General features: G+C 42.9%; 3 protein-coding genes across 8 annotated transcripts in view; 1 reads left to right on the plus strand and 2 right to left on the minus strand.

The window, feature by feature from the left end:
* Window positions 1-22,591: 22,591 nt before the first annotated feature.
* Window positions 22,592-69,527, minus strand: DNAJB4 (DnaJ heat shock protein family (Hsp40) member B4). The gene is given in 9 exon segments (XM_036753888.1): window positions 22,592-25,991; window positions 27,677-28,245; window positions 34,825-35,023; window positions 35,025-35,066; window positions 69,174-69,196; window positions 69,199-69,259; window positions 69,261-69,326; window positions 69,328-69,497; window positions 69,500-69,527. Coding segments are annotated over 9 exon segments (1,392 nt in total). The 3' UTR covers window positions 22,592-25,757.
* On the plus strand, window positions 68,980-93,068 carry FUBP1 (far upstream element binding protein 1). Of its 3 annotated transcripts, XM_036753885.1 has the most exons (22): window positions 69,032-69,274; window positions 69,469-69,633; window positions 76,891-76,981; window positions 78,533-78,571; window positions 79,186-79,225; window positions 79,667-79,716; window positions 79,813-79,884; window positions 79,984-80,041; window positions 80,638-80,800; window positions 80,886-80,984; window positions 81,077-81,178; window positions 81,582-81,684; window positions 81,763-81,863; window positions 82,068-82,209; window positions 82,662-82,822; window positions 84,873-85,024; window positions 85,126-85,205; window positions 87,314-87,442; window positions 88,278-88,352; window positions 92,067-92,126; window positions 92,210-92,355; window positions 92,701-93,068. In XM_036753885.1, the coding sequence occupies exons 2-22, from the start codon at window positions 69,526-69,528 to the stop codon at window positions 92,707-92,709; spliced, it is 1,980 nt and encodes a 659-aa protein (XP_036609780.1). In that variant the 5' UTR covers window positions 69,032-69,274; window positions 69,469-69,525; the 3' UTR covers window positions 92,710-93,068. The 3 variants fall into 3 exon arrangements, with proteins under 3 accessions (XP_036609782.1, XP_036609780.1, XP_036609781.1); XM_036753887.1 differs by lacking the exon at window positions 92,067-92,126 and having other exon boundaries at window positions 68,980-69,274; XM_036753886.1 differs by lacking the exon at window positions 69,032-69,274 and having other exon boundaries at window positions 69,446-69,633.
* A 4,597-nt stretch (window positions 93,069-97,665) lies between these two features.
* The window catches only part of NEXN (nexilin F-actin binding protein), a 52,165-nt gene continuing 5,651 nt past the window's right edge, over window positions 97,666-144,179 (minus strand). Inside the window, exons 2-14 of one of the 4 annotated variants that reach the window (XM_036753890.1) lie at window positions 124,934-125,014; window positions 123,098-123,289; window positions 122,810-122,885; window positions 122,579-122,727; window positions 117,892-117,933; window positions 116,415-116,612; window positions 116,136-116,312; window positions 113,080-113,271; window positions 111,578-111,775; window positions 104,395-104,616; window positions 99,443-99,628; window positions 98,786-99,143; window positions 97,666-98,689 (exon numbers count right to left, since the gene is read on the minus strand). In XM_036753890.1, coding sequence (XP_036609785.1) covers window positions 98,676-98,689; window positions 98,786-99,143; window positions 99,443-99,628; window positions 104,395-104,616; window positions 111,578-111,775; window positions 113,080-113,271; window positions 116,136-116,312; window positions 116,415-116,612; window positions 117,892-117,933; window positions 122,579-122,727; window positions 122,810-122,885; window positions 123,098-123,289; window positions 124,934-124,960 — 2,031 coding nt within the window. In that variant the 5' untranslated portion in view covers window positions 124,961-125,014 and the 3' untranslated portion in view covers window positions 97,666-98,675. Of the gene's footprint in view, window positions 98,690-98,774; window positions 99,144-99,442; window positions 99,629-104,394; window positions 104,617-111,577; window positions 111,776-113,079; window positions 113,272-116,135; window positions 116,313-116,414; window positions 116,613-117,891; window positions 117,934-122,578; window positions 122,728-122,809; window positions 122,886-123,097; window positions 123,290-124,933; window positions 125,015-144,179 lie in introns of those variants that run through there. The other 3 variants (XM_036753892.1, XM_036753891.1, XM_036753893.1) reach the window with 3 other exon arrangements.

A 144,179-nucleotide genomic window follows, 5' to 3' on the forward strand; every position in this document is an offset into this window, starting at 1 on the left:
GGCCAACAGCAGCTACGCGATGCTTGCGCCTTCCTCCTTGGAGATTGGAGGCTGGCCAGTTTTCACCTCCTGCTGCCCACCGGCCTCTCCCGCTCCGAGGGCAGCGGCACCTCTGTGGAGTCAGGGGAAGCGGGCCAGTGGTGGCCCAGGATGAAGCCGAGAGAGTGGAGCCAGGGGGAGGATGGGACTCCAAGGTGAACGAATCGCGTCTCCAAGATAGTGCTGGAGTTAGAAATCCTGCCATGAGGAGCCAGGGCAAGGCGGGATGGGAGGATGGGGGTCCCCTAAGCCTTCAGGCTCCCTATGAAGGATAATGGGAAAATACGCGTCGGACAGGGTTTGAAGTGCCTAATTGGGAATCAAGAGGGTTCCCCATTCTGACAGTCTCTGTGTGTCCAGGGGCCTATGGCTTGACCCCTCTGAGCCCGCGTTTTCGCAGAGGAGGAATGGAGAGTCGGAAGGAGCCTCAGCCACAGTCTAGTTCAGCCGATACAGAAAAAGAAAACGGTAATGACCGTAATCTTTCTGAGGCAACCCCTTGTGGACAGCATCAACCTACACTGCTCTCTTGCCAGTTTCTCCCCATTCATCGCCCCCGCTGCTTCTTTCTAGAGCCCACCCGGCAAGCCCGATCCCCCTCATTCCACAGAACAAGCTACACTTGGAAGCAAAAGCAACGATCGCGAGCCGCCGCCCCAGCCTTCTCTTCTCTGGGAGAAACATTCCGATTCCTTCAACAGATCCTCGTCTGGCCTAGACGCCAATGGAGAGGTTACATCCTACGGGTGGTGCCTCAGTGGCCGGGGGGTGGGGGGGTCCTGGGCGAGCAGGCCTAGAAAGGGCCTGGCCCACTTTAAAGTGCTAGGGAGGTGGCCGGTTTTCTTCGGGCCTTGAGCTTTGAATTCTTCGGAATAGGAAAGTCGGGATTCCTGAACTCCCTTCCCATTAGTAGCTTGTCTCCGAGTCTTTGCTCCCGAGCGGCCTGGGGCACCGGTCGCTCAGTGACTTAATTCCTCAGGGCTCCAGAGCTGGTCGGCGTCAGGGGCAGGTCTTGATATCCCGGCTCCCAGAGTCCGAGGCTCGCTCACACCTCCTGTAGCACGCGCCTCTCCAGGCACCGCGATAAGAAGCCCAAATTGGCCAGGGGTCTCCTTGGTGGTTGGGGATGAGGATGGATCCAACCTTCTTCTGTGCTGTCACCCTCGGAAAATGTGAGCTCCCCGAGGGGAGGGATCCTTCTTCTTTTGTCCTTTTATTCCCACTCAATAAATGCTTGGTGGCTGACTGAGGAAGAAAGGCCGAACAGGGTTATCTCCGTTTTATGGATGAGGAAACAGGTTCAGAGAGGGGAGGTGGTTGGACGAGATCACGCAGTTTAGATAGAAGGAGTAAGAAATTCTGAGTCAGAAAGGGGGCTGAGGTGAGAGGCGGAAGTTGCCTTGGGCCGGCAAAGGTGGAAGGGCAGATCGAAGATAGCCGGCTAGAGAAGGTTGGCAGGGGGGGGGGGGGGGGGCAGGGACGCTCTTCTCACCTGAGAAAACTTCCTAGGAGATGGTGGCAGGGAGAAGTCGGGTCGGGCAGACGGAAGAAGCTCCTGGCCCGGTTCCCTCTGGAACAAGCTACCCCCAGCAGGAGTTGGAAGGAAGGCTCGAGGTCCTAGTCTGACTCTTGCCCTTCGTGGCTAAATGCCTAGCAAAGGTCCTGCCCTTGCTTTCCTGTCTTCTTATGCCCTCCCGACCTCCTCATTCCACTCAAACTGCTCTCTCCAAAGTTACTAAGGATCTCTTAGGTGCCAAATCCAATGACCTTTTCTCAGTCCTCATTCCCATTGACCTCTCTGCTGCCTTGGATACTGGTGATCATCTCCTCCTCCATACTCTCTTCTCTTCAGGTTTTCCAGACACCCCTCTCCCTCCTGGTTCTCCAGCCATCTTTCCGACGATCCTTCTCGGTCTCCTTTGCTGGATCCTCAGCCAGATCACTGACCCTCGGTGTCCCACAGGCTTCTGTTCTGAACCCTCTTCTCCCCCTGTCGGACTTCCCTGGCGATCTCATCAGCTCCCATGGATTCAATGACCATTGCTAAGCTAATAATTCTCAAATCTATTTTTCCTGCCTCAGTCTCTCTGCTTACCTCCAATCTCAAATCTCCAGCTGCCTTTCAGACATCTCCAACTGGATGTCCACTAGACATTTTAAGCTCAACACACCCAAAGCTAAACTCATTCTCTTTTCCCTTAGCCTCCCTCTACCACCCTATGACTGTCAAGGGGACCACCATTCTCCCTGTACCTCAGGCTCTCAACCTAAGTGTTGTCTTGGACTCCTCATTATCTCTCATCCCCCATATCCAATATGGTGCCAAGGCCTGTTATCTCTATTTCTATTACATCCCTCAAGTACAACTCCTGCTGGGGAGGGGGGCATGTTTGCCTGCCTCAAGTTTCTCCCCACTCTAATCCATTCTCTATTCAGCCACTAAAGTGATTTTTCACCAGTCTATTTCACCCTTCTATTTAATAAACTCTAACTCTGTCACCTTCATGATGAAATACAAAATCCTTTGTATGTCATTCAAAGCCCTTAACAACCTGGTCCCCTTCTCCTTTTCCAGTGTTCTTACCTCTTACTCCTCCGCACAAATTCTTTGATCCAGTGACATTCACTTCCTGACTGTTCCATGAACAAGACCCTCCATCTCTTGGCTCTTGGCATTCTCTCTGGTTGTCCCCCATGCCTTGAATGCCGTCCTCCACTCAGACTACTGACCTCCCTGGCTTCCTTTAAGTACCAACCAAAATCTCATCTTTTGCTGGAAGCCTTTCCCAATCCCTCTTAATTCTAATGCCTTTGCCCCTCTTCTCTATTTCTCATTTATCTTGCATATAGTTTGTACATATTTGTTTGTTTTTTGTCTCTCTCATTAGGTTATGAGCTCATGGAGGGCAGGGACCATCTTTTGCCTCTTTTTGCCTCCCCAGTACTTAGCGCAGTGCCTGGTACATAATAGGAACTTAATAAAGGTTTATTGATTGCTTGACTGATCACCATTACTATTGGTTGTTGTCCTTCATTCTCGAAGAGGACTAAAATGACATCACTACGTTAGACTCAAGTTTCAGTGTGTCTGACTGTGGCTGATCAGACCAACATCAGCTTGGAATGTTCTACCACAGGTGGGGCACAAATAGTACATGTGAATATTTGGGGTGGATTCTCTAAATTTGGACATCTCACATTTCTTTTGAGTTACTCCAATTCTTCCATGCTCTATGAGCACAGCATCTTCTCTGATGAGGGCATACCAAACTGCACAGTCCTGTGCCAGTGTCTCCCATGTCACACAATCAATTCCAAAGTTCTTGAGAGACCTTGAGAATGTCCTTGTATCACTTCTTCTGACCACCACGTGAATGTTTCCCTTGTGTGAGTTCTCCATAAAATAGTCTTTTTGGCAATCATACATTTTGCATTTGGCCAGCCCATCGGAGTTGGGCTCTCTGCAGTAGAGTTTGAATGCTTGGCAGTTTAGTTCACGAAAGGACCTCAGTGTCTGCTATCTTAAGCTGCCAGGGGATCTTCAGATTCTTCCTAAGACAATTCAAATGGAATCAATTCAGTTTCCTGGCATGGTGCTGGTAGACTGTCAAGGTTTCACAGGCATACAGCAATGAGGTCAGCACAACAGCTCTGTAGACCCTCAGCTTAGTTGTCAGTCCAATACCTCTTCTCTCCCATACCTTCCTTCACAGCCTCTCAAACACTGAGCTAGCTCTGGCTTCAGAGGCTGCACTGAGTGAACAATCATTTGTGAACAGAAAATCATGTGCCAACAGTCCCTCCACTTTAGTCTTGGCTTGTAACCTTTTCAAGTTGAAGAATTTACCACCACTATTACTGTAAGAAGATATGCTAATGATGCATATAAGCAAACACATAAACTAAGCGAATAATATCAAATTTCTCAGAAACAAAATCATGGTTCAAAGGATTTTTGCTTTTATTACCTGCCTAAAATGTGTACTAGCAGGAAGATCATTGTGTTGCTTAAGATGTTACATGTTTGAAATCATAGGAATAGGTAGACAGACATATAGATAGATAGAAGATAGATAGATAGATAGATGATAGATACATCCATGCATGCACATGTGCGTGTGTGTGCGTGCGTGTGTGTGTGTGTGTGTGTGTGTGTGTGTGTGTGTGTGTAAGAGAGAGAGAAAGAGAGAGAGAGAGACAGAGAGAGAGAGAGACAGAGACAGAGACAGAGAGAGAGACAGAGAGAGAGAGAGAGAGAGTCTTTGTGACACAGTGGATGGAGTGATAGAGTAGGAACTAGGAAGATCTGAATTCCCATCCCCTTTCTGACACTTCCTAGCTATGTGACCACTGAGACTTGTTTCAACAATCCGGCTAGCAGCTGTTGTGGGGGTGAAAAACCAACACAAGCCCAACAACAAGAACACTGCCAGCATGCTGCCAAAGCCCAGGTTCTTTTGATCTGCTTTACTAAGGAAAGCAACATTAAGGGGTTGACAAGCTTACTTTAATTCAGCATACAAATACCATTCACTTGGTTCAGGGGAAAAAGCCAGCACCCTGAGCTTCAGAGCAAGTACAAACAAATTACAAACATCGACAGACAGACCTTGTCTGATTCAAATTCCAATACATAGTTACCAGAGTTTAACAAAGTCCCAGCATCCGGGTTTACGAGCTGGAGGGCTCTTAGCTACAGCTGCCTGGAGTCTCCAAGAGTGACAGCCCTGAGCAAATAGCTCAGTCTTGTCTTCTTACAGCATTTCAGACGTCATCAAATGTCATCTGAATGACCAGAACTTAGGCTCCTATGATTGGCTCTTGAGTTAGCACCTCCCCTTAGTATCCTGGGAGCTTCACACCCACACAGGCTTAGCACCTAATAGGGCTTTGGGCCTGGGGCTTAGCACCTAGTAAGACTCAATGAAACACACTGAATTAATTAAAGGAAACAAAGGCCAAACTCTTCAAGGGCACTTGGTTGAACTGAGTGCTAAGAGCCCATTTTGCTTACCAACACAGAGCTCACAATCTCTCTGAGCTTCAGGCAACTCTCTAAATAGGTGAGAAAGGGAAGAAAGGGGTGGGTGAGAACTAAGGCAGGGATTAACCTTAAGCAAAAGAAACTCTACCCAGGAATTGGAAACTGAGGGGTGCCCACCAACTGAGGGATGGCTGAAGAATTATGAGATGTGGATTGTGGTGGCTGCTATTGTGCTATAAGAAATGATGAAGGTTTCAGAGAAACCTGGGAGGACTTGTATGAACATGAAGAGTGAGGCCATTTAAACAGAAGAAGTTTATATAGTGACAACAATATCTGAAGGATTTAGGAACTCTGATCAATGGAATGACCAATCACAGTTCCAAGGAACTAATGATGAAACATGTTACCCACTCCCTGATAGACAGCACTTGACTCCTACTGTAGGTATTCATTTTTTGACATGTCCAATGCAGGAATTTGTTTTGCTTGACTATTCATATTTGTGACAGGGTTTGTTTTTCATTCTTTCTTATTTAAATTTAAATTCAATGTATCCACCCCAAATATTCACTTGGACTATTTGTGGCTGACCTGTGGGGGAGCATTCTATAATGGTCTGATCAGCCATAGTCAGCCACATTGAAACTTGACTCCAGCATAGTTATGTCATTTTGGTCCTCTTTGAGAACCAAGGACAACCAACCGACCAACCATTGGGGAATGGGGGAGGTAGGAAGGAGAGAAGGAGTATTTTTGTCCATTGAAAAAAATTTAAACAAAATATGTAGGATTAAAAAGGAAAACAATTATATTAAAATCCAGCATCAGAAAGAGGAAAAAACAGAAGTTAACAGAAGCTACTAAGGAGTAGACACGGAAAAACCCACCAATCCATCAATTCTTAGAAGATATGCAAAGGAGTTGGAAGCAAAGAGTGGTAACAGAGGATGGCCATCAATGGCATATGAGCTGAGGCTGGTGAGGATAGATGGCTAAGGAACAAAAAGGATGTTTTCAGCTCCACTTCAGGAAAGAGGAAGATCAAAGGTTGTTCCTGGGATGCCTAGGACAGCAGGTAACTAAGGACAGAGAGAAGAGCGGGTGGCTCAGTCCTTGTTTGGCTTCTGTTTTCTGTGCCAAGAAGAATGACCTTTGGACAGTTGGGGAAGGACAGAATGAAAATAACTAATAGAATGTTGATATCCAAGATTAACAAGGGGACTGGAAGAGAGCCCCTTGTTTCTCATAACGAGTTGCAGTCACCTGGACCAGATGAGATACATCCTAACAAACCAAAAGGATGGGTAGGAGCGTACTCATTTCCCATTGGTGCAAGAGAATAGGAGTGGTGCCTTAAGGGTGTGCCAAGAATGCTTTGGCATGAGTATCACAAGGTGTGCCTTGAAGTTTGGAAAGTTATGTTGTTTCAGAGAAAATAATTTAAATGTAAATAATTTAAACATAAATTTTACCCACCCAGCATATGTACTATGATAAGTATAGCATTCACAAAATAAACAGAATGCACTAAACTCAAAACAAGTCATACTAGGAATTCAACAAAAATAGTAGCTCTTCTTGAATAGAAGCCTCACCTATCCTTGCCTGCCAGTTCTCCTAGAATGTTACCAACTTAAAGGTTCTATGTTCTGGATTCTAGCCCTTAAGGAATACTCTGAACCAAAAAGGCTTGAGAACAACTGGATGAGAGCCTGCAAACTCTAGGCCAGTGAGCTTGACTTCCTTTCCTAGCAAAATTCTAGAACACATGATTAAAAAGAAAGTAAGTGAATCTACTATTGGACAAAAAAGGGCCCAGACAAGAGGCCTCCAGACCACCCAAACAGTTGCCGCCCCACCCCCCACCCCCAGCCAGGCCTCGTCTCCTATCCTTCTTCCCTCATCCCTGAGGAAGAATATTAAATTGGCTTAACTTGGGGGAGGGCAGGGAGTGCAGTTGTCACTGGGTGAAGTGCCATAATATACTGTCATTGGGCCAGTAACACCCTTCTCTTTTCTGAAGTCCTGTGTGTGCCTAGAAGAAAGCCCATTTCCCCAGATATCACTCTCCACTGCCCCTGCTGTGCCCTTCTCTGGCTTTGCCCTCTTCTTTCACTGAGCCCTCTGGAATCCCATTCTGCTGTTACCAAATGGCCCTTACTAAATGATCTATCCCTCCCACTCTCCTTCTGTCTCCTTGCAATCAGTGAAGGCTGGTTCCTTCCAGAAGACACAGCATACTTGGCTGAAGCACTAGATGCTTCTTTTCATGCCTGCAGGCCTATTAGATCAGGAGGGAGAGGAAGCCTGCTTCTTGTCCTCCTTGCCACACCCAGACCCTCTCCCTTCCATTCAGCAGCCTCTTCTATCTATCCAGACCCTGGTAGCAGTTGTCATCAGGTCATTTGTCCTCCTTCCTCAAAGAATCCAGTACAATCTTTCTTTCTAGTTCTGCACTTACCCTTTGGGACATCAATATACACTGTGACCACTCTCACAGAGTTTAGAGAGGCTCAGACACAAAGGGGCTTCCCAATTCATCATTCTCTCTCATTCCCATGATCTTCACCTTCATTCTCCCTCAGCCACAGATGAGGATGACCATAGCCTTGGTCTCTCCAACATCCACAAAGTTTCCACCTCCAGGATCCGGAGCTCTGAAGTTCTTCTCTGAGACTTGGCAGGGTTGATTACTAGCACTAATAAGTTTTGGAGGAAAAGATCAGCTAGTCCTGGCTGGCCCTGACCTTAGTATCTTTTACTCCTGTGATCAGAATGGCCTTTGTTTTCTCTGGGTGGCTCAGTTTATCTCATTGGGTGCTGGGCCTGGTGCTCCTCTTCCGGGGCAGGAAGCCCAGAGACCATGCCTGGGAACAGAGAACTTCCTGTGTGATGAGTCATGGGGCTGGCTGAGGGGAGGTGTTGACTCCAGAGCCACGCCCTATTGGGTGTTAACCTAGTCTACGCTAGGGGGAGGGGCCAACTCAAGAACCAATCGGCCCTGATCATTCAGGCAGTGCTTGATGATGTAAAAAACTCTATAAGAGGGGAGAGGACAGCTTGAAGAGTCCTCTTTCCTTTTCTGGTTGGCGCGGGAGTAGTGGCAAGCGTGACTCTGGGCCAGCCCTTGCTCTTGGGCTGAGCCCAGATGTTGGTAACTATGAATTGTATTGGATCTGTCTGTTGATATTTGTAATTTATTTGTATTTTGTTCTGAAGTTTGGGGTGCTGGTTTTGTTTTTCCCCCAAATTAAATGAATGTTCTGAACTTCGGGGTGCTGGCTTTTTCCCCTGAAGTAAGTGAATGAATATGTATTTGGTCTGTCTCATGATGCTTGTCTGTATGCTCCGCTGAACTAACTGAATGCTAACTGAATGCTGGTGTTTTTCCCCTGAACTAAATGAATGTTGTCTGTATGCTAACTGAATGCTGGATTAAAGTAAGTGGTCAACCCCTTCACCATGCTTTCCTTGTTTAAGCAGATAAAAAGAACCTGTGCTTTCCCGGCATGCCAGCAGCCTTCTGGGTGCTAGCTGTGGGGGGATCTTATGCCCCCACAGGAGCTGCTAGCCAGATTATTAAAACAATTCCTGACTTCCCTTGACCTCTCCTACGTCCAGATCATTTTTACGTTTTGATGACTCTACTTGCACGTCTCTCCTACCTGTCCCAGTTTCTCCATCAAACAGTCAACACCCTAGTCAACACCCATCACCTCTCACCTGGACTATTGTAATAGCCTTCTCTTGGGTCTCCCTGCCTCAAATCTGTCCCCGATACAATCCATCCTGCCAAAGTGGTTTCCTAAAGTACAAGCCTAATCATGCCATATTCCTTCTCCCCATTCATTAATTCAAGTGGCTCTCCTTTCCCTCAAGGATGAATTCCTAAACTCCTGAGTTTGGGAGTGAAATGACCTAGCCACTTCCTGTCTTCTTACACCTCCCGTGTCTCCTCAATGTCAGACTGGTCTTCTTGCTATTTCTGATATGGAATTCTTCCTTCTTCTCCCTGTTCCCCTACCTCTGGAATACCATATGGGATAGCACATGGAAGGAAGAACATATGCTTGCTTAGGTGAGCCGGGGACAGGACCTCAAGTACCGGGCTGCCTCTCCTGCTTTGTTGTTGCCTGACTATTAGTCACCAACCATCAATCCAAAGAAATGAAAGCTCCCAGACTGCAACTACATTGGAGAGCTCCAATACCTGATGGGATCATACTAGCACCTGAAAGCCCCAGCTATGCTCTGAGTGGCCAAGAGACCTGGACCTTGAGTTGCTGCTCAGACAATGTAAACTGACAGGAGAGGGAAATCTGGTCATGAGTCTCCCAACTCTCCCGGGAATCTTTCCTACAGCCCAGGAGAGCATAACAGAAGTACTGAGTGAGTGTTTGAGTCTTTTGTAATATTAATAGTAATAATTAGCCTTTATTAAAGTGTGTGAGGTATTGTGCTCTACAGAAAGAGACATATATTTTTGGACATGACCACTGTGTAGAGTTTTCTTTGATATTGTCAAATGAGAATGTTTATGTATGCAATGTATATATGTATGCTTATTTAATATATATGTGTGTGTGTGTATACACACATACACACACACACACACACACACAGAGTTTTTTTCCCTTTGAACAGAGCCAATGTCAGGCTGCGGGGTGGGAGGAAGAAAATGCAGATTTTTGTGGACTGAAAAACAAAATCTAGCTGTTGTTGTGGTCTTCCTTCTCAGATAGAGCTGACTTGATTCTGCAGGACAGATTTACAGAGCCCCAGTTGCTCCCATGGCCCATTTCTAGGGGGAGAAGACTGTGCATATGACAGCCTTAGTGAGCAGAAACCAACCTAGAGTTCTCAATTGTCTTCTCACCTGTCAACTGTCCAGATATGCCTATTAGTACGGCTTTACAAGGGAGAGAGATGCCCAGTTTGACGTGGGGTATGCAGGTGACCAAGCTCTATTACACAATGATATGACATTCCTCTTCCCAATCATTTCCGACTGTAATTCCAATCAGAGAACAGAAACTAGACAAACCAGAGAAGTTCTAATTCCTCAGGGATATGTGGATGGGTACATGGCCCATTTATACATGTCCCAGAAGTACCCTTTCTCAGACTGAAAATAACAATGGTAAATGAGAGACCTAAATGCCTGTGAATTTCATCAGGACACACAGAAACACAATGAGTAGATTGGTGGTTTAAATCACTGAAGTTTAATTGCTTAAAATGGAAACTTTGGTACACACCCTCCAATTCCCAATGTTATTTTAATTTCATTCATGTGATGATGGCTAAAAGGAAAGAAATCCTAGGAAAAGACTGAAGGTAAATGGCGTAATTGTTTCATTTTCTACACAATCTAGGAATGAATGGTTTGGATGCGGGCAAGGGTAGAGAGCTAAATTGCAGTGTTCTTTGTGGTATGCAACATTTTGTTGGTGAGTTCTGTTTTTATAATTAACCCTCACCCCACCACTACTACCTAGTGGAAGTATATTGAAGCTATGTCCTCAAATGCTAAGAAAAAGGGCCTGTTTCCATTTTTATCTATCCTGGGCTGCTAGTCTACATAGGCATAATTTGTTGGAATATTGAGGCTGTTCTAAGTTCTTTGCTAAAATAGTATTTATTACACAAGTTCTTCATGATGTCTTTATTTGTTTTTAAAACACTGGGTTTTTTTTAAAAAAACTTTAATAATTTGATGTTAAAGGTATGATGGGAAGAAATTCTGTAAAAAGCATTTAGAGGCAAACTGAACTTTCATTTTCTAGTTGATTTGGACTTCAATTCTGTTAGTCATTTGTGTATTAGACAATTTACATTCCTATCTTATATAGGCATTTTTTTTATTTGTCCCAAGAACTGAATGGGAATACATTGTGGAATGTAATGGTCTTGATCCACAATTAGTTTGCTTACAATTTTTTTTCTATGATAACCTCCAATTGACATTTAAAGACACCACCAAGGACTTTATGTAGAACTTGTAGATCAGAGATTCTAAACCTGGAGTCTATCAATATTTTTTCTATAGTTTGAGAACCATTTCAATATACTTGATTTCCTTTATAGCCCTGTGTATTTTATTTTCTGCACTTAAAACACTCTGAGAAGAGATCTATAGGTTTCACCAGACAATAAAAGAAGTCCACAACACACACACAAATGAAGAACCACTGTTGCAGATGAGGTTTCCATCCTCCAGACCTGGGAAGAATAAGGAGACCACTTTGGTTGGAGCAAAGGATTCTTAGGATGGCCAAGCAACACAGGTCAAATTAAACTTCAGGGAATGGCAAGACCACTAAGATGCTTGATTAACCAGAATTTCCCTTTGCATTCCAATTTTAAGGATCTACCATAGCAACTTGTTTTTAAGAGATGCTTATAAATATCCATTACCTCATTTAAAAGCAAACTATGACAAAAGATTATACCAAAGGTTTCATGCACCCAGTAGCATCACCGACACAATTATATTTGTCCCAAAGTTTGTTTAGAGTCAAATAAATTTTTACACCTGCTACAAATACCTATATTACTACATCATTTTAAGAAGTGCTTTTCAGGATACCTACACCTACAGGCACCACAAGATTGAGAGCTCTACATCAAATGCAACCCAATCTCCAGAACTCAATGGTATGAAATTCTCTCCTCTTTGGTGCAGATGAAATCCCAGCACCTGCATGAAGTCTCTTGAGTCTTGGGGCTTTTCTGACTTCCATCTTTAAGGAGAAAAGATGGACAATGCCAACCCTTCTTCAAATTGGCAAAAAAGATAAAAAGAAGCCTCGAGAAAAAGCTGACATGAGAGGAGTTGGTATCAGCCACCTTTTGTCTTGAATATGAAAGCCAGAAGAGCCTTGAGAGACAGCATCTCTTCACTGACGAAAAGAGAGTCCCACATCAATGGGCTTTGGGGCTCAGGTTACACAAAGGATTAAATTATCTCCACAAGACACGAGAAAGCATAGTAGTAGATATTTTTAAAAATGTGACCAACAGTCTGGTTAATAAATTGTTCCACTTCTATAGGCTTTTCCTTTTTTCAGACTATGTTATTTATCCGAGTAAGTTCAAAACCAAGTCTTATTCTTTCCCAAATCCATCTTAGCCTGCGAGACAGGAAGACCTTTGACAACAAGAGGAAAAGTTGTTCTTGAGCTAGAATACCATTGCTTCAAGTTTTGTTCCAAGAAGCACATGTCCAGTATTTCCGAGATATCTATTTTCTATTCAAAGAATATTCTCAACTTAAACTTCATTCTCTAACTGAACCATGGTCTAAATGGAAGAACATTATGAGATGCTTCACATCTGGTTAGTAAACGAATCCAGGAGGCTTCATTTGACCTGCAGTCAACTTGGAGAATATCCTTCAATATCCTACAGTGAAAAAGGGATTGGCACCATTACTCTTCCAGCACTTCTGTGGATTCTGAACAGAATACATTAAACATGGATTAAAATGCTGCAAACTGGGATGTTTTTTAAGTCATAAATCACTCCTAACAGAAATGCATAAGATGTCTTATGTGATACATGTGCTCAATTGTAAAATAGCCCCTTTATTTGCGCTAAATTCATAGAAATCATGGGATCCTAGAGGCAGAGCTAGAAGGAAGCTTAAGGATAATCTGATCCAACCCCTCATTTTCCAGATGGAGGCTGTGAGGTCCAGACGTGGCAAGTGCCTTGTCCAGAGTGACATAGGTAAAACTGGCAGAGACAGGATTCAGAGATAGGACCCACAATCAAAGTTCAATGTTCCAAGTTGGGTTCTTTCCATTGGACCATTTCTCATTTCTTCATTTTATAAATAAAGCAACTGTAGCCTAAAGAGGGTGAGCTATTTGCCCAAGGTCATATTAACCTGGGCCCTCTGATTTACAATCTAGTGTAACATAAAGGTCATTTCAAAAAGTTTTGGAGTCTCTCATTTGTTCATAAACTACAAGAAGCAGGTTGTTTCATGAAAGAACCATGTAAACAGAACTATACAAATACAACAATTTATCATCTTTGCCTTCATTGAAAGGAAAATCAAAAGATGTTAAATTATGTTTATATTACTAAACAACCAGCCAGGAGAACTAACTTCCTTGATATTCTATTGTATTTCTATTTTGCTCGACCATATGGAATATTTATTGTTTAGTCATTTCAGTTGTGTCTGACTCTTGATGACTCCATTTGGGGTTTTCTCGGCAAAAATACTAGAGTGGCTTGCCATTTCCTTCTCCAGCTCATTTTACAGGTGAGGAAACTGAGGCAAATGGGGCTAAGTGACTTGCCCAGGGTCACACAGCTAGTACGTGTCTAAGGATGGATTTGAACTCAGTTCTTCACATGGACTATTTCCATAGTTTCCATAAATATGCAGCTCATGTTACTTAGTACATCAAAACAGTGCTGGTTTAACATATATTGATTAACACAAAGGTCATAGGTTAGTTTTCTTTAAAAATTTAATTTCATTTTCCATTCCAAATTCTTTCCCTCCTTCTTCCCCATCCTCCATCCATTGAAAAGGCAAAAAAAAAAAAAATGAAGCCCATTCCAAATATGTAGAGTCAAAGCCCAGGCTACTCTTTTGCATCACTGACACACTGCTTAATTTTCTTGCTGGAACTTTAGATCCTTCAACAGATTCTTTGTTTTCATGCTTTGAGAAGCAGAGTATCCAGAAGGAGAAAGGTAGTATTTCTACTAGACTATACTGACCACCTCTAGAAGATTGTATCTAGCCTTGTGCTGAGTATAGTGTTCGAGGCAAGTTAGATCTGATCTAAGACATCTAGGATAGATGATATCTGGGATAACGAGACAATTCTGACTTCTGGCCACACACTGAATGGTTGATCAAATTTTAGATATTTATTTAATATGTAGAAATTTAAGAGGCACATATTTCTTTTCTTAACTTTCTAAAGATGGTCCAGTAAGAGAGTTTTAATTGTTCTGATTGGCCTTTAAGGACCCGACTAGGACCATTGGGTCAAAGTTACAGAGAGGCAGACTTCTAGCTCAACCTAAGCAAAAGCATCTAAATAATTAAAGTAGTTTAAAAATGTTATGATTCCAACTCCCACACCTCTATCTTGAAGAAGCCAAGGATACATTACACATCTCGGAACCCACGAGGCACTTCCACAGAGTACTCTTCATTAATTCATTCCACAGATACCTATTTGTTTCTCCCTAAGTTGGACTCTGTGCAGGCTAGAAAAATGAGTAAGGCCCGGTCTCTGTTCCTACAGAATAGTGAAAGGTCAGTGGCTTGAATGTGACCTTTCCAACTCCATCCCAAGTCCCCATGCCTCGCACAAAATAAATGAGAACATGGCGGAAATAGAAGGTAAGGCATCATTATTATACTGTCAAACCATTGGCCATGGTTTTGACTGAAGAGTCACTCAGCATAGGACGGCTTCATTCATCTCCTCAAGTCACTGCTTTACTTTCTCTACTTGGAATGAACAAATTGAGATAATGAGTCCCCTACTTCACAGTCATGCTATAGTAAGTGTTTGTTAAAATGTGTCAATATCACACATAGAATACATGTGTATGTGTGTATGTATATATATATATGTATATATATGCACACGTAGATATATGTATATGTATAGATATATAGGGCATTTCTAAAGACTGGACACATAGGCAAAAATGCATATTTTCAAGAAATGAAATAATTAAAATTTTCAACATTTTATTTAATTGGAATATTAACAAATAACATCTTCAATATGATTTCCATCATTTGTGATGCAAAGTTTGATGTGCTTTGCAAGATTCATGTGAACTCGATGCAATAACTCTGTAACTCCACCTTGCCATCAATTTTAGCTCATTCACTCTTAGAATATGAATATGAAATCATTTGAAGTTGAAGATGTTATTTGTTAATTGACAAATGAATCAGAATTTCCAGATATTTGAGATCTTCTGCTCTTGCCTAATCTAATCATGCATTTATGGAGCATTTAATTTAATTTGAACTATGATGTGTTCATTTTAGTAAAAAACAAAACAAAATAAACACTTCAGCAACAACAAAACCAACATTCCCAAAGCTTCGAAAATGGAAGTTTCTACACTATATAAAAACTTCTACTTGAAATACTTGTAACAATTTCTAAGTCATTACTATAGTGACAAGCACATAGAAATGAACATCAATAACATGCTCAGTTTATGGACAGATCAAGTCTAGGAGTTGATAAAGTTGCCAAAAACTTATGTCTGATCACCTTATGACCAAAGTCACCATAACACATGCACATTTTCTTTAAGCCTTGGCTAATATTGCCTACTTGTTATGAGGAATATTTGAAGCAAAATTTTAGTAAGACAAAGAAGTTGGATTTCCTTCTTAAAAATTTTATTAAAAGCAGATTTTTTTTATTTCTTTTTTTTCAGTTCCAAATCCTCTCCTTTCCTTAACCCCTCCCATGCCCAATGAGAAGGCCCCCCCCCCCAAAAAAAAACCAAAACCAAAACCAAAAAAACCAAAAGCTAATATAGGTATAGTAATACAAAACAGATTTCCTCATTAGTCATGTTCTCCTTCCCTCCCTCCTCTAAAATATACTCCAATCTGTGCTGTGTCCATCAGTTCTTTATTTAGAATGAATAATATATTTCATCATGAGGATGATAATGGAATTATGGAACTGGAATTATGGTGGGTCATTATGTTGATCAACTACTAAGTCTTTCATAGTTGATCATCCTTATAATATCACTGTTATTGTGTAGATTGTTCTCCTGGTTCTGCTCACTTCACTTTGCATCAGTATTCATACAAGTCTTCCTAGGTTTTTCTGAAAACATCCTGCTCATTATTTCTTATAGCACAATAATATTCCAACGCAATCATATACCACAACTTGGTCAGTCATTGCCCAATTGATGAGCATCCAATTAGTTTCCAATTCTTGGCCACCACAAAAAGAACTATTCTATTTTTGTACATATGGGTCCTTTTCTTTCTTTGATCTCCTTGGGGCACAGCCCTAAGCAGTATTACTGAGTCAATGGAAATGCACAATTTAAAAGCCTTCTGGGCATAGTTACAAATTACTTTCCAGAATGGTTGGACTAGTTCACAGCTCTACCAACAATGGATTAGCAGTGAGCCTGTTCTCACACATCCTCTATAACACGTCATTTTCATTTTTTGTCATCTTTGCCAATCTTATGGGTATGAGATGGTACCTCAGAGTTACTTTAATTTACATTTTTCTAATCATTAGTGATTCAGAGCATTTTTTCATGTCACTATTAATAGGTTTGATTTCTTCCCCTGAAAACTGTCTTTTCATATTTTTTGACTGTCAATTGGGGAATGACATTCTTGTAAATTTGACTCAGTTCCCTATATATTTTAGAAATGAAGCTTTTATCAGATTTGTGGCAAAGATCCCCCCCCACCCAGTTTCCTGTTTTCTCCTAATTTTAGTTGCATTGGCTTTATTAATACAAAAACTTTTAAATTTTATATAGTCAAAATTCTTCATTTTACCTCCAATTAACCTATCTCTTCTGTGGTCTTCCCCACCCACAGATGTGACAGACATTTTCTTGCCTGCTTCATTGATTTGCTTCTGATATCTCTTGTTATGTCTAAATCAAACACTCATTTTGAACTGTTGTTGGTATATGGTGGGAAATGTTGATTTCTGCCCAGTTTTTGCCTGTCTGCTTTTCACTTTTCACAACAATTTTTGCCAAATGATGAGTTCTTACCTGAATATCTAGGATCTTTGTTTGCTTAAGGATATTGTGTACCTAATCTGTTCCACTGATCAGCATTTCTCTTACTTAGTACCAAATTATTTTGATTGTTACAGCTCTGTAGGAGAGTTTGAAATATGCTAGGTCCCACTAGTCCTCCTTCCTTCCCATTTTCTTCCCATTGGTTCCCTTGATCCTCAAGATGAATTTTGTTATGGTTTTTTCTTAACTATAAAGGAATTCTTTGGGAGATTGATTGGTATGACACTGAATAAATAAATTAATTTAGGTAATATTGACATTTTTATTGTATTGGCTCAGTCTATCCATGAGTAATGTTTCTCTGATTATTTAGATCTGTTGTTTAGATCTTTGTGTGAACTGCTGTATAATTCTTTCCATATAGTTCGTGTGTGTGTGTGTGTCTGTGTTGACAGGTAGATTTCCAAGTATTTTATACCATCTCTAGTTATTTTAAATAGAATTCCTCTATCTCCTCCTGCTTGATTTTGTTCACATTATACAGAAATGCTGATTTGTGTGGGTTTATTTTATATTCTGCCACTTTGCTGAAGTTGCCAATTGTTTCAATTAGTTCTTTAGTTGACTCTCTAGCATTCTTTAGGTAAACAATTATATCTGTAAAAAATGAATTTTGTTTCCTCTCTGCCTGTTTGTTCTTTCATTTTTGTTGTCTTGTTATACTTAGCATTTCTAGTGTAATATCAGATAGTAATGATAATGGACATTCTTGCTTCACCCTTTATTTTCTTGCAAAAGCTTTCAATTTCTCCCATTACACATATTGCTTACTCTTGGCTTGCTTAACTACTGTTCTGTCAGATGAACTGAAACCTGGAAAAGACCTTACTTTGGAAAGGCCAAGGTCACTCACTGCCAGTCATCTTGACTTCTGTTTTGCCATTGGACTCCAATGACTGAAGAAAAGAGTGAGGCTGACATCTATGAAGCTCTGCCTCACTTAAATCCAATTCATTCACTAGCCAAAAGATAGCTATTACTTATTATTTTAAGGAAAGCTCTGTTTATTCTTGTTTTCTAGTGCTTTTGATAAGAATAGGTGGTATATTTTGTCAAAAGCTTTTTCTGCATCCATTAAAATAATCATGTGACTTTTGCTATTTTTGTTATCAATGTAGTAAATTATGCTGATAGTTTTCCTAAACTGTATTTCTGGTATAAATTCAATTTTGTCATAGAGTATGATCTTGTGATATATTTGTAATCTTCTTGCTTGCATTTATTTAAAATTTTTACATTAATATTCATTGGGGAAATTTGGTCTATAGGTTTCTTTCTCTGTTTTGACTCTCCCTGGTTTAGGTATCATGACCATATTTGTATCATAGAAGGACTTCTTTACCTGTTTAAAAAAAAAAAAGCTTATATAGTATTGAAACTAATTGTTCTCTAAAAGTTTGGTAGGCCCTGGAGTCAGGAGGACCTGAGTTCAAATCTGTCTTCAGACACTTACTAGCTATGTGGGTTTGGCAAACCACTTGATAAAGATTGCCTCGAGAAAATAAAAAGTTTGGTAGAATTATCGTGTAAATCCATCTGGTCATGCTTTTTCTCCCTCCTTTCTTAGAGAGCTCACTTATTCGCTTGTTCAATTTGTCTACGACAGGGTTATTTAAATATTCAATTTCCCATTCTTTTAATCTGAACAATGTCTATTTTTGTAAACATTTAGCCATTTCCTTCAGATTGTCCATTTTGTCAGCATATAGCTGGGCAAAATAGTTCCTAATAATTGCTTTTATTTTCTCTTCATTGTTTGTGAATTTACCCTTTTCATTTTTAGAAATGTTAATTTGACTTTTTTCTATCATTTTAAAATTATCTAATATTTATTTTATTGGCTTTTTTTTTAAACCACTTCCTAGTTTTATGTACTGGTTCAATGTTGGGTTTGATTTTTTTTTTCTAAATTTTCAGTTTGGTTAATATCTCCTTTGATTCTCAGGATTTCTATTCTTTGAGGATTTTTGTTGCTTTTCTAGTTTAGTTGCATGCCCAATTTGATCTGCTCTTTTTCTCTTTTATTGATATAAGGGTGTAGAGATATCAATTTTGCCCTAAGTACTGCTATGGCTGCATCCCACAGTGTTTTCTCATTGACATTATCTTTGATGAAATTACTGATTCCTTCTCTGACTTTTGACCAATTCATTCTTTAGGTCTAGCTTATTTAGCTTCTAGTTAATGTTTAATCTATACTTCCCAGGCCCTTTATTGATTGTCATTTTTATTGCATTATAGTCAGAAACAAGACATTTAATGTTTCTGCTTTACTGAACTTTTTGGTGAGGTTTTCATGATCAATTCTTGTGAAGGTGCCTTGCACAGCTGAGAAATAGGTCTGTTCTCCAGAGGTCTATCATATCTAACTTTTCTAAAATTCTACTAATGTTCTTAACTTTTTATTTTAGGATTAGATTTATCTAGAATAGTTTTTACTGTTTATTTCCTCCTATAACTCCATTATTTTTTTTTCTTTCAAAAATTTGGATGCTATGCCATTTGGTGCCTAGATGTTCAGTATTGATGTTGTCTGTACCTTTTAGCAAAATGGAGTTTCCCTGCCCTGTTTATCTCCTTTAATTAGGCATATTTCCTGCTTTTGCTTTGTCTGAGATCATGATTACTACTGCTTTTTTTTTTAATTTCAGCTGAAGTATGACATATTCTGTTCCAGACCCTTATTTTAACTATATGTATATCTTTCTGTTTCAAGTGTGTTTCTTGCAAAGAACTTATTTTTGGATTTTGGGTTTCTAATCTGCTTCATCCTTTTCTGTCTTATGGGTGATTCATCCCATTTACATAACATAGTTAAGATTGCTGTGTATTCCCTCCATCCTTTTTTCTTATACTTATCCTTCTTTTTACTCTGTTTTGCTTCTGATCACTGCCTTCCTTAATCTACCCTCTCTTACTTCCCCTCTCCCCTTCTGTTTACACTTTTCTCTCTTACTTCCTTGCCAGGCAAGTTGAATTTCTGTACCCAACCATGTATATGTTTATTCATCCCTCCTTGAACCAATTTAGATGAGAATAAGGTCCAAATATGGCCCACTCCCTCCCACCATGGCCTTCTCCATGTTATAAACTCTTCCTCGAATACCCCATTTATGAGAAGTCATTTTCCCCCTTCTTCCTCTCCCTTCCCCTCTCTCAGTGCATCCCTCTTCCTCACCCTTACATTCTTCTCTTGAGATCATCCCAACACAGCAGAATCACATATGTCTAACCATACTCCCTCTAATAGCCCTAATGATAATAAAGTTTTAAGGGATTACATGTATCCTCTCCCCATATAAGAATGGAAACAGTTTAACCTTGTTTAGTCCTTTATCATTCCTCTCTCTTATGCTGCTGTCGAATCCCACATTTGAATATCAAATTTTCTACTTCAGCTTTGGCCTTTTCATCAGGGATGCTTGAAAATGTTCTGTTTTGTTGAATGCCCACCCCTATCCCAGCCCCCACCCCATGGGAGATTATGTTCAGTTTTGCTGGATAGGTCATACTTGGTTGTTATCCTATATCCTTTGCCTTCTAGAATACCATGCTCCAAGCCCTCCATTCCTTCATAGTGGTAACTGCTAAGTCTCATGCAATCCTGATTGTGGCTCCTCGGCATCTGAATTATTTCTCTCTGGTTGCTTGTAGTATTTTTTTTTTTTAATGATCAAGGAGTTCTGGATTTTGACTACAATGTTCCTGTGAGTTTTCATCTTGGGGTTTCTTTCAGGTCACAGTGAGTTCTTTCAACTTCTACTTTGAACTCTGGTTCTAAGATAGTTGGGCAGTTTTCCTTTATAATAGTCTTAAAATATGTCTAGACTCTTTGTTTTGTTGTTGATCATGGCTTTCAGGTAGTCCAGTGATTCTTAAATTCTCTCTCCTAAATCTATTTTCCAGGTTACTTGTTTTTCCTATGAGATATTTCACATTTTCTTCAATTTTCAAAGCCATTTGACTTTGTTTTTATTATTTCTCAATGTCTCATGGAGTCATTAGCTTCCATTTGGAATTTTAATTTTTAAGGAGTTAATTTATTCAGAATATTTTGTACCTCTTTTACAAACCTCTTCCCATTTCATAACTTTAAGTAGCTCTCATTTCTTTTTCCACTTTTTCCTACTGCTCTTATTTGCTTTTTAAAATCATTTTTGCTCTTTTAAAAATCTCCACCTCTTTTAGGAATTCTTATTGGACTTGTGTCCAGCCTGCATTTTTCTTTCCTTTGCAGCTTTGCATGTAGATGTCATTTTTTTTTCTTCTGACTTTGTGTCTTGAGCTTCCCTGCCACCAGCTGGGTTCTTTTTTGTTTGCTCATTCTTCCAGCCTCCTTCCTGAGTTTGGACTTTTATAATGTTAGTTGCTGGGCTATGCTCACTTTTTGGGGAAAGGGAGATGTTTGGCCTGAGCTTCTGTCTTTTTATAGTCCTTCTACTGTTTTTACAACTCAGTCTGGGGCTTGCAAGGTTTCAGTGCTCCTAAAATGGAAGAGGTCTGTTCACTGACCCGCCTTGGTATGAGCTCTGCAAGTTCTTGACCCAGGTTTGGTTCTGTTGGCCTATGCAAGGTTGAGTTTCCATAGGCTGCTGCTGGACTCAGTCACTTATGGCCTGCTGGGAGGTTCTGGAGGTTCAGAGGGACTGAACTGCTTGACTCCTCCCCACTTTGGTCTTAGTTTTCTGCCCTGGTTATTCCATTACAGGCTTCTTCTCAGCGCTAAAGGTTAGAACTGAGTGCCTCCTCTGTTCTTGGGCTGAGAACCATGGAAACTGCTCCTGTACACAGCCAAAGCCTCTACATTCATGCTAAAGACTGGTCCTCTTGGCCATGGATCTGTGATCAGGTAAAGGACAACAGAGCCACCAGGTGGCACCTGCTCTGCCCCCAAGACTGGTTCAGGGGTCCCCCTGGCCTCCATAGCATTCAGTCTTAGCCTCCTTACCCTAGAATGGTCCCCATTGCTGCACTGTCTCTGCCACACTGGGCTTCTGACCAGCCCCCACCCCAGTGTCTGCAGACCTCTCTGTCTTCATAAGCTGCCCTGGGCTAGAAAAATGGTATACTGTGACTTTTTTCTTGGCTTTACCCATCAGAATTTGGTTTGGCATGTTTATAAACTGTTGTGGAGAAGGTATGTTGGGTGAGTTGGGCAAAAATGTTGACTCTCACTCCACCATCTTGACTCTGCCTCCTAGGTGTTCCTTTTAAAATTCTTTATGAGATTGACTTGTCTCTGCAACGCATGTAAAAAAAAGTTTTTTTGAAAATGGACAATTTAAAAGTAATAGAAACAAGCCTATTATGCCGAGTGCCTAAAAGAGCATCGTATTTACAAGGGTAAAAAAATCTAATTCATCCCTATGAGGTCCACTCTGAAATACTCAAATTTTACAATAGTTTTCTGAAATAATCATGTACACAATGTTCTGAATGGCTTTATGAGGAAGTTGCTGCTTAACAAATACTGTCATCAATACAGCCACCACCACATATTTGGGGAAAACATTCATTTACACAGCCCTTCCCTCACAACAATCCCCAAATAGTAGGTCTGAGGTGACTGAGGCCAGTGTCACACACAGTTAGCGAATGTCTGACATGGCACAGGACTCCATATCCAGGGCTCTTTCCCACTGGACTGCAATGCCCAAGTTTAAAATGTATACCAAGACCATTTTTCCCCATTTCCTTACAAAAGATGATGAGCTTCAACAGCCCCTTGGTGATTCATGGTAGAAAAATCAGGTCACTAGGTTATCTCATTTTATTTAGCTTTATTATTGTTCCATGAACAGTCTCTTGGTTTTGGTTTTAACTCGGGAATCATCTCATTTAAAGTTGGCACATATTCTCTGAGTTTTTTGGATAAAACTACTATAGAATTCTAATAAATACTCATACTATATAAAATATTCTTTTAAATTTATCAATTTTATGGCTCCTTTAATATGCAACAGTACTATTATTAAAAAGCCACAAAATTCATAAGTGAAATTCTTATATGCTACTTGTTTGTTGCTAATTAATCAAGTCTTACAGGTATATGCTAGATTTGGAGTCAGGAAAACCTGAGTTCAAATCTAACCATAGACATTGGCTGGCTATGTTAATCTCACTAGGCCTCACTCTCTAAGAATAACACTGTTGGGAGCCCAATCCAACAAAAGCACAAATACATGACATAAAGAAGTATCACTGTTTTCTGAAAAGAAAATTGAGCCCACTTTGGTCTTGCAATATATATTTTAGAAGTTTTCTAACTGGCATAATTTGAACTACAGAGTTTACACACTGTTTTTAATAAAATCTCAAAATGCATTTTAAACAAACATGCACGGCCTCTATAGTAAAATGTTAAGGGACCACAGGGTAAGTAGTTATTAAACTACTGCAAATAGCAATGAAATTGACATTTATTTTACTCTAATTTTTACTTCAATAATTATAGCTAATGTTCAATGACCATCAAAATTATATTTAAATCTATAAAACCTAAGCTTCTCAGATAAAGTATGACACAATTTGAAATTAGCAAGCTACATACTTAGTGTTACATCTGAGGTTATTATACCTCAGACAAGTTTTTTACTGCTAAATTTAATGGATATCTCAATTTTGAAGTATTATATTCAGTGAGAAAGTTATAGTCCTTTGGTTATAAAGATCTACATTAGTAACTATAAACAATTTACTAAAGACATAAGCACAGTGCCATTTTCTTATTACGTTTCCTTCATCCAAAGTTAAGGCAATTCCTCTCCTACAAATAAACAACTGAAAACAAGCTCTATTCCTTGTCTCCAAAAAAGGCTATACGTAAACAATATCCAAAAGTCAATGTCTATGGTCAATCTTAGGTGAAAGTCTCCCAACACCTCCTTTGTTCTGGACAAGAGAAATGGACCACCTTAAGATGGCTCCCTCTCACAGCTAACCGTTGTAGAGCATTTTCTGAAGCTTTACAAAGTGTTTTCTTCACAACTGTGCTAGAATGTATGGCCCCTTAGTATTCATTCTAGAAATGGGTGAGTCTAATGCACTAAAGAGTACTACTTTAAAATCCAAATTTGCCTCTAGATTCATTCACTGCCTAATAAATGTTTGTTGAGAATCTCCTTTGTGCATTTCATTGCACCAAAATATCAGTAAGTCCCCTATAAATGTGGGATTTGGGGATCTGAAGCCATATAGGAAATGGACACGGTAGATTTTTTTCTTTTAAAGTCCACATAACTTCAATGACTATAAAGCAATAATTTTATTTTTATTCTATGACCCTCTCCTCCCCCCCCAAAAGTGCTTATGTCATCTATTTTGAAGAGTTCCTATATCTTATATCATCGCTCAGTTTGGCATGGTAAGAATTAAACGTAATATTGACACAGATGAAATTAACTGGATCAGATGGTTGGAAATGTGGTGATGGTGGTGTTACCTGGGAAGAAGGGGAAGGTAAAGGGATGGACCAAAGAACGAAGAGGCAAATGGGACAGAATTGTGCTACCATGCCTCCATGCAATGTTTCTATTGCCTCTGAGAAGGCTCCTGACTTCAGTCTGAGAAACGTGGCCACAAGGAATCTTTTATGAATGAGGAAATGGAATGATTAAGTTGCAATAATTTAATTCATTGCTATTTTATAAGCTTTTGATGTTATAACAAAAGTATAAACTACTGAAGATCTCATTTCTGAAATAAAATATTTCATTACTATGATTTTTAAATTGTGATGGGATTCCATATACTTGGCATAACTGAAATCTAACAAAGTACTATAAATATGACAGGCAGAATAAATCTAGACTCAGAGATCAGATAATTTTACTGAACACATTGCTTCAAAAGATCATTCTCACTATGATAACAAAAGCAAAGAAAGTTTAAAATAAGTTTACAATTTTTAAATTAAAAACATGAGAAATACATTACTGTACATATGGAAACAAAGTATTTCACATGCATACACATACTATATAGTAGCGACATTATTATAAGCAGCAGGTATGGTTCTTCCCTGTATTTTCATTATAACACTATAGTAGTTATTATTTGTTCCTTTCTGGGAACTACTTAAACCAACTCATACAGCATATGATTGTGTATACTATGAGAATGGTTACAGAGCTGAAAAATGAATTCAATAAGAGCCCTGAAGAGCACATCCACTTTAAAAGAGATCATTTACGTCAGTGCTTGCTGAGTCTATAATTTCATAAGCCCGACATATGTTTGCACATACGTGCATATATATTTATATATATATATATATGTATGTATGTATTCCACTTTCACAGATAAAAATCACACATGTGACATTTTAAATGAGCCTGATATTTTCAAAATACCCAGTAGTTCAGGCAACTAGGATTTCCACAGGTGAAAAAATAGCTTGACATAAATTCACATTTTGAAAATCAAAGTAATGAAATCTATCTACCAGGCAATTTCTCTGTCAGGGTACCAGCCCTATAGCACTACTGTAGAAGCGGATTTAAACCTAATTTCTCTCTTATTAAATAGCCTCTCTACAATGTCCTGAAGATGCAGAGTACATGTCATTTCATCTATAAATTCTGCTCTCCAGTATAAATGGCAGCATCTCCTATTGGTGATGTAGATATATAAGAAATAAAGTACTTGCATATTCGAGTACTTTATTAGCAATATATACACTAACTTCACAAAACAACTAAATTTTACATGTATGCAAAATTGTGAATGAAATTTCTGGTTAAGAAGAAAATAAAATACAGGAAGTGGTTTTCCTCTCCATATTTAACTGCAAATTCCCTTTTGCCCTTTATTTGACCCTCTCTATTCATGCATATCACCGAACCTTTGAGGCATTCACCCCACTCTGTCTATGGTACGTCTATTCAATGCCTTGCCAAAACCCTGGTAACCCAGTGAGTGAGCCATCCCCCTAGGAGGTCGGAAGGTGCTTCCGAAGGACTTCTTTGGATGCTGAAGACAGGGTGTCCGGGAAGTTCACCTCAAACTCTATGAGCAGGTCGCCGCGCTGGTCAGGGTTTTTTGGAAAGGGCAGTCCATAGCCTATAATTCTTCTCCTCATTCCAGGCTTCACAACTTCATTTATTGACATCGGGATGGTTCTTCCTTCAATTGTGGGGACATTGATGGAGCAGCCACACAAGGCCTAAAAGACCAACAACAAAGTAAACTTGCCAAGAAGTAGAAGCTTGTTGTACTACCTTTTAAAAGTTTCACACATACACACACACACACACACACACACACACACACACACACACACACAAAATCAGGCTGCAAAAAGATGACATCAATTATAACTAAGGCAAGCACCAACCTACTGTCAGAGACCATCAAACTTTTTATCCCAAACTCCCATCGAGGGCAGGGACCAATGAACTGTTCATCAGCCTATTCCTAGACTTTAGCATCATGCTTCGCCTACAGTCAGTGTTGAATACAATTTTATTCAACTGAGGTCCACATACAAAAAAGGGAGGAGTGGGGGAATCTCACCTCCATGTTGCCCCAGATCAGGGAGACAAGCTATTCAAGAAGTGAGAAGGTGGAGAACTGCCAGATTGACCCATCCCTCCCCTCCCTTTTGGACTTACAATTGGCGGTGTAGGAAATGATGTCTTAGAAAGAGTAACATGCCTATTATAAGCTACATATTTCCCTTTCTACTGCATTCATATAATGCTTCAATTCAAAATGAACATTTTAGGATCAGTCTAGAAGTCTGAATTGAATATTTATTTTTCCATTTTTTCATCTAGATTATAGAGATCAAATACACAGTCTTGGTGGCAGAATGTCACCCACACTCTGATGAGACCCTGATGCATAGGCTAGATCCAGCCAACTAACTGATTGGCACAGCCATCTTCATTAAGTGTGGCAGGGGAATACTGAACCAGACCTGGAATTGCTTAGGTGGCGGACACTGAAGACTGTTTGGGCAAAGGATGCACCACAATACTATGGACTGTTGGGTGATGCTAACCCAAAGAGTGAGGAAAGATGCACAGGGACAGAAGTGACTTAGGGCACTTCATCAACTTGCAGGTGTAACAGACATTTTCTAGGTATTTATGACCAGAAAAGGAGGTGGGTCAGTGTGTGATGAAAACTAGAGCTCACAGACCAGAAGCCAAGAGAGGCAGTGACCTGCCCTCAATCGCCCAGGGAGCATGGCCAAGAGCCAGGATTCGGACTTAAAATCTGGTGCCTTCTCCGCACACCACGCTGCACCACTCAGGATCTCTCTGGGAATACTCAAAGGGCCTTTGGCAAGCATCTGTGACAAAGCACCAACCAAATGAGAGGGCTCGGCAGAAGGCACAGGAAGGAAAACACGGATTTGTTGAAGGATTGTTGTTAGGGTTTCATACACAAGATCCACAATTTTAATTTACAAAACAGATAAAAGTTATTCCTTTAAACAGCAAGTTGTAAATCATAACTAACATATAGTACAACGAACAATCAACACTGAAAGCTTTCATTATTAAAATAAGTAACGTGTTACATTCGTATAGTGATTTAAAGTCGTTTCAAGGCCTCTAGCTCTTCTCATGCTCCCAACAAACCCACGAGGTGAGAAGGTGGGAGCCATGACTATTTAACCCACTCACAAGCAGCAGAGCTGGGACAGGAAGCCAGGGGTCCACTTCTGCACTCCCACATTCACCCAACTTCTGTGGTAAGCCCCACCATACAATGGAATACTCAGAGCTACTCATGGTCAGGAAGCGTGGCTGCCTTAAGGCATTTTCCACATCCATTTCCTAGATTGTCAAAGCACAAATTGGTTAAATGTCAACATGTCAGATCCTGTTTATCACTTACCTCCCGCAAACTGATTCGGACAGGATAGAGAATATTTGATCCATCCCTCTTAAATTGTGTATGCTCTTTATCTTTAATGACAAAAACAATATCTGCTGGAATACTATTGGGCATTTCATCTCCTTCCCTTGGAAAAGTGATTTTTGTTCCTTCTTTCCATCCTTTTTTTATTTCAATGGTGAGAATTTTGTCCTCCGTTCGAACACTTCTCCCATCAGGGTTCAGCCTTTTTCGGGAAATCTTCATCCGTTTGGTACAACCACTATAGATTTCTTCAAGTGATACTTTAAGTTCGTGGATAACTGGAGGGTCTTGCCTGGGTCGGGATGAACCCACTGAGTTCCTCTCCCTGGGATACCCATTCATGCTGAAACCAAAGGCACTAAAAGGATCTCCATCTACTTCCATTTCTTCAGGATCTCTACTATTAGCCATTCTTCTACCAAAGAAGACTTCAAAAGGACTGGAACCACCAAAAAATGCTGCAAACGTGGCATGAGGATCACCATGAAAGGTGTACCGGAAGGTACCTCCTTGTCCGTCAGTCCCACCAGCTCCACCTTTTAAACCTAGATGAGATGAGCAACATGTTAGAAAGACCTTTGTGATATAAAATACAGATGCCTGGTTTACAATCCTGTATCACACGGGGTGTGTTTCCTCTCAGCCCACTTGAGCTGTGAGCTACTCAAAAGAAATAAGGAATGTGTTTACTTGGGGGAGGAAGAAGGGGCCCACATCTGTGATTTCTCCAGAGTGGACAGTTAAGTCTAACTCCTTGTTCTAGGGATTGATTTGCCTAGGAACACTGACAGGTTAAGCGACTTGGTTGTGGTCACCCAGCTAATGTGTCTCAGGGGCAGATGATGAACCCTCTGTCTTCCAACTCCAATGTTGCCCTTCTATCTGCCTCTCATAACTAAAAATCTAAAAGGTTGTGTCACTTTTGACTGTTTTCTAGGGTAAAATTTCTAGAGTCGTTGTTCTTTGATAATGTTTTATAATCCTAAAGAGCAGTAACATAGTGAACAAGAAGGAAAAAAAACGAAAAGGCATGACAAACTTCTCATCTCATTGATGTTTCATCATATTGAGATGTCTTTTTACTGGTCACTTTTAAAGATATAGGTTAATAGCCTTTCCATAAGCAAATTAACATTCAGAAACCAGGTCTCGAGCCATGAATTTTAAGTCAGTAGTCATTTGTGCACATTAGACTATAAGCTCCTTGAGGGCAAGGGTTGTCTTGTATCCCCAGCACTTAGCACAGTACTTGGCACTGATTGACTAGGAAGTAATTGGCAATAAATTTTCACTAGGCTGTTAAAAAAAACACCCTTAAAATCTCACTTTACTTGTAAAGAATAAATAAGGGAAGACTTTTCAGGTGTGGAAAGGATAGAAATCTAATCATGAAGACCCTCAATGGAAAATACTCTTTTTCTAAATAACAGAGTTTAATCTTAGGGTTCTCAATCTAAGCCTGCCACTTCAATCAAACAGAGCCCTATTGAAAGAGAGGTGTCCAAGAGTCTCTGGGCACCCATTGTTGTTGGGTTGGCTGCCACTCCCTGACTCCTAAGGGCACACTGGCCCTGTCACCATGTCATTGCTAAGTGGCCATGATTAAAGATAGAACATACACAAAGCTGAAGAGCTGGAAAGTCACAGGATCTTTGAGGAATCTAGGAGAGTAAGGGTTTTGTCATTCAATTCTGTATTGGTTAACCTTCTGAGAGGGCCTCAGAGATATTCCCCAACAAAAAAATATTACAGAATAAAATGAAAAAGACTAAAAAAAAACTGAGGAAATTTTAATAGACTATGTTAGGGGCAGGGCTGAAACCTCCAACAGGCTAAATATCCTGCCAAATCCAACCTAAAAAATGGAATTCTTTGCTTCAGATTATAGCAGAAATCACAACAAAAGATGTACAATCATTCCAACGAGTGAAACTTTCACCGGGAAAACTCAGCTCTCTCCTCCAAGAGCCATCCCACCCCCCTCTGCATGAGAGAGGGCATCTTCTTGAGTTGCCTCTTTCACTTGCAGTGGCCAAGTCCAGTTATGACAACAACTCCATCAACTAAGGGACAGAGTCTAATGAGAAAGTGTTCATTTGGTATCTTCCCATAAGCCAAAGGTCAGAGACCTCTCACTACCGAAACCCAACACTATCTCATTGAAACCCTGAAACACATACATTCATCTAGCCCAAGGAATTTGAACCTGGGATCCATCAGCTTTTCAAAAATTTTGTTAACTGTATTTTGATATAATTGGTTTTCTTTGTAATCGTCAGTATTTTATTTTATGCCTTTAAAAACATGATACCAAGAAGGGCTCCACCAAATGGGTAAAGAGCTTCTGATCTAGTCCAATGCTTTACTAAGGAATGAGCCACCTCCCATGGTATCCCTGAAAAGTGGTGTCCCCTCCCTTCACCTTTCGACCCACCCCCAAGACACACACACATATGCACACATGTACATATACATACACACACACACACACACACACACACACACACACACACACACACACACACGACGACTTCCAGTGACAAGAACTTCCTTAGCTCTTGGGACAACTCTAAATGTGAAGGAAGTTTTTTTCATCCTGAGTTGAAATCCCTCTCCCTGTAGTTCCCATCCACTGGTTGCAGTTCTATTTTTCACTGGAGTCTGATCTTATTTTGAATCATCTCCTTAACTCTGCTGAACATTCCCTGGTAGGCAGTGCAAGGGTTACTATCCCATTTCACCAAAATGCAAAGAGACAGACTCAGTGCTAGGACGGCTCTGACCAGAAAAACCAAACGGCCAATCCACAGTGGGCCCACGTACAAGGACTGTGAAGGACCCACGAACCACATTTCTTCTCCCTGAGGGGGCCGTTCCTGCTGCAAACAAAGGCACTAAGAGCATCTCCCTCTCCTTCCATTTCTCCAACATCTCCACTAAGAAAGGAAGACTAAAAAGGCCTGCGGTCCTTCATTCCAGCTCTCCCTGATGGAGATGAAACCCTAAGCGCTGGCATGGGCAGTGCAAAGAAAGGTCTTCCAGAATTGTCTCCTGGGATCCTCTGACCCTGGAATTAGTACCTGCTCCATGCTGGCATTGATGATTTTCTTAATGAAAAAGGGACGGCATCTGTCTCCTTGCAGACCAGCAGGCAGAGGATCTGAGTTCGAATGCCACCTCTATCACCTGCGACCTGGGGTACCTCGGGGAAATCCCTAAGGTTCTCTGGGACTCCCTTTCATCATTTATAAAATGTTGGGGTTTTCTTGGAGCCTCAAATGCATGCTCCCAGGAGAGGGGTAAAAGAGGTAAAGTGCTCCAAGACATTTTGAGGAGGGCGATGTCACTGTCAGCACAGGGACATCAGGGAAGGGGTTACTGAAGAGGGAAGAGCAGATTCTACAAGGGAGCAGGGGCAGAAGGAGAGAACACCACTGGGGTGTGGCCTGCCCAGCTAACAGCCAGCAGGAATGGATGGAAGAGAATATAGTAAAAGGAGGTTAGAGGCCAGACTTCAGAGGCTAGAATTTGTACTGAGGCTTCAAGGCAATCAAGATTCATGGAAGGGTCTGAATGAGCAAAGGAACTGTGGCAGCTCTATGCAGGAGGGATTCAGGAAGGCTTAAAGGGAGATCTGGCTGGCCTGCATCTGGGGGGCGGACATGCGACTAGAGAGGGACAGATGGAGAGGAGAGCTAGAAAGGAAAAGGGAATGCAGAGGCATGGAGGTCAGAAACAACTTGTGTATTTCCCACGGGCACATGGGTCAATCTGGCTGGAAATTAGAATGTAGGGATTCAAGTAACAGGAAAAAAGAATGGGAAGGTGTGATAGCATTAGATCACGAAAGGCTTTCAATGACCCCCAAGTCAGGAAGTGGTATTTTCCTTGAGAGTTAGTCACACGTCAAGGCAGAGGGTGCACTTGAAGGGACTGTCCAGATGAGAGGGGCTGAGTTGAGCGAGAAGGGCAGAGTCAGGGCTGAGGGACAGTGAGGGGCAAGTCAAGGCCACCACCAAGGCTACAGACCTGGACTCCTGAAGAGTCTGGTGCCCTCCACGGGAATAGGGAACTGGGGAAGTCCTGCTAGAGACATATGTTTGAGAGACCTGGGGCTAAGGAGAGTCATCTAGCAGGTAAGAAGGTGAAAGCAGTGGATCTGATAAGGATTTTCTAGACCAGTTTTGAAGGAAAGAGCTAGGATAGCCTGAGGGAATGAAAGGGTCAAGCCAAGATTTCTTTGGATTTTTGTTGGGGGAAGGAAGAAGACAGTGAAGACTCAGGTAAGACTGTAGGCAATGGGAAGGAGTCAGAAGATAAAGCATGGAGCTTAAGTCCTGGAGGAAATGGAAGCACACCTGAGAGAGAAAAATCTAAATTTACCAAAAGGATAAATTGGGGAGGTGGGGGGGGGGCGGTGATTAGTTTCTTTTAAATGGCAAACTCTCTTCGGGAATTTAAAAGCACTTGATTTCTATATAACTTTACTGCAATAGATTCATTTGGGAAAATAAGGTAAAGATACATTAATATGTAGAAAAGAAGGACGTAGGAAAGATTAGCATACCTGAGCAAAAAGCAGATCCCGCCAATTCTACTATTTAGGATCTAAATAGAATTCAGCAAACCATAAAAACATTTTATTTTACAAATAAAACCATTTTATACAAAATATGAATAAAGAAAACACAAAAGACACTAAAAATCCTTCTGTGAAGTTTTCTATAGTTGGTTTCTGATCATTTGTCAATCTTCAGAACCACGAAGAAGAAACCTATATTTCCTTCTCAGGATATAGCATTCTTTTTCAAAGGCCTCATTTTAAATTCGAATGATTCTATGGTCCTTTTTTATTGCATAAAGTTTTAATTGTTGTTAAATCCTCATTTTTCTCTAAGGTTCTGAATTATTAACACATCCTAGATTTTCACAAGGTTCTTTTTGGAATGTGCATCCATTACACGCAGTAGTACATACGGGCAAAACCAACACAGTGGTTGGCATTTCACGAGATGCAGCTTGGCAGCTTTTTTAAAAAGTCTCTTGTTGGTCCCTGCAGCTCCATGTATCATGGTCTACTTTTTAAAGCAATGTTTGCCCTCCTCGATCCTAGCGTCTTAGGTACAGGCGCCAAACCTGGAGCTCTTGGTAAGCGTTCTCACCCCAAAGCCAGCTCAGGCACACAATGCTGGGGGCCTCTGTAGGGCTATGATTATGGAAATATGTATTCGGGTGATGGGTAGACACAGAACGATTATATGCTTTTCAATATAAAAAGAGGTCTTTAATGTTAGGGATAGAGACCAGGCTCCGATTTCATTGGGAAGAGGAGCTCACAGATGAAGAACCTCCCCCTTCTCCCAATCTGTGTAGCATTTCTGTGAAAGACACTCTTAGGGCACTGAGAGTTTAGGCGACTTGCCTAGAGTCTCAGAGGCTTTGGCCTAGGTCTTCTGCCCACCATCCCATGCTGTCACTTCCCTGAACTGTTAAACCAAGACAAAGCTATAATTTGTACAAATGTTCTTTAGTAAACACTGGAGGCCTTTCTTTGTATCTTCAGTGCTAAAGACATAGTGTCTAGTACATAGTAGGCACCTGATACATGCATGTTGACTGACTATGGCTTATTTATTGTGGCAAAATTTGGGCAATCACTGAAATTTAGGCAAATTTAATAGAACACCCCAGAAACAACTTTTTATTTGCTATAAGGATACATTCTATCATTAGATTGGTCAAATTCTCTTGCATGACAAATTACTTTTTTTTTTTAAAGTGCTATCTTTTGGTAGTATTGAACTGCCTAATATTTGTGCCTTTTTCAATAATTTCTTTGCAAGACTCTGACATGAGTTATCCACACACAAAAACAACCAGTTGAGAAGTCAAACATTCCATCAGGCTGGTTATTTGCATTTTAGAGATTAGGAAAAAAACCCTGCAGTTACTCGGCAAAATTAAACTGAGATACTTTCTATCAGAGTGTAGCATGAGTACTATCTACAGGAACAAGCTCAGTAAGTGACGCTCCCAATGGTCTGGAGGAAACTCCACAGCTCTCTTATGGCTGCCATGATGAAAACAAAGGTGACCCCCAAACAATGACTTAGGACCGATCCACAGACATTCTGAAAATCTATTAATAACAGGCCCCTTCTCAGTTCACAAGAAAGCCTTCTCAAAGTTTCCTCCTCAAAATTAGGAAGATAAAGAGTAACTTTGCAAACAAATTCTAAATGGACAAATGAGATTAATTCTGCCCCTTTATGGTCTCTGGCTAGTACCTAATCTCTTAATATACATAAAAGCATAGAGGTGGAAGAAGGGAAGAAAAGCATGCTTTTGGTTCAGTATTAAAATTTTGAACAAACAATTTTGTCTGAAATGTTCAGGTCTCTTTCAGCTCTAAGATTTCATGACTGACTAGGTCAAACAGGGCTTTAACCTGGTAGCCATTTTAGGGTAAAAAATTACATTTCAGGGGCCTCCCTTTCTTGGCACATGCTTACTGTTTACAATTAGGCTAAAGACTTGTTCTGGTATTTTATGACATCAGGCAAATTCTTTCCTTTCCAGGCACGAAGCCAAAAACAAGTTAGAAACTAGATGCCTGGGCTCTTGCTTCTGGGGGCTGTCCTATCTTGTTCAGACTACACTAGGGTTCCTGTATCTATGAGGATGAATCTTTTGTTTTTAAAATAAAGATAAAATACATTAAAAGCCCTCTAATTTTAATTATCAAACAAGACTCAAAAGAACAAAAGTCTATTTATTCATATCTCAAATAAAACAAATTCCAAAAGAGGTTGGGCATAACTTCTGAAACTTGGTGCCTGGAATGGTTTTAAGTTTCTTTTCAAAAACAGAGCCTAAGCCAAATCATGGAAAGTGTGCGGTGTAAAAATGTGTTCAAACATCAAATTAAGCCAATACATTCGAATCATGGCTATTCTCATTCTCATCACACACAATTCCAACACAATAAACCAGAACAAAATCCAGTTATTTTCTCCTCTACATACATGTCTGAGAGCCTCAGTGAACTATGAGACAGAGAGTGGGAGACACAGAAACACACAAAGACACACACACACACACACACACACACACACAACACTTACCCTCCTCCCCAAACTGATCATAGATTTCTTTCTTTTTAGGATCACTCAGAACTTCATAGGCTTCGGCCACCTCTTTAAATTTTTCCTCTGCCTGAGGAGATTTGTTCTTGTCCGGATGAAATCTGAGGGCTTGTTTTCGGTAAGCTTTCTTAACTTCTTCATCAGAAGCTCCTTTTTCAATCCCCAAAATGGAATAATAGTCTTTCCCCATTCCGAATGTCTTGAAATGAACTTAGATTTCCCTTTATGTAAGAAAAAATATACAGATGTATCTCTGGTCTTAGCAATAGAAGGATCCTAAGAAAAACAAACCTCGTTGGGCATTGAAAAGCTAAGGCGAGGAGCCTGGAGCTCCCTCCCTCAGTAGCACAAGAAGGGAGCTGCCTCCTCCCTGTTTCCTTCCCTCCCTCCCTCCGCTCATTTATAGACAAACGGAGACAGCCTCTCTGCTGGTCCTCCCATTTTATACTACGCGTCTCTGCACCTTCTAGAACAGCAAACGCTACAGCACGTCACTTCCCAGCCTGCCTCCGGCCAAAGTACTGAGCTATGTTTTCCTTTCCTTCTTCATTAACTATTCACCTTCCTTCTAGCTTTATGATGTTTGTTTCTTTCTCTCTCTCTCTCTCTCTCTCTCTCTCTAAGACCCAAATGTTTGGGAAAACAATATGCCAACAGCTTGATTATTTTGTATCTAATTCCAGATCAAAAAAGAATACGTACTGTATCAAAAGAGAGTCATTAAGTATCCTCTAGAAAACAAGAGCAAAGACCTGTGCGACAGTGCTGCCTCCCAACACTTTGCAGAAAAGCACCTAAATTTCAAGTCAGCTTTGGAAGAGTTTAATCTTATAACCGTGTCTTATTTTGTTCACACTTTCTCTTGTTTTTATTTCAAGATAGCACTAGGTTCTACAAACCTAAAGAACTATTTTCTTCTTTGCTTTTTAAAAATGGCAAGCTAACAATGGATAAGGAAAATAACCTGTGACTAATGCCAAAAGCCACTACCCATTTCTGCAAGTTCAGAAGACTTCAGGTTAGCTCTTCTGCTACAGAAGGGGATCCATCTATCTAATCAAATAAATGTTCGGTTCTTAAAGTGAAATACTTGAATTCAGTCACTTCAAATAAGGCATTCCCAAGTCATAAGAAGACTGCACGGTTTTCATCTGAAAACCTCTTTCTCCATGAAATGCTGACAGAAAGTCATGTATCAAGTTACTGTCCTTGTATTCGTTATGAGATCCTGGAAGCTGAGCTCTAAAGCTGGAAAGGGCCCCAAAGGTCATCTTATTCCGCCTCCTTGTTTCACATGGACAGAAACTGAGGCCAAGAAAGGTAGGGTAGGCAGCTGGTATCCTCAACATCCTTTAACCTCAACCTTAGTGCCCTCACTAACACAGACTGAGGAGCAGTTAGGAGAACTATGTGCAGTACATATCACACCATGTGCCTCTCATTATGAGAGGGCTTGAAGAGGAAATACCAAAATGTTAGTGTATCTCACTGTACTGAGCTGGGATTCCAGAAGATCTGGGTTTGAATCCCACCTCAGACACTTGCCCCCAGTGGGAACTGGGAAAGGCTGCCTCTAACTACTCTGGGCCTCAATCTCCTCATCTGTGGGATGAGAAAATTGGACTCAATGACCTCTTGTCTCTTCCAGCTCTAAATCTCTGACTCTAGGGGTGGTCACAGAGGCCATGAGGAGCCACTCCTCTTGGAAGTCGTTTCAACCTCTTTTGGCATCTGTGAACTGTGGTTTTTCTAAATCTCTCTCAGAGATTAAAAAAAAAATTAAACATTTTAAAAACTACCCTAAAGACCTGAATAGAGGTACTTATGGGTATTATGGGAAAAGCCATGAACATGGAGTTGGGAGCCCTGGGTTCAACTCTCCCATCAGACATTCCTTGGCTGTGTGTCCATCGGCAAATCACCACCTCTCTGTAAAATGGCAGTGATAACAGCTGTCACGCTTCCACCAGATCCCGAGGATCAAGCTCATGACACACTTTAAAGCACTGTATAAAGGTGACCCCGTTATTTTTAGCTGTCTTTCAATTCTCACCTCAGAGGCCAAAGAACTAAGGCCAGAGGAACATATGGAGAGGCCCCAAGGCTTAGTGTTCTTTAATCACTTAACAATGGCACTGAACTTTGGGGATAGCCTATATTAGGGGAAAAGCACAACCATGTAGGGCCACCTTCTCACTTCAATTATTCTAAAATGCCCAATGCCAAGAATTCAAGAACAGGAACAAACACCTGAGGCAAAGGGCATGAATACAAGAAAATCACCCCTATGATGAGAATGTATTTTCTAGAAAAAAAACACTGTTTCCTTAAAAATTAAAAACTGACTCCTTTGAATCTACATCAAGAAATATTGAACATCAGAGCCCACAATGAAAAATGTCAAAGGTGTTTCTGGTGGGTGACACTGGGGAAAATGCAGATTATCATCAGATCAAATCATTTTCAAGTGGCCATAAAAATTATCAGGGTCATGTTATGTTCAGCGAAGGGTTTTTAAAAATTATGTTTGTTACTAAGATTTGTTTTCAACACACTAATGGAAATACAACTATCCAATCAGCTGTACAAACCAAGGTGTACCAGTGGTCCAGACAAAGATAGACAGGAGAGGATGGAGAAATACAAGCCATAGAAGTACTGCACCTGATCCAATAGGATTCATGGAAACTGCCCCAAAGAAACCTGGCATATAAAGTAATTCAACTGGAGTCAAAGCCCTAATTCATCAGCTTGCCAAACTGCCAGGCTAGTTATTGTTTTGGTTGGTTTTAACTGGTTGCTTCTTTAAAACTACAAAGGTAAATCTCAATTAAATTACAAGTCAGGACCAATCAATTTCCCTTCTACAAAGTGCTGATTTTTGTGGTCTGATAAAACTTTATAGCACGTTCTCCATAACTCAAGAGACAGACTCAGGTCATCTTTATGGAAGTGATATATTCCAATTTTGTAATTATGCAGAAACGTAATAATGTGATTATTTATCAAAGCTCTATTTGTTACTGCAAAATGATCCATCTGCAAATCAGCAAATTAATCATCTTGCATTGATGAGTTCCTCTTCCCATTCACAATTCTCCAATTCTAGTTCAGGTGGTCTTCGCTTATTCCATGAACAATTAAAATAGCTTCCTAATCTACAGGGTGTTCCTAAAGTCTGGACACATAGGCAAAAATGCATATTTTCAAGAAATGAAATGAATGAAATTTGCAACATTTTATTTAATTGGAATATTAACAAATAATATCTTCAGTACGATTTCCATCATTTGTGATGCAAAGGTTGATGTGCTTTGCAAGATTCACGTGAACTCGATGCAATAACTCCACATTGCCATCAATTTTAGCACATTCACTCTATGCATTCAATCAAGTGTGCTGCATCTGTGATTTTCATTGAGTACACCTTCTCCTTTAGCATACCCCAGAAAAAGAAGTCAAGGGGGCTAAGGTCTGTTAATATTCCAGTTAAATAAAATGTTGCAAATTTCATTCATTTCATTTCTTGAAAATATGCATTTTTGCCTATGTGTCCAGACTTTAGGAACACCCTGTATTAGGAAAGGAATAGAGATGGTTAGGGGATGCCATAGTGCACAGGGAGTTGGGCCTGGAGTTAGGAAGCTCTGAGTTCAAATGCGACCTCAGACCTGTAACAGCTGTGTGATAAGAGTCTGAGGATTAGGGTTAGTGGGCAAGCCACTTCACTTCTGTTTCATCTACTCAAAAAAATAGAGATAATAAATGGCAACCTCCCTCCTAGGGTTGTTATGAGGATTAAATGAAATCATAATTGTAAAGTGCTTAGCACGGTGCCTGGCCCATAGTAAACACAATATAAATGATTATTATTATTACTCCAACCTTATAGAGTTCTTGTGAGGATCAAATGAGATCAAAGAAATGCTTTTTTCCCCCTTCCTAATCAGTCTCTGTCTCTAGTTTCTCTTTCTCCTAATCTGTAACCAGATTAATGTTTCTAATGTATGACCACTTCACTGTTTAAAAATCTTCATTGGCTGCCAATTAAAAATCCAAAATTCCTTCCCCCAGGAATTCCCAGCTCTCTTCAACCTGGCCATCAATGCCCTTTTCAGTGTTCTTTCCTCCTGCACTTCACCAGCCTCCCCAACACTTCTCATAGTTTCCCACCTCTGGGCCTTTGCTCACATCACTGCCTATCCCTAGAATAGTTCATCTATCTGCCACCACAACTCCTTTCTTGCTTCAATGTCCAGCTCAGATGATGCCTTTCCCTGGCCTTCTGAGACAGAAGGTATTTCACACCTCTTACTGACATATAGTTTGTATTACAGTCATGAGTCTTACTTCCCCCTCTTACAGTTGAAACTGCCTTAGGGCTGGAGTCAGATCTGATTTATCTTTGTATGTATCTCAATGCTCAGTAAAGTGCCTTGCACACTGAGGCTGACAAACATAAAACAGATGAATATTTAACATCTGTATCAGGAAGCTAGCCCTCAAAACAAAAGATATTTAAATTACACGGCTGATTTATCCTGGGGATTTCCTTCAATAACAAACATTGAGAAACAACATAAGTCTACATATTTTTAAGTCTAAACGATTTTTTGCTTCTTCCCTTTACATTGTTTCAGTCTTTGTGTATGTGTGGTTTTTCTACTCCTGCTTACTTAATTCTGCATTGGTTTGTGTGTCTTCTCATGGTTCTCTAAATTCTTCATAGTCATCATTTCTCGTGGCACATTAATATTCATGTCATACAATTGGCCCATTTAGTGGATATAGGAACTTTCTGTCTCTGACTTCCTTGGGCCAGACACCCAATAATGAGATCTCTGGATCAAAACACATATGGAATGCTTTGCAAACATCAAAGTGCTATACACACACTAGCTATTATGTTTTAGCAAAATTTCAATTTTCATTTTAAAAGAAGGAAACATCTTACTATTGCTATTACCTCTTAAAAGATTTTGAAAATAATACACTAGAACAAAAATTACTAAATGCCAATCAATTTCTGGGGATGGAGCTGCAAAAAGAGGTTGGGATTCTTGGGCCGAATCTAATAATTCAATAGGAATAATATTAGGAATTAGGAATAGAAATTCAATAGGAATAAAAGCAATGTCTCACTCTAGGGTTTCAAGAATCCAGTTTGCAAGTACAGGTTGGGGGAAGCATGGCTGCGGAGCAGTTTTGTCCAGAAAGACCTGAGGATCTTAGTGACCTGAAATCTCCCCATAGGTCATCAGTGATGGGTCTGCCAAAGAAGCTGATATCTTAGGCTTCACTGACAGAGGTAGGAGATCTCAAGCATTATGTTCAGTTCTGGGCACTGCCTGCAGTTTAAGGAAGTCTCTGATAAACTGATCATCCAGAATTAGGTATGCAGATGGTGAAGGGACTTGACTCCATGTCATATGAGAATTTAAGAAAGAACTGGGAACACTGGGCTGGAAGTAGGAGAGAAGCTCCAGGGAGAACAGTGGTGGAAGGTGCCTCTTAACAGGCCTGTCCCAAAGTGGAATTGGTTGCCTGGGGAAGGCACGGAGGCCAAAGGACCCTTTGCTTGTCAGTGATGTTAATGGTGGCCAGAGTCTCCCAAGTCTCCTTTTCATTATGGATCTTATCATCACATCTTTAATTAGAAAAATTGAGTGGCTGCTCACTGTAGAAGCAAGGGCTTCACACAAGCCCAATAAAAAGCGAATGCAACTAGAGCACACCCAGCTGTGTGAAAATAGAGTGGCAGACCATGACATGGCACTCCACAGCTAGTCAGTGGGACTGCCCTGGCGCAAGAGGCCAACAAGAAGGAAAATTCAGCTGGTGCAAGATGAACATCGGATCACACATTTAAGACTATATTCGTGTGGATAAGACAGAAAAGACTACGTCCTCTGCTTTGGATCCATGTAAAATGTGGCTCAGTCCATTTTGCGCCACTGCACTCCCAACCCATGACCCATGGACAAGGCCTACTTACAGTTACCGGATACAGCTCATTTTGTCCCAAGAGTAGAGAAGGAAAACAACAGAGCTCCTGACTGAACACCGGGCTGGATCACTGCCAAATGCTTAGGTCATTTATCTGAGCTAAAGCATAGTTTATTCTGATGGCAACTCACCAATCACTACCATACAAACATCAGATTGTTAATCCTGGAAATAACCTTTTTCCAATTCTTTTGTGGTCTGATTAATTATTCTATGAGGTTATAAAAGGCAGTTTATGCTACAAAGAAGAAACCGCTTTAATGTCCTGAGTCTAACAACTTTGTGTGACTGTAATCAGTAAGTACAATGTCCATATCTAACCAATAAGTATGAACTCATGAACTAACCAAGGTTCCTATCTGAAGAATGTTCACTGTAAGACAGCTGGGTATAGCCCTTACTGAGGGGGCCTCAAAGAGAGTTCATGCACCCTCTTGGTCTCGGTGGGCCTCTTGTTCAGGTGTTCTTCACTTGGGAGTTGAGGTGGACACTGCATTTCAGTGGCTGCCAGGATGCAATTCCACAGCACTTTCAAAGGATGATGTTAACTATTTTATTTGTGTACAAATTCTTCTTGTGAAAAGCATCTTACTCATTTGTTTCAAGGGAATCTGAGCAACAATAAGCTGACATTTTCATTTTTACTTTGTGCTCAGCACTGCCTTGATCAAACATTTATTAAGCACTGACTGTATGTAGGGCACTGTATGCAAAGACAAATGAAATCTTTTTTGCCCTTTAGAGAAGAGTGCAGCGTGTAGACCAGAGGAGGCCTTTCTTTGCATCCCTAAGGTTTAGCACACAGGTAGCACTTCTAAAAGCTTGTAAGTTGATTGATTTCAAGAAAATCAGTGTCACTTAAAGGAAGGGCAGTCACAGGCTAGGGAGGTAGAGGGGACAGGTCGTGTGGATCTTGAAAGCATGGAGGAAGGGGGCTATTCCAGCGATGAGGTGCTCCTGATGCACCGGTGTGGAGACATGATGGTGAGCTGAAGGTGAGGAACAATGAAGAGTCCAAGTGACAGCTCAGAGGCCAGTATGACTGGAAGCAGAGTACATGAAGGGCACTCACGTGAAATAAGACAGAAAAGGCAGGGAGGATCCAGATCAAAAAGACTGAAATTTCCGGGCTGAGGATTTGGGCTTTTGCCAAGGGCATTATGGAGCCAGGGAAGATTGCTGAGTGAAGACAAGGGGTATGATCCGCTCTGTTTCAGGAATGTTAATTTACAAATGTATGAAATAAGAACAACAGCAAAGGGAAAGGCGGAGCAGTCAGTCAGGCAACAAGCATTTATTAAGCACCTACCATGTACCAGGCAACAAAAAGGCTATTTCAGGACTTGGCAACTTATGAGGGTGAAAGAGAATAAAAAACCCAGTTGGACAGTAGGATGATGATGCACGCGGAAGGAAACGGGACATACGAAGGACAAATGGATTTGGGACCAAGAGACAAGGAGTGATGTCTGGGGGACATCCACACGAAATTTTTCAACCAACTGTTGGCGAATCAGGACTCTCAAGTTCCCACCAGAGGAGAAAGCACCCACCTGGACCTAAGTGAACTCTCAGGAGCTGGTGGGATCAGAAGATATAGAACAAAAACAGACGAGGACCAAGAGCAAAGCCTTGAGAGATACCCACGGGGGAAGAAGAAGAAGTCTGGAGGAAAGAAGGAGGACTGCAGAACATCTAAGTATTTAAAAATACAATGGCTGGCATTTATCTAGCAATCTATCTATCTAACAATACTGAGAGGTAGGTGCTAATATGATCTCCACTTAAAGAGATGAAGCATAGATAAGGATGACTTGGCCAGCGTCACACAGCTAGAAAGTAGGTGCCTAGGGGATATCCTTTCTGAAGTCCTATAACCATGTTCATGTTGGCATGACAGTGACTCAGGTGGCACAGTGGATAAGGAGTCCAGAAGCCTCAAGTTTGAATCCTTCCTCAGACGGGTCAAGCTTTCTTTGTTCCTCAGTTTCCTTACCTGTTAAATGGGGATAATAGCCACCCTTAGCTCCCAGCATTGTTGTAAAGATCATGTAAGTGAGCCATGTGTTGGGCAGCACTTTGGAAATGCTACTGAAGTCTCTGGCAGTGGGACAGGGGCTCTGAGAGCTCTCCTATGCTGGATGTCTGCTTTCTGAGGATTAACCCCACTAAGGAGAGAGAGGCACACAACCAGCAGGCTGGTCACATGGAGATGAAGTCTCCGGCCAAGCAGAAAAACACAAAATGGCCCTCTTCAACCTTGTATGGCCCATTCTGCTCTGCAGTGCTCAAGGGAGCTAAAGATCAATCATTAATTGGGGGAAATGAATCACATCAATCTTAAAAATCATAAAACCAGAAGACAGGAGGCAGCTGTGGCTAAGTGCAAGTATGGCCCACAGGTTCTCTTTGGAAAAAGAAACAGATGAGTTGGAAGGATTAGCTTTATCACACAGTCAAAGGCAAACCATTCTCATTTCACAGGATATCTGATCATCTTGTATTTCAGTGAGAAGCGTTTGAACCCTCCCCCCAAACACCATAAGACTAATTAAAGTTCAGGCACCAGTTGCAGATGACAAAAAGGCAAAGGCATCACGTATGACACCTTGAAAGATGTAACTAGAGAAAATGTTCGTGAGCCTCTGATCATAAATATTAGAGAAGGCTTGATAACTGGCCCTTTCACATGGTCAAGGTCCAGGCAAGAGGTCAAGCATAGCCTCCAGTTCAAAAAGGCATTTGCTAGAGATGGGAAGGTTTTCCAGAGACACACTGTCAAGCCCCATAACACTACAGGGTCTCAAAGGGAGATCCCTAAGCACTCGAGCAGCTGGCTTTACCAAGTGGATGAAGAATGTCTATTGTCCAGACTGTGATGCGCAGCTGGATGGACAACCTATGAAGCACACCCATCAATATGTCTATCTGGGACTGACACCAACAAGGAGCTGGGCCCAGACCTGAAATGGAGGCACGTCAAAGTATAGTCTTTGAATGACCTCAAAACAAAGGGCTGGTATTCTTCTGGTGACATTGTATGGAGTTGTCATGGAGCACTACAGCCTCTGAACACCTGAACTGGAGGATCAATGAGCAAAGGAGACACATGCAGTGGGCACGAGAAGACCACAAAATCTTATAAAGGATGAACTCATTTTTTTGAAGAGAAATAGTGGAATATATGGTCAGAAAAGATGGTTGCTGGGTCATACACTCCATTGTATTCATATTATGGCAGGAGAATGTGGAAACGGCTGATGGCCAGTTTAAGAAAGGGTTCAGAACAGAGTTACGCAGGGTGGGATACAAACTGTCTCACTGGAGAGAAGACTCACCTCAGTGAAATTTCAGATCTATGGGGTATTGATGTCCTGCAGGTGCTCAATGTTTATTAAATGAATGAGTTTTGGTTATTTCATTTTTCAAGGGCATCAATCTGACCTTTCATCCAAAGTAATTCTGTCTAAAAAAATTCCTCAGAAGTGAGAATTACCTAAATTGTCTTGAGAGAAAAATTGTTTTAAGCCTGTTTACATTAGTAAGCTAAAAAAGCAGTTGATATATGTATTAGATTTGTCAAATGGTAACAGTCTGAGGAAGATATTGCCCATGGTTTTAAAGGAAGACACACAGGAACAAGTATTTGGTAAAAGAAATGGGTTGACTTTTTCTTCATCTGCTCAAGACTAGCCTGAAAGGAAAGAAAAGAACCAAGGAGGGCAATACTGGGCAAAATTGTGAAATCCCACTATTAGTGACCTGGGGGAGGGGGGGTAGTGGTGATAAATATACCCTAAAGAAGAAGTAAGATGACCATCTCTTTGGTTTTTAACTCTACCCAGGATCTCTTCTAATCAATAAATCAACAAATATTTAAGTGAAGTACTAATTGGATATATATATATATATATATGTATATACATATACATATATATATATATATATATATATATATATAAAATGTATGAATATGAAACAGGTCGTTGATATGATTTTACAATCCACACTTAAAGACCAGTGATAAACAACAGAAAATTTAAATGACAATAAGAGAGAAATGAGTGCTACACAAGAAAATAAAACCAGTTGTCAGAGATGCCAAATGCGAGCCAACAGCCTCAAAATCCTTATTCTTCTGGACCTCTCTGGGTCTTGTGGCACCACTGTTTCTTGGTTAGGAAGGTAGGTGGGGCAATGGATAGAACTGGTGCGACCCGAGTTCAAATTTGACCTCCGATACTTACTACCTATGTGACCCTGGGCTCCAGAGACTTAGCCTCTGCCTCTCTCAGTCTCCTCACCTGTAAGAAAGGGATAATTACCCAGCTCCTGGGGTTGCTGCAATGTTCAAGTTAGGCAGTATTTATAACATGATTTGCAAACTTTAAAGTGTTCAATAAATGCTAATTCTTATTAGCAATGATTATTTTTTGTTCTTCTCCCACTTGTCTGACCAGTCCTTTTATAGATCATCATCCATATCCCACACCCTAAATATGGGTGTCCCCCACAAGCCTCTGCCCTGGTCCCTCTTCTCTACCCACTCTCAGTGACTTCATCAGCTCCCATGGGTTCAACCACCACCTTTACCCATGTAACTCCCAGTTGTTATCCAGCCTGACCTCTTTCCATATCAACAACCACCAACCAAAATCTTCACCCACTAAAAGGGGCATCAGTGCTGTCGCTCATCCAAGGGCATTTGTGAAAACAGCATTTGGAAAACTCAAAAATGTCAGGCAAGTAAGGGGATTCAACTGCATCCATTTCTCAAGCCACTGCATTGTTTTTGTTTTATTTTAATTAGTTGTATAAGTTTTTAAAAGTTACATGGAGAGTAAGCATCATGTCCAAAGCAGAACTTAGTCGCTTGCCCAGGCTAAGAAAAGAGGAAGTAAAATACTTATATAACCCCACCTCAGAAAAAGAAATTGAGCAAGCCATCAATGAGCTTCCCAGGAAAAAATCTCCAGGGCCATGTGAATTTTACATGTGAATTCTATTAAACATTTAAAGAACAATTAATTCCCATACTTTACAGACTACTTGGGAAAATAGGTAAAGAAGGAGTCCTACCAAATACTTTTTATGACACAAATATGGTAATAATACCTAAACCCAGGAAGAGTCAAAACAGAGAAGGAAAATTATAGACCAGTTTCCCTAATGAATATTAATGCAAAAATTTTAAATAAAATATTAGCAAAAAGATTGGAGCAACTTATTGTAAAGAATAATACACTACGACCAGGTAGGATTTATTCCAGGAATGCAAGGCTGGTTCAATATTAGGAAAACTATCAGAATAATTGATCATATCACCAAGAAAACTAGCAGAAGCCATATGATCATCTCAATAGATGCAGAAAAAGCTTTTGACAAAATGTAACATCCATTCCTATTAAAAACACTAGAAAGTACAGAAATAAATGGAGTCTTCCTTAAAATTATAAGTAGCATCTACCTAAAACCATAAGCAAGCATTATATGAAATGGAGAAAAGCTAGATCCATTCCCAATAAGATCAGGGGTGAAACAAGGATGCCCATTATCACCCCTATTATTTAATTTGGTACTAGAAATGTTAGTTTTAGCAATAAAAGAAAAAGAAATTGAAGGAATTAGAATAGGCAAAGAAGAAGCTAAGTTATCACTCTGTAGATGATATGATGATTTACTTAGAGAATCCTAGAGAATCCAGTAAAAAACTACTGGAAATAATAGAAAAACTTTAGCAAAGTTGCAGGATATAAAATAAACCCACATAAATCCTCAGCATTGCTATACATTACTAACAAATCCCAACAGCAAGAGATAGAAAGAGAAATTCAATTCAAAGTTACTGTAGACTAAAATACTTGGGAGTCTACCTGCCAAGACAAACCCAGGGCCTATATGAACATAATTATGAAACACTCTCCACACAAATAAAGTCAGATCTAAATAAATGGAAAAACATCAGTTGCTCATGGTTAGGTTGACCTAATATAATAAAAATGACAATTTGACCCAAACTAATTTATTGATTCAGTGCCATACCAATCAAACTACCAAAAATTGTTTTGCAGAGCTGGATAAAATAATAACAAAATCTATCTGGAAGAACAAAAGGTCCAGAATATCAAGGGAATTAATGAAAAGAAATACTAAGGAAGGTGGCCCAGCCATACCAGATATTAAACTGTACTAAAAAGCAGCCAGTCATCAAAACTACTGGATACCGGCTAAGAAACAGAGTGGTGGATCAGTGGAATAGGTTAGGTACGTAAGACGTAGTAGTCATCAGTTGACTATAGCAATCTACTCTTTGATAAACCCAAAGAATCCAGCTTCTGGGCTAAGAATTCACTATTTCACAAAAACTGCTGGGAAAACTGGAAAATGGTATGGCAGAAACTGGGCATAGACCAATATCTTACCCCATATACCAAAATAAAGTCAAAATGAGTTCATGATTTAGAAATAAAGACTGATACTATAAGCAATTTGGGAGAGCAGAGAATAGTTTACCTAACAGATCTATGGGAAAGGAAAGAATTCATGACATAGATAGAGAGCATTACAAAATGCAAAATGGATAATTTTGATTATGTTAAACTGAAAAGCTTTTGTATAAACAAAGCCAATGCAACAAAGATTAGGAGGGAAACAGACAATTGGGAGAAAATATTTATAACCAGTGTCTCTGATAAAGACCTCATATCTAAAATATACAGGGAACCGAGCCAAATTTATAGGAATACAAGTCATTCCCCAATTGAGAAATGATCAAAGGCTATGAACAGGCAGTTTTCAGAGGGAGAAATTAAAGATATCTATAGGCATACGAAAAAATGCTCTAAATCACTATTGATTAGAGAAATGCAAATCAAAACAACTCTTAGGTACCACATCTCTCCTGTCAGATTGGCTAACATGACAAAACAGTAATATGATAAATGCTGGAGAGGATGTGGGAAAACTGGAACACTGTTACATTGTTGGTGGAGTTGTGAACAGATCCAGTCATTTGCAGAGCAATCTGGAACTATGCCCAAGGGGCTATAAAAAAATGTGTATACCCTTTGACCCAGCAATACCACTTCTAGGGCTGTATCCCAAGGAGATCACAGAAGTAGGAAAGGGACCCATATGTCCAAAAATATTTATAGCAGCTCTTTTTGTGGTAGCAAAGAACTGGAAATCAAGGGGATGCCCATCAACTGGGGAATGGCTAAACAAGTTGCGGTATATGAATGTAATGGCATACTATTATGCTACAAGAAATGGGGACTTCATAATAACCTGGAAAGACCTACATGATATGATGCTGAGGCGAGCAAAACCAGGAGAACATTGTACACAACCACAGACACTGATTCTGTGATGACTAACTTTGATAGACTTGGCTCTTCTCAACAATACAAGGTTCAAAGACAGCTCCAAAGGACTGATGATGGAAAGAGCTATCTACATCCAGAGAAAGAACTATGGAGTCTGAATGCAGACTGAGGCAAACTATTTGCTCTCCTTTTTTTTTTCCTCTTTTTGGGGGGATTTTGTTTCTTCTTTCTCATGATTCATTCCATTGGACATAATTCTTCTTTACAATTTGACTATTATGTAAATAAGTTTAATGCGAAAGTGTAAGTAGAACATATCTGATTCCATACTGTCTTGGGGGGGGGAGGGGAGAGAGGAGGGAGGGGAAGAAAATTTGGAACTCAAGAACTTGGGGAACTGAGTGCCCTAAACTAAAAAGAAAAAAAAATCTAATTAAAATACACACACAAAAAAAAGCCTTAATCCCTTTTCCTAACTTCCCTATTTCTGCCAAGGACATCCCCATCCTACCAGTCATTCAGGATTTCATCTTTAGGAGTCTTCCCTGACTCTTCACTCCCTCTGCCTCCACCCACACATCCCAGTAATTGCCAAGTGAATTCTATCTCCCAAATAGCTTTCTCATGTATCCCTTTCTCTCCAATTAGAGACACAGACACACACACACAGACACAGACACACACGGACACACACACACACACCCCCACTTGGTAAATCTCTTGCCTGGACCAGTAAAACAGACTTCCAATTAGTGCCCCTGCCTCACTCAAATCACTCTGCTCTCCAATCCAGTTTACACAGAGCTGCCAAAGTGATAACCTTAAAGCATAGGCCTGACCACATCAGTCTTGCTCCATGAATTCCAGTGACTCCCCCTTATATCCAGAATCCTATACAATATACGTGTTTGGAATTTAAGGTCCTTTACAACCCACCTCTAATCTACCTTTTCAGCCTTTTACAATTCCTCAGACAAACCTGATGACACTGTTTCCTGTGTCCTTGCCTTTAGGCTGGCCCTCCCCCTCCTCACCTACTTCAATGCTCAGCTCAAGCACCACCTCTCACATGAAGCCTTTCTTATTCCCCAATCCCTAATGCCACCCCCTAAATTACCTAGCATCGACTCTATGTTTTGTATCTATTTATATGTGGGCATGTTATTTCCTCAATAGAGTGTAAGCCCCTCGAGGGTAAAGATGGTTGTGACCTGAACTTTGTATCTCCCTCACCTAGCACAGTGTCTGAAACACACTAGGTGCTTAACAAATGCTAGAATGATCGATTCATTGAATAAATGCTAGACATGGAGTTGGGAGTGACCTGACACATAGTTACTAGCTATATGGCCCTTGGCAAGACATCATCTCTCCAACTCAGTTTCCTCATCTGTAATGGGGACAACGTAGCACATACCAGACAAGGTTTTGGGAAAGATCTAAGTCAGAGTAGTTCGCACACATGTATGCCCCCATGTTTGTGTAAATGCATGTGTGTATACTACATATTCAGACATGTGCACCGACATATATGTGTATACACATGCATAGATGTCAAGCACTCTGCACACCTGAAGGAGAAGATGCTTAACACGTGCCAGACTGGCCCCATCACCCACTGATAGAAACCTGTAAATTCTCAGGATAAGTAGGTTTTGAGAAGATCATAATCTTAGCTTTGGACATGTTGACTTTGTGGTACCAGCTGAAGAGGCGAGTCTGCAAGTCAAGTGACAGGTCTGGGCTGGAATGACTGATTTAGGGAGTTGCTGCTGCCTCCTCCTCCCTGCCCCTCCCTCCTCAGTCTGAGCTCCCTCCTGACTAACCCTGGGCCCTAACACTCATCTCTTCCCTTCACGCTTACAGGGTGCTCACAATCGTGTCCTTCTGCATTCATGCACCTTTTAAGTGTTGCTCACTACGGTTTCATGTTATTCTGGTCTTGTGATGTCTCCAGGAAGGCAAGGAGCAGAGACAGCAAGGGCTAGAGGCCTAAACACTCAGACACTGGCTTTCGAGTCACTTGTCGTGAGCCTCGATTTCCACCTCCCTCGCATGGCTGTAAGGACCAAGCAAGAAAAGATCTGGAAAGTACTTTGCAAACCTTAAATATCAGTTATTATTACCGTGTTTTTGTATCTTCCACAGCATCTAGCAGTACTGAGCACTAAGGATGCATTTACAATTTGGATGAATGACTCAAACCATAGGTGAGAGAAAAAACCTGCCCGAGGAAGAGTCTTACCTTAGTTTCTCAAGACTTCCCTTCCAGGGAAGAGAACAGGAAATGAACATAGGAACTGACAAGTGTTACATTCAAAAGAATCCTGTTTATCTAGACTCCCACACCGCCACAAAAACAATGTCTTATTTAAAAGATAATCTTCAAAAACATAGGTCCATTCTTATGAAATGGAATGAATTCTAAGAAATTCAGAAAGGTGGCACCATATTCCAACATTCAGTAAAATGGGCAGTGGGCTCTGGGAGAGTGAGGAAGGATTTCTACTGATGCATTCACACTCACCCACCCCACCCCACCCCACCCCACTCTTCGGTATTCCACTCTACCTAAAACCTGCTCTGGGAAAAGGGTACAAAAGTAATTTCCTTTTCTTGGGCTTATCAACTTTTCTTTCCCTCCCTTTCAAATCCTAGCAGAAGACAACTTGGGAGGCAAACGAGTCACTTGGCTAGGACTGGGACTGTAATCTGTGTGCTCAGACCAAAGTGAAAGTACCTAGCCCACACAAGGATCTAGCCCATTCCCTGGATCCCAACGAGACAGCCCCACAACCAACGGAGCTCCTCAAATGTACAAACAGTTGTTTCGCTGCACATGCAAAAAAGAACCAAGAATGGAAAGGGGGAGGGGCTGTCTCAAATTAGCAAGAAGAGGATGCAAAGAACACTGACCTCTGGATGGCTGAGATGACCTTTTGGGTTAAGCTATATAAATATACTGCTCAGCTCCCCATTTTTGGTAGGTCTCTGCTAGTTTTCAAAAACTTTCAAGTATTTTCTCTTGATTTTGAATCATTAGCTTCAAATCTGAAGCAACAATTTGCAATATACAATGTACAGAATGGCATAAGTCTGTCAAAAAATTAGATGGCCAATTAGTAGTGATCCCTGTCAATCAACAATCCACTATGATCTCTGGATCCCACCATCTACTGCCAAGAAGGGTGGCTCTTCAGTGGTTGACACAATCAATGCTCTATGGAGACAATATTCAAATGATGCTCATTTTAATAATTAGCCTCAATGCAACTGTTCAGTTCAACCAGCATTTGTTAAGTCCAAACTAAAGTGCCCAAAGAGTTGTTTTTCTAGTTGGGACAACTGGTATCACTGTAAAACTGTTCTGCTTTTTTAAACACAGAAATATCTAGGATAGTTAGATTTCAGAATAATTTGTTATATTTGAGGGTCTGGTTATCTGGAAATATAGCTAACAATCACTCATCCATATTATGGCACATTTCAAGATTCTGAGGGCCTACTATGTGCAACAGCTTGTGGGAAAAGTGGAGGGGACATCCAAACAGAGTATGAGGGAAGTTCTTAATGGCTTGTAATCTAGCTGAAGAGGGAAGACTTTTAAACCCACAAAAAGTGAGCAGAGGATAGGGTAGGGTGGGATGGTTAGAGTGGGAGCCCTTCACGGTTAGGGTTACCTAAAGCCTCACTGCAGTGTTTTACTGATAATGCCAGATGACTTCTAGGTGTTCAGAGGCTGTGCCAGAGGTGTCACCAAGCCACAAAGGCTTTGGAAATGAGCCTGGTATGTTTGCCGCCTATGTATCACCCTAGCTAAATTCAGCATGTCTCTTAATAGCTGGCACAGTAGACAGAGCTTTGCACCTGGAGTCAGGAAGACCTGAGCTTGAATCTGGCCTCAGGCACTTATTAGCTGAATGACCCTGAGCAAGTCATTTCCCCTGTCTGCCTCAGTTTCCCCAATCATAAAATGGAGATACTAATAGCACCTACCTCCAAGGCTTGTTATCAAGATTGAATGAGAGAATATTTGTAAAGCACTTAACACAGTGTCTGGCATATGGTAGGCACTATATAAATGTTAACTTATTGCTAGTTGGCTGGGTGATTAATTTTTTAGTCAAGGCAATTCTCAAAGATTATCTGCTGAGTTTCAGTGAGGGGCTGCAATCTGTACCAAGGGAGCATTCATTCTGACAAAACTACAATTCCTGGAAGGTCTGAAGAAGTAAAGTGGATGACTATAAAGTAATAAGCCACTTCAGCAAATGCCAGGATGTCGATCCTAATAATAATAAATGTCTACATTAATCATTTTATGGCTCAGAGACCAGAGGAGGAAGTAGAGGATCAAAGAAACTGAGGCACTGGCAAATGAATGGCAGGGTCAGGACTGCAAGTCAAGAACTAGAACCACCCTTGAGACTGTGCAATTCATCTCAGTGGTGCTGCTAAGGGTCAAAATATTTCTGGAATGCATCATCTATTAACTCCTCCTCAATGTAATTTAAGAGAGGAGAAAATCACTCTCACTTTTAAACATATTAAAATCGAAATAAAAACTTTATCCAATTTTATCACCATATCTCACCATCAAAGCACTCAGCATAAACCAAATGAATCAACAATTTGGCTAGCTGCTGTTGTGGGGTGTAAGACCCAATAAGACCTACCAGCACAGGTTCTCTGATGTGCTTTACTAAAGAAGCAACATTAAGGGGTTACAATCTTACTTTATTCCAACATATACATATAAACTCACTTAGTTCAGGAGGAAAAGCCAGCAACCTGAACTGCAGAGCAAATACAAACAAATTACAAACATACACAATATAAACAGACCAAATCACAATTTATAGTTACCAGGAAAGCATCAACATCTGGGTTTACTAGCCAGGGATCTTGAAATGGCTGACCAGAATCCCACACCACTCTTCTAGTGACTGAGAGTCCCAAGGGAAGACGCCAACCTCTTGAGTTTATTATTCTGTCCAGGGTCAAAGGTGCCACTCATGTACCTAAAAGCATCACAAACATGAGTCATAACAACCCCCCCCAGGCTTACCCTTGAGGCGAGGAGGTCATCAAAGACTCCTGATTTAATCAAAGAAACAAAGGCCAAACTCTACAAGGGCACTTGATTAAATAAGCGCTAAAAGGCAAAACAGTAAAAGAAGGTCCCACCTTAATTACCAATATACTGGAGCATCACAGCAACTCTGTGAGGTATTTACTATTCTTATCTCTATTTTACAGATGAGGAAACTGAGGCTGAGAAAAGCTAAGTGACCTATCCATGGTCACACATCTAATGCTAAGAGGAAAGTCTCAAAAGGCCATTAATTGTTAATAATACAGTCCTTTCCTAACATCAGTCAGCTAGGTGGCACAGTGGATAGAGCTCCAGCCCTGAGTCAGAACGTGAGTTCAAATTCAGCCTCAGACACTAGCTATGTCCCTGGGCAAGTCACTTAACCCTGTTTGCCTCAGTTCTTTGTCTGTAAAATGAGCTGGAGAAGGAAACTGCAAATCACTCCAGCATCTCTGCCAAGAAAACTCCAAATAGGGTCACAAAGAGTTAGACACAACTGAAAAATGACTTGGCAACAACAAAACCCTTTCCGAACAACCAACACTATCAGCCTGGAATAAAATGCAACATTTCTTAGAATGATAGAAAAGATGAGGTTTTGGTAATAAGTTTTATCAGTTTCTGCTTTCCTCAGGACAGAGAGCTGCTTCGGCTCTAGGTCCTACTGGCTAAAAGAAACCAAGACATCCCTTGGTTAAACAGACATGGTAGCAAAGCTCATCTGAATCTGAAAGCACAGCATGACATCTTCAGGATAACAAGGGCTTTACCTTTGGGACAATTCACATTGTACCTCAAAGTCATACTTCTTCTTCCTTGTATTTCAAACAAATGACATTGCTCACTTTTCTTTCACCATACCCTCTACGCTCTTCCACACCATGGTCCAAGCTCTCCTCTCTGCATGGAATGCCATATCCAACCCGTCAAAGTTTCACCCCATGCTTCACAGCTACAGCATGCTGTGTCCCCATCCAATTTAACCTCCATTATACTTTCTACTCAGCTGTTTTTACTTCTATTGGTTTCCTCAGCTGTCTCTCCCCCTACATTAAGCTGTAAGTCTCCTGAAGGGAGGGAATATTTCTTAGTCATTTCTGTATGCCTTCCTGTAGCACTTGGCACAATATCTCATATACAGGAGATACTCAAAAAATTCAGTTCTGTGCTGTATTTTAAAATAACTATTTGCTATAATTATAGTATTAATAATATTCTGGTAAGATAAGAGGACTGGACTAATGATCACTAAGATCTATGATATGGGTGTTTCAAATGTTTATTTTACCTAAAAATAAAATTTCAAGCAAAACATTTAAGAAATATAAATATTTCCCTTATTATCCTTTAATAACTCCTCCAAATATTTAAAAAAAGGAAGTTAGGATAGGATTTGATGAAGTGACAGACAAGAGCAAATGAAACCAGGAGGCAAATTCCTAAGAGATCACCACTATAAATATAAAAAGACACGGCGATGTCAACACAGAGAAGGGTCCTATTTCAGGGGGGAAAAAGTTTATTCATATGTAATTTTAGATATTCTCAGGCCCGTTATCTGTTTTTATGGGAAAGAAGAAAAACTAATATTATCTCCTAATTATCCTTTTCTTAAGGGAGATTTAGAATTAAAATAAGATTTTCACAAGTAAGGATTATTAATGATTCCTTACTGAAAAATCAACATATGCTTCTGAGTCACTATAAATAACCTTTGGTTAAATTTACCCCACTATCCTCCTAAGAAACAGAAAACTGAATTTTCATCTTGGCTTAATGATTTTAACTTTAGATAAGTCATCAACCTCTCTGGGATCCAGTTGCTCATACAGAAAACCAAGGATTAGAATAAAGGACATCGATAGTACTGCTAGAGGCATTAGCCCTCAATTATTAGAGGAAGCTGAAGGGATGCCCATCAATTGGGGAATGGCTCAACTAATTATGGCATGTCCTATCAGGATACTATTTTGCTGTAAGAAATGATGAAGGGGATGGTTTCAGAGAAACTGGAGAAGACCTAGATGAATACAAAGTGAAGTGAGCAGAACCAGAACCTACATAGTAACAGCAATATTGTAAAAACAATCAACCGTGAAAGAGCTAGGAATGAGCTCTGATGGATACAATGATTCACCACAACTCCATAGGGCTCATGATAGAAAATGCTATTCACTTTCAGATAAAAAACTGGTGGACTTCAGAATTCAGATGTAAGCTTATTTTTTTTCCTTTCTTAATTTCTCTTTTGATTTTTTTGAATATGGCTAATGTGGAAATGTTTTGCATGACTTCGTATGTATAATGGGTATCACATTTCTCACCTTCTCAATGGGTAACAGAAGGACTAGGGAAGGGAGGAAATATGGAACTGAAAATAAAAACCCAAACATTCAATTATTGCATGATAAGTTTCTGCCAGGCCTGCCCTGAGGGCTTCATAAGAGTCTCAAGAGCCCCAAAAGATGTGCAGGCAGGCAAGAACACATGTGGGATCTGAACTGGTGGAAGGAACATTCAAGTCTATGAGAACGCAGTTCTAGTTGAGTATTTAGCAAGTAGACATTTCCTAAACTTGTCTTATTTATAAGGAAATACAACTTAAAGGAAAGCAGTTACTTTATTTTTTTTCTTTCCCCACTTCACCAAAAAGGCATTCAATATATATCGACTAACTCTTCCACATGTTATATAAGAATAAAAAGGGTAATCCCTGCTCCCATGAAATTTACAGACTAATGAAATAAAGCATAAACATATGAAGAAAAAAAAATCTAACAAGTTTATAAAAAGCAGCAGCATCTGCTCCAAGTGAGTACAGCACAAACTGAAGACAGGTATAATTCACTTTATATCACAGAAGTCATATAACAAAGAGTCAATGCTAGAAAGTGCCTTCAACATGACCTAGTTTCTCCTTCAGAAAATGAAGAAATAGAATCCTAGACAGCTAAGGTAACAAACCCAAAGTTGTACATCAAGTGCTAGCCAAACCAGGATTCAAACATTAATTTCTCTCGTCGAATGGCAAGTGTTGCAACAACCTGCTAGCAGCTGCTGTAGGGGTGTAAGACCCATCGACAACCAGCACACAGAAAGCTGTCAACACAGGTTCTTTTGATCTGCTTTAGTAAGGAAAGCAACATTAAGGGGTTAACAATCTCAATTTAATCGAACATACAAATATCATTCATTTAGTTCAGGGGAAAAAACCAGCACCCTGAACTTCAGAGCAAATACAAATTATAAACAGACCAAATACAATTCATAGTTACCAAGAAAACATCTGTGACGAGCTGGGAGGCTCTTACAGCGGCTGCCCAGAGTCCCACACCAAACACTCTTCCAGTAAGTGAGAGCCTCTAGCAAATAGCTCCGTTCTCTTTTTATATACGCTTTAGCCGTCAAATGTCATCTGAGCAACCAGAACTCAAGCTGCTACTATTGGCTCTGGTCTTAGCAACTCCCCTTAGGATCCTGGGGGCTTCACGCCCACGGCTTAGCACCTAATAGCTAGGGCTTTGGGGCCTACTTGGGAGCCAAGATAAAATCAGACCTCCCTTCATTGGCCCCACCTGGAGCTCCACCAATGCAGCAAGTCACAGTGAGGGTGGTTGTGAGGCCCAAGTGGCTCCTGGGGCCAGCCACCAGCACATGCCCACACCCTCTCAGCCTGGTATTTCTGTCCAGGCTGGCATGTGGAAAGTGAGGAGAGGGTTTCTGTCCCCACAATAGAGGAGCTCAGCATACGACTGAGAAATCTTACTGGCTGAGCCAACAGGTGACACAGAGGTTGTTGAGGCAGAACCGAGAGGATGTACAATAGGAAGAACTCAACCTTTCTCCCTAGTTTTTCCTTGGTGGTTTTGAATGAGACACAACAACTCTGACCTAACCCTGTCTTGCTTCCCACCTGGCCATGATATGGCAGCTGGGGTCACATATGGCTGCCTCATTCTTTTTTTTTTTTTTTGCCTCGTTCTTTGTACTTAGTTGGGTGAGTTCCAACTTGCATAAGCAACAAACCTCATGAGTTTGGGAGATCCAAAGTTCCAGAGGGAAATACCAAATGGCAACAGCAGTACTGGTGACCAGAGCAGTGAAAATGGCTGCAGTGGGATGAGAGGCCCCGAGAGAAGAGAGCTTCAGGGAACAGGAGCCCTCACCAAGTGCTAGCTCCATGCTCAGGAGGGGTGGGGAGCCCAGCAGGAACTATATTGAAGGAGAATTTCACAAGGATGCCACAAAGAGAAAAAAAGTTTCTGGTCCCAAGAGTTGCAAGACAGTTCTCTACCTCAGCTGTTCTCTACGTGGGTGCTTCCTTACCTTTGCACTATGAACTGAATCTTCCTGAGACCTCCTGTAAGCAAGGTGGGGAGGAGCTCGAACCAGTTTGTGAGGACAGAATACTTTGAACCAACTATTCTTTGTATGCGTTCCCAGTAAACCCCTTTTCTAAAAGCTTGTTTGTTAGCTTTTAGTTAAAAGGACTGCTGATGCAGAGTACAGTATTGGGGAGTCAGGAGCTACCATACTAAAACAATGGTCCTTTCTGGGTTACCCCTAGAGCAGTGAGAGCAGAATCAACCTCTCCCTAGGGAACCCAACCTGTAAGTGTAAGTGCCCATATGGGTATAACCCCAGAGGGGTACTACATACACATAGTCTTTCACAAACCTTAAAGTCTGTAATAGACCATATGGCCTTAAGATTGGTAAGGTATTTTATATACATTATCTCATTTGATTGTCATATTAGTTAGCCACTATAATTTAGTGTTTTATTAAAATAAAGATCTTTAAGCATCTAGGATGAGTGGTTACTCTGGAGTACAACCCTTGAGTGGACACTCTCCACCTTCAAATGAAAACTGCCTCCCTTCCACTCAACTACTTTTTTTTACCCTAAATGCAATGTTGGAATACAATATTAACCTTTCCTTCGATGACAGCCAAATCTTAGTGAAAATGGGCTATGCCTTGGGGGAAGTTAGAACCACTGTTGTATATACCATTCAATAATCCATAGGCTTACACATTGAATCTAGGAGACCAGTGGTGCAATGGATGGCATGCTGCTACTGAGGTTAGGAAGCTCAGCCTTACACGTGGCTGGAAAGGTTGCTTTTAGAATGATCTGCACAGAGGTGTTTCATGTATTTAATGGGGGTAGTTTTTCTAAGTCTTCGTCACTTTAGATGGAGTTCGACACCTACCAACCTTATGTTAAAATCCACTCCACAACTAACACTGTAGCAAGGTTCAAGTGTAAGAATTGGCAATATTCTTTTGCCAGAAAAATCAAAACACACTGGTGCTGATTCCATCTTCTAAAGGAAAAACAGGTCCTATTTACTCATTGGCCCAATTTCCCCTCCCCCCCATTCACTTATTCCTCAATACCTCAAAGCAATCTGGCTTCCAACTGAAACTGTTCTCTCCCAAGTTACTAACAGTCTCTTAGTTACCAAATTAAAAGGTCTCTTCTCAGCTCTCATCTTTCTTGATACTTCTTTTTGAAGCATTTGACACTAGCCAACACCTCCCCCTAGATACTCTATTGCTTCTCTTGAGTTTTCTGGTCATTGCTCTGTCCTGGTTCTCCCCATTCCTATCTGACTGCTCCTCCTCAGTGGCCTTGGCTGGACCATTATCCACAGACATCTAGATGGTGTCATCAACTTCCATGGGAGCGCCATTATCATCAGAACTCCCAAATACATTATTCCTCTGGAGCCTGACCATTTCAAACCAGGTGCTCCTTGGCTATTTCAGGCTCGGCATGGCAGAGAACTTACCACCTCCCTCCCCTCAACCCCATCCTTCTTCCTATTTCTGTTCAGGGTTACTACTACTACCACCAAACTTCTAGTGACAAGTTCTCAACCTCGGGGCCAAAATCAATTCCAGACTCTCCTCCAAGGTTCCTATATCCTGTCAATTTTATCTTCACAACTCTTCCTCTCCTCTGTCATAACTATGGCTTCCCTAGTCCAAGCCCTTATCAAGTCTCCCCCCTTCTAATCCATCCAAGTCTGATCATGTCACACCCACCTCCCTACCCTGCCAAAAAAAGGCTTTTTGGATCAAATACCTCTATTTGGTGCTTAATGTTATATAGTTATACATCACACACATGTGTAATTTATATCTCCAGCCTTCCTTTCCAGATTACACATTATGCTCCTCCAAATGATTTAGCCAAAGTAGCCTTTAAGCCATCCTCAAACAGGGCAGTCCACTGCCAGTTTACTCAGCTTCTCAAAGACTATCCCACAATAGCTGGAATGCACTCCCCGATTCAGCTGTGAGAAGGGACCAAGAAAAGGGGAGTTTGTTTGGATCAGCGCCGAAGGGGAAGTTAGTATGTCCACTGAGGCAAACTAGATGTCGACAGTGTGCAGAATGGACTGGAGTGGTGAGAGACTCCAGGCAAGGAGCCTCATCAGGAGAGGTAAGGAGGGCCTGAACTAAGAGTGAAGAGAAGGGAACAGCAAGGAGGGAAGCTGCAGAGGTCAATGGATTTGTGGGATGAGAGAGTAAGTCCAGGATAGTCCTGACCCTTATCCCTGTGTATTTATTTCATAAATAGATACTTCATTTTACCTACGAGCATGTTGTGTCTCCTGCAGAATATAAGCTCCTTGCAGGGAGCTTAGCAAGAAGCATTTGCCCCAACAGGTGCTTATTGACTGTTCTGACAGAAAACTGGAATCAATCAGTAAAATGAGGATGTGTTTAAAAGACCTGCACAGACACAGAATAAATTAATATTTATTAGGGACCAGAAGTCACGGTGTTCTGTCTCCTTACAATTCAGTTAGCTATTGGGTTGCTCAAGGTAGGACAGATTTAAATTTCTATAGTCATTTAATCCAGCAATTTTGAGGAGACAGGTTATTACTGCCTCTTGAATATACCATGTTAAGAAACAGAACCTGAATTACACATATGGGGGTAAGTGCAAGAGATTTGTAATTAGAGAAACAGTTTTAACCTCAATTTGTAAGAAACACAAAACTTCCCTCTGGTTTTTCAAAGCAGGGAAGGCTGGCCGTCAATTATCTTGCAGGGAAACTGCTGACCTTGCTGCTCTTCAATCCAATTCAAGCACAAGCCAAGACATCACCCATCATCCACTATTTTACCCCAACACCATGACATCATTGATCCTCCTGGAAAATGAGGGATGAACAAACAACTCTGTGCTGGTCCATATTTTTCTTCTATTCACATATCCCTTTGGTGGCACCCTTCATGCAGCTTCTCCTAACTAACCGCTTCGTGTCTGTCATGTGCCTCTGTTGCCCTTTGCGTGCTATTCATTTCTGATTGTTTGGAGAAGTGCAATGTTCTAGGTGACAGCCATCGATCACCAAGAGGTTACTAGTGTTAAGACAGGTATCTGTGATCAGGAAGGAATTTGAGATTATTTCAAGAATGCTGCCCAAATTCCCAAAGGAAACACAGAGCAACTCCCTCCTATCTGATTCTGGGTCCAGTTCAGTTGTTCATTTGCAGTCCCTGGCTCTATCCAACTGCCTACCTTGGTCTATAGAACAGTTCAGCTGCTTGGATTTTTTTTCCCTGGGCAGGTGGTTAGGACAAACAACATCCAAAGGTTCTGCAGTATGCTACAAGGCTTGATACAAATGGAGTCAGTACTGCCAAGAGGAGCACCTGAAGGACCTCCACAGGGGGAAGCTTTGTGGAGCCCAGATTCTTGCACTGGAGCTCCTCCAGGACCGGGCAGACTCCTGATTATCTTACTTGATAGTAATGATCAGAGGACTGTGTGTGATTTTGACACATGTAGGACAAGACAGCCTAACCAATTAGCAAATGTTGATCTTGCATTCTTGACATCTTTCAGTCAAATGGGGTCTGCTAGGAAACTTCAACTGCAACAGATGGTCTGTTCCCTTGTAATAACAAGCATCTCTTATGAGTTGATTATTTGTACTGCTGTGAAAACAGACACATTGGTCAATAAATCACATTTTTTTGGCTTCTAAGGCCCAAGATTTCTCACATGTTTTGGTATCTCCCATCCCTTCAGATATCATGATGGATTCCTTAACATTTTCACCAGTGTCTGTACCAGTTCAGATTTTTCCACATATATTCAGCCTAGTCCAGCTGCTTTTCTTGACTTGGTTTTCTACTTAATTATTAAGTGCCATTTCTGCTTGTTTCAAGAAGCTCCCCTTGAACCATGATGGGAAGAGCCCACATGTGGTAGTGGTCCGCTCCCTTTGCTACTGAAAAGGGTTTGTTATAAAAAGCTTTACAACTTCTATCAAAAATACAAGGCTGATTCAACATTATGAATATTATAAATAGGTTATTAATAACAAAACAATCAAAAACTAAAATATCAATAGATAAAAAGAGCTTTTGACAAAATATATCTCATGTCAAAAACCCAGGAATAAATGGACTTTTACTTAATTTGGCAAACTACACAGATCAATCTAAAAACAAGGGCCAAAGTTATCTGCAACAGAGAAACTCCAGAGCAACAAAAGGATCCATTCTGTAAAACCCAGACTCAAGGCAAAAGGCTACATCCGAGGACCTAGAAAGCCACATGTGGCCTTGAGGCTGCAGGTTCCCCACCCCCTGCCCTAGAGGCTTCTCCAGTTATTCAATATAGTTCTAGAAATGCTGACTACCATCAACAAAATAAGAAAAAAAAACAGGAGGAATAACAATATTGGCTAGTATTTTTATATAACACTTGAAAGTTTGCATAGTACTTTAGAAATATAATCTTATTTTACCCTCACCACAACCCTGGGAGGCAGATGCTATTATCATCTTCATTTACAGATGAAGAAACTAAAGCAGTGGTTAGATGACTTGTCTAGAGTCAAACAGCTAGTAACTGAGGTAAGATTTGAACTCAGATCTTCCTGACTTTAAGTTAAGCACCCAATCCACTGAGTGATTTATCTGCCTCATAATCAAACAGGAAACAAAATTAACACACAGAGATGATGAGATGATTTATTCAGGGAATCCTAGAGATACAATTAAACAATTAGTAGCATCAGTAACATCAATAAAGTAGCAGAATATAAAATAAGGCCAAAAAAAACCTTACCAGCTTTTCTTATTACTGACAAAACCCAGTAGGAAGTCTCAAAACTAATATGAAATATATAGGGGTGCACCTACCAGACACACTCAACTTACATGAATGTTAACTATCAAACATTCTTTACCAAAATGAGTTCTTAAATAATTGTAAAATATGCATTGTTCTTGGTTGGGCTGTGCCAACAATAAGAATACTATCACCTAAATAAATGTATAGATGTAGTTCCATATCAAGCTACCAATGGGTTATTCTGTAGAAGTAGACAAAATGATAACAAAATTCAGATAGCTTTCAAGAATCTCAAGAGAGATAAAAACAGAGGAGTGAAGGAGAGGTCTGGCAATAGTAGATCTCAAACTACAACCAGCACTACTATTTGGTACTTGTTAAAAATTTGGGGGGGAGGGGGTCAATGAAACAGATTAGATACACAAAAACAAGAAGCAATGAAACATAGGGCAATGTCCAATAAATCAAAGACCCCAACTACTGAGATGAGTCCTTAGAGATGACAAAAACTGCTCCAAAAACTAGAAAGCAGCCTGATGTAAATGAGGTTTAGACTAATAGTCTACACCAAAGTCTAAGCTCCATATGGATACATGATCTCACCTATTCACGCTTCTGCCTCATAGTCAATCTATTCACACCTTTGCACTGAAGTCACAGATTACCAAAGTATAAACTGATTTAAATTCAAAGGATCTTAGTGAGTTCAAAGGATTTCCTACCTCTTTGTTCTCTGAACAAACAGTAGCTATTTTCATGGTTGACTATTTTTCCAAATACTCATTCACATTATACAAGATGACCAAAAGTCCCACAAAATTTTCCCTGTTGCCTTTGGACATATAGGAAAACTACCTCAGTGAAGTTCTTTAATTGTCTCTCCAAGAAGAGTGTGTGAACCATCCTTCCATTCAGCAGTTCCCTCCTTCTATCTTCTGGTTTCATTCGTAAAAAGAATACCATGATAGGATATATGGATAGTATTTCTCTCCAAGGACCAAGAGATTATTTCAAATGGATTCTGAGCTCACTTGGCCTCCTCTGTGCACCACACCCAGCACTGATGGAAGCTGTGCATAGTTCTTCACTTCTTGGCTTGCTACAGCCAAAGAATTAATCACCAAGGGGCCAGCCTCCTAGTGATGGAACTCTCTGTATTGACCTACAGAGGTACGCAGAAAGCAGTCTCAGTATTATACTCAAAGCAGACAGAAGTTTCCAGTGAGTGCAGGATGACCTCCACACCACAAGGAGGCATCAGAGAAGACCTCTGTGGAGTCTGTTTATAGATACACATTATGTGTAATCAGTATTTAGTCTGAAAAAAGAAAAATTCACGATATTACAAAGTAATTACAAAGTAATTATGACAGGTGGAACAAAACACTACTTCTAAGAAAGCACCAAACCTGCTATGATCAAGAAAAGGACATTCTTTGTTTCTCATAAACATACAACTGTCAAAATTAATGTTATGAGCTATACTCAATATTTGTTTGTTTAAACTGGATACCATCTAAATCCTGGCACCATATACACGAAACCATTAATTTTTGTAATTTTTCTTTTTATTTTGAATTTAACATCAAAGAAAACAAGTATTTCCACATACAAAGTGCAACAGAAAAAAAGAGAAGTGTATGTAAAACCACAAATCTCTACTCCACGTAACTCGCTTTTCCTTTTAAAAAGATAATTCAACATGTAACTTTCAAAGATATCCTGTTTGTTTTCCCTATTGGCCTTCATTCTATTGTCGGTCATGCCCTCTAAAGCCCACCTCTCCATCTGTTTCAACAATCTGGCTAGCTGCTGTGTTTGTGTGTGTAGGGGGGGGGGGAGTGACAGACCAACACAAGCCCAACAAGCAGCACACTACCAGCACGCTGCAAAAACCCAGATTCTTTTGATCTGCTTTATTAAGGAAAGCAAGGTTAAGGGGTTGACAAGCTTACTTTAATTCAGCATACAAATACCATTCACTTAGTTCAGGGGAAAAAGCCAGCACCCTGAACTTTGGAGCAAATACAATCAAATTACAAACGTCGACAGACAGACCAAATATAATTCATAGTTACCATGAAAACCAAGTCCAGACATCCGAGCCAGCTGGAGGGCTCTACAGCTGCCCTGAGGCTCCACATCAATGCACCACCAAGAGTGAGAGCCCTGAGCAGATAGCTCTGTCTTCTCTTCTTATACCATTTCAGACGTCATCAAACGTCATCTGAATGACCCTATCTTAGGCTGCTATGATTGGCTCTGGAGTTAGCACCTCCCTTTAGGACCCTGGAAGCGTCACACCCACACACGCTTAGCACCTAGTAGGGGTTTGGGCCTGGGGCTTACCACCTAGTAAGACTCAATGAAATACACTGAATTAATCAAAGGAAACAAAAAGTCAAACTCTTCAAAGATCCCCGATACACCATCAAAAAAACTAAATCCTCAAAACAAATTCTCACACTGGCTACATGCAAAAATGTCTCATCTTTGTCAGCAGGTAGCACACTTTACCAGAGGTCCTCTGGAGTTACGGTTAGTCACCAAATTAAGATTTTCAAAATGGTCTTTCTGTTCAATGGTGTTGTTATTGTATAAATTATTTTCCAGGTTCTGTTCACATTCTATCAGTTCCTAAAAGCCTTCCTAGGTTTCTCTGAAACCATCCCTTTGGTCATTTCTTACACTGTAACAACATGTTACATGTATTCACTCCAATTTGTTCAGCCATTCCCCAACTGAAAGGTGCCCCAGCTCACAGCTATCTGCTGTAACAAGAACCTGTTTTTTTTTTTTTTCACATATGGGTCTCTTCCCTTTCCTTGACTTCTTCGGGGTATAGACCTAATAATGGCCTACTTAACATATTTCCAAACTACCCTACAGAATGATCATGTCCTCCTTTAGTGCCTCCTACAATGTTCATTTTCCTTTTCTATCATCTTTGCCAGCCTGATGGTATGAGACAGAACATCAGGACTATTATTCTGTATTTCTCAGTGAGTGACATGGAGCATTTTTTCAGACTGAAGTTAATTAACTTGCCAATCACAACTAGTCTGAAGCAAGATGTGAACTCGGGTCTTCCTGACTTCAGGTTGAACACTCTATCCACTGCACCAGAAAGCTACATCACAAAAGCTTACACGGTGTAGCATTCATTCAATGCACTGTGTTCACTTCACTTCCTGCAATGGCCACCACTACTTCACTAAAACCGATCTTCCCTACTGCTGAATCCCAAACAAAGCTTTTCTCAGTTCTTGTGATCCTGGCCCACATCTGACCTTCCTTGCTCACCATGCCAACACCTCTTCTTCCTCCTACCCATGGCGTGCAGGCTTCTGTTCTCAGAGTTCTTCTCTCCTTCTGTGATTGGATCCATTCCCAAGGCTTTCACATTGACTACTGGACATGGATGCCCTAGTACTCCATCCTGCTGACAGGATCATCTTCCTGGGTCACCCATTCAGGATTCCTCTCCATGCTTTCCCCAACACATGATCCAGTTGGTTTCATCTCTGCAAAGTGCTATCTTCTCTCCCCACTGCCAAGACCTTTGAGCATTTCTCCCACTACTGCAGTTATTGCTAATTAATCACTTCCTCCCCACTGCTCATCAAATAAGGTTCCACCCAATTTAGCCTAGAAAGGCACCCTAAACTTTTATAATCTAGTTCCACTTTTATGTTCCCATTAATGTGCCTAAAATTCCAGAAACTACTGTCACCCAACTAAGTCTGCCCTGACTTTCTCATCTCCTGAGCTGTATTGCTCAACTGTCTGGAAAGAACTTTAGCTTCAGGATAGAGACCGCTGTTCACCAATCAACCGATCAGTGCTCCTTTACTAACTACACCTTCCTCTTGTCTTTTGACCTCTCAGGATCTCAGGATAGGAAGGACCCTCAGAGGCCATCTAGTCCAATCCTAAACCTGACCCAAAAAATCCTCAACATGTAAGTTGTTAAGTTCTCTGACGAGGAGAAACTCACAGCCTTAACAAGGCCATCTGATTTTGCATAGATGTCATTGTTAGAACATTTTTCTCATGCTCTAAAGTGGGAATTAGCCAGTCCAGCTTCATTCATTAGAACTTGCTCAGATGGGCAGTTCATCAATCCAATGAGTGGCGGAAAGGCTGTGGACTGTGGCAATCATGACTCCAAAGACGTACAGGCAGAAGCGAGTACACAGGCAAGAGCTTCCCATGGATGACTTCTCTCCCTCTCTTCCCTGCCGGTCTTCAAGCGCTGCTCCCAGCCTGGCCATCACATATTCCTGAGAACATGATGCCCTGGCTTCTTTTGGATTTATCCCTTCCAGACCTGTCAAGCAAATGAATATCCTGACATGGGAGCACAGAAACCACCAATGAGTTGGGTCTATCAGAGTTCCCAGTTTGATATAAAAGTTGTGGCCAATGACAAAATGGCCCCAAGGAAAGCAGCAGCAGCAGCAGCTTCAGAGATCTTGGCCCCTTCCTCAAGAGAAGAGAAATGCTGCCTGTGAACTCTAGAAAGGCACTGATCCACCATGCCCCGCAGCGAGGTAGCTTGGGGCCTGGAGTCAGGAAGACCAAATTCCAAACATGGCCTCAGACACTGGGACTCACTTGCTTCAGTTTCCTCATGTTTTCAGGGATTGTAATGGCACCTTCCTCCCAGGGCTGTTGTGAGAATCAAATGAAATAATGGTAAAGAGCTTAGCACAGTGTCAGGTATACAGTAAGCACTATATAAATGTTGGCCACTGATGAGAATCTCATGAGATCTCTATAAAGGAAGAAAAGGGCACCTGGGGCCAAGTTATCAGAGAGACTGAAACAGTCACACATGTCCTCCCATTACGACTTCAAATTTGAGCCCACCCTCCCCAAGGAGCTTGGCATGCACGTATTGGTTCCCCTGAGTTGAGGTGACAGTTCTTGCTCTACCTTTTCAGAAAATGATGATTTTACTGGCTGATCAATAACGAGGAACATATTAAAGAGAACTGGAGTACTAGAAGCCCCAACCCACTAGGGTTTCTCCTAGAACCCATGGGAAGCAGCAGTCAAATAGATTCGAAAAGCACTTATTAAGTGCCTACTGTGTGCAAGGCAAGGGAGGGAGGCACAGACACTGCCTGCCCTCAAGGAGCTTCCATTCTAATAAGGGAAGACTACTGGCAAACTGCATACAGACAAGACAGAACAAGACCACCGAGGGCTAATGAGCAGGAAGAAAGCATCAGTAGGAAGGGGGATCAGGAAAGGCTTTTTGCAGAAGGTAAGACCCTGAAGGAATTCAGAGAGACAGTGAGTGAAGATGCCAGATCACACTGAGAAGGGTGGTCTAGGACGACCTCAGGAAAAAGGGTTTGGAGCATCAGAGGGTTTTAGAGACGGTGGGGGGGGGGGGGGCCGCGCCTCTGGGGCATTCTGATGGGGAGTGGGGTGGAGGATAGGCTAACAGTCTAGGCAAGAGGGGATGAGGGCCGTGTCAAGAGGGGACGAACCAAGAGAAATGACAGGACCTGTGGTTGCTCAGAGGGGTGAGAGTGGAGGCTACAAGGCTGGGGGCACTTCCCCAGTAAAGAGGAAGTCAGGGAGACAGGAAAGTGTGAACTGTCAGTGGAAAAACAAGTTAAAAGCCAGAGAGGCCAGAAGGGAGGTGGAGGGCGAACGGGAGAGGGGTCATCAATCCACTGGAATAGAGATCTCAGAGGGAAACGCACCGAGGGTGGGGAGAAGCTGTGGGGGCATTGGGGATGAGGCGCCCTGGACAAAATCCTGGAGGAGCTGGAGGACCCAGGGAGAAGAAGGGAACAGGGGAGGGGGAGCAGAGAGATCAGGAAATTCACGGATAACGTCCGGCTAAAGCACAGGGAAGAAGCCAGCCTTCCTCCAGTCGTGCCCTCCTAGGACCCCGCCGGAGGGCTTTCCCGGAGGTGCTCGGGTGCCGCGGCTGCCTGATACTGCCACCCACTGCCCCTTCCTCAGCCTCCCAGGCGGTCCCAGGGAAGAGACTCCTTTACCTCCCCCCTCCCACCCTGGACGGGGAGGGGCCATCTTACCCTCCCCCCAGATTGCTGTGCTCCTCAAGGGAAGGGATGTCTCATTCCTTCCCATCTTTCCCCGCCAGACTGTCGGGTTTCCCAGGGGAGGGGGCTGTCTTATCCTTCCCACTGTCAGATTTCCCAGGGGACGGGGCCTCTACCGTAGGGCCGCCTCATCCTCGCTCTCCCCCCGCCCGGGGCTTCAGACAGAACCGGGGAGTTCCCCAACAACCGAATAAAGAAACAAGCGGAACCGGGAGGACCCAGGCCTGGGGTGTGGGGGGGAGATCCTCGAGGGCGTGTCTTCCCCCCACCCCCCAACTCACCCCTCCTCGTGACAGCCCCCCTCCTCGGTCACGGCCGCCTCCCTCTCCCGAGCACCATACTGGGCTCCCCCAGCCAGGCCGGCTCTCGGAGGTTGCCCGCAGCTCCCGGGCCGCGTTCGACTGTACATCTCTCCCGGACTATGGCCTCCAGAGAAAGACCCGAGGCACCCCTCGCCGCCCCCGCCCGAGGCCGCGGCGGCGTCGCGACGTCTTCCGAGACTGTTGCGTCACCAACGCCCTTACGTCACCGCCCTTATCTCCGCCCCTCCGAATGGCCGCCCCGCTCTCTACACCACTACCCTGACCGAGCCCCTGAGCTTAGTCACCGGCCCCCGCTCCGCGCCGCGGCGCCCCCCGCGCCGGTCAGCCGCCGACCCTCCCGTCCCACCAGAACACGGAGCGCGGTCGCCTCGTCGGACCTTACCAAGCCTGCTTGCCGGAGGGGGCGGGCGCCCAGCCGCCAGCAGCAACGAAAGGCGACGGAGGCGGCACCCGAACGCCATCCCCCTCTGGCGTCACTTACAGGTCTCGCGAGAATTTCCGCGCCGCGCCCCACGCCCCAGCTCCACCCCACCCCCGGGCCCCTGATTCCGTCCGTCCCGCCCCCTTCCCCTAGCCTCGCGAGATCTCCCTGCCGGTGTCCCCGCCCCCTGCACGGCACGATGGTCGCGCAAGAATGTGATCCGGTCCCGCCGGCCGCCATTTTCTTTCTTTCTTAGCAGCGCTTTGGGAGTGGGAGCTCCGGGACGCGCGGCAGCGGGCACCGCAGCTGGGCCATGGCAGACTACTCAACTGTTCCCCCTCCGGCCTCGGGCTCGGGCGGCGGCGGTGGTGGCGGCGGCGTCAATGACGCCTTTAAGGACGCGCTGCAGCGAGCGCGGCAGGTAGGGGCGGGGTGGGGGCGTGGGGAGCGGGCCCGCGCGGCCGGGCCCGGGCCTCAGGGGGCCGAGCGGAGCGGGCCCGAGGCGGAGCCCAGGGCCGGTCAGAGGCCCGGCCCGCCCGGGGCCCGAGGTCCTGCCCGCGCCCGCCCCGCACGTGCCCGGCGCCCGCCCCCAAACGGCCCAGGCCCGGGCGCGGGAGGCGGGCCCGTGGGGGGAGGGCGGGAGAGAGGCCTGGAAACTGGCCGCTGGTGGGGGGGTGCCCCTTGGAGGGGGCGGGGGCACATGCAGCGCTTTGGGGGCGCCAGTTTGTGCGGGGCACGTAAGGGGTCGCACCCCTCCCCCACTAGCGGGCACGGAGCCGGCTCCTGTGGAGGGAGGAACACGTGGGGGGAGGGGGGCGCGGGAAGGGGTCGCACCCTTCCCTGTGGCTGGCAGGGAAGTGGCGGGCTCCTGCGAAGGGGGACGCATGGCGGGGTACAAACGGTCGCCGGGCCCAGGGACCTTCCTGGGGGCCTGCCCATTGTTCTGGGGCCCCGTGCCCCGGCTGGGAGGAATTCCCTCCTTGGAAGCCCCCCGGGCAGGGGTGGGGCGCAGGGGGTTGGCCCCACTAGGGGAGCAATGGAGAAACTGAGTCAGCCCCGCAAGGCGGCTTGAGCTCTTTTTGCGAGGAAAGGTCAGAGCGGGTTAAAACACGGGACGCAGCAGCTAGCTGCCGCTGAATGCGCCGGGAACCGTGGCGCCGCCGTGTCCGGATGGGCTAGGGAAGCCGGCACCTAGACCTGCCGGGGTCTCCCTGTAGCTGGGGGCTGCCCTTCTGGTGCTTGTCCCTGTTCCTCAGCTCGGCCAGAGATTGCTTTGTGCCCCTTCCGGTATCTCAAGACTGCCCCCTGTTCTCTGCTCCATGTGCCACCCGGCATCGGTGCCGCTCACGCTCCAGCCCAGAGGAGCGGCTCCGTTTCTGTCTGGTTAGATGCTGACCTCTGTTAACGAAATGTGGGTAATATTATTCCCCCCCCCCCCCCCCGGGAAGCGGAGCTTGGCGCAGGCAGCCCCAGAAAGCAGCAGGCTCCCCGAGACATGCCGCTTCCCTTTGCCAGGATTCTCCCGCTATACGTTCCTCGGGTCCCTGCCCTCCTCCCTCTGTCCGACTTTTAGAGCCCACCTCAGCCTGGCCACAGGCTCCCCAGTCCCTGGGCTCAGACTGCCGGATTTACGTTGTGGAGAAATGCCTTCCTAGGGCAGCTCTGAAGGTTATTTAAACTTCACCCGATACTTGGGTCCAAACAGCCGTGTGTCCGTGCTCGTGCCAACATCGTCTTACCTCCCCACTCTGTCGTGAACTAATTCATGACAAGCCTGTGTGTAACACCAGTGCCTCCTCTGCTGCCCAAATCCTTGGAGCTTGTGGAGGTGCCTCTTCCTGGGCTTTATGGGATCTCGGTTCTAACAGACTCAAACTCTGCCACAGCCCATCAAACCCGAAAGCCTGACTGTGGTTCCTGCCCGAAAAGAGAGGAGAAGCTCATGTCTGAAATATTGGAGAGCAGATGGGGGGCCTCTTTTGGTTTTTGTCTGACTTTGTTGAGGGTGTTTTTTTTAATTCTCCCTTTGATTGGCCGTGATAACCCATGATACCATATTGAGCCTGGGAGGGGATCCTAATCTGCCTCCATGGAGGGCTGACTGCTCTTCTGAAGAGTCGAAACATGATCAGTAACTTGAGGGTCTTTAGGACACCTTGTCTTCGTTTTTTTCCCCATAGAAAGTAGCCCTGGTCTGGTTGACAGACTTCCCAAGCTGGGTTTGGGTGTGAAACCAGCTCTAACCTTGGATCAAATCACTCCTTGGTCCTTCCGTTCCTTGGCTTTAAAAATGACTATATTGAACTGCTGTTCTCTTGGTTGTTAATCCATCCAGTCATTCGTGCTGTGGAGAAGGTTCTACAAATGATGCTCAAAATCTCTCTAAAAGTAGTTTTTTTATTTCCAGTCCAGGGAGGTACATATACAGAAGTATACTAGGTATCTAGATAAAATGTTTCTACAGAGAGGGTGGCAGATGGTGATTTTTAACACCAGAAGGATCAGGAACATCAGTGCAAAAAAATTATTGCTTTTACTTTGAAATAAAAATTTTCATCTTGTCTATTTTGCACTATGTGAATTGATGCATCTTGGTCCTCAAAGTATTCTTAAATTCTGACCTTTGTAGTATTCAGGCTTCCTGGGCATCGATGGGCATTTGTGAAACCCTAAGCTAAAGGACATGGCCTTGGGTACTAAGATGGTAGGAGAAAAGAGATGATACCATAGGCCACATAGAAGCCTTAGAAAAGGTTTGAATAAGCAGGAGCTATTTCACCTGGCAGTTAGTACCTGATATGGGGCTTTTCTTAGGATTCAAATGCTGCCCTAAGATGCTCTTGTTGCAAAGCCTTAGCCTGGGACATATTGTGTTCCCTGGAGATTTCTCAGTTGAGGAATGCAAGGTGCAGGTTACCTTGAGCATCAGATTGGAGCCTAAATGGGTGTTTCTTGGACCTTTGGGAGTGAAACTCTTAGTACATTTCACTCTTTGTTTTCTCTGCACTGTTGCTGTTACATAGCACTGTAGAGTCAAATGTTGAATGTTGCAGATGAATAAATAGACTGGAGCCTGAAAAGGGTGAGGGACCCCACAATGAGGAAATGCATGCCATCCTGCCTCTGGACTTCAAATGCTTTTACCTTCTTAGGAATGGGCTGTAAAAACTTTAAATAGAAGTATTTTAAATGGGTTTTTTAAGATGCGTTATTCATCCTCTGTTAAAAGGGGGAGGAGTTACCCCCAAAGAGTCATACTCTCAAATAATTATTCGAAACCTACATAGACCAAAAAAAACTATTATTGGCCTTTGGCTGCTCAATTAACTTCACATTTATACTATCTCATTAACACTAGACTTTATTGTAAATTAATCTTTTAGGAAATTAGGGTTAGACCACCAATGTAGACTCCATACCACAAGCTCAAAGCAGACATGACTTGAACATGGAAAGTTAATTCCATTTTTTTTTTTAATTAAAAGAAAATAAAGCCAGGTACAATGACAGTGTATTGGAGATTCCTAATTAAACAAAGGATGCAGACAGACCCAAAAAGAGAAACATATAATTTCCATTGCATGGAGTTTTGTTTTTTTGGTTTTTTTTAACATTCAAAAAGGCAGTGGAATTAGGATAAGAAGAAATGTCAGGGGAAAATCTTTTCTGACAGGCTTTTGAAATTACATATCTCTAGGAAATTAGTACATACATAAAGCCATTGCCCAAAGTATAAATGATTAGAGATGAACAAGTCTACTCTCAAAATCATTAACGTAACCAAGTAAAAGACTGCTTCACAGTACTAATGATAAAAATGCCCACCAGAGCAATTTCCAACATCCAGCAAATTGGCAAATGGGACAAAAGATGGAAATAGTCTGTGTTTTAGGATGACCAGAAGATGGAGCTGTGAATTGGTCCAGCCATTTTCAAAAGAAATTTGGAATTTGCTGACCCAACAAAAAATTAGTAAACATTTATTAAGAACCTTTGTGCCAGGCAACAAGGTGGCACCATAGTGCTCGGAGTGCCAGGCCTGGAGTCAGGAAGACCTGAGTTCAGATCTAGCTTCAGACACTTACTGGCTATGTGATCCTGGGCAAGCCTTGGTTTCTTTATAAAATGAGCTGAAGAAGGAAAAGCAAACCACTCTTAATACCTTTGCTAAGAAAACCCCAAAAGGGACCCACAAAGAATCAGAAGCACCAGATAGATAAAAAGACAATTCCATCCCCTCAAGCTTACACCTTGATGGGAGAGACAACATACAAAGCAAGCTCAGTAGGAGGTCTGGAGGAAGGAGAACTTTCCAGGCTGGGGGAGTGGGCCCCAGCACCCTCAGATGTGGACACGGTGTGGGTGTCAAATGGCTTCCGAGCACCTCCCTGAAGCTCTCCTGTAACAAAGGATTTTTTTAAGCTAATTTAGGAAAAGTGTAGCTAGCCCACCAACAATGTAGGCGCTAATGAAGTGGAGTTTGTGTGTGCCTGCTGCTCTCCTTTCCTTAGGGGCCTTGCTTGGCGATTAGGATTCCACAGGGTTTGCTTTCATGAGATATTTTGCTTATCCATAGTTTGCCTTGACAGACATTTCCCTATGCTTCTCTGCATTCCTATGTGTTTCTTAATGGCTCATTAATATACCATGCCATTCTCCAGTAGGTAAGAAGCCTCACATCATGACTCCGTTTAAAGTTCTCTGCTAATACAAAAAGGGCTGCTGTCAATATTCTGGTAGTAGTGTTGCGTACAGTTAGTGCATTGCTTGGGTTTTCTTTGTTTTAAATTTTTTTTTTGTGATAAGGGCTGAGTCATTGTAACAAAGGGATATATTTTTAAACAATGAATATAAGATTTTTACGATCATTTTCCAGTGATTTAGGAAGCTTTAATAAAACCACAATCAATTGGTGTTTTATTTTTGTTGTTTTCCCCCAAGAGTAGAAGTGAGATAAGCCTGTTGTGAATTGGTTCTACATAATCAGATCTGGAAGGAAATTGAAATTTGTACTTGAGGACCTCCAGGAAGTAGACCACATCTAGCAAGAGCAGGGAATATTAGACGGTACTCACAAAATAATGAGGGAAACATCTAGACAAGTCATTTGGAAACAAGAAGTGGACAGACAGGATGAGAGTTAGGATGGACCCATGGCAGAGAGTTCATGCACTGACTGTTGGAGATGCGATCTTTTGGACTCCATCCCAAGGGAAAATTAAGCAGAACTCAGAGCAGCCCTCAGGTTCTCTAGGAGATCCAGTAAGCCCACCTTGGTTCTGTTCCACTTGACACCTGTGTGACCTTAGACAAGGAGCTCAGCCTCCCTGGGCCCAGTTCTCAAGTTGAGGTGGGTCACACTAGACTGGGCTGGTGGCCAATGACTGCACACAAAACAAAGGGAGAGACATGAGAAATGAGGTGGGCTGCAAAGCTATGCCCTGCTCAGTGTCTTCTCCAAACAGATCCCCAAGTCCTCAATGTAATTTTAACTTTTTGGTCAGAACAGAAGATACTCCGAGCTCTGGTTCTGACTCTTTGTGGCCACAAGTTCTCAGTCAGGAAAGTAGAGAATAGTGGGCGGGCCAGATATCTCCACTGCCTAGGTTGGGTCTCTCTGGAGACCCAAATCTGGAGGTTAGTATTGAGGAAGAGGAGCACCCATCAGGATGGCCATGTCCTGGAAGAGGGGGGCTTGGGGAGCTTGGGGAGCGTCATCTCTGAGATACCTCGGGTGTCACTGACAGCAAGCCCTTAGGGTGGGCCTGTCATTCTTTGAAGGCCTGGGCATATAGAAACACTCACTGATGGGTGTTGTATATCAGCCAGATGTGGGACTTCTATTCAGCAGCACTTAACTCAGCACCCACTAGATGCTGCTGGAGATGCAGGCCTGGACCCCAGGAGTTTATAGTTTGTGGCTGGGGGAGATTTGAAACCTGCTCTGGAGAGTGAACTGGGTTGGTTGTTGATGAATAGTAGAATTGCTCATCAGCTGTGAGGACCGAAACTTCTTTGGCCATCAGTGAAGCCTTTGCATAAAGTTAATATGTTAACATTGAAATACTGGTATTTAAAAAACCAAAAACCAAGCTCAGGTTAAGAACTTCATTAAATAGAACCAAGTGCATGAAGGGATGATGGGTGACAATAGGAAGGAACGAAGATGCTTTTAAGATCTCCAGGGTAGAGATGGGGGCTGCTGAGGGACACTGGTCAGTTCCCTGTAGCAAATCCAAGGAGCTGGAAACAATTCAGTAAAATTAGACAGGCCGGTAGTAGTGTGCTGATGATTTACAAAATGAGAGTTGCTCACCTGTCTCCTTTTTTTTTTTTTTTTTTTATAAAGTACTTTTCTCATACCCTCTGAAGTAGTTCATTTTACCTAACTTTTAGTCTGTTACTCCTGTTCGGCACCAGATAGAGCTTTATAAAAGCCTTATCAGCCATAAAAGGAGTGAGTCATGGGCTCCTTTGTGGTGGAGGAAGCAGAGGAGGTGACACTCTTCAGCCCCTTCCCCTCCACTGCACATTGGCCAAGTGACCAGACTGTCTGATATGGACCATGCCTGGAGATGTTTTTCCTCCTAATTCAGCTAAACCTGGTTCAAAGTCTGCTCTAAAGCCAAGTTCATCAGGAGGTCCTCTAGGATTAAGCTTCCTTTCTAACTTGAAGTCAAGAGCGCACCATCCTTTCACTCACCCAGGTTCAGAACTTGAAAGAGTTAACCTTGGTTCTAAACCTCCTCTTCCCCACCCCACTCACTGCCACCAGATGCCGAGTCCTCCTGATTCTCCCTCCGCCATGGCTTGAGGCCCTCATCCCCTCTTGACTAGACCAGTAATTTCCTAAATAAAATAATCTTCTCTGACTAGGGAGGGGGTACAAGAAGCTCATCAGGGGGCATAGAGAATATTTGGTAAATAATTGTCATATCCAAATTAATCTTGACATAGACATGATAAACTCTAGAATTATTTCCTTCACTATTGGATAGGGAAGAAGTCCCAAATGCCAAGGGTCATAGGGACCCCTGGCTGAGACTGTCACTGTGATCCTCTCAGTGTCAGCATGGGCTCATCAGGCTGGTCACCGTCAGCACCACCCCATTCCAGCCAGAGCTTAGGGGCACAGTCTCACCTCCTCTCTGCTGTTCCTCCATTTTCTGTCTTTAGAATCCCAGCCCCTTGCATGGGGCTTCATGTTTTGGCAGCCCTTCCCCATGGCTGCATCCCCTCGGGATTTCAGGAGCCGAATTGCGCCTCTTTCCTGAGCAGTGAATAAGAGCACGCGGTCTTTCCACAAGAAAGGGGAAGGGATGGGGATCGGCATTCTTTCAGCACTCTGCTGTGTCAGGTGCTGTGCTGAGTTCTTTACATGGGCTTCATGTGGTTCTCACAACAACTGGGGGGAGGGGTTGCTATAATCCCCATTTTACAGCCGGGGAAATCAAGGGCAAGTGACTTGCCCAGCGTCACAGAGGTGGTAGGTGTCTGAGGCGGGATTCGAATTGAGATCTCATTGACTCCAGGCCCATCTTTCTATCTATTGTGCTGCCTAGCTATCTCTACTAGAGGAATATAATATGTAAATAATATTTAAAAAATAATTACTTGTCTGATGGAGGATTGTACTTTCTGAAAATAACGACATGTTTTTCCTTTCTTCCCCCTCAAGATTGCAGCCAAAATTGGAGGTGATGCAGGCACGTCACTGAATTCAAATGACTATGGTTATGGGGGACAGAAAAGGCCTTTGGAGGATGGAGGTATGCTACTTTCCTTGTCAGGACTTTCTCTCTTTTTCCAAGCGCTTTCAAGTTTGCTTTTATCACAAACACTGACCCAAACATTACTTAATTTCAGAGAGGAAGGAGCTACAAGATGTGGCCAATTATGGGGGGGGGGTGGGGGGGATGGCAGTGAGTCCAACAACTGCCCGTGCTCTTGTGGAGGGGCATGTCTCGCATCATTGGCATCAAGGTGCTAATAGGATGTGCCCTTTGGGTGTGTTTTGGTGTTTGATGTTTGTGGGGTTTGTTTTTGGTTTAATTTGAAAGTAACCAGGGCCCTGTGGTTTGTAAAATACGCCTGTTTCTTTGCATTTCACTGGGGAGAAGTTCGAAAGCTCTGGAAAGTTGTGTTGTTTGCTAGGTTTGCTGTCCGAGCTTTGGCCCATTCTTTTTGCGTTTTTTTTTTTTTTAACTTTTCTTTCTTTGTGTTTTTTGGTTTGAAGAGGATGGTAATAGTCTGCAGAATGTATCACTAGCCTTTGACCAGGAGTGCTTGTTTCCATTCATGATAATATTTTTCCTATTAAGAGTGAGGTTTTGAATATACAGAAATGAGCTAATGATGCTTCAGATGATATATGTAATGTATTCTTTTTATCTTATGTGTAGATGGCTCTTGGACAAGTCTGAGCAGTACAACACACTGGGAGGGAATGCCCTCTCCTTTTAAAGGCAGGAATTTTTATTTATTACCTGTGTTTAGCGTGTAAACATGAAATAAACTGATGGCTCCTCGGAATGGACACAGATAGACATTTCTTGGATTATATGTCTCAGTTTTTGCTGCACATCATAACAGTGTTATATCAGATGAGCTTGAATCTGGGGTGGGAAGAAGCCTCTCAAGGTTTATTTCCTAATCTCGAATGTCTATTTTAAAATATTCATTGCATTCATTTGCATAAAGGACTGGATGAAGAGAGGGGGTTTGTGTGTTGGGGATGTTTGACGATCAAGCCTGAGGCTGCGTCGATATGTGATTTTCTTTTTTTTCTTGCCTACCTTGGTACACTGTCACATAGACTAGACTTTTGGTCTGTCTGTCTTTTTCCACATTTTGAGAGGATTTTTAATCTTTAGCTCATGGTATGGAAGCATCATTAGCCCTTAGCATCTAATTCTTTGCCTAGTGACAGAGCTAAATACTGTCTTTTATCATTCCAAAGTACTTAGCAAATGTTAAGGTCAGTGATTGAATGTCTATAAAGGTGTTGTCTTTTAAATGTTTGTGTCTCTTTAAAAACAGGAAGAAAATAAAAATCTGATTTTTCTAGGATGCAAACATTTTGGGGTTGGTGGCTTTTTGTGTTTATTTCCCTTTTTTCTTTTTTTTCTTTGTGTTTTTTATTTTTAAATTTTGGTTCAAATGTCAAACTAAATTGCACCCCTGAAATTTGAATAAAATGTGTGCACTGAGGTGTGTTCTTTTTTAAAAAAATGCTACAGTTGACATTCATGGGACAGCCACTAGTTTAAAGGTATCTTGGGCTTCTGGACCAAAATGTTTAAAAATTCTTCGTTTTCCAGATCAGCCAGACGCTAAGAAGGTCGCTCCTCAGAATGATGGTGAGTGTTCTGGTTTCAGCTGAGCAGGAAGATTTAGTTACTGTCTGTATGCAGCCCAGGTGATTTTGATGAGCTAGTCAGTGGGGACTCCTTATTGATTCTCACTGCTGTGATTTAGTGCTTTTCTATGTACTTTATTCTTGGTTTCTTTCAACACAACATCCACGATCAGTCAGTGATGACCAAGCTAAGTTTTGGTAGTTAGATGAATATGGGTGCCGGGTGTGTCATCAAGAATCATCCTGGGTTAAAAATCCTGCCTCTGACATTTCATTTCCTGTTGAGGAGCGTCTCAGTTCTTAAATCTAAAATGATCATGTTTGAAAAAGACACATTTATTCCTCTGCCCCGTCCCAGATCCCTTTAGGCATCTGAAAGGCCCAGAGAATTGAAAATAAACCACTTGAGACTATCACCTTTGTTCCCTAGTGATAGCTACTCCCTAACTTTGTACTTTTCCTTCTTCTGACTTTGAGCTGGCTTTTTGGAAAGGCTCATCTTAGCTTTTTAAGTGAAATGTAATGATCCTAGAAAGGCTCAGCAGGGGAGCTAATTGTGGACTGTGGGTTTGTATAAGAAAAGTTCTCACAGTTGCAAATATTCATTCTTTTCAGCCTTTGGAACCCAATTACCGCCAATGCACCAGCAACAAAGGTAGACATGTACAGTTCCTTCCTTTGCATGTTCTCAGTTTAAATGTTGGTGTGCACGTGGTAATGATAGAAGATTTGTGGGAGGTGGCAATGAGATACATTTGACCTGTAATGAATGTGAGGGTGATTTTAGGAGTATAATTGGACAGCCTAGAGGAAATTAATAGAAGGATAAATATTGACATGGTTTAGCATAAATGGACTGGTGTTCATTGGGATTTGTTTGTTTTTTTATTTTATTAAGACACAAATTTTAGTGGTCTTTTGTGTGTGCTTAAAGGAAGGGATCAGTTCTGTCCATAAATACATACTGAAAACTGTGGAAGTCACTGGAAGCAATGCAGTGCCCAGAGCTCTGGGCCCGGAGTCAGCTAGAATGCCACCTAATGTTTATTTTGTTAGAGAAGATCCTAACTTAGCATCTTTCCTTCCTTTCAATTAGGTCGGTAATGACAGAAGAATACAAGGTTCCAGATGGAATGGTTGGATTCAGTAAGTGATGTTGAAAAGTTGGGAGTAACAGAATAACACTTTGGTCCAATCTTATTTACCCGGAATCTTCAACCACTGATTTTCTGTTTTTACTAGTAATCGGCAGAGGAGGTGAGCAGATCTCACGCATACAACAGGAGTCTGGGTGCAAAATACAGATAGCTCCTGGTAAGAGCCCCTTCACTTCACTGGTTGTTGCCTGCTGGTAACTAGCTCCAGCCACTTGTCCCACTTTTAAGCATGATTGCGGTTTTTCTCTTGTTTCAGACAGTGGTGGCCTGCCCGAAAGGTCTTGTATGTTAACTGGGACCCCTGAATCTGTTCAGTGAGTATACTAAGGCCTGACTTGCTGGCTCATTTGTCACATCTTCCTATACCGTGGAGAGGATTTTTGCACTCCCTTTGTCCCCTACCCTCCTTTGCACAAATAAAGACTCCCCAAATCATGTCCAAATTTGAGCAGAGCTGGGGATCTTCATCAAAATAGATTTTGATAACCTGACTTTGCCAAATTAAAACACTGCTCTAGAACAGACTTGTTCAAGGAAAGAGGGAAGGGAACACGAATTTATAGAGCGCCTACTCTGTGCATGCAGGCTAAGTGCCTCAAAGATGCTGTTTCATTTGGTTCTCCCAATGACCCTGGGACATAGGTGCTCTTTTTATCGGCATTTAACATTGAGGAAACTGAGGCAGACTGGCCTAGGTTCACTAGCTCCAAGCCTATCATTCTATCCCCTGGGCCACCTAGCTGGTCACCAACAAGTTGTGCATTTATTAAGAACTGTCTGTGTCAGGCATGATGGAGAAAGGCCTTAGAGACTTTAACATTATGTCTCATTTTCCAGTAGAGTGATTATTTCTAGCTACTTCTCTCTGGACAGATTCTTGATTGTGTTACTGCCGTTCACCCCTCCCCAGGTCAGCCAAGCGATTACTTGACCAGATTGTTGAGAAGGGAAGGCCAGCCCCAGGCTTTCATCATGGGGATGGACCAGGCAATGCAGTTCAAGAAATCATGATCCCAGCCAGCAAGGCTGGCCTTGTTATTGGAAAAGGCGGAGAGACTATTAAGCAGCTTCAGGTACCAAGATTGTAAAAAAACACTTGACTGTTTTGAATCTTCGTCATTATTATTGGACACATTATATTGACTTTGTTTGAACCAGGAACGTGCTGGTGTTAAAATGGTGATGATTCAGGATGGGCCCCAAAACACGGGTGCTGACAAACCTCTGAGGATCACTGGTGACCCTTACAAAGTCCAGGTCAGTATCTCTATCTTTCTTGGGAGTAGGGGAGGAGTGACATTTGTGGTGGCCTGTCTGATGGGCCTCATTTTATCTGACTTTTTTTTTAGCAAGCCAAGGAAATGGTCTTGGAGTTAATCCGTGATCAGGGTGGTTTCAGGGAGGTGCGCAATGAATATGGGTCGAGAATAGGAGGAAATGAAGGCCTAGATGTGAGTATCTCTGCTGAGGTCATTTGGAAGGCGCTTAATGGATCTCTTCCCCGTGCCCCTCCCTGTCTCCCCCACCCCAACTCTTTACAGTGGTGACTGTCTGACCTAGGACCTGAGGGGCAGGGATGGCATTTTAACCCAGGTTGTCTGATTTGGAATCAACTGATCTTTTCAGGCCTTGCTCTTCAGAGGCCTCTAAAAAAAGACATCTGCCATATTGGAGTAGCCCAAAGTCCTGATGGATTTTATTTTCCTGATAATATGGGAATAAGTCCTTTCATTGTCACCATGAGTCAGACCACTTTGGGCTGCTCATCTTCCCCTTGTAGGTGTTTTGCTGTTTTCCTGTTGAAAAACCTGACTAATTTTTATTTCTTCTAAACTCCCATTGCCTTCCACCCAGGTCCCTATACCAAGGTTTGCTGTGGGGATTGTGATCGGCAGAAATGGCGAGATGATTAAAAAGATTCAGAATGATGCTGGTGTTCGGATCCAGTTTAAGCCAGGTGAGCATCTGCCCTTGAGTCTTAGGCCTTGCCTCCTGTTGTTGCATTTAAGGTGACCCAGGTATTTGCTCTTTGCAGATGATGGGACTACCCCTGATCGAATAGCACAGATCACAGGCCCTCCTGACCGATGTCAGCACGCAGCAGAGATTATCACTGACCTTCTTCGAAGCATTCAGGTAGGATTATTCAGAATACTGTGAGCATTTTGCCACCAAATTGGGTCTGGAGGTTTCCTTCCAGGTCGCGTCAGTGAGCACCCTGTGGGTGCTTTACACCCAAGATCCCTTGACTAGTAGCTCAGCATTGGGGGGAAGGGGCTGTCAGAGTGGTGCTTTGGTACTGGGTTGGGTTTGGGTGCTGACTTTGTTGTTTTTCCTTAGGCCGGTAACCCTGGTGGACCAGGACCTGGTGGTCGAGGCAGAGGACGAGGCCAAGGCAACTGGAGCATGGGGCCACCTGGCGGGCTGCAGGAATTTAACTTTATCGTTCCAACTGGGAAAACTGGATTAATCATAGGAAAAGGCAAGATGCTCTGCATTCTCCTAGTCAAAATCCGAATGGCAGCCCCCTGGGAGTGAGGCCCTTGAGCAGGGAGGGTCATCAGGGTGGGCTTTGTAGAGATGTAAAGAATTGGTAGGGAAGTGATTTTGCTTAGCCCTGAGGCAGGAAGAAATGGACTTTGCAAAGTTAAAGATTCGATCTCTTACAAGAAAACAAGACTCAAGCCAGATGTTTTCACGGCTTTCAGTCTTTTCTGTGTCTGAAAATACATTTCATTTTCTTCAAATTAGCTTGAAAATTGTCCGTTCTTTGGTGTTTCTGTGGTGCGTAAGATAAATCTCGGATGCCATATTTCTGTTGAGTTAAGTGCAAAGTGATGCCTGAATTTTTCAGATGGCATAAAGAATTGAGGAAGGCTTTTCCCATGGCTTTTGAACTGAGGAAGAAAACAAACCAACCGATTTGTTTTTCAGGTGGAGAAACTATCAAAAGCATAAGCCAACAGTCTGGTGCTAGAATAGAACTTCAGAGAAACCCTCCACCAAATGCGGACCCTAACATGAAGTTATTTACAATACGGGGAACTCCACAGCAGATTGATTACGCGAGGCAGCTCATAGAGGAGAAGATTGGTGTGAGTGTCCCTAGGGCTACTGTGGGTGAGTGGGTGGAGAGCTGGGGAGCCTGGGTGCCTGGAGCATGTGCGATGGTTCGGGGGCATCATGGCCCCTGGGAGTGTCCTGGAGTCAAGCAAGCATGTGGTCCTTGAGTGTTACCTGAATCGCCAGCACCCCTGCCCCGATGGAAATTTCAACCCCTTTCTTGTCCCCAGCCTTTCTCTCAAGGTAGCTTGTAGATTTCCATGGCCAGGACTTGTATTCTTTTGTCATTGCTTCCCGAAGCCCAGGGTCACTCGTCCCCACTAAAATCAATCTTAAAAGTAACAAGTTCCATTGGTCAGCTGGGCAGTAACCATCATTTTTGCCTGAGGTTCAAAATCTTCCAATCCCTAAAGATGAGGCATCTGGTAACTAGCCTCCCCATAGGGAGTTAACATAGAGAAAAGTCTCCCAACTTGGCCATCTGCCTGCAAGCCCACCCTCTGCCTGGGCTTGGCATCTGTATTTTGGTTAATATCTAAGGAATTTAGCTGGTTGCTCAGTAAGAGGAGAGGCAAGATGAGCCTACAGAGCTTAGCCATATTCATCTCTTTGGATCAATTTTTTAATCATTTCAGAGGGTCTAGGGAGTAGAGATGGTTCAGGCTGTGAGAGGAGACAGAAGGCCTGAGACAGGCTCCATGACCTTGAAGCATCTCTTCTCTGTCTGGGAAGCAAACACCGATCAAGAGCCCTTTTAAGGTGCATAGGATCTGATGCTAAATGGTGTCCAAGACGGGAAAGTAAAAAAATGAGCTGGAGAAGGCATAGCAGTATGTTAACAGAAGGCTAGGCTTGAGCCTTGATCTCAAAGGATGTGTTGGCTTTTGGGATAAGCCTTGGTGTGTTCTTAGGAGTTTTGGTTTTGGGTGGGTTTTTTATACATATAAAATTATCTTTTATAGAGAAAATAGTTTGGGTTAGCCAGTAATTGGAGATGTAAATGACAGGCTACAAGGAGTGTCTTCTCGTGGGTATATTTGGGAGTCACTGCGGAGTGTTTCATTTTGGATCTGTTAAACTTGAGATGGAATAGAAGGAGCTTGGGTGGGCAGTGAGAAGGTTCATTCTCCACTGGAGACTTAAGACACAAAAACATTAATTTACTTTGAAATAAATACTTTTATCATGCTATTTCTTTTGCCTTTTTGTTAGAAAAAAATGCACTGTGGCTTTTGATTTAAAGTACAAATTTTTTTTTTCTTGAGGATTAAAAAAATTGCCTCATATCAACTAACATAGTTTGGTCCTTCTGGTGTTAACAGCGGTGACGCCCCTATAGGGGTTAGAACACAATGTCAGGGCTTAGTCATTTCAAGGACCCACAGTTATGGTGATGGAGAGGGAAGAACACACTAGGAAAGGAGATTGAGAAACAGCTGTTAGTTAACAAGGAACCTCTGAAGTAGGCATTGAAAAAGCTGAGGGATGAGAGTGTCTGGTGTTGGAGCCATCGTGTGTTAAGAAGAAAGACCCACTTGGGCACTTGGCTCCAGGTAGTGAGAGTACAGGCTGGGAGGAATGTGGGAGACAGAATCCTTAGCAGTGAGAATGGGCCTTTTCTAACCCTTCTCTTTCCTCTCCTGGTACCCCTACTTGGCTGGATCCCCTTTGGCTCCTGCCCACCAACCAGCCTGTCCAAGACCGTCTACTCAGGGATCCCATCAGTCCATGTGGAGTCAGTTGTAGTCTTTAAGATGTCAGTCACATCTTCTGCAGGTGGGCTTTTCCAGCCAGTCATTCCCACCTCCGCAGCTCCCTTCCCTCAGAGGCTGCATTCCGTTTATGTTTTGTAAATGGGTGTTATCCACACACATCTTGGGGATGTGCATAGTTATTTGCCTAGTACTTTTTCCTTCCTTTGTCCCCAGCACTTGGCACAGTGCCTGGTACATAGTAGTCACTTAATAAATGCTTGTCTGATTGCTCCATTGGTGTTCAATTTATTTGGTCTTTGTTCTGCCCCTTTGGGGCCCAGACAGAACTTGTTATACTACTGTCTTAAAATCAATTCTTTGTTTACAGGGTCCAGTAAATCCCTTAGGTCCACCTGTTCCCCACGGGCCTCATGGTGTGCCAGGCCCCCATGGGCCTCCAGGGCCTCCGGGACCTGGAAATCCAATGGGGCCCTACAATCCTGCACCTTATAATCCAGGACCACCAGGCCCTGCTCCTCAGTAAGTGCTGGGCTTTTATTTTCTGGGGCTTTTAACCTCTCTCTCTAGGAGATGAATTTGGTGAGTTACCTTCACTATCCCTTTTTTTTTTTCTTCTCTAGTGGTCCTCCAGCTCCGTATGCTCCCCAAGGGTGGGGAAATGCCTATCCCCATTGGCAGCAGCAGAACCCACCTGATCCAGGTGAAAGATATCACAGTCTTTAAAGCCTTCGTGCTATTCCTGGGTAGACTCCCACCTAGAGTTCTTATTTGGGGGAGGGGGTACGGTGGAGGTGGGTGCAGTTTCATATCCAGGCACACCCATGAAATGATAGCTATGCTCATTGGCCAGGGGCCTTGACTCTGACATTGACTCTGCTCATCAGACAGGATTGGATCTGGGGATTCTGGTCCTACATGTGGCCTAGGAGGAGTCTTCTTCACAAGCCCTCCAAGCCTTGCACAGACCTTTTCCAACTTGAGAAGTGTCTATTGGACCATGGTTTTACTCTACCCCCAACCCTACCTTGATGATAAGTGAGGACTCCTGCCCCCTGTGATGTAGGCCTTGGGACAACAGCCCCGAGGTTGTCTTCCATTTGGGCCTGACCACCTTGCTATCCTTAGGGTATCACCAGCCCCCTGGATCCAGATTGGTCTGGCACTCTGGAGGGATTCACTGGACAGAGCTGTAGGGAGCCCTCCAGGAATTGGGGTTCACATTTCTATAGCCCTACCATTACTTAAAACATTTCAGAGGCCTTTGGATTCTCTTCTGTGCACATCTCCTTAATGGGGATGCAGATTGAACCAGAATGCCAAGAACCATTAGAACAAAGGCAGGTGGTCAATAAATGGGGTGATTATTGACCTGGAAAATGCCAGTTTGTGGGCTGGGTGCAGTCCATCTCTGCTCAGACAATCAGCATAACTTTCTTCTCTAGCAGCTCCCCCTTGGGTATGCACAGTCTTGTTGGTTCAGTCAGATAGCATCTTAGATCATTGTTAGTAAAACATTGGCATTTAGGAGCAGATTTCAGTGGAGGCAGTATTTTCAGTGGTTCATAAAACATTATCATTGGAAATGGGCTGCATTGGTTTCTTAGGTTCGGGTTCAGATACTTAAAGTTTGCTAGTCTTTATGGCTTTCTTAGTTGATTGTCTTATGTAATGTCTTTCAACTTTATGAGAGATTTTTGTTGTTTACTTCCTGCACTGAAAATGCTTAAAATTTTTTTTTAGACAATTTATTTCCTTCCCAAATAGTTACACATTTGTTTCCAGTTTTCAGAAATCTTTCTACTTGGAGTATGCCACATGGGGTTCAGCCCTCCTACTGGAAATGCCATCCAGTTGCCTACAAATCTCATGTGTTCAGAAGAGGGTTTTTTTAAGCTTTGGAATTATGACTGTACAGTGTTCGAAACAAGTCATCTAGTCAGTTTTTGAGGAAGATACCGTCTAGGAGCTTAGGATTTCCTGAGGGCGGCCCACTTAACAGCTGGAATTGGTAGGGAGTTTTTCTTCAGTGAGCCACAATCCCACACACAGCTCCCTTGTTTCACTTGATACTTCTTCCAATACTCAAAACTTAGGCTGCTCTTACCTCTTGATCTTCCCTCCACATTTAAACAGCCCCATTTCCATAGTGTGGCATGGGTTAAATGCCCTCCACCATTCAGTTTACTGTTCTGGATAAGCTGAAAAAAAATGCGTTTTCTTCCTAAAGTATGGTGGCCCCACCCCACCTCAGGCTTCCTGTGTGACTGAGCCGTAGTAGAGGACCATGGTATTCCCATTGGGCTTAACTCACCAGCTCAAACATGTGGAGTTTGTTGTTCATGAAATGCCATTTTTCCCCATAGGAGCTCCCTCTCCACCACTTCATTCTGTTGGAATTGATGTTTTGAGCCCCAAGGGCCGGACTCATTTATCGCTTGTGTATCATCTTTAATTTTGCCCGTCCTTCCGTCTCAGGATGAGATCTTTTGTTTCCTAGTTCTGTCATTCCCTGTATTAGCTCTTCCCTCCACAGGGTGGTCGGGGAGACCATCTTGCCTTTACTGAGTTGTCAGTAAAACATGGAGCAGAGTATTCAGTAGAGCCGTTGTCTCTGCACCGCATCAGGCTGGGCCACCCCAAGGACGTCATGGAAGGCCTGGGTCACTAGGCCAGTGACCGTCTCAGGGAAGAAAATGGGGTTGGTCTGGTCATTCTGGCTTATACCACCAAGAACCTATTGGGATAATGTGCTTGTCATGCCGATCCTTTTCTTCACAGGTAAATCTCAAACTTGTGTTTTGATTCTAGCAAAAACAGGTACAGACCCAAATTCTGCAGCTTGGGCTGCTTATTATGCTCATTATTATCAGCAGCAAGCACAGCCACCGCCTGCAGCTCCAACAGGTGCACCAACTACAACTCAGACTAATGGACAAGGTAAAAAATCACTGATTTTTCATTCTAAGCCAAAAGTTTTATGTTTTGAGTTCATTTCGTTTTCATTGGGAGTGGAGAGTCTGGAGCTCACTTTAAAAGGATATAGCTTTACTTAACTTGTTTTGCCTACCAAGCTCCTCTCCAAAATAATTGGTAAACGCGATATGTAGGCTGATTTCAATAACACAAGAGACCATTCTTGGTTTACTATTTTTCGGAGAAATCATTAAAAACTACGTAACACTAAAACTATCTTGAACTGTTTTCCAGTTTTTCATTTATATCAAGTGTCATTTGTATGGCGTTACATACATAGAAAATCAGTATGCATCTTGAACCCGTGGCTTATTCTAAAAATTGTTTTTGTTCTAAATTAAATCATTTGTCAGCTTGTCATTTTCTCTTAATTTTTAGAGTGTAGGAAAAAAAATTCCAGTTATTTCAGTTATCTGGTTGTTTGGTTTTCAGACAAACAGGAATTTCTGTACTGATGTCCTCTTTAGCCAAGACCTGCTGGCCTTCTCTGTGACTCTAAGAGCTGTAGCAGTCCGGAGGGGAACCTGTGATGGCCTAGGACTTCGTCACTCCTGCCTCTTACCATGGCCCACTGGCTGCCAACTCCCATTTATATTGACGAGTCTAGCGGAAAAGACATTTTCATTGGGCAGCTCTAGTTAGTAATAGTTGCATGGTATTAAGTGAATCATTTTCATTTACAGTATATTATCTTTGAGACAAAGTCACATTTCTCATAATTTATAAGTCGAGTTTAAAATGGACTTGCAAAGTTAAATTTTGGAAACTGATTTTGAGATGTGCTTTATTTTCAAATAAGGAGATCAGCAAAATCCAGCTCCAACTGGCCAGGTTGATTATACCAAGGCTTGGGAAGAGTACTACAAGAAAATGGGTATGTGAAGCTTTTATTTGTTGAACATAGACTTAAGAAAGTGCTCTAACCCCCTTCACTTACAGATGGGAGGATCGAGTAGCCTTGCTCAGGTCACACAGCTAGTCTTCCTTAATCGTAGTCCATATTTTGTTTGTGTAGCCCGATGACCACCTCTAGCTAACTTTGAACTTACTTGCCTGGAATTGTGAATGAGAAGCTAATTGGCTAGGTTGTGTTTGGAAAGCACTACATCTGGGTTTGGTCTTGCTTTTTTAAGTCCAAAGCTTTATGTTGGACATAAAGAAAAGACTGGATCTTAAGTCTCTGTGTCTGCGGTACATTAGTAGTGGACACTGTCCACCCAGTGGTTTCTTGTGGCATTTGAACAGTGGAACAGTATTAAGTATCTGAGTCAGTTTTCCTGAGTAAATATCTTTTTGGAATATGAATAAGTGCTGGCCCCTAAATATACAAAAATGTCCCCGCTCTGTCACAAGCTGGTTTCCTTGGGTAATATCTGCATACATTAGAAAACAAGGAGTTAGGTAGAATTAATTGATTTAAACTAACTTTAGAGATTAATTATTTAAAAAGAACGTGGAGTTACTGTCCAGAACCTAGCATTTTGCCACTGGGATAATGAGTTTTATTTTGAAGATAAATCCTCCACTGTGTTAGAGGGCCCTAGATTCCTCACCCCCAAGGTACATAGAGCTACATTGTAAGCCTTAGGCCCAAAAAATCATTTTTTTTTTACTTTCTATGGGAGATAATAGAAATCTCATCCCCTCTAATCCTGCAAGAATAGAACATCTCTGAAGAATATTCTTGGATTTTTCTTACGAAGATGAGAGGATAGTCTGAAGAGCTTCCCACCCTTCAAAAGTGTTTTCATACAATTCATTTCAGTACTGTCAATCTTTTCTGCTGTTGCTAAAAATGAGCTTGTGATGAGAACAATGCTGCATGGAGAACTGTCCATGCAATAGCTGCTAGCCTACAGAAAGATGTTTGAGCATACCTTTATACAGCGCTTTCAAACTCGTGGCACACATTTGTGTGTGCCCCCACCACACCGGGTGCTCGGCCTGGGACTGAGTCTGAACCCAAGGAAGTATTGGAGGCAGGGTTTGAACATGAGTCTTCGTGACTCTCACACCTGCTTGCTACCTTTCTCAAACGAATGCTGCAGACTCTTCACTACCTCATGAAAAGAGGGCTCCAGATCACTTGTAGTAAGAGAAATGCCCTGAGGCGTCACCTCTCCCTCAGGAAAGGAGGAAACATTGATTGAGCACCTACTTCATGCTGGGCACTGTGCCAAGCCCTTTACAATTGTTATCTTATTGGATCCTAACCCTGTGAGGTAGGTGTTCTTAGTATCCCTACTGGAAAATGAGGCAGGCAGAAGTGAACCCAGCTAGTCAGTGTGGAATGCAGCTGAATTTTGAACCCAGGTCCTCCATGACAAAAGATGGGGGACTCAGGAAAACCATTTTGGAAAGCAATTTGACATGTTGTTGATAAAGGGACTCTGACATCAGCCTGTGATTCCCCCACGGGGTGTATCCTCTAAGGAGGTCATTCATCAACCAGAAGAAGGTCCCCTGTGTAACAACACCTGAGTGGATGCCCTGCCCATCAATTGGAGAAGAACTGAGTGGCAGCACCTAAGAAGTGGGCGTGACTGGGGCATCGTAGCTTTAAGGCTGATGGTCCCATCCCATATGCTTTAGGGACTTGGCCAAGATGAGAAGAGCCCTTGGAGCCCTTGAGTTGTGGCTGCTCCTGGAGCATGTTCACATCCATAGAAGAGGTAACAGATGATACCTGTCCTACTTCACTCACCTGTCAGTGACTGTATACCAGCAGACCCAGGACTCAGGCCCAACATTTCTATTTGGGGGAAGGGGATTTTAGCTCAAGACAGGTGAGGTGTTGACTACCCTTCTAACTGAAGGAAGTGGAGGATTGATGCATTTGAAGTCTGAAGTGGTTTGGGAACGATTTGCTCCAGCTGCCCAGGCCAGGAGCACAAGATGGGTTTCAGCGTGCTTGTGATACGTCATTGTTGGTGCTCTAATTATGATCCTTGTTTTGTGGGATATTGGTTTGGCAGTCAAGCAATAGGTTGAATCAGGGTGCTTTTCAGAATTATTTTGGGATTCTTTTGAGTTTTCATATGAAAGGTTGGATCCATTTTTTGCCTTTGCCTTGGATGTTGCCTAGTTTTCCTTCCTGATTTGTGCTTTAATTAGCTATCTCTGCATATATTGTATTTCCACATTTTCCTATGCGTTGGGCCCCTTTGGGGGGAAACTTTTGGAGAAGAGGGACAGGGATTCTTAATTTTTCTACCCCAGCTCCTGGCATAGCATTATGAGTCCCCATGAACAGTCAGATGATATTCTAGGAGGGACAAACTCAGAAGGTCTCTTGGGTCAAATTTTTCTTGATTTTTATTTAAAAAGCTGGCCACAGTCCGAATTGGGACATGTCTAACATGCTAATCCACTGAACTGATGTTAGGGGCTTTGGTTATTGCTGGTGGTTTTTAATCCTCTTCCTAGCTTAGGTTTCCCAAGTTCCTATCAAATTGTGAAAAATTGAATCTGGGTCACCCAGGTTTAAATTTCTGACCTTAGAATAAAGAGTGGAGCCCTTAGTCACTGAGGCTATGATAGAAAATAATGAGCACAGTATGCGCACTTGTGCATGCAGTACTTCAAAGTTGTAAAAATAAAAACTGGTGAAATTTAAAAGTAAATGATGAGCCATCAAAGCAGCTTCGTAAAGCCAAATTTCTCCTTTGCTTTTTTTGTCTTCAGTGACCAGTGTGTCACTCAGGACAGATGGATCTTGGCCCCGTACACTCAGGCCTGGAGGTCAGGCTTACTGAGGAATTGAAGGACTTTGGGGCCAGGACCCAGGATTTCCACAAGAGATGGGGACATGGGGCCTGAGGGGCTTCTCTACTTGCGTTTTCTCTGACCCTGTCCTCACAGATGGCACCTAGATGTTTGTGTTTATTTTCACTATAACATCCAACGTTAGGGGTTCCTTCTTGAGTAGCAGTTTTTAGTACTTCTGAAGAATTCAAACTGAGCAGGGGAGAGGCATGCAGGAGCAGGATGAGATGAGGCCTAGTGTGCTAAGCTCTGTCAAGCCATTGTTAATCTTGACTTGTATCCCCTTGATCTTTGCCATTGGAGCATAATTGATAGTTTCTCTTTCAGTAGCTACTTTGATCGGCTATGATACTTGGAAAATGTTGATTTAGAAGTCACTGTTTCAAACTAGTTGGTATATCGGGGTCCTGAGCTTTTGTTAAACACTATGTGATGTGCTAATGGGGCCCCTTATTTCCTTCTCCATGTGAGGAGTATGGCTTAGAGGTTATTGCAGTGCCATCCAAGCAGTCTTAGACTGTTGGGGGGGTTATGGTCCCAGCCTCCCCACCTGCCTCCATTGGCCAGAAGGACAAAAATGCATAGGTGTTTCTATCATTTGCATAGGAAGAAGCTACTGTTCTACATCTTCACAGTTTTTTAAATAATGGATTTTGCAGAGAGAGAGTGTGTGGTATTGTCTGTGACTGTATTCAACAAGCTATTCCTCTGGCCCTGAGTAACCCTAAAAGCAGGGCCATTCTCTCCCTGTGTGCTTTTGTCTTTATAACCTGTACTAACAGTGGATATCATTCTGTATTAAAATGTAGGGGGTTTTTTTTAGGTCAACAAGGGCAGACACAGGATTATTCAAAGGCTTGGGAGGAATATTACAAGAAGCAAGGTATTGTTTTTATTAGAAATGAGATTCTTTTGCGCTCTTCGCTTGGGTTACAGTAACGACGTTCTCCTTTTGCTTGGTCTTAGGTCAAGCTGTTCCTGCTCCCACTGGGGCCCCCCCAGGTGGCCAGCCTGATTACAGCGCGGCCTGGGCCGAATACTACCGACAGCAGGCGGCATACTATGCTCAGACCAGCCCCCAAGGGATGCCGCAGCACCCACCAGCCCCACAGGTAGAGTTGTCTCTTTGGTCTGTTTCTACTTCTCTGCATGTCTGCTGCTTGGGTCACTTGGAGTGGATATGCCTCTTTATTTTTTCCTGGCAAAATAGACCTTTAAATGTAGTAATGTGGTGTGTCTTAGAAATTCTCTCTGGCATCTGAGTGCTGAATCTCTCCACAATGCCTTTTGATTTAAAAAAAAATTTTCTCCCCCCAGGGTTTTGAAAATCATGCAAGAAGCCACCACCATTTATATTAACCAATTTTTCTTTCTTAAAGGAGTCACTCCTGAGTTAACTTGATTTAAAGGATTTTCTTTAACTTTTTGTGTATCTCTTATGTATCTCTTCTGCACAGGGCCAATAATAAGAAGTGGACAATACAGTATTTGCTTCATTGTGTGGGGGAAAAAAACCTTTGTTAAATGTATGGATGCAGACGCCTTGATGAAGATCTTAATTTTGTTTTGGTTTAAAAAAAAAATAGTGTTTTTTGAAAATGTACAAAATATCTATCACTACTGATAGGAGGTAATATTTCTGTGTAGAAATGAACATTGGTTTGTTTTTAGTATCTTAGTGTAGATGTACACATTCCAGCAAATGTATTTGCAACTATTATGTGGTCAATGCTTTGTGATATAAATGTACTTTTTCAATGTATACTTTCACTTTTAAAATGCCTGTTTTGTGCTTTACAATAAATAATATGAAACCTCCTGTGTCGGTAAGTTGGATATGTGGGTATTTCAAGGATTCTGAATTGCTTAGCAGTGATGGATTAAGATCCAGGTACACAAAGAGAAGCTTTCCCCATGAAATCTGAGTAGAGCTTTGAAACTGAAGTCACTGGCATGTTCTTTTTTCCCCCTTTGCAGTTTAGTGGTAGTTGGAGGATCTTTCCCACTTGGTCTAGATGACTGTTGATCACAAGTCATCTGGAGAGCTGGTTTTCCTTCTGTTGGACTATAAGAATTGCATGTGTAGGATGACCTTACAGCATTTCCTTTAACTCATGACCGCTGTTTCAGGCCTGGGCCGCTGCTATAAAACAACAGTTAACCTTTCTGTTCTGAATCGGATAATTACCTGGTTACCAAGACTGTTTAAGCATAAATGATTTTAAGCATTTTTCAGAGAGCAGATATGACCTAGCATTTTTCTTTGTAAAGCCTGTCTTCTGAGGACGCCTCTTAGGTAGCGTAACCGCTTCTGTCATTGAAAACCTGAGGTTAGAGCCATTTTTTGAAGTATGGATAAGCTTTGTTTTGTAAATGCACAAGTCCAATCATTGAACCAACTAATTTTTTGATGTACTTGAATCCTTTTCTTACTCCTTAACATTTGTGCTGCAATTCTGATATTTGGTTGAAATCCATTGTTTTGCTCTTTGCATATTTGTTGGCTCTTTGCATATTAATCTATTAGACAACATGCAAATACAGTCTGTCTTGCCATTGTCTGTTGAAGCGCAGGTTTGAACCATCCAGTATAGGACTAGCTCTGTAGGGGTGAGGAGGCCTGGGCTGTCTGTCTGTCATCCTTGATTGTGTTCCTTCAAGGAGCATGGCACTGTAAGTACATCAGAATGACCAATGGCTGTCAAATGTTCCACATAATGCATATGCCGTACCTTGTGTGACTATTATGTTGGAATACAGTGCTGAGAGCTTGGGGGATCCTAACTGCCTCTATATTGAAAGCAGGTGACGTAGGCTGTATAACTATATCGATATCTATATTATTATTATCATTATTATTATTATTATTTTTTAATGTGACCTTAATGGGTAAGTATTTATGAAATGCTTAGCTATAGCTAAACAAAAGTAATCTTTACAAAGTGAATATATAGCATTTTCCTCTGGTGCTCCTGAGGTAAAAAGATTGTTTTTCAGTATGAAAACTGCATATCTTGTATATTAAACTCAAAGATTGGAAACTGTTTTGTCAGACAGAAATTTTCCGTTTGTTTGCAAATAATAAGCAATGTGGATGCTCCTTTGACACCAGCCCTTCACTGGGGAGGGAAGCCCGTTTGTGGTGAGGGCAGGCTGTAGGGATGTCAGTGCGAGGCTGCTCCTCCTTTCGTGGGGTTGCGGAATGAGCAGTGACCGCCCTCCCACCTGCCAGACCAGACCAGGAAGACAGACGGACAGTTGTAGTTGAGAATCTCGTCCCAAGTTAGGGAATTTGTGGCTGCAGAGAGTGGTCACGACCCTGTCTGCTAGCGAGAGAGCAGTGGCGGTGCCTTGGTTATTAGTCCCGAGTCACAAAATGGAGGCTGTTGATTTTGATTCGTTTAAGGTTTAAAATCGTTCTTAATTGCAAACAGTGCAATTATTTATACTTCACAGTGCCTTCCCAGACCTTCCACCTTAGGTTCTGCTCCAAAAAGCAACAGGTAAGCACAACCTAAGGCAATCTATAAATAAATATTTCAGTACATGATTGTTGTCCCTGTGAGATTTTTGTGGTTGTGTATTCAAAAAGCAATCTGCTGCTGCTTTCCCACAGTGTATTCTGTTATTCATGGTTCCATTTCAGTGGAAAAGTCTGTAAGTTGTTCAAACAACCGTTGACATTTCTGGGTAAATGTTTTTTTGTTTCTTTTTTTTTTGTTTGTTTTTAATTTTAAGATGAGTGGATTGCTGCAATAATTGAATTAATAGCCAAATCGTTTTATTAACTTTTTCCTTAAATATAGCAGATTGTTACAATTAAGAGAGCACAGTTAAATTTTTCAAGGTGCAGGAAGTAATTGGTCAGAAACTTCAACAGCCTTCACATGTTTATAATGATTGATAGGACATTTTCCCTGCCTTCCAAAGCTAAATATTGATCCTTTGTTTCTTCCTATTGAAGCTTAATAATTCAGTAAAAGTTTTTAATGGGTCAGAATTTTAGTATGATTTTAGCTCATTTAGTTGCCATAATTATACACTGAGAAAATGATATTCATTTATATAATACTGGCAGTGTGTTTTTTTTAATAATAGGCATATATATGCATCATTGAAATGTTAACTGTATAGCAAATATCCTTTCATAATCTGTATAGAAATCAGTAATTTTCTGATCTGTAATACTTTGATGCTGCATTTTTAAAAAAAGTTTATTTTGAGTGTTTTTCATTGTTTTGATTTGGGGGTTTGGGTTTTTTTTTTTTTTTCTTTGCCAGTTTAAAATGTTTGTGTGTTTTTATAGATGATTTTTAACTGGTACAAAGTCTGTGGGGTTTTTTGTTTTTTTGTTTGGGTGGGGGTTGGTTTTTTTTTTTTGTTTTTTTGCTGTTCTTTTTTTTTTTTTTTTTGTTAAGTTGAAAGTAGAAAAGCAGCATCATATCAATTTTTGTTTCTTCATTTTCTAAAATGTGCTGATCCTTTTCAAAAGTCCTGCTTCTCTCTCCATTTAAGATACATATTCAAAAGTACTGCCTTCATGTTCACACACAGTGCTGAAGATCCGCGAGTACCCAACCATAGCTCATAGACAAGGGCCCTGAGGTAGTTACTGCCCCAGAGAGGAAGGAGCCCTTGGGCTGTAGGCCATTGGCGAGCCGATGAGCATGGACCATAGAAGGGCTCGAGGTAGAAGGTAAAATATGGGCAAAAATACGTATTCCCAGACAGAATGGATCCACTTTGATTTGCTCTTCACTTGCTCGTAAATGTTCTGTGAACTGTTAAATTTCTTGAATTATGTAGCTACTGCACCACCTTCTGTTTCCATTTGTTCCTTTTATAAACAGCCAAGGTCAGGTGTGTTAAGTTTTATAATATAAGGATTTCTTTAAAACCTGTGAGTCATCACATTTTGCAGAGTTTTAGCTTGAAATTTTATAGCAGAAAATAGACCTGAATGTTGATAGTTAATGCTCATAGATGATGTATTATAGGGGCATTGTTTCTTGTCTCTTGAGAACTTTTTAAAATTCATGACCATAAGCCTTCACTGCTCTTACCAGCCAGCATTTTTTAACGGTGAAATAAATGGAAAGCAGAAAAGGTGAGCCAGCCCATTTGACTACAGTGGTGGTTAGGAGGTTTGAGGACAGGATGCTTAACCTGGAGTTGGAGTCTTTATAGCACTTAGCCTGAATATGCAGGGAATCTGTTTATTTTATTTTTCCTCTGGGGTTACTGAGTGTGGTAGTACTACGGTATTTCTTTTAAAAATGAGAAGATAAATAAATTTTATTTTTCAATGAAGTTTATATTTAGAGATTGTAAACATCATGACATTATTATCTTAAATAAGGGTTTTTTGATGGTTAAAATGAGAAGGGTCATACTGGGGATTAACTCAGAAAGAACAAAGAAAAATATGCAGAAGTCTTGTAGAATTATTGCTAACATTTCATCTCTTTGGCAAGGATGCCAAAAGAAATTGTGTCACCAAGGAAAAAATAGTAATGTAGAGTTGTGCTAGGTTATTTCATTATTATTTGCTGCCAATTCTCACTTTAATATGCTTTTTTTTTTAATACATCCTCCTCATTGAGAACTTCATTGGGTGCTTTAAAGCACTTGTTTTTGTATTTTTAGTTTGAGTTTTCTTTCCACACTATGATTGTTCTGGGGTAGGGTGGGGGGATGGGAGTGGGGGCTAGAATTTATCAATTAGCTTTCAAAAGGAAATCAGTTTTTAAGATTTTATATTCTTTAGTTATCCCTATGAAACTCTTACATGTATTTCCGCATATATATATATATATATATATTTTTCTTATGCATGCTCGATGCATTTTCGTCCTGAGAAAAGTGTTCTCTACAGAAACTACCCGTGTGTTTAAAGAAGATTGGCTTTAAAAGGCTACTGTGATGGGAACAGTGTCTTAGGGAGATGCAGCTTGGACTTGAGGTAAATTGAATGCTTTACAAAATGTGGTTTAGAGCTTGCTATAATACATTTGTATGTAAGAAGGGCACACCGTTACTGGAATTTTGTATCATTTATGGTTTTCTCAATAAATGTAACTGAATGAACACGCTACAGCAATGTTTGGTCTCCTTTTTTTCCCTTTGGACATTTCCCAATTTAGATTGGACATCCCCAAGTTTAGAGGTACTCTTGTAGATTCTAGAGGAGTTGAGAACAAATAACTAGGGAGGATGAGTACATTAAAGTCTTCATCAAGTATTGACTTCATTTGTCTTTGAAGATTTCTTCTTGGAATATGTTTTATTTTAAATTCAGGAATTGCAAAGAGGGAGTAAATAAATAAGGTCTTCTCTTTAAAAAGCAACTGATCCTAGAAATGTAAATAAAACTGAGAGCTTCTATCTCTAAGCAAGTTATTACTTCAGAATAATCAGAGAAGTTGTTTTAATGCAGAATTTGCTTTATTATAATTTTTACATTGGAAAATAAAATTCTGTCTTTCAGAAAGTTAAAATAAGAAAAGTTTGAGTGAAGAACGTAGGAGATTAGATTATTTACAGACTCATTTCGAAAGGCCAAAATCTAACCTACAAGTTTAACTTGAGATGTTTGAAGTTTGTTTATAAAACTTCTCTTCTTTCCTCATCATTTCCAGAGCTTCTAAGGCTTCATTTTATTCATTTTTACAGATACCAGGATGTTCTTTTTTTTTTTTAATCATATGAAGTAATATGAACTCGTTAATATGAATTTTCCACATTTCCCAAAGCTTTTGTGGAATTCGGAGCCAATTTCATATAATTTGTTTGGATAATGTCAAGTTCTTTGTCTAACTCATTAATACTCAAAAGTCTCAGAACTTTGTGATATATTGGCAGTAAGTCTTGCATTTAGAATTTTGTAATATGACCTTTTAAAAAAAGATTTTTAATACTGTTGAAGAAGAAAGCTATCAATCAAAATGGGGTCACCTTCAAAGTTTTCAACTATTAGTAAAGCATGGCTGATGTACTCTAGTTTGGTTGGGAAAGTTAGCCTGTCATCCTTAGGCTTTCTTCCTTACCTTGAGGCTTAATAAAAGCATGTTCATCCTCTCTCTGATCTTTTTTTTTTTCACCCCTTTTTTGTTTCCATTTTGCATAGGCAGTTATGAGAGTGACATCAGTTCACCATGCCTGAAAATAAGCATGACTTCTAGATCAGAAAGGTTCAAATGCGTACTGTTGGATTACATGTTGAAATAGGGAAATTGTAATTTCTGGTGATTACTGATTTTTTTTTCAAATTTTATTCAGATTTCCATATTAAGCCTTTAAATAACTTTAGAAACTATTTTGAAGGGTATCTAGCATAGGCATGATAGCTTCTGGCTTCCTGTACTTGGCCCCTCCACAGAAAGAGACGGATGCAGTAGGAAAGTTGAGAAGGAAGGCTCCAGAAAAAGAAAAGCTAATAGTCGTCAGCTAGAAGAGAAGACAAGACCAAACCATTAGTGACTTTCTTGCTAAAAAGGGGAAGAGCTGAGCAGGCTGGAGGTGGGGGACAGAGTTAGCTCTTACTTTCGATGGTGAGGATGCAGGTGCTAGCTGCAGTACCCCTGCCGTTGGCCGCATGGCACATGTACTCCCCTTCATCCTCAGGGAAGGTTTCCGGGAGGTAAAGGCAGTATGTCTCTCCTCTCTCAATATATTGGTAGTCCTCTCCGTCCTGAAGCCTCTCTCCTTCAAACCACCATGTGACTTCAGGCTTGGGGTCTCCAGTTACTTTCACAGTGAATCGAACTGGCTCACCATCTACCACTGTTGTGTTTTTGAGAGGCTTCTTGAACCATGGCGCTCCAGGTCGAGTTTGCTCTTCATCTGATAGTGCAGAACCATTAATGGTGCCTCCCTCCTCTTCCTCCTCTTCCTCTTTTTTCTGTGGTAAAATAAAAGATGTAGGGTGGACTTGTGTTACTAAAAATACTGCATCAAATTGGTGGATTTAGAAGCCATTCACTTGGACCTGAATCAGTTACATTTATAAAGCCAGATTAAGGCACTACCCAATGGAGTGAGAAATGAGCCTAGCACCATGATACTTAAAGGACAAAAGGTGCATCTAGAAAATTCAGTGCCACATTGCTTGGTCAGTGAGATGCATTGCCGTCATTTTTAAGCCTCAGGGTTCATGCTTCAGTGTGACAAGTGAGGAAGAAGGACGTCCAAGGTACCAACCTTCTGGAGCGCTGCATCAATCTCCTTCTGCTCAAACTGCATGCGTAACAACTTCTGCTGTTCAATTCTTCTCTGCTCCTCCTCTTCTCTGGCCTTCGCCATCTGTTCAAATCTAGCTTTCATATTAACTTTGTGAGTGAAGGGAGCCTCACATTTTTGGGCAGGTTTCACATCAACATCATCTTCCTTGGGATTTGTAAAGGGTTTTTAAAGATAAGAACAAAGAGGAAGTCTAAATTAGTTTTATTAATAACTCAGGTCATTTCATTTTGATGCATCACTGTGAAGATAGGATCTTTCTGTTGCTCTGGAACAAAACAGGTCAGTTCTTAATTGAGGACAATCGATTTGCCCACCTTGAGGATTCTGGAATCTTAGAGAAAGTGACAATAATGAGATGTTGCTATGATCCCAGATCTTTCCCTTGCCTAACAGAAGGTGTCTCAGCTCCAAGTGAAAGATGACCCAAGCCCTCAGCCTGCTCTGGACTTTGTCTGCAGAAACCACTTCTGCTAGAGACTGCTTCATTTTACCCCTACACAACTAACTTCCTACCCTTAGTTTGTGTTTCTCACCATTTTAAAATATGCTCCTCGCAGCACAAAACACCACTAGAAACTGATTGTAAAGGGCAAGTGTAATTACAGCTCTATGACCTTTTAAGGCAGATATTTCCAAAATGGAAGGCTTTGGGTTATAAGTAAAGTTCTTTAAAGTCTTGAAAGCTCATAGGCACAATAAAAAACGTAACAACTTATACCCTCAAGTATTTCACAGCCTTGTTGAAAAAACATAATACTAAGAATCATAGCCAGGGTATATGTAAGAAGTAAAATTAAGGGCCTCTTATTCATGGGGTCATAGATTAAGATAATTCATCTTGTCTAGTCCCTTCCCCTTCATTTCATAGAGAAAGTGGAGGTCCTCCAAGATTCAAACTTTACTTCTCTATGACCTAGTATAAAAATGATTTCCATGTAATATACCAAAGTCCTTTAAAAGACCATATAGCAGGATAGTCCTGAAATCTTGGTTTGGTCCAAAGTAGGGGAAAGGGGAACAAGGAATAACAAATAGTGAGTGAATGGAGTTAGTGCCTGACTGCTAAATGCTTGAGCCACTGACAAAAAACAGTCCTTCCCCTGCAGGAGGAGCTCCTTAGGGACAGGGATCAAGAAAAAATTCATGTAGGAAGAAGCACTTCTGATACCATCCCCATTTACAGAGGTGACTGCGGGGACTGGCCAACAAATCTAGAGAGACTGACTCCATGTGGTCCAAGGAAAGAACAGAACTGAGCGAAATCGACTAGTGTCTCTCTCTGACCCCCATGACTTGTTTATTTTGAACTCCTGAGTATCATTCAAGAACCACATGATAGACAAAGCAGGCACGGAGAAAAGTAACAAATGAAAAGCCCTCGGATGGTGTTTGTATTCACAAGTTAAAATATCTTAACAGAGTCCCCCACTATTTGGGGTAGATTATCCAGAAGATTCCAGAAAGGATGCAAGAATATAGATGAATTGCAATGGCCACACATGGATGAGATTATGGTCTCTTAAGACTCTGCTCATACCCTCCATGCTGCCTTGGAAGGTTTTTCTTCATTTTTCTGCAGACTCTTGCTTCACAATTATTCATTAAATTATTTTAAAATTTGTTTTCTAAGAAGAAAATCCTACCTGACCTTCCAAGGAAGGCATTTGAATTGAATGCTACTTCCCAATGCTTTATTCCTCCAGTTGGAAACATTCTCCGAATTCTCAAAGTGTTCTGTATGTTTAGTACTTACCATTTTTCCTGGCATTAAATCGTCTCCCATTTCCTGCTCCTTCCCTTCGTCAGATGAAGATGGCCCACCCTCTACTTATGCCCTTCACAATCTGTGACCAGCAGATCTCCATGATGACAGTTGTCCCTACTCTGTATTCATAAGCCGCCTTACTGGCTCCTCCGCTGCCTCTAAACATGCCCAGGTTAACCTTTATTTCACAATACTACTCTTCAAGTTCTTTTCCTACATCATTTTACAGAAATTGTCTGCACCCCTTGCCCCCTTCCCTTATTTCTAAACCCCTTCCAATCTAATCTGGCTTCCAACTTTAGCAAGTCAACTAAGACATCTCTCCCTCAGTTCCTTAACCTCCCTGTAGCATTGGACACTGTTGGCCATAGTCTTTGAGTTAGTAGCACTGTTATGGTTTGCCTCCTAATCGAGTCAGTTTTTGTTCTGCTTTACCAGAGCATCAATTGACAAGTTGTCATTTTAAACTTAATACACATCTCCATCCACTTACATAGCTACTACCCTCATGCAGGCCTAACTCTTGGGGCTGTTGGCAGCGGTCTTCTGATTGGTCTAGCCTCAAGTATCTTCCTGTGTGTACCTACACATGCTCGGTAAAATCCACTGGCTCCCAATTACATCTAATATTAAATAGAATGTTCTCTGACTAACCCACCTGGCTGCTGCTTACCTTCCTAGTCTTAACTTTTCACTCACTCTAAGCTATGCCTTGTTTTCCTCTTTCTGGTTCCTTTCATTTACTCTATGTGTACCTTGGTACAGTGTCTGGCACATAGTAAGCACTGAGTAAATGTTGATTGATCTCCTAGCTTGGTGTAGTCTAAGGCTCTGTCCTGGGCATTCCTCTCTCCACCCAATAATCTCTGTTCAGTAATCTCAGTCAGCAAGCAGTTATTAATACTGCCTATGTTCTAGACACCATGCTACGTTCTGGGAATATGAAGAGGCAAAAAAGACCCATAGTGGAGGAGACCACGTGCAAACAACTGTACAAGCAAGGTGTGTACATTATAAATTGGAGGTAAAGGCACTCCTGGCATTCTTGCAGAAGGTGGGACTTGTTGATAAGACCAGAGGGAAGTGTAAAGATGGAAATGAGGGACAGCAAATGGAGTCTTAGGTGAAGATTCCCAAGAAAGACAAAGGATTCCAGAGGGCTTGTGGGGGTTGGGGAGGAAAGAATGTAAGACATAGGAAAAGCAGAAAGGGGGGAGGGATGAAGGCAGGAGTTGGGAATGGCATCAAACTTGTCCGGGAACTTGAGAAGTAACAGTTACCACTCTCCAGATGACCACCACATCTGTTCCAGACCCGCTTTTTCTGTCCAGAGCTCTAATCTTTCATCACTGACTGCCTACTGGGTATTTCTCATTAGATGTCCCCTAGGCATTTCAATGTGTCAAATCAGACTCCTCTTTCCCTCCAATCTTCCCAGTTGGTGAAGGGCACCATCATCCTTTCCATCATCTACATTCACAACCTCAGTCATCCCTGAAGACTCACTCTCCTTCCTCCCTCACATCCAGTTCCTTGTCAAGCCTCAACTCTTTTGCCTCCACAGTCTCTTCTATTAGTCCACTTCTCCATTCATGGCCAGCACCCCGGTGCCAGGGGCTCTATACCTCACCATTTTGACAGCCTTTCAATTGGTCTCTCAGCTTTCAGCCTCACTCCCCCAGTCCTTCCTCCACAGAGTTGCCGCTGTGTGGCTCCTAAAGCATGAGTGACCAAGATATTCCCCTGATCCTGCAGGTCTGGCTCCCTTTTGACTCTTGAATCAAATACCAACCCCTTTATTTGGCATTAAGAGACCTTCACAATTTGGCTCCAATCTACTTCTTCAGACGTCACACACAACTTCCTATCTCCAGTCTATAGGCTTTGTCCCCCATGCTTGCAATGCACTCCTTTCCTTCCTCTGCCTTAACAATCCATAGTTTGCTTCAAAGCTCAATTCAGGCAGACATCTAAATTCATTACTCCCAGTTTTTCCATAGTGTAATGGAAACGATGATGAGATTTAGATTCAAAGGGCCTGGGTTTGAATCTCAGAAAGTTTGCTGACTGCACTTCTTTGGCTAGCTATTTCCTCCATTGCAAAAATAAGGGACTTGAGTCCCTTCCATTTCTCAACATCCTGACCCTTTTCCCATGTAACAGCCCTTCAGATGCTTGAAGACAGCTACCATATTCCTTTTTCTCCTCTCCAGAGTCGTTTTTCCTCCAGGGTAAACATCTCCAGTTCTTTTAATCAATCTTTACATAGTATACTGCTGACTTCATCCATCTGCTTGCTCTTCTCGGAATATGCTTGTCAATATCCCTCCTAAAAAATTGAACTTGGTGTACTAGATGTGGTCTGAGGCAGTCAAGCTGGTCTAGAACCTCCTTGAGCTTTTAGTAACCAAACACACTTTTCACAAGGCCTTACTTGGCTTGCAGCTTAAAATCCACTCTACATTCTAGGTCTTTCAAATGAACTGTGATCCTGACAAGGACCCCTATCACTTTTATTTTTATTTAGGAGAAACTTCAAAGGTGAAACTAAAAAGTTTCCCCAACTCCTCAAAAAGGATGACCTACTTTCTAGAGAGATGAAGATGAAAATAAGGAAAAGCAAAGGATTTTAGTAGCAAGGGAGCCTTGGAAAAACTTGGCAGCTTTCCTCAGCCTCCCAAGGCAGAATCTTGGTGTGGTTTTGCTTCATAGTTGATTTAGAATAGGAAGGACCCATCTGATTGAATCCCTGCATTTTTACAAAGGAAGAGAACAACAACTCTGGAGGACACCACACATTGTGAGTTTGTAGGAAACAATCATTCAAGAATACTTAAGCAAGAAGGAGGGAAAAGTATTTATTAAGCACCTACTTAATGGGCCAGGCACATACAAATCATTTGATCCTCCCAACAACCTTTCAAAGTAGGTATTATCATCTCCATTTTACAGTTCAGGAGACTGAGGCAAACAGGTTCAGTAACTCGCCCAGGGTTAACACCCAACCGCTAAATGTGGGGCAGGGTTTGAACTCAGATCTTAGCTAGCTAGCTATCTCCTGATTGCAAGACTCTTCTCACTACACTGGGCCCCCTCCCCAGAACTTTCACTCCCTCTTCTTGGTGAATTCAGTATGGAAACTTACCTCGTGAAAATGCTCTGCTTCTCGTTCTTTAATCTCAAGGTCAATTGCTCTTCTTCTAGCTCGCTCTTCTTCAATCTTTTTCTGTATTTCCTTTTCAGACAGTTGTCCAATTTTTTCAAACTTGCTTTTTAAGTTCTTAGCTTGAATAGAACCACTCCTTTTTAATTTAATTAATTCTTCATACTCCGTGCTAAGCCCAAAGGTTTCTGTTTCCTCTTCCTCCTTAAAAAATTAAAACCTTATGAGATTGTAAACAATATCACCAAATAAGTTCAGATAATAGAATTATTTTTTAACCTACCAAAAAAAAGCCAATTTAAAGTAACTGCATTTTTAACCAAAATTGAACACTTTGCTACAAAAGGACAGGCATTAGAAAATAAATTCTTTCCATACCCATTATCTATACTTAAAACGTATAATTGTTGTATCTTGTCTTTTACTCTGCAACCATTTGCCCTGAAGCCTCATCAACACTATTCCCTTTTAAAAGTTGTACCTGAATCAATGAAAGATGAGGATGGTAGTGTGGATCAAAAGGACCGGATAATATAGAAAGAGGCTGTAGAAACATAAGCTGTTACTGCCAGATATTGGAACTTTGGATGGTGATTGTTTTTTATTCCATTTAAAATGTAGTTTTTACTTTTTTCAAATTTTTAAAATGCACCCAACATTGATGTATTTGAATATACAGTAAAAAACATGCATAACATCTAAAATATACATAAACACATCTAAGATATACTCATTTTCTAAAAAACTAGGATTTTCCCAGTATTAGTGGAGTTGGGAAAAAGAGCAATGATCATGCCCATTGACTGGAATATAGCTAAAAAACTGTAGTACATGAAGTGTACTGGGATCTAAGAAATGAAGATGACTACCCAGAAGCAAGGCGGGATCTCTGTGAACTGACGCACAGGAAAAGCAGCAACAACATACATGGACGGAACAACCACACACCAAAAACTAAAAGCAAATGGAACAATGTTACAAAGATCGAATGGGATTCACATGAAGAGAGAGAAGAAGACATTCCCAACCCACCCTTTTGTGGAGATGGGAGGTCCACAGGGGTTACATGTTGTACATGTGTGGTTTTTCCAATACATTAATCAGTTGTACTGATTGTTTTTCACTCAAAAACTAATATTTGTTATATAGGATAGCTCTCTGGGAGAGGGAGTGATGCTGGGCATAACTGATGGTATAAAACAGAAAACATCAGTAAAAATAGAGAAAAAGAGCATCTAGTCCAAAGCCCTCATTTTATGGGGACTTTGGAAACTGAGGATCCAGATGGTAGGTGACTTGCCCAAAGAAGCACAAGGAATGGTGAATCTGGGTCATCTACTGCAAAACCCAATGCCCTTTCCATCACACAGTGGGTCTGGTCCTGACTGTACAACTAAACTGGCTTTCAGTAAATCACTTTACCCCCTGGCCCTACATTCCCTAATCAGTAAATGTCTCTGGTGTGATTACCTGTCACAGCTGGTACCTCGGAGGCCTCTGGTCAAAACACTGCCTCCATCTCTATGGCAGTCTTCTACACAGTGCTTGGCTTGCAAAAGGCAAATAAGGTTGACAAGAAGCAAGGCTCTAATTCTATAACTCGTCCTGTTAGGTTAGTACTTGGACATTTTCTTTTTTTTTTTTTTCTTTTTTTTAAATGCAATTTATTTATTTAACATATTTGGTTTTCAGCATTGATTTTCACAACATTTTGAATTACAAATTTTCTCCCCATTTCTACCCTCCCCCCCACTCCAAGATGGCTTATATTCTGGTTGCCCTGTTCCCCAGTCAGCCCTCCCCTCTATCACCCCCCTCCCCTCTCATCCCCTTTTCCCTTCCTTTCTTGTAGGGCAAGATAAATCTCTATGCCCCATTGCCTGTGTATCTTATTTTTTAGTTGCATATAAAAACTTTTTTTGTTTTTGAACATCTGATTTTAAAACTTTGAGTTCCAAATTCTCTTTCCTCTTCCCTTCCCACCCACCCTCCCTAAGAAGTTGAGCAATTCCACCTAGGCCACACATGTATTATTATGTATAACCCTTCCACAATACTCATGTTGTGAAAGGCTAACTACATTTTGCTCCTTCCCAACCCATCCCGCTTTATTGAATTTTCTCCCTTGACCCTGTCCCCTTTCCAAAGTGTTTGTTTTGATTACCTCCACCCCCATCTGCCCTCCCCTCCATCATCCCCCCACCTTTTTTTTTTTTTATCTTCCTCCCTCTTCTTTCCTGTGGGGTAAGATACCCAACTGAGTATGTATGGTATTCCCTCTCAGGCCCAATCTGATGACAGCAAGGTTCACTCATTCCCCCCACACCTGCCCTCTCCCCTCCTCCCACAGAACTGCTTCCTCTTGCCACCTTTATGCGAGATAATCCACCCCATTCTATCTCTCCCTATCTCCCTCTATCAGTATGTTACTCTCTCATCCCTTAATTTCATTTTATTTCTTTTAGATATATTCCCTTCATCTTCAACTCACCCTGTGTCTGCTCTCTCTTTTACATATATATATATATATCCATATACATACATATAAACACATATATATACATACATACACATACATACATATACACATAGATATATACATACATACACATTCACTTATATATATATACATAAACATATATATATATATATATGCATATTCCCTTCAACTACCCTAATACTGAGGTCTCATGAATCATACTCATCATCTTTCCATGTAGGAATGTAAACAAAACAGTTCAACTTTAGTAAGTCCCTTGCAATTTCCGTTTCTTGATTACCTTTTCATGCTTCTCTTGATTCTTGTGTTTGAAAGTCAAATTTTCTATTCAGTTCTGGTCTTTTCACTGAGAAAGCTTGAAAGTCCTCTATTTTATTGAAACTCCATCTTTTGCCTTGGAACATGATACTCAGTTTTGCTGGGTAGGTGATTCTAGGTTTTAATCCTAGCTCCATTGACCTCCGGAATATCGCATTCCAAGCCCTTCGATCTCTTAATGTAGAAGCTGCCAGATCTTGGGTTATTCTGATTGGGTTTCCACAATACTCAAATTGTTTCTTTCTGGCTGCTTGCAGTATTTTCCCCTTGATCTGGGAGTTCTGGAATTTGGCAACAATATTCCTAGGAGATTTCTTTTTGGGATCTATTTGAGGAGGCGATCGATGGATTCTTTCAATTTCTATTTTGCCCTGTGGCTCTAGAATATCAGGGCAGTTCTCCTTGATAATTTCCTGAAAGATGGTATCTAGGCTCTTTTTTTGATCATGGCTTTCAGGTAGTCCAATAATTTTTAAATTATCTCTCCTGGATCTATTTTCCAGGTCAGTGGTTTTTCCAATGAGATATTTCACATTGTCTTCCATTTTTTCATTCCTTTGGTTCTGTTTTATAATATCCTGATTTCTCATAAAGTCACTAGCTTCCACTTGCTCCAATCTAATTTTTAAAGTAGTATTTTCTTCAGTGGTCTTTTGGACCTCCTTTTCCATTTGGCTAATTCTGCCTTTCAAGGCATTCTTCTCCTCATTGGCTTTTTGGAGCTCTTTTGCCATTTGAGTTAGTCTGTTTTTTAAGGTGTTGTTTTCTTCAGTGGATTTTTCAGTATTTTTTTGGGTCTCCTTTAGCAAGTCATTGACTTGTTTTTCATGGTTTTCTCGCATCCTTCTCATTTCTCTTCCCAATTTTTCCTCTACTTCTCTAACTTGCTTTTCCAAATCCTTTTTGAGCTCTTCCATGGCCTGAGACCAGTTCATGTTTTTCTTGGAGGCTTTTGTTGTAGGCTCTATGACTTTGTTGTCTTCTTTAGGCTGTATGTTTTGGTCTTCTTTGTCACCAAAGAAAGAATCCAAAGTCTGAGACTGAATCTGGGCGCGTTTTCGCTGCCTGGCCATATTCCCAACCAACTAACTTGACCTTTGAGTTTTTCAGTGGGGTATGACTGCTTGTAGACTTATGAGTTCTATGTTCTACGTTTGGGGGGGAGGTGCCAGCTCTGTCAGAGCCGCACTGCTCCTTCCCCAAGGACCCCCAGTCCAGACTGGGCTTAGATCTTCAGCAGGCTGTTGCACTCCTGCTCTGATCCGCCACTTAATTCCTCCCACCAGGTGGGCCTGGAGCCGGAAGTAACAACAGCTGTAGCTGCCCCACCTCTGCTGCCCCAGGGGCTGGAAGCCGAACCTCGAACTCCTTCTACTCCCGCAGCTTTTCCCACTAACCTTCTCCGCAGTCTTTGGTGTTTGTGGGTCGAGGGGTCTGGTAACTGCCGCAGCTCACATATTTAGGGCACTAGGGCCCCCTCCGCCCGGCTTCTGGTCTGGATCATCCACGCCGCTCAGGCTGGGCTCTGCTCCACTCCGTTCCCAGCTCCCAGCTCCCAGCTCCATGTGGAATAGACCTCACCCGGAGACCATCCAGGCTGTCCTGGGCTGGAGCCCTGCTTCCCTCTGCTGTTCTGTGGGTTCTGCCGTTCTAGAATTGGTTCAGAGCCATTTTCATAGGTTTTTGGAGGGACTCGGGTACGGAGCTCACTCTAGTCCCTGCTTACCAGCCGCCATCTTGGCTCCGCCCCCTACTTGGACATTTTCTAAGGACTGTCCAACTCCATCGTCTTCTTATGTTACAGAGGCAACCCTGGATTCTTAACCTTGTTTTACTGAGCAGAAAAGCCTTCAGAATGTCTTTCCAGTGGTATTTCATATCCATTCTATTCACTTCACACAACTCAGGTTGCTGCTATGGCACAGGTTCGCCTACCTGTTCCTGATTAGTGACACTCCGTCTCCCATCTTTGCACAGATGGTCTGAAAATGTCTGAATTGTACCAAACCTTCCTACAAGGCACAGCCCAGTTGCTGCCTCCTCCACAAATCCTTTCCTGACCTCCCTCCTGCCCCATCAACACTCTCCCACTTGAAATTACTGTTTACAATACATTTTGTATTTATTTGTGTACATATTACATTCTTGCCCTTTCCACACCCCCTCCCCAATAAAGTGTGAGCTGCTTTTGGAGGAGAAATGGCTTCTTCTTTTGTCCTTATATCACCCACAACTATCACAGTGTCTTGCGGATTACAAGCATCCAGTGTTTGTTGAGTTGACCTGAATAAAGGCTTAGATGTCACCTTCCTTAAATTTGCATATGGCACAAAATGAGAGGGATAGCCCACAGTGGAAGACAGGATCCAAAAAACCCTGACAGACTAAAATTGAAAGGTACAAGAGAAAAATCCCTGTAGACATCCAACAAATTTGCTACCAATCACAGCACAGCGAAGTTCACCAGAGATAAGCCAAGGGTTAAAAAGAAGAGATACACAAAGTATGGTCAAAAATCAAGAGAATTCAAGGTCTTAGCACAAAAAAACCCCAGCAAAGTGACCTCAGAAGTCTCTTGGAGATATGGTGGGATAACAACCATGAAAGGAATATGGTTCTGTATGAGCAGGCCTTACTCCAAAAGGGGATAGGAGAGAAGAGGGCATTGGATGTCAAGGCATATGTAGGTGAGGAAATCCAGAAAACAGGAGGAAACAGGACATTTGGGTAAATCTCAGTGGAGGCAGGAAGCAATTTTAATCATTAGACCACTTGGGCAAAAAGAAACAAGTGAATTTGGGAGAATGAATCAGAAACCAGGTCTGAAGAGGCTCACGCTACAGGACCAATGGGAAACCAGCTACCTGGACCTCTGCTGGGACTTTATGCCAAAAGCAGAAAATCTAATTTTTTTTGGAGGGGGGGAAGGCAGGGCAATTGAGGTTAAGTGACTTGCCCAAGGTCACATAGTAAGTGTGTCAAGTGTCTGGGGCCGCATTTGAACTCAGGTCCTCCTAATTCCAGGGCTAGTGCTCTACTCACTACACCACCTAGCTGCCCTGAAAAGCTAATTTCTTAAACTGCCTTCGTTTTATCTTTCAAAAATGAGAGGAATAATAATAGCTCATTTGTACAGTGTCCCAAAAATCTGTCCTGTGTTCTTCACTGAAATACTTTCCACCGTGCTTTGGCCCTCTGGTTCCTACTTTTCTTCATATGATATATCTACTTAATACGCCATGATGCCCTGCCCCACCTCATCCCACCCCATTTTGCCTATCTATCCTTTTTGCTTTTGAAAAAGCAGCCTCACCCAGAGCCACATTCCATTTCTGTTTCTCATCCCATCAAGCGTTAGTGATTTCTCAAATATTGAATCTGTAACCTCCCCGATGGGGACATCCGTGATGAAAAATCACAGCCCATCTGTGCCTATCTATCCTGCATGCCTTTGGTCCATATCCTTCCATAAGTTCACCAGGGAGGGTCTGCCCAATGGGATAGGGGTCTTCCTCACTTTCTCTAGGGAATAGGAACACACACACACACACACACACACACACACACACACACACTCACGCCATCCCATTAATGCCTTCTCTCATTTTGCCTCATCTCTCCTAGATGTCTTGCGTTTGCCTTTCTTTGGGTCCCCAGCATTTAGCACAGTGCCTGATATACAGTAAGCCCTTGATAAATTCGTGTTAGGTGACGGACCACCACAGACACTTTACCCACCATTGTTCCCTCTTCCAGTAAACCTTCCTTTACCCCTTCCCCCTAATTCAAAGAGATCCCACCCTCCTCAAATTTTCATAGCACTTTTCTCTGACACCTCTTTCATATTTGTCCCTGTCTTCCCTGTGTCATAATTATTAGTATACATTGTTATCCCTCACTATCTGATGAATGGCTGAATGAGTCTGTGCCCTTGCCCACAATGTCAATAAGGGAATGCTGAGCCAGACTGATAGCACTTCAAGAGAGCCCTTTCAGGGTCCTCCCAGCAGCCCCACTGATGCTCTCCATCTAGGGCACTTTCCTGCCAATGGCAGTCGCCATTATCATAGCCCTTTGAAGTGGTGAGTGCTCAAAATTCATGGTGTCATCCATGTATCAGAAGGTAGATTTGACAGTCGTTTTCCACATGAGGTAATCAAGGCTCAGATAGGTCATGACTCACTCACGGTCTCACAGCAAATGCTGGACACGTCAGAGAAAGGACTGGAGCCCTGGCCCCTGGACTAATGCTGAGCTCTCTCAACTACAAGCAGATGCCTACCACCTGTTTGATGCCTAGAGATGGCACATTCTTGTTTCAAAAAAGTCTTCATGCTAAATGCTTACCTGCCCCATTTCTTGTCTCAGTTGTTCAAATTCCTGTTTCTCCATCTCCAGTTTATGCTTCCGTTCCTCTTCAGTCCGTCTCTTTTCTTCTTCCATTTTTTGTTTCAATAACTCCTCGAAATTAATTTCTAGTTTCCCTGGCATAAGGGATTCTTGTGAGACTGTTTTGTAGATCTCTGGAGAATCACCGTCTAGGACCTGTTGAAAATAATTATTTACTGTTTTTGTAGACCCATCAAAAAGGGGAGACTTAACTATAATGATGTGCATGCTAAAAGTAAGATGTTTACCTAAAGCATTGGGATTTGGAGGTTTAAAGAGCCTTGGGGTGACCGGAAGCCAGAAGGTCTGAATTCTAGCTACATAACCCAGGATGTACATTTGACATGCAGGGTGCCTTTCCTTCCTCATCTCTAAGATGGATTCAACAATGTTTGCTCTGCCTACCTTGTAGATTTACTTTGAGGACAAGGCAAGATCACAGGATCGGAGAGTATAAGGTTGGAAGGGCCTAAAGTGGGTGGAGGCATTTTGAAAAAGATAAAGATCACTGAGAGGCACACGTGGTGTTGTGGTGGGAAAACCAACTTTGGGGCCACTAAGACCAATTCAAGCTCAACTTCTGCCATCTCCAAATAAATCACTTCTCCTGACACCCCTTCTTGCCCCCCACCACACCCCAAGAAAGAGACAATTAGAGAAGACGAAGGAGAAACATTTTGTTTCTGAATTCATATTCCTGGGAGCTTTCAGGATAACTGCAAAGAGAGAGGACATCGAGGACTGCACTACCCAAATGAAGGGGCAAGGGGGAAGTAAATAAATTTGAGTTGTCGGGTTAGAAATGAGGGGGTTCCTTTATATCAAGGATTTTCAAAATTGAGTTTTTCAAAAGAATGTGAAAGAGAACTGTCAGAGACACAGGAAAGTTGGACTGTGGAAAGCCCTCACAATGCCTTTCAGTTCTACAATTTTGTCCCATTAAGGTATAGGTGGTCAGGACAACAAACTCCAAGATACATCAATTGGACTCTAATCAAGTTCTGAAGTAGGAGCAGTCTTTGGTTTTTGTTTATCAAAGGGGTTGGTGAGGCCAGTCCCTTGGAGCTAACTTTTTCATAACCATTCACTAATTTTGTAGACCATTGTGTTCCCAATCCACAGGTCTCTTTGTAAGTTGGTTTCTAAAACCAGCTCAGTTTCAAACACTCTTGGAACACGTTTTTACATGGAAATGATAGTATGGTTAAGTTCACAGACCACCTTGCACACACACACACACACACACACACACACACACACACACACAAGCTTCCTCCTGAACTGAGAAGGTAACAACTGGAGCTAAGAAGGTCCTCAGACCCTTGGCAAGATCTAAAAGGGGCTGGTTTCTGCCTCTGGAATATGCCTTTCCGGCCCTCTCTCTGCCTCTTGTCTCAGTAATTCCAAACATCCCAGGGGTGTGCCCTGAGCCCCCCTCTCTGGCCAGACCCATTGCTCACCATGCTCTTCCTAGCTTCTGCGAAAGCCCTCTTTTCTTCTTCTATTCGCCTCCTGGCTTCTTCCTCAGCTTTCCTCTTCTCCTCTTCTCTTCTTTGCCTTTCTATGTCTTCAAAGCTGAGCTTGAGTTTCCCAGGGCGATGAGATTCTCGAAGAGAATTTTCCATTTCATGGCTGCCCTCCTCTTCATTGACCTGCCCAGGGCAAAGATCTACATTTAAAAATAGGCATCAAACGTGAAGGAACTCAGACCTCAGACATCCTTTAGAAGAACGTCCTAGGGATGAGGGGAAAGGTTAGAGGTGACACAGGGTTCTGACCCTTGATTTCAGGAAGGCAAGGAACTCCCAGTGTGGAAGCTCTCTCCATCAATGACAACTGACCACTGCTTTGTAACTTAGAGAATCACCTGGTGGCACCAAGAGGTGAAAGCCTTACCTGCAATCATACAACCAGGGAGTGTCATGGGACATCAACCCAGGCTGAGTCCAAGGCCAGTCTTCACTACCTCTCAGACCTTACAAAATCACTAAATGAGAAAATTTATTCATGTTATAGAAAGGTCTCCCTCCTGCTCACTCTAGGGCAATTCCCAGAAGCTAGAGCCTCCCTACCATGACGAGGCCCAGAAGCAGGCCTTTGACGTGGCCCCAAGGATCTCCTACTGGGACTGTCCTCAGAGGACCAGCTGAGAGGTTTATCTTGAGAAGGTATAAATGTTTGATGGCAAGACCTTGGAAAAACTGTCTCCTCAGGAGAAAAGGGCATCACCAAGGAGGTGATGTATTGGAGTATTTTCTTTAGAAGCTGGGCCATAAGTAATGAGTTCTGGGCTTTGCCTCAGTTTTCTACCTGTATTTTAAATTGATGATCAAAAAGGGCAGGGTTGATTTTTCCTCTTTTGTACCATTCCCCCATTTCAATAGCACCTCCCACAGACGAGGCACACCAATGCTGTTCTAAGAGGGGACAGTGGCAGTTTAATTACCATTGAGGAGAGAGGGAGCCAGCCTCCTGACTGAGACAGAGAAAGGAGAAAGAAAACATTTTGAGAAGTGAAGCTAGTTAACTGCCAAGATTCTGAGGAGATGCTGTGAGAGCCCCAAGGGTAACTTTTATTTTGTGAAGAGACTCTCCCACTTCATCTCCTCTCTTCTTAGCCTTGGACAGTTCAGCTTTTGTCTTCCTCACTCAACAGAAACTGCTGCCCCCAAAGTTGCCAACAATCTCTTCACTGCCAAATCCAGTGGCCTCTTTCCAGTCCTCATCCTTCTGGACCTCTCTGCAGCCTTTCTCCAGGACATCATGACCTTACCCTTTCCTAGCTCTCCTCCCTATCTGACCACTCCTTCTCAGTGCCAGATCCTTTGCTAGATCTTCATGCAGGCCACACCCACTCATTGTGGGTGTTCTGTAAAGCTCTATCCCAGACCCTGTCCTTTGTGTTGTCTGACTGGGTGCTCTCATCAGCTCCCATGGATTCCATGATCATCTCTATGCTAAAGATCCTCAAATCTACCTATCCAGCCCCATCTTCGCAGCTGATCTCCAGTCTCACATCTCCAACTGCCTTTCAGACATCTTGAGCTAGATGGCCACTCAACACATCCAACACTGAGCCTCTTCTCCCACAAACCCTCCCTTCTTCCTAACTTTCCTCTTATTGTAGTGGGCAACCCCCTACCCCCACTCACTATGCTCACAACCTAGGTGCCAACTCCCAGTCCCCATTGTCTCTCACTCTCATATCCAATCTTTTGCCAAAGAATGTAAGTTTCACCTTTATAACCTTTCCAATCTTCTTACACCTTACCCCCATGTACTCTGTGTTCCAGGGAACACTGGCCTCCTTGGACACTCCATCTGCTGACTCCAGGCACATTCCCTCTGGCTGCCCCCCATGCTTAGAATTCTCTCTCTCCTCTTGTCCACCTCCTGGCTTTCTTCAAGTCCCAGCTAAAATCCCACCTTCTATAAGAAGCTTTTCTGATCTTAATGTCAGTGCCTTTCATCTAGTGCATACTGCCTATTTGTCCTGCACGGAGCTTATTTATACCTAGTTGCTTGCATGTTCTCTCCCCTATTAGACTGTGACCTTCTAAAGAGAGTAGAGGCTGGCTTTTCTTTTTGTCCTTTCTTTGTATCCCCAGAATTTAGCCCAGTGCCTGACACACAGTAGGCACTTAATAAGTATTTACTGACTGACTGACTGACTGAACTGAGAGATCTAAACGGTGCCAGTAGAAATCAGGCTGCTATGTCTGGGGAAGGGTCTTTAGTGCCATAGCTAGTGGTGATTCTGCTGTGACCTTCCTCACAGCTGATACATTGTTGAAATAATTGAATAGGTTTTGCATTATAATATTAAAAAATTATATAGTTCAGGAACACAAAAGTTTGTCTACACTTATGAAACTGAGATTTGATACTAATAGAGGAGCAAAGGCTTATGGGAAAAGACATTTCTTCTGTTTTTATAAACCATGGTGGAGACTCTGAACAGATTGATTAATTAATGAGGGCAATATTTCATTTTTAGTCCCTTGTGAATAAATACCAGAATGTCCCCCTGGATTGCCTTAGAACCCAGGACACAGATAAGTAAGGAAACTATTCAGTAGTGGATAGAAAAAAGCTACTACCTTGTTTTAAAAAAGTTGGGGAAAAAGAAAGGAAAAGTTACTACTGTACCTGTGTTCCATGGGGGGAGGAGGTTGGGAGGAAGGGCTAATCGTCAGCCATACTGCCATACTGTGACATCTTCTTAGAGCGACTTAAGAATACCAAGACCCAGTTCTGTACCGGACTTAAAAATATCTTGCACCTCTTGGGCAACAAGCAATTCAGAAGGGGAACGATATTTTCATTTAGGTTAATTTATAATACTGAATTTTTAATGAGACTTCAAAATATTTTAGTTGCTATATTCTGAATACTATAATATGAAATTTAAAACAACTGTCATTAGGTCTTTCCAAATAGAAATTTCTAAAAGAGACAGTTTTTTACATTTATAGGAAGGGGCATCATTCTTCCAGATCGAGATTCCCCAGATTACCATTTGCTGCCGGGCTTCTTCGAACGCCCGTCTTTCCTCCTCCAGGCGCTGTCGCGCCTCCTCCGCAGCTTGCCTCTTCCTCTTTTCTTGTCTCTCTTTCTCCATTTCTTCAAAAGTGAATTTCAGCTTTCCAGGAGAAAGAGACTCCTTTGTGCCTTGGCTCTCTGCTTCCTCATCCTAAGAAAGAGTTGGTCAAGAGCTCCTATTAGTCCCCTAAGAGAGCACACTTGGTGGGTTTTGAGCCACTTTGGTTGCTGTCCTAGAATAGGACACACTCACCATCACAAGGGAAAGGCATTTCGCTTCCTTGAGGGACCGTCTTTGTTCTTCATAGCGGATTCTCTTCTCCTCTTCCAGTCTGCACCTTTCTTGTTCCTCACGTTCTCTTTCCAGGTCCTCAAAACTCTTTTGCATTTTTCCAGGTGTTTTGTGGGATTTTACAGGCACCACTGTCACAAGCAGAGAATCATCTCCTTCCTAGTGCATAAAATTGGTTGTTAGAATGCTTCTTCCTACGCAACGTCTGAGATTCACCGGGACTTACCGCTATCTCAGATCGGTTACCTCCTGGTTTTATTAAACAGTAACAAGAAGAAAAAGAGGTTTTTGGTTGTTGTTGTTTTTTTTTTTTTTGGTTTGTTTTTTCTCACCAGTTATCAACAGCAAATGCATCAATGCTCTTAAGCTGTGTGCGTGTTAGTTTTTATCTTATTGAAATCCACTCCCGGGTGTTCATCAGACTTGCAAACGAACAGAGATGTTGCTAATGGGGTGAGCAACGATCAGTCTAGAGCTTCAAGAAAAGACATGCACTGATGGCCCAGAAGAGATTGTCCTGGTAGTGAATGGGCTGGGAACCAATTTGATGGCGACTTAAAGAGCTTAAACAAGCATTTCCCTAATGTGTTAAGATTAGATCTGGCAGGCCCACATTCTAAAGTCGTTCATAAATGGTTATTCTTACTATGAAGAGACACAAAATATTTCCAGATGATTTACCATGAACAAATATCCTATGTTATAAATATGCCTTTTGCTACTTAAAAATAGGTTTTTAAAAAATGGTTTTCCTTTCATCTAAATTAGTTCCTTCCATACCATCTGGTTTTGCCCCTGAATTTTTTTTAATCTAATACAGGGGGATGGGCAGCCCAAATACATACCCTTAAAATAAAGTTTCTCAGCTCTGTGCCTCTACAGTCTGGGGAACACCATCAAATTGTTTGTTAGAATGTTGATTTTCTGTATTGGATGGAAAGGAATGGGTATCCAATAGTGGGTGGTTGGTGAACTTCCACTGCGTGAGATGCAAACACACAGGGCTGTTTAATAGTGCAGGAGAACCGGAGTGCCAATTCACCTTTCTCTAGGGCATGCTCCATAAACAGGATGAGGGATCAAAGGGAAGCCAGTATCTTTCAAATATTCAATTGGAAATCATCTAAAATGTAGCAGGTCGTGGCTCATTTGCAAGACACTTCTTTGGGGAGGCATACTTCAAACCAAGGATCTGAGGCAGTGCATTTATAATTGAGGCCAAGTGATGTTTTAGATGTAGCCACAAAAGGAAAAAAAAACTTTTCCATCATCATAATATTTGACTATAGATGCAAAAATGCAAAACTGTGGTCTTACTTGGTGAAGTATTTCGTCAACAAAAGTGCCCTTCTTACCTATTTTTCTTTCATTAAAAAGAGAAAATTCATGAATCAGATAATTTTAGGTGAATGTTTCATTGAAAGAAATGTGTGTTTACCTCTGATGCTGATTCAGTTCCCGTATTGCTTATGTCCTCAATCTATTGAAGGAGAATTTCATATCATTACATTCTGCTGGTGCTTTAACTTCGGCTTTCAAACATACAATTGAAAAATAATCAAATAAAAGAAAATACTTGCAGGAAATTTTCAAATGTGAGATTTTGGAAATGTTGTTTTTGATGTTCATCCACTAGGCTGATGAGCTGCTGTTCAAACTGTAACCAGCAAGTCAAATTGATACTTTGTAACTGGATGTTAACGTTATTAGATTTAGCCACGAATTTTTTAAAAAACACTTTAGTTTTCCTGTTATTAACATTAACTGGAACCAACACTTTAAGATACTATCAAAGCCTACCTTTATAGAGTTCTGGAAATGGAACAGTGGGTCTAATTCTCCTAACCGCTCAGTGGAATTAGAAGCAGCAACGAACAATTTTGTTAGTTTAAACTGAAATGGCCACACATACACCCTTCCATATCAACTCCCCTTGACCCCCCCATGAGAAAAGAGAAACCAGTCTTTGAAGAGTTTTAATGCTGGATGTGTACAACCAAATCATCAACAGAACCCCCCTCAGTGGGAACTCATTCATATAATTCCTTTAAAAGTGGAAGGTTCCTGGACACAACATTGATTCAGGGCCCCTGCCACATTGACCTGATCCGAACAGGGGGAACAAGGAGGCATGGGGAGGGGCTAGATTTCGGCATGACCCACAAAAGACATAATTATTGAATGGATCAACCCCAATATTCAATTTGTAGTGAAGAAAAAGACAAAATTGGCTTAAATAATACAACATCGCCCTGCTATTCCAGGAGGACAATGAAGAGACAGGGAGGCTGGGAGAGGCAGAGGGCTTTGGAGGGAGAAGGGGTTTGGTATTTAGTTTTATAAAGTAATAATTTGGAAACAATTTGCTCCCTGGACAGCAGATGGGGTAGTTATCCACTAACTCAGCTCTTACCAGGAATTCAACTAAGTTACTTATTAAATAAATTCTTAGGGACTTTATCACAGAATGGTAGAATGTCAGAATCAGAAGGTACCTCCAAGGTCATGTGGTCCAGCCTATACCTTAACCCTGACCAGTGGCCACCCAGCCTGCACTTGCAGACATCCAGTGAAGGAACCACGGCCACCTCCAGAAACAGCCGTTCCACTTGCATTGCTAATTAATTTCTAGGAAGCATTTCCTCCTCTCCTCTAAATTCTATCACGCCTGGGGACTTTCACTCCTCCCGTCCCTGTGACCAAGCAGAACAAGAGTTGCTCCTCCCTTCTGCCCTATAGCATGTATCCTCCTGTCTTCCAAGTCCTGGCAGCACATGCCCAGTTCCTCCCCGACCCTCGATTTATAAGCGTTCCCGCCCCTGCACAAGCTTGGCCACTGTTATTATTCGGAGGTTTTTCATAACATGGAGCCTGAATTTGCTCCATGGCAGCTTCTGCCAGTTGTTCCCAACTCTTCTTCTATAGCCCAATGAAGTGGGTGTTTTAAAGAGTCAGTGAGTTTTTACCAACAAGGCGGCTATGTCAGCACCAATCTGGTCTGTGCAGTAGTTCAGTTACTATAACACTGGGAAATGTAAAAAGATGCCTCAGGCAAGGGGCAGAGTCTCCCTTCCAAATTACCGGTTCTTCACATCCTTTGGTTTCTCAGCCTTTGTTCTTTTCTTCCAACCCACTATATGTAACCTTACTCCTCAGGCTAATCTTCAGATTAACCAGGTAACATTCAATCAATTTTGTTGGTCTTTGGCTAGACCACAGCGTTTCTGGAAGGCCCTTCCTTGCATTATCTCCTCCTATGAGAACAGAGCTGTCTGAGTTACTTGTATTTGTACCCCCAGTGCTTAGCAGACTACCTGACATACATAAGTACTTTATAAATGTTGCTTCATTCATGCAAAAAATATCTTCCACAAATACATATCATGCAATTACCCCTATATCTTACAAATGATACTAAATCATTTAAAATGGAATAGAAAAATCATTTTCAAATTAAATCTTAATTTTTAATTATTTAATTTTTAATTTTTTTTCAAATTAAATCTTAAAACCTGACTTTATATATTTACATAATATAATTATTTTTACTTTAACTTCCACATGTCCTTAGACTTTTTTCATGGCACTGCATGCAATGGAAAGAATTCTTTCTATACTTGGACTTGAAGACCCTGAATTCAAGTCCTCCTTGTGTCCCTCAGTGCCTGCACGACCTCACCCCTGTTTCTTCATCTACAAAACTGTAGACTGTAACAAGCTCCAAGGTGCCTTAAGACTTGGAGTCAGGAAGGACAGATGGCAATCGCTCACCTATTCTGTGCCTCAGAAGAGGTGGGGGTTGGGGAGGGACTCCTAATCCTCGATCCTGCTTTCCAGCCTGAGAGGCTGCTGCGGCACATCCTAGCTCAGGAGCCCTCCATGCCAGTGTCCCACTTGACCCTGCACTGTCCTTCCTCAGCCCGCCCCCCACGTCTACCTGAACATGCGCTTCTCAAAGTCCTTGGGCCACAGGGCATTGCTGCCTTTCTTTTCAAAGCCAGGAGGCCTCAGAACGCAGAAGAGACTGCTTCTGTCCAGTGTGCCCTCAGTTCATCCCTATCCAAGTCACCCCAGGAGCTCTATCAGTCCCCAGGGGTCCTGAACTACAGTTCGAGCCAGTAAAACAAAGGCCCTGACTCACGGTGGAGTCAGGAGATCCAGCGTCCAGCCTTAGCTCGGACAACAGCTGTGAGCCTGAAGCAGACTCTGAGTCAGAAGAGACCTTGAGATCATCTCGTCCAACCTGTACAAAAAAGCCCTCTATGACAAGCGAGCGGCCCTCCAGCCTTTGCTCGCAGACTGCCAGGCAGAGCCCCAAGGCTGCCAGGTCCAGTCCTTCTACCATGCGGCAGCCCTTGCAATACTGGGGAACCCCTGTCAAACCCCTTCTACATCCCTCAGCCTGCTGCACCTGCTTCCTCCTCTGCAAAATGAGGCGGAGAACTCTGCTACCGCACACCTCCCAGAGGTCTGCAGACCTTCAGACACACTTGTTAAGCAGAAGCACAGCCTGATTGCCAGCTGAGGACAATATTGACCAGGTTCCACCCACTGAGGAGCTGTAAAACTGGCCAGATGAGGGAAGTTGGTCCCGTTTCCTGGTTTCTGGCAGACACCCTCCCTTGAAAGGACAGTGGCAATTTCCAAGGCAAGGCCAAGTGAATTTGATTTGGCCTGGGTTTCTTCTGCCACCGTTACTTTCCTAACCAGAGAGGCCATCAAGGCAGAAGAGGCCTAGTCTTGAGACTAAAAATGAAAGCAATGTCTTTTTTGCATTTCAATTTTGTGTGAACTGATGAGTAGCTATCATCTTGATAAAATGCAGTAATGGGGGACACTCACTTCAAACCTTCTGCATCCTTTGGAAAAGGTGAGCTCTTGAAGCTAGTTGGCCAGATCCTTGGCCCTTCTGCTAATGCTGCCAGGCTCCCCTGCTCAGGGCAAAGGCTCTGGCTGTTCAGAGGTGAGACAGGACATGTGGTTAGGCTGTCATGACTTGTCCAGGAAGGACCAATGCAACAAGCATTTGTTAGCTCTACACATGATACTGGGCTCTACAGAAAAGATCCCGGATGGCGATCCTAATCCTAGGCCTCTGCCTTCCCATGCCCAATAAAACAGGAAAAATCTTTGCCACATAAGCTAAGAATAGCCTAATAAGAGTTCTTTTCTATGCAGTATCTCATCAGGGAGAGGAGGGGTTGGGTTGTAACATGAATTGAAATGTGAATATTTCCATATATGAGAAGAAACAGAAGGAGGCTTATACACGAAACCATAAATCCCAAGTACATATGGCTTGCTGTTTTTGAAAGACCAGAGCAAATTCAATACATGAATTTTAAAGCTATTTGGCTTGTTTGTGGCTCCCTCTCAACTTTCTTCTCCGGGTTTTTGAGAGCTTCAACGACCCTCTTTTCTTTTGGGGGAAGGGAACCCTGTTCCCCTCTAAAAAAAAAGTCTTCCCCTATAACAAATGAGTAGTCAAGCAAAACAAATTCACACACTCTTGTGTCTCACTCTGCCCAGAGCTCCTTGGCTGTCTTTTAGGAGGTGAGGCACAGGCTGCATTTTCTGTCCTCTGGAATCACGGTTGGACATTCATTTGATCACTTAAATATGGTCTAATCAAGGGCTGGCACTTATGATTTCAATCACCAGTTATTCCCTGGGCATCATCACTGTGTTAAGTGTTGCCTGTCTCTCTTGAAGACACCCAGGGAACATGGAGGGAGCGTGGGAACATGGAAGCATGCTTCCCAGGACGAGGAGCGGCTCATGGACCCTGTGGCAGAGCCGGCAGCTGCCTTTGAGCACCATGCCCACACTAAGCTCTGAGAAAGCATACAGGCCCACACCGACCTCTGCCACCCTTCTTCCAGGTGTCAGGATGACCCAGAGCATCCTGCCTCCCTTTGGAGTGTGGCTGCTGCTCAGGTGCTGATGCCACTTCAAACACCAGCATCTTACGGCTGCCCAGGTACGCCCTCAACGAGAGTGACATTGCCATTTAGGTCCAGACCCAAGTTAGCTTTTCCTCACCTTGCCCCAACTCCCCATCCCACCCATCCCTCGTCCTATCCTGGCCCCCACCCTCCAAGCCCCAGGATCTGGAGTCCACGGACCTGCTCAGCGCGCTTTGCTAATTCTCGCTGGATTTTCCTCTTTTCTAATAAATCTTGTTCAATTCTGCGCTTTCTTTCCTCCTCAGTTCTTTTCCTTTGCTCCTCTTGTCTTTGTTTTTCCATTTCTTCAAATTTGCCCTTAACAGTTCCTATGAATAGAGGAGAATTTGTTTAGTCTCTTTGCCTTCTTATTTTACAATTCCGTAGCAACTGATTCTTTCAATTCCTTACCTGTTAGCTTTGGGACATAAGCTTTTTCTACTTTAGACATCTCCTCCTCCTCATCGGAAGCAAGCATTTCTTTCATCTAGACAGGTAAATAAATGTACATTGGAAGGAGCATCTCCAAACAAAGGCACGACATTGAACAAAATTCTTTTACTATATATATGATGCAAAAATTAGCTTACAAATTAAGCACGTTCATCATATGCATTTTAGTCAACAATAATGCTTTAAAACATGAACAATCTTTTGCATTGAATTAAATGTTAAAAAAAAAGCAGCGAATCCAACAACCTCCTGCTTTCTCCTGTTCCACTCTCTCTCTCTAAGAAATTGTTCTTTTCTTCTTTGCTTCTCGTCTCTAGATCTCCTCTCAGTTCTTTCTTCCCTCGCTTTCTGCATGGCTTCAAATTTATCCTTGACATCGCCCTTGCCAAGTTTGGGCACATAGGTTTTGGGGACAGGTTTGGATGAGGAAAGCAGAATCTTTGTTAGATGAAGAGAAAGAAAAGAAAGTTTTTAAAAAGATGGAAAGAAATTAAGAACAGATTCGATTAGATGAATGTAACGAAAAACGTATTAAAACAGGAAATCTTTATGAGTCTGGGAGCTCAGTTTCCTCTGGCAGTAACTGAATTTGTGTCTTCTAAAGGTCAGATGGAAAAAGCAAATAGAAACACAAGTAACTAAAGCTAAATTCTCATGAGAATAAAATCAGATACAAAGCTTTGTGTGAGTTCCTTGACGGGTGGAATCAATGCAGGCAAAGCCCACTAAAACCCAGAAAGGAGATATCTCATTTGCTTTAGTTAAGGACCATCTACATTTCATCTCCTGGCACAGCACTAAAGGCAGGGCACGTGAAAGATTTGACACTACTTGCCTTAGCACTTTAGTAGTACTGTTGGTTCAACTCCTAGCCCCCCATGACTCCCTAGAACGGGGGTTTTTAACCTGGGATCCATCCGTCCCTTGTCTGTCCATGGAGAGATTTCAGGGAGTCCGTGAAGGTGTTCTGGTTTTCTAATAGTTGAATAACTGTATTTCAGCAAAACTGGTTTGCTCTGCAATCCTGTGTCTTTGACTTTTTGATTGCCTTTAAAAGCATTATTCGGAGGAGTCTAAAGGCTGCCCCAGACTGCCAGAGTGTCGATGACACAAAAGAGGCTGAGAACCTCTGCCCTGGGCATTCCCCCCATACCATATTCCACACAAGTAGTGATCCCCTAGTTTGAATTTTATTTATCCACTTGTATTTCAAGGCTTATGTATGGACATGGAAAATGAATTGAACATTTAATTTGTTGTTTTTAAAATTCTCCTAATTTAGGTTTATTTCATTTATTTAATATGCCAGTAGCTGCATCCCTTCCCACCCCAGCTTCCCAATAGCCATGGTCAGTAGCCAGTGGCCGGGGGAAAGAAATGCTGTGGCTGCCAAGAGGAGGAGCTACCATGTGGGAATGAAGTGTCCAACCATGGAGCAAAATCGTAGGCTTTTTATACAGAAAATTCAGGTCAACCTGGATCCCAGCTGGATTTAGACTCCTGAATTTACATGACTTGTGTCATCCTTAGCACTATTCTGCATTTAGTCAGAAACACACCCAATTAACTGAAATAAATCATTTCGAAAGCTTATTGAGCCATTTTTTTTTGTTCTAATAGCATCTTCGTAAATTCTGGCCATCCCATCCAAGCTGATGTCGCCAATGGAGCTAAATTATCATCAACCGAGGCACCAATTCTAGGACCAGACTATGATAAACCCCACTCAAAAGTGGCCAGAGTTCATCCATATATGGCCGAGTTTCTCATCAGGAGTCTCTCTACTCTTAGCCAAGCTTAGTCCAAGTTCGTTGTTGGGTCAGTCTATAAGGCATTTGCATGTTGGTGAGACCTATTCCAGTTTGTCCTCTGGTGACCTTGAGGACCAAGGGTCATATCCCAGCTACTGTGAGTATGGACATTGTGGTTACTAATGCAGAAGCTTAAGGAAGTACACCAGGACTGTGGTGCGCCAGTGAAGCTGAACTTATCCAACCATATCAGAGTCAATCATGCCCCAGGACTATGGTGTGCCAGTGAGGGTCAATCATACGCCTCCTCCTTTTTAAACCTGAGACTTACCTCAGCCTTTTGGGAAATGTCATTCATGTTTGCTGGAGTTGGCTCTGGCAACAATTATGGAGAGTGGATAGGATTTGACACCTGAAAGAATTTGTCCTTTTTAGTATTTTTGTGAGGATGTGACACAAATGCATAAAATTTATGCCCGTTTGATAGAAGGCAAAGTTGACTATTTTCCCCCCACTGACTAGCCTATTCATCCTACACAGGCAGGGATTCCACCAAATTACAAAATATGAGAGCCTGAAGTAACTTCAGTGATCAGACAGCCCAACCTGCTGCATTATGACTTTCTGTGACGTGGTCATCCTTGTCCGACTTCAGGACCTGCAGTGATGGGGAACTCACTGCCTTGGAAGGCAGCCTGCTCCACTTTAAACAACTCTAACGGCCGAAAAGTTCTCCCTTATGGCCAGAGGAAGTCTGTCCCTTTTCCCTCTGGGAAAAAGCAGTAAAAGTTTAGCTCTTCTCCCATACAACAGCCCTGGAATTACTGAACCACATAACCACAAGATCTCAGAATTGGAAGGACCCACAGAAGCCTCTCGCTCATCCCATACTTGAGTGAGAGCTAAGCACTCAGTCAGCTGGCCAGCCAGCCAGGATCCTGCAAATAACTGTCACCCTTTCCCTCATAATTCTTGGCTTTCTCCTCTCCAGATCAGCATCCCCAGTTCTTTGGAGCAGCGCTTGAATGATGGCGTATGAGTCTTCTCCACATCCTGGGGGCCCTCCTCTGGACCAGATCCAGGTGACAATCGCTGCCCTCCCCAAACTGAGCACAGCCCTCCAGCTCTGCTCTCACCAGGGCAGATCACAAACAAACTGTGACTCCCCTCATCCTGGTCACCATGGGCACAACGGCAGCCCAGGACAATGGCGCTTTGTCGGGGCTCCATCATCCCAGGTGATCAAGCCTCGAGCTCCAGCCCTTCCTCACTTCGTCTTCCACATTCTCTTCCACAATGGAATTTCCATTTATCTCTAGTGATTTTCATCTTAGAGTTGACCCATTGTTCTCACCATTCAAAATGAAAGTTGGTTTCTTCATTGTTTTAATGCTCTAAATATTAGGGCATAGGGGAGGCAAACTTTGTGGTTTGTGGTGTAAACCTTCATTCTTTAAATGAATAGAAATTCTTCATTCAGCTTTAGGATTCTACATTAATAGGCCCATTGCCACGGAATGACCCCTGTGTTTTTCTGTCAAATTTCCAGGATGAGGGCTTGACAGGCAGGATTGGTGATCGTATCTGGGAATCTCAAGGTTCTTATTTCCACCAGAAAATTCCTCACGAATATAGGGTGTGTATTATTAGCAGCTCATGAGCTCATGAGACAAATCTGACAGGCCAGTAGTTCCTCACAGTGGCTTACAGAAGCCCCATGTCAGACCCCATGGAGCCTAATGGAAAGGAAGCAGGGCCTGGATTTCAATAATACCTCATGCACAGTATGGCTGACCAAAGGCAAGTCACACGTGAGTAAACGTAAAACACCCTACAGGTGGGTCAAGACCAAGTGACCCAGAGCATGTAAGAGACAGCCACCCTTGTACTGATATTTCCCTAAAAATGGGAAACACCAGGCAGCCAGAGGCCCAGAGTCAGGAAGACACGAGTTCAAATCCAGCCTCTGACACTTACTGCCTGTGTGACCCTGGTTGAGTCGCTTAAGCCCCATTTGCCTCAGTTTCCTCAACTGTGAAATGGGGACAATCATAGGGTCAAGAGAGAAAATGTTTGCAAAGTGCTTTGGGCGCTGCCCGGCACACAGGAAGCACTTAATAAGTGCCCTCCGCTGCAGTTCCCTTCTCCTTCACCAGACTCCTCAGCTAGGAAGAGATCGCTCCCCCTTGACCATGGTCTGACTTGTAGCTTAACATCTTGTATGCACAGGGTGTGGTCTTGGAGGACCCGGCTTCACCTCGTGACTCTGCCTCCTAGCCCCTCTGTGACCATGGGCTCTCGGCCTTGGTCTTCTGTGTGATGGGGTGGGGGTGGGGAGGCTGAGGTGCTACTTCTCCAGAAGAGAAACACAAGCCCAAAGGCTTTACTGACCTCCCAGGTGAGGAAAATCCCTCCAGTGATGTCGATAGGCTCCTTCTCCACAGGTGTAATCTAAGACAGTCACCAAGATCACTGAGAGGTTAAGTGATGGGATCATATAACGCAAAGGTGTCTGTGGGAAGACTTGAACCCAGTCGATGACACACACTTAAAAACGGGTGCCGTATCACTCTATGCCTCTCGCTGTCTAATAACAATAAAAAATTAAATATCATTGTCCAGTCCAGTGTTCATTTGTGATATCATCTCATCACCACACGGTCTTAGATTGTTCTGTGTCTTGTGGGTTAGTCTCATGTCCCAATTAGTTTTCAAGTTAGTTGAGGTCAGGACCCCCTGTAGAATTCTTTGATTAATGCCTTGGAGTTTGGCTTTTATTGGTTTTTTTCTTCACGTTGTTTTTCTACACTTTTCTTCATATTGCTGTCACTTGCCAATTCCCTGGCCCAGTCAAACCCTTTCTTAAAACTAAGAGTAATTAAGGAAAACAACTGACACCCTGACCGTGTTTCACAACATATGCCCCATTCCAAACCCCTGGCCCATCACTTCTCTGGAGAGGAGCCTGGCCCCTGGCTGTGGGCTTTTAGGACTGCTTTTCTTTACAAAGTTGGGGTCATAGACACTCTCTGGAGTCTGTTTCCTTTTTATTTTTTTTTTTTCATCAGTAGGGGCAGCCAGGGTACCTGGGGTTTTATGTTGAATGTCGACTCCAGGGAAGCCCTCGATGAGCCTCAGTCACATATCTGTGAAATGAGGTTGGAGAAAAACTCAGGTGAGGATGGGTGAGGGACCCGGGAGCGGCGTAACCAAGCAGAATCAAGAGTTTAAACACCATTCATTAGAAGAACAAATTACTGACTTAAGGGAGGAAAGGAAGGAAGTTCAAAAAACCCTAAAGCGAAGCGAAAGCACAGTGCGACACAACCAGGCACGCGACCACCGCCATGGACGTGGCAAGAGGCAAAGCGCGCATGGAATCCCGAAGACGGATCCGCGCGGAGGCAGCGGCCGCCCCGGGCTCAGCGTCTAGGTTCCTTCTGAGCGTTGGCTCCTGGGGAGCGGGACTACAGAGTGGCCGCTTCAGCGCAGTGCCAGTGCCCGGCCCGCAGCCGGAGCCACAGACGCCAGAACAGACTGGACAACCTCGGAAATCCCTTGGCTTCCATCTCTGAGCTTCTGGAATGTGGAGCCGGGGCAGCGGCAGCGCCACCGACATCCGCCGCACAGTGCCAGAGGGGTCAGAGGATTTGGAGTCAAGACCTGCCTCTATCACTTACTTTCCAGGTGACCTTGGATAAGTCACTTCTCCCTGAGCCTCAGTTTTCTCATTTGAGTGCCCAAGCTATGTCTGTAGTCCCCGTCATCCTTTCTTCTAGCACCTAATATCCCGTTACGACTGCAGTTGTTGGAGCTATTATCCGATCCATGCGTATCTATTCCCCCCGCCCCAGTTTTGTGTTTGCTGCTCCAATATCGCTGCTATAAATACTTTGTCTTTTCTTCCTGTCTTCGATCTCCTAAGGGGCAGGTGTCCCAGGATGGGATCATCAAACCGGATTCAATCACTTCTCTAGCCTAGCCCCAAATGACTGATCCCAAACCTGCCTTTCCGCAGCCCCTCCACCATTGACTTTTTCCATCTTTTCCCATCTTCTTTGGGCCGCCTTTTAGGCTTGTTTTCTAGTGACCATTTCACCCAGCGCCCCGTGGGCAGTCATCACACGATCATGGGCGGCTGACCCCACCCACAACAAAACCAGGAATCGTCGGATGATGGGCAGAGCTTCAGCCTTTGGGTCAGGTGACCTTGATCCTGGTTTCTGCACTTGCCAGTCGTGCTGCCCCTTGACCTCAACAGCTACAGGGTCGGGGTGAACTGTCCACACCCCCTGCTTCTTTTGGGATGTTGCAGAGAACAGTGCTTCATGAAGCGCCCAATGGGACCCCAAGGAGAGCCTGCCCTTTGAAAGCTGGTTCGTAATCACTCAGCAGTGTCCCAGACAGCCCCATCTAAATTTCTCAGTTGAACAAAGCCCATCTCGCTTGCTACCATGGTGCTTCAAGACATGAGCACGCTTCTTTAATTTTTTTAAGGATACTTTTCAAATTGCTCTGGGGACTAAGCCTACTTGATATGAAACCTACACTGCTTTAAAATATTAAAATATGCAAGCCTCTCCAAAACAGCACAGAAGGCAGGAGGTGACGGGCTGTGAGGAGTCTGAGCTAGAGTTAAGTGATGTGATTCCCCGTATGGACATCACATGGACTGATGATTTTAGCTGAATTAATTGGCCGGGGAGGGTGGGGACGACTTTTATGAGACTTCTTCAAAGCTGATATAATGAGCACAGAGATGTTTGACAGTGAAGAATGAGCCCGTCAGGGATAGTCTAGAGAATAAAGCACCTACCTCGTGTCCCCTTCACTTAAAATGTCAAATAAGAGCCTGATTATAGGGGGTCAAGCTAAAATAAAATGGCACCCTTTAATTGGTGTAAATTAAGCTTTTTCAAATGAATCTTTTCTTATTTGAGTCAACAATCATTTAAGTTCCTACTATGTCTTCAAAGAGCGTACATTCTTATGTAAGAAAAAACTTGAAAACAACTATTTACAAACAAGATGCATAGAACACATCCTCAGAGGGAGAAAGGGAAGGAAAAAAATTAAAAACAAAAAAAAAGGAGGAGAGAGGGAAGGAAGGGAGGGAGGGAGGAAGGAAGGAAGCAAGGAAGGAAGGAAGGAAGGAAGGAAGGAAGGAAGGAAGGAAGGAAGGAAGGAAGCCAGGGAAACCTGGAAGGTGGGGGGAGAGGGAGACTCCATAAGGTCAGAGTTCAGAGCCAGAAGGGACTTTCCTGAGTATATAATCCAACCTACTAATTTTACAGAAGAGGAACTGAGTCCCAGAGAAGGGACACTACTTCCTCATGCTACTCAGGGAATGACAGACCTGGATTCCAGTCCCACTGAGTTGTCCACTGCTGAAAAGTTAACAAGAACTTTGACATTTTTATCTTCACAAAAGAAACCTTGACTGACAATTTTCTCTGCCATTTTGAGAATAAGAAGAGAGGACAAACTGAAAAATGATTATTTTCAGAGAGTATTTTCTTGGCTTTCTCCCATTTTTCTAGTCACCATTTTTACAGTATAAGGCTGGGAGAGAGGCTAAGAGACAAGGTCTAGGGATTGCCCCCCCACCTCCAATTCAACGATGTCTTTACGTAAACACCCAATCAGTAACGGGAACAACCGCAACAACTTTCTCTCTGTTGAAGATTCTTGGAGCCCTCTGGGAGCAGGTATGGTTTTTGTCTTTCTTTGTATACCCAATGCTTAGCTCAGAACCTGGCCCACTGTGGGCACTTAATACTTGGAAAGGGCCCTGGTTCAGTCAGGTGCCTGAGTTTGAATGCCACCTCTACTGCTGTCCCTACTCCCTGCATCAGACACTTAACTCACCTGCCTGTCTGAGATGCAAAATGTTTGGTTTGTTTTGAGGTCAGGCCTTCCTTCCTCTCCTGCCCAGGCCAGAAGGGCCGTGGCCACTAAGGCTTGGCATGAGAGCTGTGACTGGCTCTTCTTCCTGACCTTAGGCAGCCTGGGGGCTGCCATATTGGAGCAGGGTGGGACCAGTTGACTTTCATTCCAGTGCACCTCAGAACTCCTAGCAGCCTCAGCCTCCCTAGCAGCAAGGTGCCCACATGTTCTTCATCCATAAAATTACAGAGGATCTCACTGGTCTCTTTGGCCTCTCTTTCCATGTTCCTGCAATTTCATGGAAGGGACTCACTGGTGAAGAAGAGAGATGGCCCAAGTAGATTTTGCCCCCAGTGGCTCCCAAGAAAGAAGACCAAGATTCAGAGACATGAGGGGGCACACTCACAACCAAGGGAACTGGGGAGTGCATTTAGGGTTAGGATTAACCCTAACCCTAACCCTAACCCAATGATGGCAGCTGGCCCAAGCCTTGAAGGGAACAAAGGATGCCAAGTGTAAATGAGAGACAGGCTAAGAGTACAGCAAGAGGAGGAAGGGGAAATCAACCTTGAAAAGTCACTGTGGATAGAACAAGGCAAGAGAAAACCACTTAAGGTACGAATCTTCAAAATGCTGTGTTGCTCAGCATCTACACAGAGAACAGAACATTTTAACTAACTGCTTCAATCAATAAGCAAGCATTTATGAAGAGTCTACCAGGTTCTGTGCTAGACCATAGGGAACAAATACCAGAGAAAGCCAGACCCTGCCCTCCTGGAGCTTCTACTCTGGGTCGCCTAGAGGTTTAGTTCATACCATTCCTCTTCATGAAGAACTTGGAGCTGAAACTCCCTGTGACCCAGAAAGCCCAAATGATGGGAATGAATCTAGGGTTTTAAAGGATCAGCGTGGATGTCTTTGTTTACTTATAAGGAGCCCATCCTGTGAATGGCTGGATCTTGTGGGGAAATTGAGGGAACCCAATACAGGGGACCCTTTGGTGCCTTCCTTTTGCAAGCAGAGATGGAATCCTGGGAACCGTGGAATAGAGAATCCCATCTCTGAAGAACTGAGCATTGGCTAGGGAGCCAGGAACAGAGCAGGAGGAGAAGACCCCAGATATGAAGTGCCAGAGCATAAGGTGGAAAAGGCCAACAGGTTGAAGGGCCCACTGGAGCTCAGGACCAAGAACTCTAGGGGGCCAGTCCCAAGTGAAAGGGACCACAGAAGGAGGGTCCCTGTGTGAGGGGGGACACTGGATCCTCCAGCTCAACCCTGGAAGCTAGGATTAAGTACCTACTGTGCACAGTTGGTCAGTCCCCTGACCTCAGGGAGTTCCCACCTTGGCCATCTCCAGGACTCAATGCAGATAAACCCCACTAATGAGGATCCACAAACTCACCATCACCCCTGATGCTCCTGGGCTTCAACAATGGGGGGATTCTCAGGCTTTAGAAGCTCCCAGCTGTGCTGAGGCTGAGGTTGCTTCTGTCCTCCCAGCCTGGGAAGCTCTGATCACCTGGCTCAGGCTACCTGCTCCCAGCCCAAGCTCCTGAGGTCAATTTGCCAGCTCAGGGCTGCAGTTTGCAATTTGTTCAATTCACACAAGAGGGTTTGAATTAAGGAACTGGGCCTGGATATTTATTTACTGGTCATCTCCTCCATTAGAGTGTCCCCTCCTTGAGCACAGAGACCCATATGTGTGTTTTTGGCATCGGAGTGAGGTGAGGCTGCGGGCACTGACCTCGTGGGTGGAAGAAGGCTTTCTTTGTTATTCTAGCTGTAAGTATTGGGACCTGGCACTTAGCACTTAACAAGCACTCGACTAATGTTTGTAGACTGACTGCCACTCTGCCTTCCAGGGCTCCACTTCCCGACCCATCCCGAGTCCATCTACACTCCAGCAGTTCAGGAAAAGACCCCAGTAAAGAAAGAGGTTAAGAGGCAGATTTCATCCCCATGTCAGTGAATCTCAATCAGAGCTGCCCCAAGGTACCTGGCAGGGAGAGGAAGGGGCCTCTCCCTCCCTGGAAGTGGTCCAGCCAAGGTCAGATGAGGACACCGCAGGGGACCTCTTGAGGCCTTTGTAGAGGGTATTGGTCAGGGCCGGATGGATGCCTCTGAGGACCATCCAGCTCTGAGATGTCTGGGCTCTGTGTCTCTTTTTGCCATGGCCAGGGGGCTGTTAGCTGTGCTCAGTGAACAGTGGAAGAGCCAGAAAGGAGTTCTGTGGTCTGCAATGGGCCTGAGAAGGCTCCGCTGAATCTCTGGGGTCTCTTTAAGACCGTGTGGAGAACTCCAGAGCAGAAGAACATCCAGTCCTTTAAGAATGTCAGCAGGGGGAAGATTAAAGAAAGGGTAATGCTATGGCCCCTCCTCCAGGGCTACTCCATTCAAGGCCTACTCACATGCAGATGCTGCTTTCCAGGGAAGTCCCAATCCTCCTTTGGGAGTTCTCCATGACGCCATCTCGCGGTAGGCTTGGGAGAACAGGACCCTCTTTCCTACTCCCTGCCTTCTGGTCCAGCACAGGGGCCTGACCCCCAAAGTCCTCAGGAAGCTTCCCTTCCTTTGGCTGGAGTCCCTTCACTGACAGATACAAACATAGGCCAGTCCCAATTTCCTCATCACATCATCTGAATTCCTCCAATGGTCCCTCCCAAACTGATTCCAGGCTTTTTGGAATGACCACCTTGGGTTGATTGATTCAGCAGCAGGACTGGGCCTTCTCCCTGCCTAGTTTACCCCTGAATTGGTAGGCTCAGTACCAGGATCAGAAAAAGGCATCAGGGTGAGAGATATTAATGGGGGTGGAGGTGTGTGAGATGCCTCCCCAACACTTAGATTCACTGGTGTGTAGCATTCAGTAAGAAGCAGGATCATGATTTAGAGCAGAAAAAGTAACTTGGAGATCACTAGGTCTTTCTCAATTTAAAGATGAGAAAGCTGGGTCACAGAGGAGTCCAATGACTGCCCACCAGGGGCACCCAGCTAACAGATGTCTCAGGCAAGATTTGAACTTGGGGCTTCCTGACTTCCACTCTGCCATGTTAACTCCTCAAGAGAGATGAAGTATGTGTTAAGTGCTCACTGTGGCTTACTGTCTAAAAGAGAAGACAAGAAAGAAAGGGGAGCTAGGAAGAGAGGCTCTCCAAGGAGGGTAACGGAGTCCATCTGTGAGTGTAGTGGACATGGCTGGGATTCATCATAAAATGGAGCTCTGGCCGAAGACCTCCCAGCAGGCCCCAGGACTTGTTGGTACCAGTAGAGCATAGGCAGTAGTGCTGGGTTCCTAGGAAGTAGTTTCCAGGGTGTGTATTCACATGAGGATAAAGGCTAGACCTGTTAAGTTTCCTCTGCCCATGCTGGCCCCTTCTGTGCCACCAACAGTCAGAGAGTTGCTGAGAGAAGTGAGAAGGTGTGACCTACCTAGAGTCTCCACTGACCTGGGGACTCGAACCCTCCATTTCCGGGCTTCAAGGTTAGCTCCCTATTCATGTGAAATTTAAAGAGTTGGAGAGCTACAGACACCTTCCCCAGCTCCTTTACAGAGGCAGAGTGGCCATAGAACACTGCACATAGCATCCGGTTTTTTGATGTGTCAGTCCTACCCTTAGGGTTTTTAGATAGATCATGAAAAGATCATAAAGGAAACATGAGACAAAGTTCTTTCCCAAAGCAGAACTCTCCAGCGAACCTTGCTGTCTTCCATTTCACAAGGACTCTCTCCAATACGGCAAGAATCAGCCCAGGCTAGCAGGTGACAGGTTTAGGTCAACATGTTGTCAAAGTCAGGGCAGCCTGCTCCTCCAGCCTTTCCAAAAAGATTCAGTGGGACACTTCACCCCAGTGGATCCAGGATTTCCTTAGCTTGAGGACTTCCTACCCCAGGACAGTTTATACTGGGCCTGGAGTCAGGAAGACCAGAGTTCCAATCTAGCCTCAGACTCTAACTTAGTTGTGTGACCCTGGGCAAGTCATTTGACCTCTGCCTGCCTCCGTTTCTGTGCCTGTAAAATGGAGAGAGGACTCCCCCTTCTTGGTGAACATAGTTCATGTAGGCCATTGGAGCAGTGTGGCTGGGATCCTATCTCTCCTTTTTGGGACCCTGGTGATTTCATTTCTAACAAATGCAGGTCCCAACTCTGTTGGGGACATGCCACAGCCTTCTTACTCCCCCAGGTGTTTTTCAATCACTTTTGAGTCGCCTGAAATTTAGATTCTTCTGAGATCATTCTGTCCAATGAGTTACCACCACAGAGCATCACTGGGAGAGCTCTGATGTTCAGAGTTGGGTTTTTGTAGCCATCCCCAAGCCATGGATTATTGCTTCCAGAAAGGGCTGTGCCTACAGCCCAATCGCCTCTTCCCATTCCATTCTGACTCCAGCTAAATAGCCATCTACAGCATCTTGTCCAAGATACAAAGAGAGGCAGCATGGGACAATAAAATCAGCACCTGTCAGATTGGCTAATATCACAGAAAAGGAAAGTATTGGATGTTGGAGGGGATGTGGGAAAACTGGGACACTAGTGCATTGTTGGTGGAGTTGTGAACTGATCCAACCATTCAGAAGAGTAATTTGCAACTATGCCCAAAGGGCTATAAAACTGCATACCCTTTGATCCAGCAATGCCAGTGCAAGGTCTATATCCCAAAGACATCCAAAAAAAGGAAAAGGACAAAAATATTTATAGCAGCTCTTTTTGTGGAAGCAAAGAATTGGAAATTGTGGGGATGCCCATCAATTGGGGAATGGCTTAACAAGCTGTGGAATATTACTGTACTATAAGAAATGACAAGCAGGATGACTTCAGAAAAACCTGGAAAGGCTTCCATGAATTGATGCTAAGCGAAACAAGCAGAACCAGAGGAATGCTGCAGCAACACTGTACAACATCAACTGTGATTAACTTAGCTCTCCTCAGCAAAACAATGATCCAAGACAATCCCAAAGGACTCATGATGAAAAACGCCATCCACCTCCAGAGAAAGAACTGATATTGATTAAATACAGAGTGAAGCATGCTGTTTTCACTGTCTTTCTTTCAGTTTTTTCTTTTATTTGGGTCCTCTTGTACAAAGTGACTAACATGGAAATGTTTTACATAATCAAAAAAGAAACCAGCACTGAATTTGGAGAGGACCCAAGCCCTCTCCAACCCACTTCTGTCACTGATTACCTGGTAAGTGCGCAAACTTCCCTGGCCCCGTTTCCTCACCTGTAAAGTTTGGGGGTTGGATGAGGGGTGCCCCAAAAGGGGCCTGCTCACCGAGTGCCTTGTGCACCGGCCTGGCATCTGATGAGCAAGATTCCTCTTCCACTTTGGGTATCCTATGGGGTGACTGGGCTGATTTCTTTTCTCACGTGCCTTGGGACTACTTGCCGTTCCTAAACCCCACACTCCATCTATTATCTTCATGCCTTTAGCTTATGCCCTATGCCCAGATCACATTCCCTCTTCATCTCAGCCTCTCAGAAACCTCAGATGCCATCTACTACAAGAAAGCCTCCCTGATTCCCCACCCCTCCCCCAAATTCAAGTGACTTCTCTATCAAATTACACTGTATTTACTTGGGATCATCTAATTGTAGATGGAGAGTGGGAAAGGACCTTGAATGCAGACTCGTCTTGTCCAAGGCTCCCTCGGGATCCCAGAGACAATGAGTGGCTACACTCAGCTCTGATGCCCTTCCCCTGTTTGCAGTGTGGAATTGACAAGGATATTCCTACCATGGCTTGCGGTCCTGTCTCAAGAGTACCAGGCCCATGGGACCTACTGAATGTTTTGAACTGAACATTCCTTAGATACTTTGATCTCAACATGTCCTAAATAGAACCGTTATGTTTCTCCCCACCCCAAACTCATCCCTCTTAACTCTTTTGCCAGGGGTTCCCAAGCCCCCAGTAATCCCTACCCCTGCCCCCATGTTGTCAGCTTTGAATTCTCTCTCACCCAGGCCTTTCTCTTCTCTCTCCTCCTCACCACTCGCCTGGCCTATGACAATGGTCTCCCTGACACCACCTCATGCCTCTGCTCAGCAAGATCCAGGTATTTCCTGTTACTTTAAGGATTTGACACTAACTCTTCACAGCCTGGCCCAGCCCCCCTTTCCAGTTTCATCTCGTGGCTCCTCACGAGTGGCTCCCCACCTCCCACCTTCTGCCATTGCAACGGCTGTGCCCAGGCTCGACGAGTTATATCTATGTTGTGTCCACCTTGTATGTGCCCACACACCTATGGGCATGTGGTCTCTAGTTACATTTGGGTCTTTGTCTTGGCAGTGCCTGACACGTCGGGATACTGAATAAATGCTTGCTGATGGATCCGTTCTCATGTTCTGCAATTCTCATTCATGCCCTCCCATCAAGTATCTCTGTGGATTTGACACAATGCACCAGAGACTTTTTCCTTGGCCTTTTAATGCAGCTACCAGTGCCCCTCCCAGACTGTCTATCCAGCTTGCTAAAAAAAAACAAAAAAAAAAGTTCACCTTTCTGATCATATATTTACTGAGTAATATTCCTTGGGTCATTTCTTATGCCCAAGTCATGGCTGGAAACATGAGACTGCCAACACATGTCCATCACGTGTCTCTCCTTTCCTTGTGGATCACCTACAATCTTGATTCTTCAGAAACTGTAGTGGCCTACGATTTAGAGCCATCCAACATTTACGGAAGACAGTTTTTGTTTTGGGAAACTTTGGGATGTTTGAAAATGCTACCATTTCCCAAATGCTATCCAGTTTCTCTTTTCCTCTTACACAGGTCTGTGCCCAATTCACAGTCCATCACCAGTGCCAATCTACGATATAAGCAGTTGTAATATTAATTAAGGTGGCACTTTCTTTTACGTTTTCTCTGTTAGCACTTATTTAATCAAGTGCCCTTGAAGAGTTTGGCCTTTGTTTCTTTGATTAAATTAGGAGTCTTTGATGACCTCCTTGCCTCAAGAGAATGCCTGGTTTGCATGGGTTTGAGTGACATGTTTGTGACACCAGAGGCTTTTAGGTCAAGTGGGTTTGTATCGCCCTTTGGCCCTGAACAAGATATATAAACCCAGAGGCTGACATTCTCCCTTGGGGCTCTCAGTCACTGGAAGAGTGATGTGGGACTCTGGGTAGCCTTGTTAAGAGCCCCACAGCTTGTAAACCCAGATGTTGATGCTTTCCTGGTAACTATGAATTATGATTTGGTTTGTTTATATTGTGTATGTTTGTATTTGCTCTGAAGCTCAGGTTGCTGGCTTTTCCTCGTGAACTAAGGGAATGATATTTATATGCGTGATTAAAGTAAGACTGTGAATCCCTTAACACTGCTTTCCTTAGTAAAACAGATCAAAAGAGCCTGCGTTAGTGGCCTTCTGTGTGCCGGCTGTTGTTGGTTTTACACAGCCACAATAGCTGCGACAGCAGTGACGGACTAATCCAGTCAACTGTTCTTTGTCTGCACGCTGTAATATGGCCCACTGGTTCTTTTCATCCTTTTAGTTTCTCCTGTGTGGGTTGTTGGCCTGATCTCCTTCAAGGTCACAGACCTCATTGTGTTCATGGACCCGGAGTGTTTGGAAAGGAGCCAGCGTGTGACATCTACAAACAGGGCTGTGAAGAGAACCCCACCCTCTCATCCTCCTTACATGACAATGGCAAACACCAGGGAGGATCCATGAAAAACTTCTCTCTTGACATATGCATGGAAGACTCTTTTTGAGAGGAGAACTTCCACTGAGTCAGATACTTTTTTTTTCATCTTATATTTACTGGTGTCTTTTGTTTTTACATCATCCTCATTCCCAAATACCTCCTTCCCTCCTACACTACTCAGAGATATACACCCCTAGTAACAAAGAAAGAGAAAAAGCAGATTCACAAAACTGCCCAACACATTGATGGTGTCTGACCATATGTACACTCAATATTTCACATCTGTGGCCCTCTTCCTCTGCAATGATGGCAGGGAGATGAATTCTCCCAATTCTCTAAAGCCAAGCTTGTTCATTGGAAATCCTCGCCAGAATGACAGGATGCTTCTTTTCTCCTATGTTCGTCCAGGATGCCATCAATAAATACACAGATAAGGATATGATCACCATTGAATCTAAAGTCTGCTTCCAGGCATAAAATGTTTAGCTTTGTTGTTTGTTTGTTTTTTTACAGATTCAAATAATTTAGAGCTGCAAAGACCCTTAGAAACAATTTGGTGATAGTGCAAAGTTTCTTAATCTGGGGTCCATGAACTATTTTTTTTAATATTTTGATAACTGTTTCAACATCATGGGTTTCTGTTGTATTGTATTTTACACCCTTGAAGACATTATTCTGAGAAGGAGTCTGGCAAAAGGGGACCAGGACCCAGAAAGAGCTAAGAACCTCTGGCTGGTGTGACTCTCTCATGCTGCAGAGGACCCAGGGACTTGCCAGCCCCACAGGGTAATAGTTGCCCACCTATGATCCAAACTCTCCAGACCCTACAGAATATGTACATTGGCTTTCCTCCTTTCGTCTCCCTATGTAATATGCACCAGCAATGCAAACCAAAACAGTGCCACTGATTTGAAGTATTATTTTAAATAGTGGCCCCAACCAGCTAAAAATCTTAAATCCCAAAATACAGCTGTCACTTTCCTCATAGAATTCCTCTAAAAATCGAGCACAAGGTCTGATTTTCCCTCATAATATTTGAGATACTGAAATGTCCTGGTTCATTTCTAGGCCATTAAATGCCTCCTAATTGATATCACCCATAGTCCAGCTTTCTGCCTGCCTTAAAAATGCCTCCAGGATAATAATCATAGAGACAGTGGGTATTGATTACTCACTAGAGAAGTTTGGCTGTGAAATAGGAGATAAACAGGGCAGGCATTAATTCAGCTCATTTCATAAATGTTTATTAAATGGAAACTACTTGCCAGGCACTGTGTTTAGACAGGGATACAGTGACAAAATGAAACTGTCCTTACCCTCAAAGAGCTTACAGTCTACGGGGCAGATAAAACATATATATGTGTGTGTGTGTGTGTGTGTGTGTGTGTGTATACACACATATATATATGTTTTATTTATATATATATATATACCCTTTGTGGTATATTGAATTTATCTGCATAAGAGGAACAAAGGGCAGATTCATACACCAGTCAATGAATAAGCATTTATTGGGCACCTTCCATGGGACAGAGAGGAGACTAAGTGGATGGACTGCCTTTTCTCCAAAGAGGTGACTGGTGAGCGGGGGAGGGGAGGAGAGTCAGCCTTCCCACCCAGTTCATGCTGCTCCTCTACCTCCAGCACCACCACTTCTATTTTCCTTGGTAGAGGCTTCCACAAAGTACTCCTGAGACTATCGGCTTCCTCAGCTGGGCTGGCCAACTTCTGAATTTGCCTATCGCTTTTACACACACATCTAGGGTCTTACGTGATTCTTTTAGCCAGTCACAAGCTGTTTCAAGTAGAGTGTCAGCTGCCTTTTATCCAACGGCTGAAGTTCTATAACCTTCAACTTGATCAAGGATTTGTTCACACGTTGTGGTGGCCTTGGAGGAAAATTCCTTCATGCTTGGCTTACACTTTGTGATTACGTTCTGGGACCATTGGCCCAATTAAGTTGTTTGGGCCTTCCACGATTACATTAATGGAGATGGGTGGCTAAAACACTCTCTCCCCTTCCAATGGGATCATCTTTAGAGCTGAGAAGGACCTCAGATGTTCCCTGGTCCAGCCCCCTTGTTTTATAAGTAAGGAATCAGATCCAAAGTGGCACCGGAGACAGTGCTGGGACGGGGACAGGGGTGTGGGGGGGGGAGCAGGGAGAGACTCCTTTTTCCTCTAGGCAAAGGTTAGAATGGCGTTTGTGAGGAGAGAGGCTAATAAGAGAACATCCAGGCAGCAACAAGTGTCCAAGGGTCAGGTCAGCACAAATCTGTGGTGGGGATGATACCCCCAAGACACATGGGCTGTCATTTAGTTTATATAAAGAGCCAAGCAGCCTCTGCTGCTCAGTCTTCACAGGGGTGATTAATAGTTTTCTAAGCAGAGCTTTTCTGGGATCAACCACACCCAGAGTGTGCAAAGTCTCAGTGGACAGGAATGGCCTTAAGACCAGCAGAGGGGGAAGGGACCTGAAGGCCTAACAGCCTAGCCCAAACCCTCATTTTACAAAGGAGGAAGAGGAGGAGATTCTCAGAAGAGACTCAAATGATCATTTTCTGCCTAACTTGATAATCCACCAACAAATATTACAGAAACACAGGGCACCAAGCCAGACTTGAATAGAAATCTCCTTTCCAAAAGCCCTGCTAAGCACTCATCCCCTTTCCCTTCAAGAGCATCAGTGATAGGGTTCTCACTACCTCTTGAGGCAGCCCAAATTGTCAGAAAGTTGCTCCATAAATTCTGTTCCTTACTTCCTGTGAGGCCTCCAAGCATAACAGGAAGAGCAGAAGATTCAGAATAAAAGGGCCTGGGTTCAAATTCTAGCCCTCCTCTAATTACCAACCATTGATTAAGCACACCTCCCATGTGCCAGGCATTGTGCTAAGAGCTGGGGATACACAGTCAAAAGCAAGACCAATTTGTGCCCTTTGGCTTCTGTTTTAATGGGGAAGACAACATGGACACCTGTGGGTGGAAAGAACACACAGTTCAAAGCAGACAAGGGGAGGCACAAGCAGCTGGGGCACCAGGAAAGGCTCCCGTGGAAGGGGGTGCTTGGGGGGTTCCTGAAGGATGTGAGGGAGCTTCAGTGGGAGAGCCCTCTGGAAGTGGGAGAGGGAGCTATGGTAGGACCATGGAGAGCATAATGGGGATCAGAAATGCAGGAAGGGGCCTGGCCTTTACCTGCCAGACAGAGGAGAAGTAATAGGGCACCAACAGGAGTTTGTGGAGTAGGGTTATGGAAGGACGGGGTCAGCCCTGTGACTGAAGACAATCAGTTTGGTGATGGACTGAGGGACAGACAGGCTTGAGGCAGCAGACAAAATGGAGGAGGGGGTGGAGAAAGGTGATGGGGGCTTGAATCGCTGTGATAAAGAACCTGTGAGTATAGGAAAGGAGAGTGTGTAAGAAAAGCTGTGCATCTGTAAAGAAGAAAATGTGGCCATGCAGCTGAATGAGAGTTAGGTCTAGAGGTCTATAACAACCACTGCAGACCTAAAGAAAGGTCGGAAGAGGCCTGGGTTGGAGAGGGTCTGGTGAGTCCGAAAATCTACTTCGGGGGCATCCAGTCCATCATGGCCAATGGCCAGTGGGGAGGCTGTGTGTGAGAGTCATCTGAACAGAGATGATCACTGAACCCAACAAGGGGGAGAGCGAAGCGGCATGTATGACGATTCAGTGAAGGAAAGGCCCTTAATCAGACACTGGAGCGAGGAGATGGCGGCTACCAGTAATTCTCCTAAATCTTGGAACTGACCATGTCACTCACCTGTGCCCCATCCCCCGCCTCACCAGGGTCCAAACTCCTCTGACAGTGAAAGTGCGTCACCATCTTGCTGACCTTTCCAGCCTTACTAGACATTACTCTTTCACACAGCTGTTCATGTGAATTCCTTCAAGGCTCAGATCCAATGTCGCCTTCCCTGACCCCTCCAGTTGCTGATGTCCTTCCCAGCAAAATGACTTCATCTCTATTTTATCTCTCCCTGGATATGTGCATATCTCCCTGGTTAGACTGTTAGCTCCTTGAGGGCAGGGACTGTTTCCCTTATGCCAATAAATACTTGTTGACTGGCTGGGATTCCTAGCCCAGGGTCTCAAGTGACTGGCTTTCCCTACATCTCTGACAGGGAATACTGGGAACAGGGAGGATTCTAGCAGCCACTTGGGTGAAAAAACATGGCAGGCCTGGATAAGTGGAGAAAAGAACAAGGGCTCCCCCTCTACCCTTTCAGGAGGCTCTCAGTCCTTGTTCCTTCTCCCCATTCTCTCCCCTTTCCTCTCTGTTTTTAGGGTCTCAAGGGATATCACAGAATCCCAGAACTGAAAGGAAGCTTAACCAATCAATGAGCCTTTATTAAGCTCCTACTGTGTGCCAGAAGAGATGAGTTTTCACCTCACCAAGGCTGACTCATCTTGTTCTTGAGCCTATCCCCTCTCATCCCCTCCACCATTCCCTCTTTCTCTCACCTTCCATCCTCCCAAATCCACTGCCTACAAATGTACCCACATTTCCCCTGTCCAAAATAACCAAAACAAAGCAGTCCCTTCTTGCAGCAGTTCTAAAAGCATTTTCCCTAAGAGGAGCTTTAAAAGGGGGGTTATTAGTGGCAGCCCAGCGCCTGGTATGTAGCAGGTGCTTAATAAATGTTACTGACTGATTGAGTGCCTGTACTGCAGTCACCTTGGAGAGGTCGAGAGAAGCCTTTGGGAGGACAGAGGCTAAGAAGAGACAGCCAAGCAGGCACAAGAACCCAGAGGAGGTTGCTCTGAAGTCCTCAGGGGCCAGGTCAGCACAAGCCCATTCTGGGAATAACAATTCCAGCACGAATTTATATTGGAAACTTATTTGTGTTATATTCTCCCTCAAAGCACTTGAGCTGACTTTAATTTATATGAAGAAACAGGCAGCCTCTGCCACTTAGCCTTCACATGGGTTTTCTAAGCTGGAATCAGTATTGCCCAAAGTGTACCGAGCTTCCATGGACACGAACAGCCTCGAGACCAGTTGGGTAACTAATGGATTGCTAGGATTCCAGAGAGGGAGGGGCCTGCAGATGCAAGGGCTGCTCCTCATTCCACTGGGGCTCTCTCTAGCCTCCCTGGGATGTCTGATGGTGCGAAGCACCCTGCTCCTCTAGGTCTGACCTCTCCTCAGTCCCCTGTTCTGGATCATCTGCTTTCTCCCCTGTAGCAGGTAGCCATCCCTAACCTTCTTCTCCTCCCTTTTCCTCCCTTGGCTGGGGACCTCGTCAGCTCCAAAATCTGGGTATCCAGCCCTATCTCTCTCCCAAACTATTACATTTGCTAACTACCTAGCAGACATGGATCACTTGGTGCTCCATAGGCATCTCAGCTCAACACATCTGAAATTGAATTCACTATGTTTTCCCCAAAACGTCCCTATTTGTTTTGGGAGCTACATTGTCCTCATGACTGCCCAGGTTTATTTTTATCTTTGCATCCTTGGTGCCTGGCACATAGTAGGTACTTATTGCATGCTCATTTATTCAGTCAACAAGCATTTGTTAAGCCTGTACTACGTGCTAGGTATAAAGCCAAGGAATGAAACAATCCCTCCCCTCAAGGAGCTTACATTGCCTGATTCCATCCCCAGGACCTGCTATTTGATGGCCTTTGAAAAGCCAGCCAACAAGCATTTATTACGTGCCCAAAGTGTGCCAGGCATTGGCATGACAGTCTCAGCAGGGCAGATGAAAAGGCAAAGCAGTCTGCCCAGGCAGGGCCATGTCAGAGGAGCGGATTGTGTATTTTTAAATTGTAAGGAGACACCATGCACAAAGTTAGCAGGTGATGAGGCCCAGAGGAGAGTCATCCAACAAGAACAGAACGATGCAAAAGCACGGCTAAGATCTCACAAGCTAAGAAGCAGAGTAGAAAGACATTTGTCTTGTGCTCAATGTACCAGAAACGTGCAGGCACCCACACACAAAGACATGTCAGATTGCCATTCAACAAATATTTACTAAGCACCTACTGTGTGGAAGATGCTGTGCTAAGGGCTGGGGATCCAA

Source organism: Trichosurus vulpecula, chromosome 4 (assembly GCF_011100635.1).
Source record: "Trichosurus vulpecula isolate mTriVul1 chromosome 4, mTriVul1.pri, whole genome shotgun sequence".
In the NCBI taxonomy this organism is placed as follows: Eukaryota; Metazoa; Chordata; class Mammalia; order Diprotodontia; family Phalangeridae; genus Trichosurus; species Trichosurus vulpecula.

Coding starts and splice junctions, on each gene's coding strand:
- FUBP1 (XM_036753885.1), top strand. CDS start 69,526: ATGGCAGACTACTCAACTGTTCCCCCTCCGGCCTCGGGCTCGGGCGGC. Junction 85,206..87,313: donor GCAGAACCCACCTGATCCAG/GTGAAAGATATC, acceptor TTTTGATTCTAG/CAAAAACAGGTACAGACCCA. Junction 92,127..92,209: donor GGAATATTACAAGAAGCAAG/GTATTGTTTTTA, acceptor GCTTGGTCTTAG/GTCAAGCTGTTCCTGCTCCC.